Consider the following 123,391-nt stretch of genomic DNA (forward strand, 5'->3'; position numbering starts at 1 on the left):
AAAGAGTTGAAGACAGTGGTTGGCACCTGGGGTCAAGTTTTTGCTGCTGTTGCTTTCTTACTGGTATAGATATGAACTCAGGGAATACTAGCTCCCCACAGGGCAACGTGCTCACCATTTTCCAGAGGAGTTAACACTGCCCGGAGCAGGACTCTCTTGTCCAAAGTCCCAGAGGTAGGGAACAGCGGATATAGGACTCCAACCCAGACTGGACTGGCTCCGCACCCTGAACCCTGCACCAGGCCCATACAACCTTCACAATCAGCTCCCAGTCATGCAACCCACCTTTCAAGTCCCCCCCACACACACACACATCCTGGTCTCCAAGCCCCAAGGCACCCCACTAAGGTGTGCCCACTGCCCTCCCCCACCCCACATGCTTACTCATACCTCAGGACACCACATCTGAAGAGAAACATTGCCAGAACAAAATATAGGACTTACGGCAAGAAAAGGGCCTTGGAGACGGAGCCCACGTCTCCCATTCTGCAGATGAGATAACAGGCCCACGTACGTGGGACAGCCCCAGGAAATGATAAAATAACCAAGCGACTGGTATTATTGTAAAGCAATATTAGGGCTGTTTGTGAATCTTAACTCTGTTTCGATTGCTGTCTTTCCCTGGAGTAAGCATTTTACACAGACGATCTTGTCACACTTGATCATAATAATACAGAACACATTTCTTGAGCATTTACCCTACATCTCTAAGGAGATTGACGTGAATTAGCTCACAATCTTCACAACGGCATCCTTAGAGAGATACCATTATAGGCTCTGTTTTTTCTTCTTAAGCAGGTTTGTTGAGGTGTCACTTACATTCCACAGAATTCACTCATCTTAAGTGTACAGGTCAATGATTTTTGGTAAATTCACAGGATCGTGCAAGTATCGCCACAATCCAATTTTAGAACATTTTCATCACCACCCCACCCCACCCCGCCCCCGCCTGCAAAGATCTCTTGTGCTCATTAAACGTACTTCCGACTTCCATCCTTAATCCCAGGCGGACACGAATGTACTTTCTGTCACCAGAGACATGCCTTTTCTGGACATTTCACAGGCGTGGGTCACACAACACGTGGCCTCTCGTATCTGGTCTCTTTCACTTTGTGTCCTCAAGGTCCATCCAGGCTGTAAGTTATATCAGCATGTTGTTCCTTTCACGGCTGAATAATATTCCATTCCACCCATTCACGGGTGTTTGGGTTGGATCCATTCTTTGGCTCTTACAAATAGTGGCTGCTACACAATGAAGACGCAGGCACAGAGAACGGACTTGTGGACGCAGAGGGGGAAGGAGAGGGTGGGAAGAACTGGGAGAATGGCACTGAGACAAATGCATCACCATGTGGAAAATGAGACAGCCAGCGGAACTTTGCTGCAAGACACAGGGAGCTCAAACCCAAAGCTCTGTGACCACCCGGAGGAGCGGGAGGTGGCAGGGAGCTTCCGGAGGGCAGGGACGTGTGTGCGCCTGTGGCTGGGTCAGGCTGATGCATGGCAGAGGCCAACACAATGCTGTAAAGCAACTGTCCTCCAATTAAAAATAAATAACTTAAAAAAACAGTGCTGCTGTGAACACGTGTGTACAAGTCTTCCTGTAGACATGTGTCTCCGTTTCTCTCGGGCAGATTCCCAGGAGCGGAATTGCGAGGGTGTGTGGGAAGTTTAAGGTGAGCTTTCCAAGAAACTGCCAGACCATTCTTCACCTACAGTCCCACCAGTGAGACATGTGGGCTTCCCAAGGGAGTTCTATTTTCCTGAGAACGAGACTCAAGTCCAGAGACATGAACAGATGTGCTCAAGGTCTGGCAGGAAGCGGCAGTTCCTGATATGACCCTGAGCCCTGTGGTCCCAGAGCCTGTGCTCTTTTTTTTTTTTTTCCCCCATTTTCCAGATCTTTTCTATTGAGGTAAAACAGAACATAAATTTTACCTTTTTACCCACTTAAGTGTGCAGTTCAGTGGCATTAAGGACATTCACATTGCCGTGTAACCATGGCCACCCTCCATTTCCGGAACTTTTTCATAGTCCCCCACTGAAGCTCTGTGCCCATTAAGCAATGGGTAACTCCCCATTCCCCTCCACTCTCCCCCGACAATCACTGTTCCACTTCTTGTCCCTACGAATATGACTATCGTAGGTATGCAAAGAAAACTCTTCTGTTTTCCTTCTCCACTCTACTCTACTACTACTCATGAAATACTTCATCTCTGATACTCCCAGTGACCAAATGTCTGTGGCATTTGGTCACACATCAAGCAATTCATCACCAAACTTTTGTTGTTTAGTCACCAAATCATGTCTCACTCTTTTGTGACCCCATAGACCGTAGCCCACCAGGCTCCTCTGTCCATGGGGTTCTCCAGGCAACCACACTGGAGTGGGTTGCCATCTCCTCCTCCAGGGGCTCTTCCTGACTCAGGGATTGAACTCGCGACCCCTGCAGTGACAGGCACTGGCAGCTGGATTCTTCACTGCTGAGCCACCTGGGGCGTCTAGAATTCAATTCAGTTCTGACACTGTTCACCCAGAGATAACGTCAGATCGCACAGGATAAGGCTCAGCCCCACAAGACTGCATCTCCTCTCCCCACCCCCAGAACCAATCAAAGTCTCGGCTCTCACCGTGCCAAAGCCTGTGATTCGTGCTTATCCTGTTCATTCATTTATTCATCCTAAACTCTACGGAGCATCTTGTGTTTAGAGGTAAAACATCAGCAGAGAAGCAAACAAGCTCACATTCCGGTAGGAGATGCACATAAATATACTCAGGACATCAGTTCAAAATAATACTTACTGGGCTTCCCTGGTGGTCCAGTGGTTGAGAATTCACCTGCAATACAGGGAACATGAGTCCAATCCCCGGTCTGGGAAGATCCCACACGCTGCAAGGCAGCTAAGCCGGTGCGTCTAGAGGCCGTGCTCCACAGTAAAAGAAGCTACCACAGTGAGAAGCCCGCACGCTGCAGTGAAGACCCAGTGCAGCCAAAAGTAAATAACGAAAACGAAATTTAAAAAACAAGGAAACCAAACACTTGCTGAACTCCCACTCTGGGCTGGGCACCACGCTAGCTGTTGATCACGCACTGTCTAGTGAAACAGACACGGGGCCGTCCCCACGAGGGGTGTACCTCCTGGTGGGAGGAGACAGACATGAAAACACAGTGATCAGGGAAGGGACAAAGCATCTTCGAAGGGGATGATGCTGTGGATCAGGGAGACGCGGGACAAGGTGGGGTGCGGTGGGAGCTCCAGGCTGTCCAAACAGGACAGGAGTGGGCCTCGAAGATAAGCAGGGACGTGTGCCAGGGGAGGGCAGAGCGGATGCAGAGGTCCTGAGGTGAGACTGTGACCCGTACCTCCAGGGAACAGAGAGCCCGGCCTGAGCGGAGGCAGAGACGGGAGAGGAGATGAGCAAGGGGAAGGGGACCAGATCCAGCAGCAACTCACAGGAGTCTGCTCTCTGCCCCAGTGAAGTGCAGACAGCGCCCCAAGGGATTTGTGAAGAGGCCGGCAGGACTTGACTTCCCTTTCCTGTTTAACATTTTATACATCTATTTATTTAGGCTGTGCCACGTGGGTTGCGGTCTCTCAGGCCCCCAACCAGGCATTGAACCCAGGCCATGGCAGTGAAGCCACAGAATCCTAACCACTAGACCACCAGGGGCCTCCCCATCCATCTTTTTAAAAACGAATAGATTTTAATATCTAAGGCCATTTTACGTTCACAGAAAACTTGAGGGGAAATACAGATGGTCTCCAGCCACCTATCCTTTAAAAATGCATTTCAAAGCCATCTGCAAACATGAGTCCACATCACCGCTAAACACTTCAGCGTGTGTATCATACCAAGATATCAAATATTTATCTAACCTCCTTGTCCTTGATAAAATTTAAATTCAGTGAAAAGCACGCAGGTTATGTTGCTGCTGCTGCTGCTAAGTCGCTTCAGTCATGTCCGACTCTGTGCGACCCCATAGACGGCAGCCCGCCAGGCTCCGCGGTCCCTGGGATTCTCCAGGCAAGAGCACTGGAGTGGGTTGCCATTGCCTTCTCCAGCAGGTTATGTTACCATCTGATAAGCTTTGGGAGCTTACAGAGACACCTGAGCAGCACAGATTCTTCTTAAATAACTTTTTCCTTCTGGAATCGTCTTAAATATACAGAGAAGTTGCTATGGTGGTACTGAGGTTGGGTACCCCTGGCCCAGGTTTCCCAGATATCATCAAGTCCTTATCATCCAAAACCAAGACGCCAGTATCAGCAGGTTTCTATCAACCTAATGCAAGCCCCTTCCCCAGATTTCGCTCCTTTTCCCTATTGTCTTTCTGTCCCAGGATCCCTCCGCCCCACCTCCAGGACACCGTGTGGCCTTCCGTCCTGCCCCTGAGCCTCCACTGGCCTGTGGCCACTCCTGAGGCTGCCTCGGTCTTGCACGACCCTGGCCCCTGAGCGATTCCTGGACGAGAGGCCACGCCCCCACGCCCCGCGGCTCCTGGACGTGGTACCCCGTGACTTCACTGAGGCTGCTCCCCTCACCCGGCGGTTTGCACAGTGCGGGGTGTCACCCCGCTTCCAAGCTCTACTCAGCAAACAGACCGTGGAAGCAAGGGGAAGAAAGCTCCGCCTTCTGGAGGGGGCTGTATCCAGACACGTTTTGGGGGAGAATTCTTCTGTCCCTCCTGTTTATTCATGTCTTCAGTCATTTATTTGAGCCCGAATGGATTCACAGCTGTTTCTTTTATACTTTGAGCGGCAAACACGGCGTTATCTCATATAAATAGTCTATATTACAGTCCAGTGCCCCCTTATGAACCTCACAGGAGCTCACCTGTGTCTGAGTGCCGGGTGTTGTCAGGGGCGAGGGAAAGCAGCACAGGGAACTCGGTGTATTCTAGTGACCATGCGGGAGAAGGTCTGAGCGTGTGTGTGTGTGTGCAAGCACACGCGCCTGTGTGTGTGTAACTGGGGCGTCCCAAGGAAAAGGGTCTGAAAGAGTGAGTGTGTGTGTGTGTGTGTGTGTGTGTGTGTGTGTGTGTGTGTAACTGGGGCTTCCCCAGGAAAAGGGTCTGAAAGAGTGTGTGTTGGGTTTGATCCCTGGTTGGGGAAGATCTCCTGGAGAAGGGAATGGCAACCCCCTCCAGTATTCTTGCCTGGAGAATCCCACGGACAGAGGAGCCCGGCGGGCTGCAGTCCATGGGGTTGCAAAGAGTTGGACGTGACTGAGCACGCACACACATGTGTGTAACTGAAGCAGTTTGTTGTGTATCTGAAACTAACACAACACGAGATCAACTACACTTCAATAAAAAAGTCAAAACCAGAGGGAGAAGCAATGCTGCGCGAGAAGCGAGGGCTTCTGGCCAGCGTGTGATGAGAGATGAGACTTCAGCCCGGTGATCAAGAAGGGCTTTGAGGAGGGGTAATTAGAGACCTGGGCTTCCCTGGAGGCTCAGTGGCTCAGTGCTGAAGGACCTGCCTGCCAATGCAGGAGACCCAGGTTGGATCCCTGGGTTGGGAAGATCCCCCGGAGGAAGGCATGGCATTCCATTCCAGTATTGTTCCCTGGAGAATCCCACGGACAGAGGAGCCTGGCGAGCTACAGTCCATGGGGTCCCGAAGAGTCAGACACAACTGAGTGACTAAAGAACGATTGGAGATTTGGCCCAGACAGGCCGAGGTGCTGAGCCAGGCAGGGGCTCCGAGGCCCACAGGGTCGGCCACCTGCCCGGAGCTCACCCGCCACTCCCGGGCACCAGCCTCGCGGCAGCTTCAGCTCTCTGCTCTCGGCACCCCAGGAGGGCAGTTTGGAATCCAGCCTCCGAGGCCAAGTCCCCAGCCTCCTGCGGCCTCTTATCTCGCCACGCCCGGCACCGTGCCTGGCACCGACCCGCGCTCCGCAGATACTTGCCGCCACTCACCCGGCCGCCCGAGCCCCCGCCACCCTCCTCTGCCCTCCTCCCGAAGCGGCTCTTTCCCCTCCAGGAGGGAGGGGGCACTGGTGGATCCTGACGGGAAGCCAGGGACGTGACCCGGCCGGGGTGGCCGGGAGAGAGAGCTGAGCGGCCTCCAGACGTCTGATAATGGGATAATCAGCACCGCTACTGCTTCTTATCTGGCCCGTTTGCTGGTGTCAGGCACTTCACACGCCTGTTCTGGTTTCATCTCCACAACAACTCGCTGGTTACCAGCACAGACCACGCTGCCTCGCCTCGTGGCCGGGGACAGGCCAGCCTCTTGGCCTGGAATGACCCCTCCCCCCTCCCCCCCAGGAGGCCCACCCTGTACCCCAGTTCTCTAGTGAGAATTGTTAGATGTCCCCCAAGATCCCTGCTCCCCAGGTGAACACACACCTCTTCCCAATTATTCAATCAGATGTGGGTGTCAGTGCTGCTGTGAAGGGACATTGAAGCTGGAATTGAGGTTCCGAATCTCAGATAGGAATTGGCTCTTCTGTGGGCCTGGCCTCATCAGGTGACCTCCCAGTAGGCGTGTATCTTCATTGGCCTGGTCCATCAGGTGACCTACCAATTGGAAGTGTATCTTTGGTGGGCCTGGTCCATCAGGTGACCTCCCAGTAGGCGTGTATCTTCACTGGCCTGGTCCATCAGGTGACCTACCAATTGGGAAGTGTATCTTTGGTGGGCCTGGCCTCATCAGGTGACCTCCCCTGCAACCTCTGGAAAGAGACTCAAAACATGAGGGGTGTTCAAAAGGGAGGAGATTCTCCATTGTTGCCTTTGAAGGTGGAGGGGACCCCACAACAAGTGGGTGTATCTCTGTGTCTCCCACTCAATTTTGTTTTAAACCTAGAACTGCTCTTAAAAATAAGTTTATTTTAAAAAAGAAATTAAAAAAAAAAATCCTCAAATCAAGGAGGATGCCGATGGAGTCACAATAATGACTGAACATCATTCTGTTACATACAGGCCAGGGGGTGTTAAAATGACATGGGTGTCCAATACCTCAGGCCCTGGGGCCTCTGGTTAGAATGCATGCTCCATTGGGACAGGGAATTGTTTTTATCACTTAATTGAGATACAGTTCCTAGACCCCATAATGTGTCCATTTAAAGTGTACAACTCAGGGGATTTGGTGTTGTCACAGACTTGTGTGAAAATCACCACAATCAATTTCAGAACACTTCCATCACCCCAAAAAGAAACACTGTAAAAGAAGACAAAATAAGACAAAAAATGGAAAGAAATAAAAAACAATAGAAGAAACACCGTAGCCCTTAGGCCTCGCTCCTCATTGACCCATCTCCTGGGCAACCATTCCGTCCCCTCTCCACCTCTGAGATTCGCCTCTGATGGTAAGAGTTGCGCACTTTGCTCGGACGTGTCTCCAAAACCTGCAGTCCTGCCGGCTACACCCAGCAGGCAGGCGCTCCATGTTAAATGTAATTTGGTAAAGCACCCACCTGCCAATGCAGGCGACACAAGAGATGTGGGTGCCTTTGATCCCTGGGTCGGGAAGATCCCCTGGAGGAGGGCGTGACTACACTCTCCAGTCTTCTTGCCCGGAGAATCCCATGGACAGAGGAGCCTGGCGGGCTACAGTCCCTGGGGTCCCAAAGAGTTGGACACGAGTGAAGTGACTTAGCACGCACGCGTGCAATCTGTTTTTGTTTTGAGTTCCAGTCGCAACTGCTCTGTCTCAGAGCCCTGTCTCTCCCTCACCCACTGTCCAGCAGGACCTTTCAGAGTCAGCTCCGTGAGAGCAGGAAACACCCTGCTTCACAGTTGCCTGTGTCCTTGTCCGGGGCAACCTCCGGACTGCTCGGGGTGGGGATGGAATCTACCTGGTCCTCTTGGCTCATTAGGCCCCGGGGACGTGGGTGTTGCCTTTGAATGGAAACCAGAGCAGGCAGCATCCTCGACAAACAAGTGTTCCCAGCCCGCGGCCCAGCAGAGAGGCCCCGGGGGTGAGGCAAGGAGCCCACCTGTCCCTGAGTGAGTCCTGACTCCGCAGCTGACCCCCAGCGGGACGCCGGGCAGGAGATTTAATCTCCGCGAGTCTCCCTTTCCTCACTATAAAACGGAGCTAATAATAGGACCTACCTCTTCCCCACGGCTGCGAGGATTAGCACAGGGGCTGGTAATACACAGAGCTCAGTAAATACTGGCTATAATTATCGCTAAGCACGCGGGATTTATGAAGCCGTGACACACGCCCTTTGCTGGTCCATCCGGCGGCCGCCTCGCCCCGCACACGTTTCCGGAGGAGAGGCAGCAAGAATGCAGGGCGCCCCCAGGGACTGTGAGTCCTTCCCCGTGACTGGGGTGTTGGGTGAAGCAGGGTGGGGCGGCAGATAAGATGGGGCCGGTGCCAGCCCCGGGAGGGCTCCGAGGCCAGCCTGGGGACTGTGGTCTCTTTCCCTGAGGGCCACGAGGAGCCAGCGGATGGTCCCGAGAAGCTGAGGGACAGAGGTTATCTCTGAGCATTAGGAGGATGGCTTAGGGGGTGGGGGGAGACTGGAGGTCTGCAGGAGGCAGAGGCAGGGGGATGGCCCACATGGGGGAGGAAGCAGCCACGACCTTGGCCTGCAGCCCAGTGCAGGTGGAGACTGCCACGATTCTGAGCCCACCGCCTCTAGACTTCTAGAGAGATCTGGGAGGGTCTGTACAACTGCCTTCATCTGCCAGCCGTGTGCTTCCATTTTTACAGACGCAAAAGAGACACAAGGTGAACGTAATTGTGATATGGTTTAGTTCACCCCATACAGTGTATTTTTTCTCCTTGTTCACAGTAGTGATGGTTTATAATCTGGCATGAAGAAATGAAAGCATTAGTCTCTCAGGTCGTGTCTGATTCTTTGCGACCCCGTGGACTGTAGCTCCCCCAGGATCCTGTGTCCATGGGGATTCCCCAGTCAAGAATCCCGGAGTGGGTTGCCATTCCCTTCTCCAGGAGATCTTCCCCACACAGGGATCGAACCTGGGTCTCTGGCATTGCAGGCAGATTCTTTACCACTGGGCCACCAGGGAAGCCCCCTGTAGCGGCATAGTGAACCCTGAATAACTGATCCTGAACCAGTGCAGGGTGGGAGGGAAAATACAGGGTTAGGCTCCTCATAGACTTTGATCATGCTCTGTTGTGGCTGTTAATTGTTTATACATAATCTTGTTTTATGTGTGTTTCCATTTAAAGGCACCTTGTCTAATGCACACTGTTGACTCACTGACATTGAACTCAGAGCCAATGGTGCTGTCACACATGCCCGGAGGAAGCTTATCTATCGTTTCCTCCATAAGGCACGTCCCAGCTCTCTTAGGCTTTTAGGACACCAGACAGCACTTGGGCTTTATGTTTGGGCCTGGGTAGGGGGCGTTTGAAGCTGTAAAATCACCAAGAAAAAGCCCAATACTGTAGGGGGGAAAAAAATGGTCCTTTACTGCGAAGCAAGCTTGTTCATCCTTAGCTGGGAACACGTGTCAGAGACAGAGGTGCTGGCCGCTCTGCGCGTGCCTGCCGGGGGTTACAGCGGCATCTCAGCGGATAGGCAAATTGGCCAATACAGGAATCCGCCCAATGATGAGCTCGACTGTATATCCAAAACATTACCATGTCATCATGTAATTAATAGAAATGTCACCCACGGATAGCTTACATGCTCTTTTTCATTCTAAGTCTTTGAAAGCCGGGGTCTATTTTGTATTCACAGCACATCTCAATTTGGCCTGGCCACGTTTCAAGTCCCAAAGAGCCCCACACAGCTGGTGGCTTGCATATCAGTGCAAGTCCCTGCAGCTTTCTTCACACTCTCCAAGGGCCCCGTGAACTCAAAAATAAAAATTGGAAAAGCAACGTCAGATATGGCCACCTTGGAGAGAGCTGTGTGGCAATACCTAAGAATTTAGCTGCACGTTCTTCTTTCCACCCAGAAATTCCACTTTGAGGCCAGTGCCCCATGAAGTGTACCACTTTGCACCAGACAACCCACATAAGAATGTCCTTTGCACCCCTGCCTGTAAGAGCACCATAGGGGAGAAAAAGAAAATGTCTTTGCTCAGAAGAATGTATATGTAAAGCACAGCATGTCCACACACTAGACTCTTCAACATCTTTGCAAAGAAAGGAACCTGAAGTCCCTGTAACAACACGGAAGAAACGCACAAACAGGGTTGAGCGGGTGAGGACAAAAGCAAGCTACGCAAGGTCAGGGACCTGATACTATTTATACAACATTAAAAACATGCAAGGTGATACTCTAGGGCAGTCACAGATTCATATATATGTAGCAAAAGTATTTTCTTTTTTAACATGAAGAATAACAAACATCTCCTTAGGGATGGTGGTTACTTCTGGGATGGAAGGGGAGGATTTGGAGAAGGGTAAGTACACAGAATGTTCCAATTATATTTGAAAAGTTGTATTTCTTCAGCTGCACGCTTCTGGGCAGGGAGACACTAGTTGTGCTTATTCGGGATATTTTGGGCATGTGTGCCTGGGATATTCTTTTGCACAAGGAACCACAGCAAAGTTTTGTTCTGCTATGTGACCTGGTCAGACCGACAGTGAGGGGGCATGTGTGGCTTTGAAAAATACTAGAACTAAGATCACAGGTCGATGGTGAGGGTTCTGTGAAACTCCTGGATGGGGGATAAAGCCTCCAGAACAGTATCTGGCCTGCTGTAACTGCATCGGTGTGTCTGTTGCCAGAAATCATATGGCTAAGCAATTGCTCTCTTCTAGGTCCTACGTCTAGTGTCTTCATCCATTATTTTATTTAATAGTGTTTATTCAGTGTATGTGCTGAAACTGAAGCACCAATATTTTGGCCACCTGATGTGAAGAGCCAACTTATTGGAAAAGACCCTGATGTTGGGAAAGAGTGAAGGCAGGAGGAGAAAGGGATGACAGAGGATGAGATGGTTGGATGGCATCACCGACTCGACGGACATGAGTTTGAGCAAGCTCCAGGAGATGGTGAAGGACAGGGAAGTGTGCTGCAGTCCACGGGGTCACAAAGAGTCAGGCATGACTGAGTGACTGAACAACACAAAAAAAATCCAGTGTATGTAGGAATAAGGCCACCCACCCCGTGGGTGTGCCTGAGAGAAACATGAGTGTCGTGAGCACAGGCGGGCAGGCGGGGAGCCCAGTCCTCACGAGGCACCATGATAACCGCCAACAGTCACGGCTTCCCAATTAGTTTAGAATCTTACTCGTTACAGAGGAAACACACTGATTTAATGGTAGGGCTTTTTTTTTTTTTTCTTTTTATCTCTCTCTCTCTCTTTTTTTTTCTTTTTGGCCCAAGGATGGTGGGGAGTTGGAGGGGTAGTGGAGGCTGGGCAGCTAAGCTATCAACTGCTCAACCTTTGAAGTACAATTTTTTCTTTTTCTTTTTTTGACCATGCTGTGTGGCTTGTGGGATCTTAGTTCCCCAACCAGGGATTGAACCTGGGCCCTTGGTGGTGAAAGCGCAGAGTCCTAACCACTGGACTGTCAAAGAATTCCCATTTTCCTTTCTTTCTTTTTTATTTTGAAGTGTAAGTTAATTCTTTATGTCTTTATGTGATCTTTATTTGGAAAAAGATATCAAATATAAATGACATAGAAATTAATGCTGGATATAACGTATATGACAGTACAAACTGCATGTGTGTGTTAAGTTGCTCGGTCGTGTCTGACTCTCTGTGACCCCAGGGACTACAGCCTGCTAGGCTCCTCTGTCCACAGGGATTCTCCAGGTGAGAATACTGGGGTGGGTTGTCATTCCCTTCTCCAGACACAGTGTGTATAATATCTGATCTTGTATAGGGCATTTATTATTGTGTTAGATACAATCAACATACACTATAAATGCATGCTACAAATGTTAGCTGTTTCTTTAACAGTAACACTCTGAGTAGGACCAGCAATTGCTCCTGTTTCTTAAGGAGGAAATGGAGGCAGGGAGGCAGCTGGACACTTGGCCGGGGTGTCAGAGGCAGGAGGAGGTCACCAGAGGAGCCCCTGAGCTGGAGAGCAAGGGCCACGGGAGGGAGAGGGGGAGGCCCAGAGCCCAGCTTTACCCAGGGGTGCATGCACCCAGGGGCCAGGGCCGGAGCACCCCCTCCCCCGGCACACCTGCCTCTCCAGGTCACTCCGGGTGACCCCATGGGGCAGTGTTGCTAAATGGGGAGGTGCAAAGCTCCGTGGATCATCGGTGAGCCTCTGGCGGGGAGGCGGGGGTGCTGGGGAGGGCAGAGGCCTGCAGCGGCCCCTCTGACCCTCCCCCCGAGGGCCCAGGTGGCCAGCTATGCAGCCCGTCCTCTCAGCTCCCGCCCAGCAGCTGGCCTGCAGGCCTCAGCTCCCCCACAGCCCTCCCCACACACTCACAGCCGCCCCAGGCCCCCAGGGCAGGGGCTGAGCTCCAGCCTGCATGGTAGGGGGCGGGGCACAGGACAGCCTGGAATCCCCCAGAAACTTGGGGACCCTAGCGCTGCCTGTCGCCACCTGCTGGTCCCTGCCTCAGTTTCCCCATCTGTAAATTGGGAGCCATCACTTTATTCAGCGAAGACTTGTAGGGAGGACTCTCTGAAGTCTTGAACAAAAAGCAAAAGAAGAGCCAGGAAGGGCCTGACATCAGATCAGCATTGGATGAAAAGCCTCCACCGCATTATTTAATTTTAGTTTTTGAATTGGTAATATGCTGTTTTGCTGCTGTTCAGTCGCTCAGTTGTGTCTGACTCTTTGCGACCCCGTGGACTGCAGCTCGCCCCGCTTCCCAGTCCTTCACCGTCTCCCAGAGTTTGTGCAGATTCATGTCCGTTGAGCCGGTGATGCCATAAGGGAAATTCAAATACTAGGAAAGGCAGAGGTTGCAAAGCTTCCCCAAAGCTGTTTAGACACCGAGTACCGACCCCACTGAAGCAGCCATAGGAGGCAAGTATGGGGAAATGGGGGCGGGGTGGGGGGGGATGTGGAATGCAGACTGGGTGTCAGCTCATCGTAAAGAATTACCCTTTGCGACTGAAAAAAAGTTTTGCCATTGAGCTGGAAATTTTCCTTCCTTTGATGGGAGACAGAAACCTGAGGCACAGTTTGTCGTGATGTCTGAAGCCTACTGAATCGCTTTTAGCTTTTTATGAGGGAAAATTTCCAGCAGAACCAAAACTAAAAGTAAAGACACGTCCTTGTTCTCAGCATCACGTGGGCAGCTGTGTCCCGATCCCCTGCCCTCACTGGAGTCGTGATTTTCCAAGCAGGAGTATTTGAAATCAAACACCAGACGGCGCCTCATTTTACCCCAGAAGATTTCCATGGGCTGCAATTTACTTTAAAACCCGCCATCGCCCCAACAGAAAAGAGAGAGAGCCAGTAGGGCAAAAAAAAAAAAAAGGAACATGCGTGAAATCTGGTCAGTGGACCCCGGGTGCAGCCTTTTCTTGCTCTGATCCATGCTCACAACTTTCCACAAGCCCCGGAAAGTCAAAGAGCAAAGGCAGCTCCGTCCGCGCCCCGCCTCAGCCCTGCGCAGGCTCCCAGGGCCAACACGCGAGCCGGCTTCCGGGGACCCTTCCAGAAGCCGCGTCTTTTATTAATAGCAGGTTGTAGTAGTAGTGGAAAGCAACCAGGCTGAGTCACACAGGGCTGGCCCGGCCGCCCCACACCTCCTCCCATCTGACCCGCTCGCTGCTCAGAACCTCAGTTTCCTGCTCTGTAAACTGGGGCTAAGGCCCCGCCGTTCTGGGGGTGCCCGGGAGGACGCAGTGTAAAGACCCGAGCTGGGAGTGGGGCGCAGAGCCTTGCTGCGTCCAGGAGAGAAGCCTGCCCCCAACCAGGGTCTCCATCAGCAGCTGAGAGCTCCTGGGCCTGAGCGAGGAGGGGCCGGGGGCCTGCGTCCGGTGCTCAGGGCGGCCGTGTTGGCTCTTCCATGAAGGGGCTCTGGGAGTGGGCTCCCGGCCCCTGGAGGCCGCAGGTTAGGCTGGATGCACAGGGTCCAGGGCCCCCTCCCAGGTACAGGGCACACAGCACCCATCTCCCTGCTGCCCGCTGCCCTCCGGCCCTTGGGGTTCAGGCTATGTTTTGTCCCCTCTGTCCTGGGAGCAGAGCCCAGAGTCCAGGCTGGTCTAAGTTTGGACGGGGGAGGGAGGGGGGCCGCGGGGCGGGGAGGTGTGGGGGGACGGGATGTCTCTGAGCTGTCCCAGCCGGAGAAAGGGAGGGACAAAAGCAGAAACAAAGACGGCAGGGAGACGGACGGGAGGCCGGCCAGAGCAGGGGACACACAGGGCCTCCCGAGACAGACGGACAGGCGGCTGCAGTGGGGACAAGAGCGGGGGCCCGGGGACCAACAGACGGGCAGGGAGACCCCGAGACCTTGGGCGCTCGGACTCGGGCTGGACAGGGCCAGGGAGGTGCGGGGAGACGGGGCGGCCACTCAGGGCAGTCTCCCGGCCCAGACGCGGGGGGACACGGAAGTGGGCCCCGCAGACCAGCCCCCTGGCCTGGGCTCCGCTCAGGGCTGCAGAGGGGCTCGGTGGGCAGGTGGTTTTTCGGGGAGCCCAGACCAGGGGTGCTGGCCCGACCCTGAGATGGAGCTCAGGGACCCCGTGAAGCAGGAAGATGGGGACCCGGAGGTGAGAGGCAGGAGATAACGGAGAGAGGAGGAAGCGGGGAGGGCCGGGGGGCCAGACACAGAGGGACTCACAGAGACCCAGGGAGCCCGAGGAGACGCAGCGAGACTGGGGCCCCGGGAGACACGTCCCCAGATAGAGGGGCAGGAGACACAGGAAGAGAGGCGGATGGAGAGAGAGGCGGGCGGGGCGGGGGGCGCTGGCTGGGGAGGAGGCGGCCCCAAGTGAGGCTGGGGGCTTCTGGGGGGAGCCCCAGACGGCCGTGGGCAGGGCCACCGAGACAATCACCCGTGACCCAGCCAAGGCCTGAAAACAGGTGGCCCGAGGCAGGGTGAGTCACTGTGACTCACCCTCCTCGCTGGGGACAGTGACCCCGGGCCCCCAGGCCCCCCGGCTCGGCCCGCCGCCCTGACTGACCCCCCACCCCCCGCCCCATCCCTCTCCTGCAGGAGGACACAGCCACGGCCCTGCAGAGGCTTGTGGACCTGACGGCAGCCAGGGTGACCCCCGTGCGGAGTCTGCGAGCCCGGTACCGCCTCATCCGAAGGCTCGGCTCCGGCTCCTACGGCCATGTGCTGCTTGCCCGGCCTCGCCAAGGGGGTGAGTGTGGCCATCAAAGGGCAGACCCCAGGACAGCCCCCTCTTAGGGTCCACGGTAGCCACCGCGATGGGAAGCATCCCTTCCGGGAGCTGACCAGGACCCCTCCCGATGGGGCTCTCAGAACGTCAAGAGCTCCATGATCGCCCAAGGAACTGGAGCTCTCACCCAGAGATGGGGAGAGGCTTGCCTGAGGTCACCAGGATCGCTAGTCCAGTGGCCACGTCCCCCAGTTCACGCAAGAGGAGACGGAGGTCCAGAGAGGGTCGGGCAGTGGTGCAGGGTCACACAGCAATCTGAGACAGAGCAGAGAGCATCCCCAGGGAAGGGGTCCTCCAACCTCCCCCTTAACAGATGGAGAAAGGAGAGGCATGCAGAGGTCAAACCCCCGGGTTTGAGGCTCAGGGCGCCCTGACTTGCCCTCTGCCCCCGCCCCCTGGCAGGTCGGCCCGTGGCTCTGAAGCTCCTCCCGCGGGCCTCGGTCTTCAGAACCACCTTCCTGAGAGAGTTCTGTGTGGGCCGCTGTGTGTCATCACATCCAGGCCTGCTCCAGACGCTGGCGGGACCGCTGGAGACCCCGCGACACTTCGTCTTCGCCCAGGAGTATGCGCCCTGTGGGGACCTCAGCGGGATGCTGCAGGAACGGGTGAGGCGGGCAGGCGGGGTCTCCTCCTGGTCTGACGTCGGCCCTCCCCCAGGCCTGTCCCCCACCCTGACCCCCAGAGGGAGCTCCGCCTCAAGCCCCTAAGGGCGTTAGCTGCTCAGTCGCAACGACCCTCTGCAACCTCAACACCGAAGTGGGTCGCCATACCCTCCTCCAGGCCACCTCTTTCTCTTTCTCAGCGCAGTTCCATGACTAACCCCAACTCTGATCCATCCAACCATCCGAACACAAACGCCTGGATGAGAGGCTGGGATTGGGGTAGAGGACAGATCAGGTCTGGTGAGAGGGTGGGGACAGAGGCAGAGATGGGATGTTAATGGCAGTGGGACTGGGAAGGGGTGAGGGTGGAGATGGATGAGCTGAGCTTAGAATTGATGAGAGTGAGTGTGGAGAAGCCCAGGTGTGGGGCTGCAGAGATGGCTGACGGTGTGTCTGTGTATAGAGGGAGTTAGAGAAGGACTGTAATGGAGTTCTCTCTAGAAAGAACAGGTCAGGACTGAATCCATGACCTTCTAGGGGTACTTAAATGTGACGTTAAGGTGTGGTCATCTTTAGGGATAGCTTCCCAGGTGGCTCAGATAGTAAACATCTGCCTGCAATGCAGGAGACCTGGGTTTGATCCCTGGTTGGGGAAGATCCCCTGGAGAAGGAAATGGCAACCCACTCCAGTATTGTTAACCTGGAGAATCCCATGGACAAAGGAGCCTGGTGGGCTACAGTCCATGGGGTCACAGAGTCGGACGTGACTAACCAACTTACACTTTCACTTTCATCTTTAGGAATAAACTTGGGATTTGAGATAAGTTTGGGGATAAAGAGGAGGAAAGAAGGAAGCAAGGGAAATAAGGAGGAAAAGAGTGGGATGGATGGAAGGAAGGGTGGAGGGACAGATGGATGGGTGGCTGGGTGGGTGGGTGGATGGGTGGGTGGATGGGTAGATGGATGGATGGATGGATGGGTAGATGGATGGATGGATGGGTGAATGCATGTATGGGTGGATGGATGGGTGGGTGGATGGGTGGATGGAATGATGGATGGATGGATGGGTGGATGAGTGGATGATGGATGGGTGGATGAATGGATGGGTGGCTGAGTGGATGATGGATGGGTGGATGGATGGTGGGTGGATGAGTGGGTGGGTGGATGAGTGGATGGGTGGATGGTTGGTTGGGTGGTGGATGGATGGATGGGGGGTTGAAGGATGGATTGACAAATGGGTGGATGGGTGGATGGAGGGATGGGTGGGTGGATGGATGAATGGGTGGGTGGGTGGATGAATGGATGGATTGGTGGATGAGTGGATGGATGGATGGGTGGACGGGTGGATGGGTGGATGAGTGGATGGATGGATGGGTGGATGAATGGATGGGTGGATGAGTGGATGATGGATGGGTGGATGGATGGTGGGTAGATGGGTGGATGGATGGATGGGTGGATGAATGGATGGATTGGTGGATGAGTGGATGGATGGATGGGTGGATGGGTGGTGGGTAGATGGGTGATGGATGGATGGGTGGATGAGTGGATGATGGATGGGTGGATGGATGGTGGGTAGATGGGTGGATGGATGGATGGGTGGATGAATGGATGGATGGATGGGTGGATGGATGGATGGGTGGATGAGTGGATGGATGGATGGGTGGATGGGTGGTGGGTAGATGGGTGATGGATGGATGGGTGGATGAGTGGATGATGGATGGGTGGATGGATGGTGGGTAGATGGGTGGATGGATGGATGGGTGGATGAATGGATGGATTGGTGGATGAGTGGATGGATGGATGGGTGGATGGATGGATGGGTGGATGAGTGGATGATGGATGGGTGGATGGATGGATGGGTGGATGAGTGGATGGATGTATGGGTGGGTGGATGAGTGGATGGGTGGATGGTTGGTTGGGTGGTGGATGGATGGATGGGGGGGTTGAAGGATAGATTGACAAATGGGTGGATGGGTGGATGGAGGGATGGGTGGATGAATGGATGGGTGGATGAGTGGATGTTGGATGGATGTATGGATGGGTGGATAGGTGAGTGGATGGATGGATGGGTGGGTGGATGAGTGGATGGGTGGATGGGTGGATGGTTGGTTGGGTGGTAGATGGATGGATGTGTGGGTTGAAGGATGGATTGACAAATGGGCAGAGGGATGGATGAAAGAAAGGAAAGGTGGATGGATAGATGGGTGAATGAGTGGGTGTATGGATGGATGAATTGAAGGATGGAGGAATGTATGGATGGATATCAGATACTAAATAACTGGACAAATTATTGAGCTGCTGACTAGCTGATGGAATGGATACTGAGTGGAACCCTGCTGTATAGACTGTTCGATAGATGACAGGTTGGGGTTAGGATGGATGGATTGCTGTCTCACTGCCTGGCTAGCTGAATGGACAGATCTATCAATCAATTAATGAAGTAAACACTGGGACTTTCGAACTGGGTCTGAGTTGGAGATGGGACTTCAATTAGTACAGGACTAAGATTAGTTAAGTTCATTAGTTAAGTGTGAGACTCAGGGTTTCACTGGAGATCTCCGTGGTCTGTTGAGTGAAGATAAGAAATGTAAGGAGTGTCAGGACAAAGTTCAATGGAAGTTAGAGAGCTTCTGGTGAGATGCGGGGTCCCGCTGAGGAAAACATTTGAGGGCGGGTCTACAGGGAGAGCTGGTGGTTGGGGATGACCTGGAGAATGTGTTGGGAGATGTTTCAGGGACTCTCCTGGTAGCCAGCGGTCCTGGGATTCGGGCTCCTGAACCCCAGGAAGCAGCAGAGAGGAGGAACCGAGGGTGACCTTTGCCCTCTGCCTTTGACCCCAGGGCCTCCCAGAGCTACTGGTGAAGCGGGTGGTGGCCCAGCTCGCTGGAGCCCTGGACTTCCTCCACGGCCGGGGGCTGGTGCACGCAGACGTGAAGCCCGACAATGTGCTGGTCTTCGACCCTGTGTGTAGCCGTGTGGCCCTGGGGGACCTGGGTCTAACCCGGCCCGAGGGCAGCCCCACCCCGGCACCCCCAGGGCCCCTGCCCTCCGCGCCCCCTGAGCTCTGCGTCCTGCTGCCCCCCGACACCCTGCCCCTGCGGCCTGCCCTGGACTCCTGGGGGCTGGGAGTGCTTCTCTTCTGCGCCGCCACCGCCTGCTTCCCCTGGGACGTGGCCCTGGCCCCTGACCCCGACTTCGAGGTCTTTGCAGGCTGGATGACCACCAGGCCCCAGCCGCCTCAGCCGCCACCCCCCTGGGACCAGTTTGCGCCCCCCGCTCTGGCCCTGTTCCAGGGGCTCCTGGATCTGGATCCTGAGACCAGGAGCCCCCCACTGGTCGTCCTGGACTTCCTAGGAGATGACTGGGGGCTAAAGGGGAACACAGAGAGAGCCGGGGGCTTGGGGAGCGTGTCCAGCGAGCGTGGGGAGGAGGAGGAGGAAGAAGGGGCAGCAAGCCTGGAGGAGTGGTCAGAGGAGGAGGACGGTGACAGCGGGGGGAGGACGGGCACAGACGGGGGAGAGCCCTGACCAGGTGACCGGGACAGGTGGCCGGAGGCCGGGCCAGAGGCCCCGCCCCCAGAGCCCACGGCCACCTGCAGGAAGACAGCTGCGTCCGGGAGAACTGAGAGCGCCCTGCGCCTCTCCCCACCGAAGGCTGCGCTCAGACGCACGACTCCCCTCCCAGCTGACGACCCAGGGGTCTGGAGCCCTCAGACCTGGGGGTCCAGACCCCCCAGCCCCGCCTCCCTCAGACCCAGGGGTCCAGACCTCCAGTCCCACCTTCCTCAGACCCGGGGGTCCAGGCCCCCATCCCTTCCCCCCTTAGACCAGGAGTCCAGGCCATCAGCCCCTCACCCTTCAGACCCAGGGGTCCAGGCCCCCGGCCCCTCCTCTCTCAAGGACCCTCCCTCTCCCTTCTGTTCTGTTGCGTCTTCCTGAGAGGAGGTGCCATGTCTCCCGCACATGCGTTTGTGCCCCGTGGGGACATGTTCAGTGCCTGTGGACCTCTGAGGGTCACTCCTCTCGTCTAAGACCTTAGCGGGTGCCCGCTGACTACGGCTTTCCAGATTCAATACCGTGGAACCCTCACCTGCCATCTCTTCCACTTTCCTGGGCTCTGAGTGACATTACAGGAATCACTCATCCTTTCTGGACCTAAATCGACATATATGCACACACAGGCACACATGCACAGATGTTCACAGATGCACACACGTGTGCATGCACACACAAACACATGCACACATGTGGGCACATGAGCCCGTAATGCACACACATGCGTACACACATACACACTCTTTCTCCTGCCTACAGACTTTTGCGCACCCAGCATTCTCCTCCGAGAGTGTCTCCTTTCCAATTCCAGGCCTCCAGGAAGCAGAGCCCCCGGGGGCCGCTCCCGCTCGCCTGGAGTCGGCGGTGCAGTGACCTGTGCCCCCACTTCACATCTCCCCTCTCGGGCCGTCTGGGATGCACCTGGTCCTTCTCACCTGTGCATCCTTTCGGGTTCTCCTCCTGTCTCGAGAGTCTCCTGGGCCAGCTCCCCGAGAGCACGCAGTCCCGTCCACAGCGAGGGCCACGACTGGTCTGCAGGGACCTCTGCCAGGCCCCTGGCTGGCCCCATGCACCCCCCACAGCCCAGTACACAGACCCGCAGGCAGCGGGTGGCACTGGACCCGAGGCAGCGTCCCCTGCACCCAGCACAGTCACGGCTGCTTTTGGAAGCCTGATCTGAATGCTTCCTAGATTCAACCATGTGAGCTCCCCACGTACAACGGGCTGTCTGGGACTGGATCCCGGGACAGATAAAGGCTGCTGTGGACCTGGGACCAGTCTACCATTTGACTGATAATTCCTATCTTCCTTTGGACAAATGGACGTGTGGTCGGTGAGGACTCACCTGGTGGGGAGCTGGGGGAGGGGACGTGGGAGCTCAAAGCAGCTGTCTTGTGCATCCAGAAATGATTCTGGGATATGGGACTTCCCTGGAGGTCCAGAGGTCCACCTCCCAACACAGGAGGTGCAGGTTCGATCCCTGGTTGGGGAGCAAAGATCCTGCATGCCTCAGAGCCAAAAAACCAACACGTAAAACAGAAGCAACATGGTGACAAATTCAATAAAGACTTAAGAACAATAAAAATGATTCTGAAATCAAAAGCTTACTTAAAAAGAAGCAAGTGAGTTGGCATCGGTCATCTGGCTCTAAACCTGGGCAGGGGTGTGCAGCCCCCCAAGCCCCCTCCCTCAGCCCTGGGGGTCCCTGCCTGCACCCCCACCTTGCAGCCTGCAGCCTCGGGCCGGGGACGCCCCTCCGCCCGGCGCTCCCCCGAGGCCCTCTGGCCCAGTTGCCGCGCCACCTGCTCCCCTGCGCCCGCGTCTGAGGTCATCCCTCACTGCATCGTTCTGGAATCCTGTTACGTCATCCTTTCCCCGGCAGACCCCAGTGCCACCTCCCCCGGACTCCCCTCACCAAACACTTGCGTCTGGCCCGTCATGGGCACTGAGGGGCGGCCGGGGGCGGTCACGGCGGGCCAGGCTGGACGAACGATTTCATCCTTTAGAGGGGCCTGGACCCCCGGGTCTGAGGGAGGAGAGGCTGGGGTCTGGACCCCTGGGTCTGAAGGGGGAGGGGCTGGGGGTCTGGATCCCGGGTCTGGGGTCTGGGCCCTGGCTCTGAGGAGGGTGTGGGGACTGGGCTCTTGGCTCTGGGGAGGAGGCAGAGTCCCTGGGTCGGGACGGTCTGGCTGCAGCCAGTTCTGGGCCACAACGCACGGTGTCGCTCTCCCCCTAGTGAGTCCAGGGGTGAGGCCGGGGGCGGGGCTCCGACCCCCTAGGTGGGGGCGGGTCCTGCTGCGGGCAGGCCTCTGCTGGCATGGGCTCTGAGTGCTGGGCACTGACCACAGCGGGCAGCCGAAGGGTCAGGCAAGCCTGGGAGAAGCTGAGGTCTGCAGGTTGGAGCCCAGGTCAGGAGGAGGCAGGGGTCAAACGGCCTGAGGTGGGCAGTGCCTGAGAGAGAAGCCGGGCAGGTGGTCGGAGCACTGGGTCCTTCGGGGATCAGCGGCTCATTACAGACCCTGAGACTGCAGAGTGCTTGAGCGTGGGGGACACAGAGTCTGGGGTGGGGGGACCCCAAGATATGTGAGTTGCGTCAGGTCTCAGGAGAGGGGTCAGCTGGGAGCCTGGACCCCCGGGGCTGAGGGAGGAGGGGCTGGGGGCCTGGAGCTCTGGGTCTGAGAGAGGAGGAGGGACTGGGGCTGTGGGCACTGGACCGCAGACCACCCTAGGGCTGGACACCCTGTCCCAAGAGCTCGCTCCCACTGGGGCCCCGGCGTGCCCAGGCCTGGAGTGTGCAGCCCGCCCCCTGCAGCCCCTGGGGGCCAAGCACCTGTTTGCTCTTAGGAGACGGAGGCTCGTCGTCCACCCCCAGGGCCCAAGTCTGTTTGCTTTGGAAACAGGGTGGGGGGGGGTGTCTCGAGTCATCTGGTTCATCTTTCATCCTCAGGCCATCAGGTGGCGCAGGGCGCTGGGGGCAGGGAGGGCACGTCGGGGCCTCAGGCTTGCCCTCACCCCACCCAGCAAAGGGTCTGCTGCCCCAGAGACGCCCCTGACAAGGAGGGAGACCGAGTCACGAGGGCCCAAGCTAGTGACCCGCCACCTCCTCCTCGGACCCGGGGGTTGTGACCCCAGCCCCTCCTCCCTCAGGCCCAGGGGTCCAGGCCCCCAGGCCCCCAGGCCCTCCCCGCCCCTGGCCCGGGTCTGGCAGGGCTGAGTCCAGGCGCCCTCTCCTCTGCCCTTGCAGGGATGCCCGGGGCAGCATCGCACTCGGAGCACATGGAGGCCGCGCATGGGGAGCACATGGAGAGCCAGGTGGAGGAGGAGGGCCTGGGGGGCCTCACAGCAGAGGAGCTGCGGCAGGGCCAGGAGGCCGCCCGGGCGCTGGAGGCCAGGATGGCGCTGAGCGCCCAGAGCCTGGTTCGGGCCGAAGTGGATGAGCTCTACGAGCACGTGCGTGCCCTGGGCCAGGGCCGCTTCGGCCGCGTCTCTCTGGTCACCCACCGGCAGGAAGGTAGCGGGGGCCTGGGGGCAGGGCACAGGGCGGGTGGTCTGCAGTCACCCCCCGTCAGGAAGGTACCAGGGCCTGGAGCCAGGGCACAGGGGCAGGGGGTCTGCAAACCCAGCCAGTCCCACCTCTGCCCTTTCCAGGCGGTGTGGTAACGGCCCGGCCCTCTCTGAACCTCAGCCTCCTCCTCTGAACATGGGGGTGATGATCCCTTCTCTGAGAGAACCGAGATTCCCAGAGGAGACGTCAGTGGCTCTGGTTGCCGGGGACAATGGGGAGGAAGTCACAGCCCCTGATCTGATCCCCCCCCGACCGTGGCCCTCACATGGGGCCGGCTCGGCGGTCACCGTGGGGGTGATGAGAGACGCCCTGTCGGCCGGGCACTCAGCGAGGCCAGCACAGGGCCGGTGTGCAGGACACGGTCCCCAGCCCACGCCTGCTGGTCAGCGTCCAAGGAGGCTGCAGGGCTCAGCCCTGACTGGGGATGGGACACAGCTGGGCCCCCCGAGAAAAACCTGCACCAGCCCTGCCTCCAGGGAGCCCCCTGCACGACAGGGTGTGTCCGTTCCCTGCGGTCGTCAGCTGATCACAAAGGGCCGCAGACTGGGGGGTCACAGCTCTAGAAGCGGGGGACAGGGACCCAGGTGCCAGCAGGGCGGGCTTCTCCGGAGGCCTCCCTTCTCGGCTTGCAGACGGCCAAGCTTCTCCCCGTGTCCTCACGCCTGCCTGCATGTCTGCGTCCAAACTTCCACTTCTCGGAAGGACAGCAGTCACACTGGAACTAGGGACCACCCCCCCACACCCCCAGTGACCTCACTGTATCTCTTTCACGACCTCATCTCCAGGGCACTCCCTGGCGGTCCAGGGCTCAGGGCTCCGCGCTTTCACTGCCGAGGGTCCCAGTTCACTCCCTGGGACTAAGACCCCACAAGCCGTGCAGCCAAAACAAAAACAAAAGCGCCGTCACCAGATACAGTCATGTTCTGTGAAAATGGGCATAAGGACTACTTTAACATGTGAATTTTGCGGGAGGCAGTGAGGAGGGATGCCAGGCAGCTCTTAAGAGAGAGATGCAGAGAGATACAGACCTGGGTCATCACAGAACTCCGGGGACATGAGCGATAACTGGAACCACGGGCTCCATGAGAGGGCCTCGCCCACCTGGAGGCCGGCTCGATGCCCTCCCCCAGGGCCGGGCAGAGCTGGGGCGCAAAGGTGTACCTGCCCCCAGAGGGGAGAACCGGTCCTCGAAATGGGAGGTGGCGAGTGCTGACAGCTGGCAGGAATTCAGGGCACTGCTGACACATGAAGGGGCTGCACTCAGGTATCTCAGGCGAGGAGCTGACCCTCCCCCACCACACACTGCCTCTCTGTGACCCCGCGGACTGCTGCCCTCCAGGCCCCTCTGTCCGCGGGTTCTCCAGGCAAGAACACTGGAGTGGGTTGCCATTTCCTCCTCCAGGGGCTCTTCCCCGCCCAGGGATCAAACCCTCCTCTCCTGCATTGCCAGCGGATTCTTTACCTCTAGTGCCACCTGGGAAGCATTAAATGCTATTATTATCACTGGGCTTCCCTGGTAGCTAAACTGGTAAAGAGTCCACCTGTAATGCAGGAGACATGGGTTTGATCCTGGGTGGAAAAGATCCCCTGGAGGAGGAAATGGCAACCCCCTCCAGTATTCTTTTTTTTTTTTTCAATATTTCTTTATTTGACTGCACTGGGTCTGAGCTGCAGCACATGGAATCTAGTTCCTGACCAGGGACCTAAGGCAGGCCCTCTGCAGTGGGAGAGTGGAGTCGTCGCCACTGGACCAGCAGGGAAGTCCCACTCCAGTCTTCTTGCCTGGAGAATCCCGTGGACAGAGGAGCCTGGCGGGCTACAGTCCACGGGGTCGCCAAGGGTCAGATAGGACTGAGCGGCTAAGCACACACGGCATTTTCCGCACCCCCGGCGGGGTGTGGGTGGCCAGCCTCCTTCCGGGCGGTGGGCAGGGGCGGGGCGGAGGAGCGGGGCGGGCCCGAGCTCACGCCCCCCCTCCACGCCCCCGCCCCCCAGGCACGGTGCTGGCCCTGAAGCAGCTGCCGAAGGCCTCCACCACGCTGCGCGGCTTCCTCTACGAGTTCTGCGTGGGCCTCTCCCTGGGCTCGCACGCGGCCATCGTGGCGGCCTGCGGCGTCGGCCTGGAGTCGGCCGACTCCTACAGCTTCCTGACTGAGCCGGTGCTGCACGGCGACCTCATCGCCTACATCCGCCCCAAGGTGGGTCGGCCCCGGAGCTGGTGGGGGGGTGTCTGGCGCGGACGCGCCACCCAGCCTGGGCCTTAGGAGTCTCACTCAGGGCAGCCTGATGCGGGTCACCCTGCAGGAGCCCCACCATGCCCGCAGGTCTGGTGGGATGGACGTGCCCCTCCGAGTCCACGGCTGTCACAGAGGCAACGCGGAGCCTAGCTCACAGGCTCACCCCGGGCCCACGGGGCTCATCAGGGCCAACCAGGCCTCTGTCGCCCTGGGCCTGCTCTCAGGGGCTGAGGACAAGCTCCAGGGCCAGCCCCGGTTGGTGGGCTGGGGAGGTGGGACCCCGACGCTTGTCCCCGGGGCTGAGGACAAGCCCTGGGCCTGGCCCCTGACGCCCGTTCCCGCAGGTGGGCCTCCCGCAGCCGGCTGCCCAGCGCTGCGCGGCCCAGCTGGCCTCAGCCCTGGAGCACGTCCACTCCCTCGGCCTGGTGTACCGGGACCTCAAGCCTGAGAACGTGCTGGTGTGCGACCCCGACTGCCGGCGGGTCAAGCTGGCGGACTTCGGGCACACGCGGCCCCGGGGGACCCTGCTGCGCCTGGCCGGGGCCCCCATCCCCTACACGGCCCCCGAGCTCTGCGCGCCCCCGCCCCTTCCCGAGGGGCTGCCCATCCAGCCCGCCCTGGACGCCTGGGCGCTGGGTGTCCTGCTCTTCTGCCTTCTCACCGGCTACTTCCCCTGGGACCAGCCGCTGGCCGAGGCCGACCCCTTCTACGAGGATTTCGTTGTCTGGCAGGCCTCGGGCCAGCCCGACCACCGGCCTCGGCCCTGGCTCGGCCTGACGCCCACGGCCGACAGCCTGCTGTGGGGGCTGCTGGAGCCCCAGCCGCGGAGGAGGAGCCCCGTGAGCTCGGTCCGGGGCTTCCTGGGGCGGCCCTGGAGGCAGCGGGAGGGGGAGGCTGAGGAGGTGTACCTCGGGGAGGACGAGGACTCGGGGTGAGGAGGGCGGGGCGGGAGTGCCCCCTCCGCTTTGGGGGGCGGCTCTTGGCTGCTCTGCCGTCTGTCTGCCTCCTGTCCTTGTTTCCCACCTCACCGTCTGTCTGCGGCCTCGCCCGGGGGTCTCTGAGCGGCCCCGTGTCAGTCCGCACCCATCCACCTTCCCAGCCGCGGCACCCACGGCCCCCAACCCCAAATCAGCCAGGCCGCCCCCGCCCCTCTCCGCTGCCCTTCCTCTGTGACACTCCTTCCCGTCCAGCCACATGGCTGCCTGCATTACCCATCCCGGTTGTTCTGTGTCTTCTGCCGGAGTGTGGGCTCCCAGAGGCCCGGGGTCTCGCCGGCATCCCCTCCGGTGGAGCCCACGCACAGGAGCGAGCGTGCCCGTGCAGGCGGCCCACAGATGGAGTGCACGGCCCATCCCTCCGGTTTTGCACGGCCCTCCTGCGCACGCCTGTCGTCCTGCCCGCGTGTCTCCGCTCGCTGGGCGCCCTCCACTCCCCGCCTCACTCCCTCTGCCCCTTGTCCCACCAGCTGGGTCTGTGCCCTCTTGGTAACGCGTTTTTGTCTTTCTAACTCCAGTGGCTCTCTGCAAATAAAGTCCTTCTGGTACTTAGGTCCCCGTGATGCTGTTGGTCTGTCAGCCTGGGACAGAGAAGGCCGGCATGTGTGTCTGTCTGTGTGTGTGCGTGCGTGTAAGTGTGCGTGTAAGTGTGCCCTGAAGGACATGTTGTGGAGGAGAGACAGAGGAGGGAGGGAAGAGAGGCAGAGACAAAGAGAAAGGGAGAGACAGACAGAGGACGACATACACAGAGAGGCAGGAAGAATGGCAGACAGTGGTCCCTCCAGTGGTCCACGAGATGCTGGCTCTGTGTGCGTTTCTGAGTGTCCCTGGGGGTGAGTGTGTTTGCACCTGCTCTGCACAGACATGTGTGAAAAGGAGAGAGATTAAACACCGGAGCTGGAAAGTGCCTTGCTGTTTTCAGGCAGGAACTGGAGTGTGCATCTCTCATGGTCCTACCTGAAACTTGCGTGTATTTGTGTGTCCATGAGCACCCATCTGAGCCCGTGTGTGTGTGCAGATAATGGTGTGTGTGTGTGAGTGACAGAGAGACGTGAGGATTGAGTGTCTCACTCCACGTGGACGACATGAGTTGCGTGTTTTGTGAATCTGCGAGCCCCCATGTGCTCAGAGAATTGTGTGACTGCGTGTGAGGGTCGAGAGTGGAATGCACCTGGCTGTGTGCAGACACTGGACCTGTGTGTGTGTGTGCGCGTGTGTGTGGCAGGGGAAGCAGAGTCCCAGGCGTGGCTGCCAGTCACCGCTGGGCCCCCCTCTCCTTCACACCTCCCCCCGCCCTCACCCCGGCCCCTTCTTGGCAGCCACCCTGTTTGCAAACACTCTCTCTTCCTCTCCGTGGCCTCCTTGGCTGCCCGCCCAGAGAAAGGCTACAACCCAGGCGGGATCGTGTGTCACCCTCTCCCTGGCCCCCGCACCCCGCCCCAGGCTCCTGCTGCGGCCGCCGAGGTGTTGTTTGGTGGGGAGTCGGGGTGGTGGAAGGACGCCCAAGGACCCTTTCCATCTAAATTCAATCCAGAGACCTGGGGACATGGGCTCATGTTCCGGGCAATCGCGGTGGGCTTCCTGGAGTAGGGGGCTGTTGGAGAGAATAAGATGGTGGGTGCATTGGGTGGGGGGGCAGCAAGAGCAGGACTTCCTGTCCCCTCACCTGTGAGCAGCCCAAGCAACGCGGCCAAGAGTGTGTCCCCAAAATGCTGGAGGTGGCTGGGGCAGGGTGGCACCGAGGTGGGGGGCAGTGAAGAGGAGCAAGGCGGGGCGGAGGGCGCAAATTGGTGGCGGCAGCTGGGGATTAACTGGGAGGAGGCGATAATGACCAGCGAAGGGCCCCAGGAGCAGCAGGAGGAAGGGCCCCGTGGGGGCGGTCATTAAGCATTACTTAATTACAGGACACAGGATACCAGATCGTTACACTTTACAGGAAGGAAGCCGCTCACCCCTCAAGCAACTCCTGGTAGGTGGCAATTCCTGACGATGCTGGAGGGGGTCCCTCACACCCTCCCCACCCCAGGGGCGGGCACAGGGGGCCCAGAGAGGCCGAGCCACCTGCCTGAGCTCACACGGCGGGTCAGGCGGCGGGAGGATTCTAATCCAGGCCAGCCTTTCAAGGGTCCGAGGTGCACGCTTGTGTGCCTCGGCCGTCAGGGGCTGGAGTCCTGAGCACACGTGTGTGTGTGAGTTTGGGTGTGTGAGTGTGTGCTGGCAAGGGGGCCACCCCTCCCTTGGAGGAGATGGGAGTTGGGGCAGCTACATGGAAAGGAAAGCTGAAAAGCCTTCAGAGCCAGGCAATGACCGGAGTATGCAGACAGACAGCAACACGTGCTGGCAAGGAGAGGAAGCTGGAGCCCTCCTGTGGGGCTGGGGGAATGCGAAAAATGGGGCAGCCGTTTTGGAAGACCGCCCGGCAGTTCCTCAGAATATTAATTAACTTTGGAGTTACTATGTGTGCGTGCTCAGTTGCTCAGTCATGTCCGACTCTTTTATGACCTCATGGACTATAGCCCGCCAGGCTCCTCTCAGGAGTATTTCCCAGGCAAGAATATTGGAACAGGTTGCCACTTCCTCTTCCAGGGGATTTTCCCGACCCCAGCGTTGAACCCGTGTCTCCTGCATTGGCAGGTGCATTCTTTACCACTGAGCCACCAGGGAAGCCCGTGGAGTCACTGTCAGTTCAGTTCAGTCGCTCAGTTGTGTCCAACTCTCTGCGACCCCATGAATCGAAGCACGCCAGGCCTCCCTGTCCATCACCAACTCCCGGAGTTTATTCAAACCCATGTCCATCGAGTCGGTGATGCCATCCAGCCATCTCATCCTCTGTCATGCCCTTCTTCTCCTGCCCCCAATCCCTCCCAGCATCAGGGTCTTTTCCAATGAGTCAGCTCTTCGCATGAGGTGGCCAAAGTATTGCAGTTTCAGCTTCAGCCTCAGTCCTTCCAATGAACACCCAGGACTGATCTCCTTTAGGATGGACTGGTTGGATCTCCTTGCAGTCCAAGGGACTCTCAAGAGTCTTCTCCAACACCACAGTCCAAAAGCATCAATTCTTCAGCGCTCAGCCTTCTTCACAGTCCAACTCTCACATCCATACGTGACCAATGGAAAAACCATAGCCTTGGCCAGACAGACCTTTGTTGGCAAAGTAATGTCTCTGCTTTTTAATATGCTATCTAGGTTGGTCATAACTTTCCTTCCAAGGAGTAAGTGTCTTTTAATGTCATGGCTGCAATCACCATCTGCAGTGATTTTGGAGCCCAGAAAAATAAAGTCTGACACTGTTCCCACTGTCTCCCCATCTATTTGCCATGAAGTGATGGGATCAGATGCCATGATCTTAGTTTTCTGAATGTTGAGCTTTAAGTCAACTTTTTCACTCTCCTCTTTCACTTTCATCAAGAGGCTTTTTAGTTCCTCACTTTCTGCCATATGGGTGGTGTCATCTGCATATCCGAGGTTACTGATATTTCTCCCAGCAATCTTGATTCCAGCTTGTGCGTCTTCCAGCCCAGCATTTCTCATGATGTCCTCTGCCTATAAGTTAAATAAGCAGGGTGACAATATACAGCCTTGATGTACTCCTTTTCCTATTTGGAACCAGTCTGTTGTTCCATGTCCAGTTCTAACTGTTGCTGCCTGACCTGCATACAGGTTTCTCAAGAGGCAGGTCAGGTGGTCTGGTATTCCCATCTCTTTCAGAATTTTCCACTATACAGCCCCACAATTTTGGTACTAGGTAGATGCCCACAAGAAATAAAAACATGTGTCCACACAAGTATTCATGGCAACATTGCTCACAATAGCCGAAGAGTGGACACAACCCAGATGTCAAGTCATTGGCAAAGCAATAAAATAAATGTGGTCTAGGGACTTCTTTGGCAGTCCACTGGTTAGGACTCCACACTTCCACTGCAGAGGATGGGGTTCAACCCCTGGTCGGGGAACTGAGATCCTGCAAGTTGTGCTACATAGCCAAAAAAAAAAAAAGCAAGCAAGAAAGAAATGCAGTCCATCCATACAATGGAATATCACATGCGTGCATGTTCAGTCCTATCTGACTCTTTGTGACCCCCTGGACTGTAGCCCGCCAGGCTCCTCTGGCCATGGGATCCTCCAGGCAAGGACACCAGAGCAGGTTGCCGTTTCCTTCTCCAGGGGATCTTCCTGACCCAGGGATCGAACCCATGTCTTCTGTGTCTTCTGCGTTGGCAGGCAGATAAAGGAAGGAAGCACAGACACACACCTCATGATGAACCTCAAAAGCCTGGAGACCATCTGTGGTAGGGCTCTCTGTATGCACAGAGGAAGAAAGCTTAGCGATCACCAGGGGAGATGGGGGTGCCTGCTCATGGTACAGGTTTTCTTTTGGGGGCTGGTGATGGTGGTGGGGAAAGCTCTAAAATTAGATTGTATGAATGTTCTCAATTCTCTGACTGTATTAAAAAAGTCATCGAATTGCACATACAAAAGAGTGAATTCTAGATGGGCCTAGAGATTATTATACTAAGTGAAGTAAGACAGAGAAAGACAAATACCATGTGATATCATTCATAGGTAGACTCTAAAAAAAAAAATGATACCAATGAACTAATTTATAAAACAGAAATAGACTTGCAGACTTAGAAAACAAACTAATGGTTACCAAAGGGGAAAGGGGGAATAAATTAGGGGTTTGGGATTAAAATATACACACTATACAGTCCAGTATGTGGTCCAGTGGCTAAGACTCCATGTTTTCAATACAGGGGCTGGGTTTGATCCCTGGTCAGGGAACTAGATCCCACATGCCATGACTAAGACTCAGCACAGCCAAATAAATAAGCAAAGACCTTCTGGACAGCCCAGGGAACTGTATGTAGCATCTTGTGACAACCTATAATGGAAAAGAATCTTAAAGAGAATGTATACATGCTTAACTGAATCATTTCGCTGGACACTTGAAACTAACACAACATTGTAAATCAACTATATTTCAATAAAAAATTTTAAAGGGTTAATTTGGCACGTCAATTTCATCTCAATGAGACTGCTCCAAAAAGCAAAAACAAAAACACAGGCATTTCCAAGTTCTCACGCTGTGACCTTGATCGTGTTCTCTGAGCCTCTGAGTTCCTGTTAAAAATAAAAGGGAAAACCCTGCCCTTTTCCTAAAATCGTCAAATTCAGAACCTGTTCGTCACACAGGACCTGCTCACATCTCTCTCCACTTTACAGACAAGACTGTTGAGGCCATACTTTCCAAAAATCCTAAAGTTAAAAGGTGGCAGAGTCTGATTCCAAAGTCTTTGGTCTTACTCCCCAGTCACCCGCCCAGAGTGTCTACGGGCCTCTGATCACCAAGGAAGTTCTGGCTACACCCCAGCAGGGGAACCCCAAGCTTGCAAGCAGGACCAGTTACAAAAATTTGTGGGTGTCCAGTATAAAATGAAAATGTGGGATTTCTTGTTTTTTTAAAAAGTTTTTTTTTCTGGGATTTCCTTTGTGGTTTAGGGTTTCCCTGGTGGCTCAGATGGTAAAGAATCTACCTGCAATGCTGGACACCTGGGTTTGATCCCTGGGTAGAGAAGATCCCCTGGAGGAGGGCATGGCAACCCACTCCAGTATTCTTGCCTGGAGAACCCCATGGACAGAGGAATGTGGTGGGCTACAGTCCATGGGGTCACAAAGAGTCAGACACGACTGAGCAACTAACACATTCCCTGGTGGTCCAGTGGTTAAGAATCTGCACTTCCACTACAGGGGCCATGGGTTTGATCCCTGGTCAGGGAACTAAGAGTCGGCATGCTGCCTGGTGCAGCCAAGAAATAGACAAATAAAAAAGATTTTTTTTAAGAAAAGCTTTCCCCCTCCCTCCCCATCCCCCATTTGCTACTGAATGTTGTGCTCCCCGGGCACCAGGATAATCACGGACAGACCCTCAAGAGGGTAGGGGGTCGTGGAGTCTGCCTGAGGGCAGACAGCCAGGAATCGGTCATCAGAACCCTTCAGGGAAGTGGGACGTTGCATGAGCACGCAGAGCCTGCTTCCTTGTTCCGTCAGCTTCAAAACGCAGAATCACCAGTCACAAAACACAGAATCAAAATTCACGACCCGCATCAGGCTGATTAGTGGCTGTAGAGCATTAAACCAGTGGGGTTCACACCCAACCCACTCCCTTCTCTGCCTGGGCCGGCTGCGCAAGGCTTCAGAGACACTGTCCTTGGCCCGCAGTTCATGTTTAGTTCAGACACGCAAATGGCTGGGCTGCACCCAAATGTCACCCCCACCCCCACCCTGCCCCTGCCCGCACCCTGACCCCTGACCTGGTTAAAACACAGATGCTTATCCAGGGGGGTCTGGATGGCGCCTGGAATTCTGCTTTTCTAACCAGCTCCTGGAGGCAAGGCCGATGCTTCTGATCTGGGTCACACACACTCAGAGGTGCAGGGAATGGTGAGAACACGATTTTAGAGTACTGACCCCTCATCCCAGCTGAACTGTCATTAACGCTAAACACTTGCCCGCTCGATTCCGTGCGGTTTTCGACGTGGCCAGTCACATCATCTGTGGGGAAATGACAGACCTGTGGCTCCCTCTCCACCCTTTATCTGATTAACGGGGCTCCCCTTGCTCCTACTCTGCAGACAGTGTGTGCGTGTGCGTGCGTGTGCGCGCGTTTGTAAACCATGAATGGGTGTTAATTTTGTCAAATGTTTTCTCTGCGTCAAGCTTGCTAGGCCTCTGCGGCTACTGTTTTGGGCTTGTTGCAAGCTGGCAGGCAGAGGAGCGGGCTCAGATGTCCTGGGGGAGGTGTCCGGGGTCAGGGCCAGCAGTAGGTGGGGGCTGGCCGCCCATCCTGGCCGTGGGCCCCGGGGCCAGATGTTTGGGCTTAGCTGCCTGGCCAAGCGGGGATAAAGTGACCGGATAATTAAGCACCCGCTTCTTCGGGGCTGGCAGAAGGTGGCAGAGGGTGGAAGAACCTTGGGCCCGGGTGCCTGGGAGACCCCGCCACCCTGGCTTGCAGACAGTGGAGTTGGGATTCTGAACCCCCAGGGGGGACCCTCTGGGGAGGGGGGCTGGAGCGAGGGTGCACCTGCTCCCATCTGGGGATGAAAGAGGGCGCCTCTGGCTTCTGAGTCAGGGTGCCACCCTTGGAACCCCGACGAGCCGGGACAGCAAGGGGAATGCAGGCAGACACCTTCCCCAGGGCACCAGTCAGCAGTTATTTAAGTCTTAGGGCTTAATGGGACCCAGGGGGAACAGAGGATTCTCAGCGTGCTCCTTGGTCTGTTGGCAGGGGCAGACAGCTCATCTACCAAGACCCCCAGACAATATCCCTCCCCACCCCCACCAAGTAACTGGACCCTGCTGGCCTTTGCCGGACCGCGGGGGCGCCAGCTCCGTGACCTTCCAGGACCTCAGAGCCAGGCTCCGATCTGGGGAGAGGGAGGAGGAGGGGAGCTGAGGGATTGACACTGTGTTATTCTGAGGCCCTGCAGCTCCGCTGTGTGACCCTGGGCAAGGAGCCTGGCCTCTCTGAGTCTCCAAGCCCTTTCCGAAACAGGGGTCAAGTTGCTCCCTCTGAGGGCTGTAGGGAGGGTGGGAGGTAGTGTGTTAAGAGTCCATAATGGGGCTTCCCTGGTGGCTCAGTGGTAAAGGATCCACCTGCCAACTCAGGAGATGCCAGTTCGATCCCTGGTCCGGGAAGATCCCACATGACCTGGAGCAACTAAACCTGGGCGCCCCAACTCCTGAGCCTGTGCTCTAGAGCCCAGGAGCTGCAACCACTGAGCCCACGTGCCTCAGCTTTGGAGCCCACACACCCTCGAGCCCGAGCTCTGCAACGAGAGAAGCCACCACCGCGGGAAGCCCTGCACCACAGCCAGAGAGGAGACCCCACCCTCTGGGACTAGAGAAGGCCCGCGCAGCAATGACGACCCAGCACAGCCAAAAACATATTTAAAACAGAGAGAGCCGCCAGCGTGTGGGACACAGAGAAGCGGTGAGAAGTGGTCGTGACCCCTCGTGAACTCGTGCCGAGCTCTGCTGTCACCTGCAGTAACACTTCTAATCCTCACGACCACCCCAGGAGGCAGGAGGCCTCTACCCCCCCTTGGACAGATGGGGAAACTGAGACTCGAGAACGGAAGTTAACTTCCGGAGGCCCCACAGCCAGCACATGGCCTTGAAGCCAGGGTGAGCTGACTGGGGGCACTTAACACCTTGTGAGCAAGGGCCCTGGGTCAGACGGGCCTGGGTTCTAGTCACGAGCCTACTGCACACTCCCTGAGTGATCAGGGCACAGGACCAAACGTCTCTGTGCCTCAGTGCCCTGACCTATAAAGTGGGGACAATTCGGTAATAACGATCACATGGAGAGTAGGTGTCAAGAGGCAGGCCCTGTGCAAAGCACTCTCGCATAGGCACTAATCTATCAGGTAATCATCACAGCAGCCCCACAGGCTGTGTATTGTTACTATCCCCCTTTAAGAGACGGGGAAACTCAGACCAAGCAGTAACTGACTCAGGGTCAGTCCCGCAAGGGCTCAAACTCAGGCATTTAGGCTCCAGAGCTCACCCACTCCCTGCCGAGCTGTGGAAACAGTACCCTCCTCAGAGGCTGTTCATGAAGATACAATAACATCATGCGTGCAAAGCCCTCTGCACAGAGCCTTACCCGTAGGAAGCGCCTGGAGAACATTAGTCATTATTACTATGACGATGACTTCAGTCATTCAGAAGGTATTAATGGAGGGGGCATGTTGTGTCAGGCTCCATTCTAAGAGCTGGACATACGTCTGTGAACAAAGATTTCTGCCCACGTGGGGCTTCATCATCGCCATCGTCATTGCCCTCGTGATTACCACCATCACCTCCACTATCCTCAGCACGACCATTGTCACTTCCATCATTCGTCACCATCATGAGTCATCATTGTGACCTTCAAGACCGTCACCGCCACCGTGATCACCTTCAGCACCCTCGTTATCACCATAATAATCATCACCACCGTCACCACCACGATCGTCTTCACCCTCACCAGCATCATCCCCATGACCGCTTCCATCATCGTCATCACATCACCGTCACAACAGCTATCGCCATGATCTTCATGACCGTCATTGCCACCATAAATATCACCATGACGATCATTACCTTCAGGATAGCTGTCACCACTGCCTTCATGACCATCATCACCATTACGGTCACCTTCATCACCTCGTGTGGTGCCTGAGGCATTCACAAACAGATCGTCTTGTGATTCCACCTCCCCCAGTGCCCCAGAAACATCATTCACACTTCGTGTTTAAGTAGATACTTTGGTTTTCCTTTGTTGTTGTTGTTGTCTGGGAGTGGCTTAAGTCCCTCCCATATGGTCACACATCTCCCCGCAGAGGCCTCTCTTCCCACTCAGGGGTGGTAGTGGTTGGGACAGGTGTGGTGGGGGGCCAGGCCACCTCTGCCAGTCTCTTCACAAACTCACCCAGCTGCCCCAGACCCTGGGCGGCCTCCACCAGCTGGGTCAAGCCCAGTCCCAGGGCTCGGCGCTCCTGTTGATCTCGCTCCAGGGCCTGGTTCAGCCTCTGCAGCTGGCTGCCCACGTCCCTCACAGCGGCCACCAGCTCTACCAGGGCAGGCGGCTCGCAAGCCATGACCCTCACAGGTGGCACTGGGACCTCACACGGGCCCAGAGGGCCTGAGCTCGGACTGGGAGCTGGCCCAAGGGAGAGGTGGTCAGGGGGCGGCTGATCCAAGGGGTGGGCCATAGGAGTCAGATGGTCCCCAGATGACCCCACAGGGGTCACAGTGGGGTCAGGGGCTGAGTGTGGAGTCTGGGTAGGTGGAGAGGTTACTTGGGGGCTCTGGCTTGTGGCTGGTTTGAAGTTCTCAGTGGACAGTATATCCATGCTTGGGGCGGGAGACAGGCTAGACTCCGAGGCTGGAGATGTGGAGGGGTGATGGGGCCCCGTGAAGTTCAACTGGGGGTGCAGGCTGGGCTTCACTGGAGAGGGAGACAGAGGTTCTGTTTCCAAGGAAGTTAGAACGGACTTGGCAGTAACCACAGGGGCTGAGGTGAGGTCAGGTGTCATGGCGCGGTAAGCAGTGGTAGTGAGGTGAGGGCTTGTGGCAGGGTAAGGGGTGGTGATGGGGTGAGCGGTCGTGGTGGGGTGAGGGGTTGTGGCGGCATGAGGGGTGGTGGCGGGGTGAGGGGTCATGATGGGGTGAAAGGTTGTGTCGGGGTGAGGGGTTGTGGTGGACTGAGCAGTAGTGATGGGAGCGGGGGTTGTGACTGGGTGAGGGGTTGAGGTAGACTGGGGAGTGGTGGTGGGATAAGGGGTCATGGTGGCGTGAGGGGTTGAGGTAGACTGGGGAGTGGTGGTGGGATAAGGGGTCATGGTGCCGTGAGGGGTTGAGGTAGACTGGGGAGTGGTGGTGGGATAAGGGGTCATGGTGCCGTGAGGGGTTGAGGTAGACTGGGGAGTGGTGGTGGGATAAGGGGTCGTGGTGGCGTGAGGGGTTGAGATAGACTGGGGAGTGGTGGTGGGATAAGGGGTCGTGGTGGCGTGAGGGGTTGTGGTGGGGTAAAGGGCAGTAGTGGGGTGAGAGGTCACTGTAGGGTGAGGGGTCGTGGTGGGATAAGGGATCGTGGTGGGGTGAGGGCTCGTGGTGGCGCGAGGGGTCGTTGTGGGGTAAAGGGTAGTAGTGGGGTGAGAGGTCGCTGCGGGGTGAGAGGTCATGGTGAAGTACGGAGCCGTGGTGGGGTGAGAGGTCACTGCGGGGTGAGAGATCATGGAGGAGTACGGGGCTGTGGTGGGGTGAGAGGTCGCTGCGGGGTGAGAGGTCATGGTGGAGTATGGGGCCGTGGTGGGGTGAGAGGTCACGGTGGAGTACGGGGCCGTGGTGGGGTGAGGCCCTGTGGAGCGGTCTGGGGAACTGGAAGGTTCTGGAACTGCGCTGGGCTGGGGAGACATGCCCCGGCCTGGAGCTCTGTCCAGCTCCGGGGTCAGCCCTGAGGTAGGGGAGAGGCGGGTCGCCGCCGCCGGTGCAGAGGGGTCTGAGGTGAGCTCCTTGGGCGCGGTGGGCGGTGGGGTGGGCGAAAGCCCAGAGGTCGGCGCGGGAGCGGCGGCGGCGTCAGGGGAGGGCCCGGTAAGGCTGGGGCTCGTCGAGGTGCGGTGGATGCTCCCCCGAGAGGCCGCGGCCGGGCTGGGCGGCACCGCGGAGGGCGCGTCAGGGGTAGCCTCCGGCGTTGAGGCCGCCGTGCGGGTGAGCAGCGGTGCGGAGGCGGACGTTAGCGGAGGGCCGGCGGACCCCGGCGCATCGGAGGAGGCTGGTGAAGGGGCGGCGGGCGCGGTCCTGGCCGTCGTGGGCCGCAGCCGGCGCTCTGGCCACGGTCTCCTCGGGGAGCCTGGCGGAGGAAAGACAGACGGCCGAGGTCAGGCCGCCCCGCCCACCTCGCGGCGCGCCCCGCCCTCCAGACGGTACGGCCAATGGGGAGGCGCGGGGCCTTGTGACGTCACGGGTCGCCGGCAGACTTCACCCGGCCCTAGTGCCCCACCTCCCCGAATGCTCGGATGTCTCCAAGCGCCACCTGGCGTCCTCTCCTCTGGAGGATGCGGGGATGGGCGCGCGGGGAGAGGGGGACGCGGAGGGGTACCCCGGGATGCAGGATGGTTGGGGGCAGATGTGCGCAGCGGGTGTGGGAGGATGCGGGAGGGAGCCAGGGGAATGCAGGCCGGGGGTGTGGGATGCAAGAGGGGGCGGAAGGGCAGAGATGGGGTGAAGGGAGATAAAGAGGCGAAGGGCATGGGAGGTGCTCGGAGGGAATGTAGGAGAGGTCGGAATCAAGTAATCAAGACCAGTATCTTTTTGCCCTATTTTTAAACAATCAAAATTAATGCGAAAGATCCACAATGAACAAAAAGTCAAAATTTTAATTCAAGGCAGGATCCGGACTACCTCACTGGAATCCCCCCTGTAATTGGCTGTCAGATCCTGGTGAGGTAGGTCGGATCCGACTTAAGTTAAAATTTTATTTACTTCATCGTGGATTGTTTTTGCATTCGTTTCTATTTTTTTAACCTATGGTATTAAGATTTTATCTTCATTACAAAATGCTTGGAATGCCCCCAAATTTTAGGCCTGAATAGGAGAAACCTTCCCCTCTTCCAGGCAAATGTGATTTTTAACCTCTTGTGACAGATGAAGGAAATCAGGCCAAGAGGGCAAGTAATTTGCCTGAGGTCACACACTGACACAGTTTGAAGGTTATAAGACAAGGTCTGAGCCCAAGTCCTTTGCATCCAGAGTCGGGGCCAGTAAGTGTCACTTTCTCAGCGGTGGGAATGTTCTGTGCTGGCCAGTATGGTAGTCGCTGGTCACCTGTGGCTTCTGAGGACTTGAAATGTCGTTCAACTAAGGAACCAAATGTTTCCTTTTTCAATTTTTAACATTTTTATTTTGGCTGCACTGGGTCTTCGTTGCTTTGTGCGGGCTTCTCTTGTTGGGGAGCACAGGCTCCAGGGCACCTGGGCTTCAGTACATGTGGCTCTCGGGATCTAGAGTGCTGACTTCCATAGTTGTTGCGCACAGGCTTAGTTGCTCTGCAACGTGTGGAATCTTTCTGGACTAGGGATCAAACCCATGTCCCCTGCATTGGCAAGTGAATTCTCATCCACTACATCACCAGGGAAGTTCTCAACTTTTTTTTTTTTTTTTACTTTGAATGGATTTCTTTTTGTAAATTTTGTAAATTCTTTTTGTAAGTTTTTTTAAACAACAAAAAAGTATGGAATACTTCACAAATTTGCATGTCATCCTTGCACAGGAGCCATGCTCATCTTCTCTGTATGGTTCCAACTTTAGTATATGTGCTGTGGAAGCAAGCACTGTAAGTTTTTTTAATTAAAGTATAGTTGACTTACAATGTTGCATTAGTTTCAGGTGTACAGAAAAGTGATTCAGTCATCGATAAATATATATTCTTTTTCAGATTATTTTCTCATACAGTGTTTGTTGCTTAGTCATGTCCGACTCTTTGCGACCTCATGGACTGTACCCTGCAAGCCTCCTCTGTCCATGGAATTCTCCAGGCAAGAATACTGGAGTGGTTAACCATTCACTTCTCCAGGGGATCTTCCCAACCCAGGGATCAAACCTGGGTCTCCTGCATTGCAGGCAGATTCTTTATAGTCTGAGCCACCAGGGAAGCCCCGATTTTCTCGTGTAGGTTGTTACAAAATAGTGAGTATAGTATCATGTGCTAAACAGTAGGTCCTTCCTTTTTCAAGTTTTTGATTAACTTAAACAGCTGCCTGTGTTGGTAGCTACCATATTGAATAGCACAGCTTGACTGAATTCCACTTTTCTGCAGGGTCCCTGAGGTGCATCATGTCCCCCTGCAGGGTCAGAGGAACAGTTAAGTAAAGGGCTTGGCCTCCAGCCAGGCCACCTGGATTTAGACCCCAGATCCGCTGCTTCCTAGCTGGGTAACTGTGGACAAATGACTTAACTGCCTTGAATCTCAGTTTCTTCCCCTTCTGTAAACCACAGACGATCCATGTATCTCCCCTATAACCATGAGGGTTCAGAGAGCCTGTGCATGCACAGAGCACTTATGCAATGCCAAGCAGGTAATAAGCATTCTCATCATTACTTATATTGCCATAGGCATTGATATCTGTGCCTCAGTTTCTCTCATCTGTGAAATGGGCACAATTATAGCACCTACATCACTCATTAGGCCTCGTGTGGCTGCTACAAGGATTAACATATATAAATGTTAAAGACTAATACACATAAAGTGCACAGAATAGTGCGTGACATATGGTATATTGCTCCATAAATGTTAACTGTTTCTGGTTATCATTTCAAGAATCTCAGCTTGGTTTGTGTTCACAGGGGCTCAGATACCCAGAGAGGTATTGACTTAATTTTTTAGACCCAAGGAACAGAGAGTTAAGCCGATCATACTCCTTTGTACATTGTCATCAATAATTCCTGCAATGTCTCCTCTTGTTTTATTTTTTCCCCTCATCTTCTCCCATAGGAACCTCCAGTCTAATGTGTTTCATGTGTGGTCTTAAACAATATAGAATGCATAGATGTTTTCATGTTAATATAAAAGTGTATGTATATTTTAGGGTTTGTGCTTTTAATTTCTGCAAATAACATTCTGCTGGACATCTCATTGTTTCTGAACTTCTCAGTATTATGTTGTTAGTACCTATGCATGTTGCTGTGTATACAGCCTGCCATTGCTTTAGCCACTGCATAGAATTCCATCAGGTGTAACCATTTCTCTTCTTCCTTACCCTTCTCTTGGACACTTAACTTGCCTCCCATTCCCTAATACATCCTCACACATATTCCTTTGTAAGCCTGTGAAAGAATTTCTCTGGATGCAAAGAGCCGACCCATTGGAAAAGACCCTGATGCTAGGAAAGACTGAAGGCAAGAGAAGGGGGTGACAGAGGATGAGATGGTTGGATGGCATCACTGACTCAATGAACATCAGTTTGAGCAAACTCCAGGAGATAGTGAAAGACCGGGAGAACTGGCATGCTGCAGTCCATGGGGTCACAAAGAGTCAGACACGACTTAGTGTCTGAACGACAACAACAAACAGATCTAGGAGCAGGGTTGCTGGATGGTAATGTATAATCATATTTAATTTCACTGAACAGCTCTAGGTTGCTTTTATTGATTGCTCTATCCAGTGGGGATACCTGTCTCCCCACACCCACACCCACACTTGGTATTATCGACCTTTCCACTTTTTTCCCACACTTGTCAGTTTTCATTTGGATTTTCTGACTCATTATGAGCGTGAGCATTTCCAGACATACATGCTGGGCATTTGGGCTTCCTAGTCTGCAAATCGCCTGTTTGTGCCTTTCCCCCCATTCTCTTACAGGATTTCCTGTCATTCTTTGGTTGATTTGTCAGAGTGACGAACATGATACAGGTGCGGGTTTCTCCACTTTGGCCCTGTCGCCATGTGGGGCTGGCTGGTTCTCTGTGGTGGGGGGTTCCTTGTGCGCTGGAGGGTGTGTACAGCAGCCTGGCCCCCACCCACCAGGGACCACTAGCCTCCCCACTCCCAGCCGTGACAACCTGAAATGCCTTCACGTGTTGCTAGTTATCCCAGCTGAAGACTACTGGTGTCGATAGAAATATATTCAGGATATATTTCTGCCTGGTCTTTCTGGGGTGAGAGCTGGGTCACCACTGGGAAATCTGCAATCCACCTCTCCATTCTGTTGTTGCTGTTTAGCTGCTGAGTCGTGTTCGAATCTTTATGACCTCGTGGACTGTAGCCCTCGGGGCCCCTCTGTCCATGGGATTTCCCAGGCAAGAATACTGGAGTGGGTTGCCATTCCCTTCTCCACCACCTCTCCAGCCCACCCCACAAACACCCTGCCACATGCCTCACCTGTGTCCCCACGGAGCCTGGGAGCTAGAGAGGGGTGGCCTGAGCTCCTGGTGGTGCCAGGGGGGCCAGGTGTGGCTGCAGTGGGGGTCTCCTTGGCCGGGACTCCTCCTGAAGGTGTGTCCCCCGTCTGGGAAGGCTCACGACAATCCTTGTCACCTTGAGAGATAATAGAGAGAACCGAGTAATCCCTGTCTCTGTGTTCTGAGGCTTTCTTCCCAGGATGCCAGGTTTTAGGAGGACTCCATCAAGAAGAACACAAATAGGAACTACTTTTCCTGTTAAAATGTCAACCCACCAAGGGCAGGCATGCTCCCTGGGTCTGTGTGTTCTCAAAATGTGTTCTAAGAAATGGCTGCATGCTCGTTCGTGGTTCATTAGTCTGTGATCGATTTGATTTTTTTCATTAAAACATACACTGAAAAAAGGGGACCTGCAGGGCTTCCCTGGTAGGAGTCTGCCCCGCAGCACAGAGGACGCCGTGGCACAGGTGGCACTGGCAGGCAGATTCTTCACCACTGAGCCACCAGAGCAGCATCCATCTCTCTAGACATTGTCCAGCTGCCCTCACAAGTGGGTGCAGATCCTCAGGCCCGCCTTTATCCCACATCCTTGCCGCTGAAAGACATGTTAATTTTTGGCAAGCTCGTGGGGAGCTGGTGGGCAAAGAAGTTGCAGGTTCCCTACAGATGACCAACCTGAAGCCCAGAGAAGGCAAGGAATTTTCCTAAGGTCACACAGCTAAGGAGCAACACTGGGCTTCAGATCCAGTAGGCCTACCTGGTTCTGAATGGAGACCTCTTTCCCTGTGGGGGCAGATAGAAATAAAGCCCGAGGCTGGCCTCACCCCTGGTCACCTCCCCCGCCCCCCGCCTGGCTCACTCTGCTCCAGCCAGGCTGGGATCCTTGCTCTTCTCTCAAGACCCCACCACAGGGTCTTTGCACATGCTGACCCCTGCCCAGAAAGCACCTTTAGCTCCCTCTCCAGGCTCCCCATCACAGCTGACATCTTTACAATGGACCACAGACCTCACCCCCTGCCGCCACCCCTACCAAGAACTCCACTTCTGCCCCACCGACCTCACTGCTGTGTCTCCAACCAGCTGAGCACACTCCCACCTCATGGCCTCTGCACGTGCATGCTGACTGCACTTTACGGAACACTCTCCAACCAAGTATTTGCATGGCTTTCCCCTTCTTTTTCTCCTTTTTCCTTTCATTTTATTTATTTTTGACTGCACTGCATGGCAGGTGGGATTTAAGTTGCCTAACCAGGGACTGAACCCTTGCCCCCTGTGTTGGCAGCGCCAAGTCTAAACCGCTGGACCAGCAGGGGAGTGCCCCCGGCCTCTTGAGCCTGTCACTTAACTGGCATTTCCCTAGTAAGTCATCTCTTGACCATTCCATTTTAAATGACAATTCTTCACACACACCCCTTTCCCCTCTCTTTCTCGGTCCATCCATGTTCCGAGGGGTTGGGACTCATGCCTGCCACACAGCAATCATCTGAGGCATGAACTAATGCCTGTGTCTTCAAACTCCATCATCCAGGAAGCCTCAAGAAATGTTGCTTCAAATGAAATGGAAAGAGAATTCAACCTTCATAAGCTTCCATCTTCACCTCCTGTGCACTCTCTCTAGACCTACACGGCAAACTTGCAATTGTTTGTTCATTCATCCATTCAACACAGATCCCATGGAAGACAGACTAATGTTCCCCAAAGATGGCCAAGCTCTAACCCTTAGAACCTGTGAATATGTTACCTTTCATGGCAAAGACTTTGCAAACTGACTAATGGTCCAGTCCTTGAAATGAAGGGTTTATCCTATATTAACCCAAGGGGACCCAATCTATCACACAAATCCTTATTCTTAGAGAATCTATCCCAGCCGTGGGTTTCCCTGGTGGCTCAGTGGTAAAGAATCTGCCTTCCAGTGCAGGAGACATGGGTTCAATCCCTAGGTCGGGAACATTCCCTGGAGTAAGGGAATGGCAACCCACTCCAGGCAAGAGGAACCTAGTGGGCTATGGGGTCCCCCTAGTCCATGGGGTCACAAAGAGTTGGACACAACTGAGTGACTAACACACACACAAATCCTCACTGTAGTGACAAATATATAAAGATTAAAAAAGGACCACAGAGACGCAACATTGCTGACTTTGAAGATGGAGGAGGGGGCAGTGCACCAAAGAATACGGGAGACTCTAGAAGCTAGAAAAGGCACAGGGAACAATCTTTCCCTTCAGCCTCAGAAGGTATACAGCCCTGCCATCTTTGATTTCAACTAGTGAATGACCCCAGCAGGGCTTCTAACCTCTAGAACTGCAAAATAATAAGCTTGTGTTGTCTTAAACCCCAAATGTGTGGTGGTGTTATGGCAACAATAGAAGCTGACATAGCTAAACCTGAGACAGCTAAAAGTCTAGCGGAGATGACATGTCCTCAACAAGCAATGTTCTCAGCTCCCGTCATCGCTGCTCAGAGAAGCCCCTTCCTCATGCGGTCTTCTGGTGGAAAGGATGCCATCTCCACTGTGAGCTTTTCCCCACTGCTCTACTAGAAATAATCGCTGTGTCCCTGGGACTCTACAGCTGTTGTTCATTTACGGTAAATAACTCTAACAAGCAGTGCATTGCGGTTTTAAGTGATTTCACACACATTTTGCTCGTTGAATTGGGACCTGAGGTCACCCAACCCCTTGTCCTAATTCCAGTGTAGTCGCAGCTGGAACCCTGGCAGCCAGACTCCAGAATTCACACTTGTAATGACTTCAGTAATTCCCCAGTACAACAAGCAAACTGTGTGCGAAATCGTTTAAAATGGATCTCAGCCGCAGCTCCTGAGTTCAACTTCCCCGAGCCTCATTCCCCTCCCTCCCACCTGAAACACAAGGGCAACACCAGGACCTCTGAAAGTGTGAAAGTGTTAGTCGCTCAGTTGCGTTCGACTCTTTGTGACCCCATGGACTGTAGCCCGCCAGGCTTCTCTACCCATGGGATTCAGGACTTATGTCACCCAGTTAATGGCATGTGTTCCTGGCACTGTCCTTGACTCTTTCCAGGGACCCTGGAGCTGCGGCTTTGTTTTTACCGAAGTAAGGAATTGCGGCTCAATGAAGCGGAGTCATTTTTTTCCAAGGCCCCCTTGCTAATAAGGGCAGAATTTCTGTCTGTTGTTTCCACCTCTCCCCACCCAACCCTGCCCCTCTTCCCAGTACTAAGGTTGCACATGTGACCCCCGGGATTTCCATCGCGCAGTGCCTAGTTTCGTACTTATCTGTGCTCACACACCCCCTCTCCCCCACCACGAACAGGCGCGCTCTCAGAGGCCCGGGCACGGCCGCCCTCAAAGCTGCGGGTGTCCAGCCTCCGACCGTCTCCGCCGCGAGGGGGCGCGACGAGACGGGGAGGCCGTGCCCGGCTGCAGAGACCGAAGGCTCTGGAATCCTGGCCACACGGCACGGAAGAGCATCACCGCTGGAAACTGAGCCCTAAGTCACGAGTCCAGTGCCCCCGAGCCCAAATCTCGGCGGCCCCAAGGCCGGCTAAGCGCCCCCGCCCCGTCCCTCCGGCGGAAGCACGACACCTAAGCAGAAGACCGACCCGGGCGGCAGGGGCAACTATAACACGCTTCATGCTTTTATAGCCGCGGGCGTGGGCCAGCTGGCCAATCAGGAGGCGTACCAGCGCCTGTGACGTCACATGGCGCTGGGCCATTGACGTTCACCCTCCCCCGCCCCTGCAGCCGAGGCCCCGCCTCTCTCACCGAGGCATGCGGAGTGCGCATGCCTGCTGAACGCGCGAAAAAGGCGGGATCCCGCGCGGAGCGAGCAAAGCACGCGACACCTAGGGGAGGGGAGGGGCCGGGAGAGCCGGGCGAGGCAGCCGGCCCGTGGGAAGCGGAGGGACGGAGGGTCGGCGAGAAGGACGAGGAGACGGAGGAGGGAAGAGGGGAGAAGCGGCCGCGGGCCGCGGGGTCGGATGGGAAACAGCGAGGAGGCTGGGCGTGGAGTGAAAGAGAAAGGAAGGCGGGGGAGAGAGAGAGAAACTGGGAGAGACAGGAGTGATGAAGCATGGCCTTGACAAGGAGAGAAAAGGTGAGAAAAATGGTGAGAGGCCGATGAGCGATAGAGACGAGGAGGGGGAGACAGAGGAGAGGAGGAAGACAGACACGGAGCTGAGAAGATAAAACTGACCGCAGAAAGCAGGGTGAGGAACAGAGAAGCTGAGCGTGAGACGCTGAAAATGACAGGAGGAGGGGGAGGACACAGGAGACGTGAGGAGAGACTGGCCGAGAAATAGAGGGAGAGACAGAGCCGGGAGGGCGGGCAGTGAGGAATGGAAGGAAAGAGCCAGACGCCGGGGCGGGGATAAAGAGAAGCTGACCGAGGTGGGGGAGGGCGGAGAGAAACAGAAATGGTGGGACATGAACTTGATGAGGAAAGAAAATGAGAAAGGTGACGAGAAAGAGACATGGTCGGTGAAAAAGAAAAAAGAGTGATCGAGGTGCGGAGGGTGAGAAGTTGAAAAAAAGTGAGAAAGAGGAGCAGAGAGGGATCAAGAGAGACTGAGCAGAATGGAACAGATCACACACACACACACACACACACACACACACGAGAGAAATAGGCACCATCTGAGCCGGTCAAGGCCCCGACACACACACACACACACACACACACACACACACACACGAGAGAAATAGGCACCATCTGAGCCGGTCAAGGCCCCGACACACACACACACACACACACACACACACACACACACACACGAGAGAAATAGGCACCATCTGAGCCGGTCAAGGCCCCGACACACACACACACACACACACACACACACACACACACACACACACGAGAGAAATAGGCACCATCTGAGCCGGTCAAGGCCCCGACACACACACACACACACACACACACACACACACACACACACACACGAGAGAAATAGGCACCATCTGAGCCGGTCAAGGCCCCGACACACACACACACACACACACACACACACACACACGAGAGAAATAGGCACCATCTGAGCCGGTCAAGGCCCCGACACACACACACACACACACACACACACGAGAGAAATAGGCACCATCTGAGCCGGTCAAGGCCCCGACACACACACACACACACACACACACACACACACACGAGAGAAATAGGCACCATCTGAGCCGGTCAAGGCCCCGAGTGTGACCACACAGATGGAAGAAGGAAAACAGGCCACAGGGAGACAGAGGCCATGGGGCAGCGGGGCCTGGAGCTGTGGGGGCCCCCCAAGCCCGCCTCCGAGCCTCAGCCCCGCCCAGCCCAGAGCATGCGCTGGGAGAAGAGGCTTGAGGGGCTGGGGTGGGGCGGCGGCGTGGTGACGGCGTGTGCCTCCGTGTGGGGACTGGGGAACTTCTGCGGAGGCTCTGGCTCCAGGGACACGGGCTTTGACATCAAGGCTGATTCCCGGAGGCCCCAGAAGGTCTGCAGGAGGACTGGGGGCCGGGCTCTGCTGAGCCTGGCTTGATTCTGAGACTCAGGGCGGGGCAGAGGAAGGGATCTCGCCTTCTAGGTTCTTGTAGGACAGTTACACACAAGCCCAGGGAGGGAAAGTTCTTAGCATCTCTGGAGCCGAGGAAAACCTGCCTGCGGTCTCGGAGACCCGGGTCAGCTCATTCAGGAGGGTCTTTCAGGAAGCCCGGCAGGGAGACGCCCCTCCCCACCCCATGCCTGCCCCTCACCTGTGCTCGGAAGGCGCCTCGTTGCTGGGGCGGGGGCCCCTGAGCTCCCCGTTGTTTCCCGGGAGAGGGTGTGTCCGGGCACCCCTGCAGCAGTGGTCCCCTTGGCCAGGTCCTCCCCCGAGGTGGGGTCCCAGGTCCAGGGGGGATAGTCCTCCTCGTCTGCGTAGCCTGGGGAGGAAGAGGGGAGGGGAGAGCCCGAACCGACTCAGGAGTCCTTGCCGCTGCTTCTCCTGAGGTCCTTGCCGGGATCTCCTGGCGCCACTCGGGGTCCTGCGCCCCGCTCCGCGCCCCGCCCCCCGTACCAGTGCAGGTGACGTCCCCCACCCCGCACCCCGCCCCCCGTACCAGTGCAGGTGAGCCCCACATCCTCCTCGTGGTCGCAGTTGTGCTGTCCCCACGCCCGGGCGGGGCAGTCGCTCAGCGAGGATTCGCTGCCCTTGCAGCCCACGTCGTCCAGCCAGATGGGCCCGGTGCCGGGGCCGTAGTGGGTTTTGCCCACTCGAGGCCGGATCCTCCCGCAACCCAGCTCCCAGCAGGCCACCATGCCGTCCCGCAGGTCCCAGCCGTCATCACAGACCGTCCCCCAGCGTCCGGCATGCCACACCTCCAGCCGCCCGGCACACCGGTTGGGCCCATCCGCCAGACGAACCCGGAACGGGCCTGCTGGTGGGAGACCCAGATCAGGAGGGGTCAGAGAGGGTCCCCAGGGGCCAGCCTCACCCTTCTCATTCCTCTACTCACCTGCTGCGCTGGTGGGGGAGGGGGCCGGGTCTGTGGATGACTCTGGAGAACCTTGTCCTGGGAGCTCAGCGGATGGCTCCACTGTGGCCTCGGAGGTCACTAATAGGGGGCCCTGGGTGGTGGGTGTCCCCACAGTCTTAGAGGTCCGTTCCCGGGGGGCTCGAGAAGTCCGAGTCACGGTGGTGTGCGAGGTCAGCCTGTGGGGGGCCTCCGTGGTCAGCCTGGTGGTAAACTCGGAAGTGGGTCTTCGGGAGGCCCCCATGGCCGGGGTGCTGGTGGTGGTGGTCCGTGAAGTCAGTTCTGGGGGACTCTGGGTGCCCGGGACCCTGGAGTGCTTAGTGGTTGGCATCGCTAGGGGCTGAGTGGTCGGTCTCTTTGCGTTCTTAGTCACCCACTTCTTGGTGCTCTTGGGCATCTTCCCCGGGGCCTTGGTGGTGGTTTTCTCGGGGACGCTGGAGGTCCGCCTTGCAGAGGGCTTGGTGGCCAGCTCCCCTGGGAGCCAGGCATCTGGGTCTCTGCCCAGGCTGGGGATCCAGCTCCAACTGAAGGGGTCTGAGATGGAGTCCAGGCCGGGGGTTCCTGGAGATGCGGGGGGGGAGGCGGCAGGGGAGACAGCAGACACCGTGAGGTCCCTGGCCAGGCCCCGCCTTCTCCTGTCTCCCCCTGCAGGCGGCCACCGAGTTCCCAAGCACTCAGCCTCACCACAGGTGGCATTCGAGTGTTTCCTATGAGCCAGGCCCTGTGCTGGGCCTGGGGCACTCCATGGCCACAGCGGCCCCATCCTGCCTCTGAGCACTTGCGGTCCTGAGCTGCCTGCCCACCTTCGCCCCCTCACTCTGACCCATCCTATCTACCTCGCCGCTGCCCTTCTCCTGTACCTGCTGACTGGTCACCACCCCTCCAGCGTGGCACCAGGTCACTCCCCAGCTCAAAACCCTTCTGTGGCCCCCGGGGCCTTGGAGAGGAGAGGGAAAGAGGGAAAGCGCCCCAGCTTTGTGCTCTCAGCCTCCACGGCTCACCCAACATCTTTCTGGGTAGCACAGGGAAAGTGGCAGATGCCACGGGTGATGCTGAGGGTGAGTGGTGCAGGACGAGGGTCAGTCTGGCCCTTCACCCCCGGCTGCTGGAGGCAGGGGGTCCCTCCCAGCCCTGGAATCGTCCTGCCTGGTTGGAGTGTGTTGCTCGCCTGGGGGCCCAGGACCACCCAGGTCATCTCTGCTAACAGTGTGGCTCATGAGCGCCCGTGGGCCACCAGCCACATGGGGGGATCCAGCTCCTGAAAACACTCTGCCTCCGGCTGGGAGAGCATCCCTGGCTGGCAACACGTCACGTGCATGATCACGTGTTTTTGCCGGAGAGGGGGGCAGATTAAGTGCTGTCTGCACCCCTCCCCTGGGAGAGGAGGCTTCACAAGGGTCTCTCCCGTACCCCGCCCCAGCTGCCTCCTCCCTTGTGATGTGAATCTGGGCCCTTCCACTGCAGGAAACCCTGCTCCTGAGTCTGACAGCTTCTCTGACCATTGTGAACCTTTCTAGAAAACTGTGGAACCTGAGGGTGGTCTTGGAGAACCTCCCGAGTGACAACGTATCACACGGGCTCGTGTCTCTGTCCCTCAGTAAGCCCCAGGCCTCTCTGAGGCCAGGGCTGCATTCCTAGTGCTCTGAGTCCTCGGGACCTGGCTCAGAGTCTGCCGCTGGATGAAACAAGGTCGCGTGAGAGAGCACAGGCCAAGGCTGAGCTCGCTTCAGCTGGCCCTCCACCACACCGGCTTCTCGCCACCTCTCGGTGCCCCTGTGCCTGCTTCCTTTCATCTCAGGGAGGACACAGCTCCCCTCCAGGAGGGAGACCCTGTGATTCTTGGTAGGAAGGAGAGGAGGAAGGACCCCAGCTGTGCCGCTTAGTTGCTGTGTGACCTTGGGCAAGTTACTCAACCTGTCTGTGCTGCAGTATCATCACCAGGCTTCCCTGCTGATGGTAGAGAGTCTGCCAGCAATGTGGGAGACCTGGGTTCCCTCCCTGGGTTGGGAAGATCCCTTGGAGGAGTGCATGGCAACCCACTCCAGTATTCTTGCCTGGAGAATCCCACGGACAGAGGAGCCTGGTGGGCTACAGTCCATGAGGTTGCAAAGAGTTGAAGACAACCAAGCAACTGACACTAATATCTTCATCAGTAAAACTGGTGTGTGTGCACATGTGTGTATGTGTGTGCGCATGCACACACTCAGTTGCTCAGCTGTGTCTGAATGTTTGCAACCCCATGGACTGCAGCCCACCAGGCTCCTCTATCCATGGGATTTCCCTGGCAAGAATACTGGAGTGGGCTGCCATTTCCTTCTCCAGAGGATCTTCCCAACCCAGGGATGGAACGGCATCTCCTGCATTGGCAGGTGGATTCTTTACCACCGCACCTCCTGGGAAGTCCCTCACGTGGGCATAACGTCCATCAGTTTGGACTTATCCTGAGGTGTGAATGGGGTCACTTGTGTGAAAACAGCCCTCCCCAGGCAGGGGTTAGGAGGCAGGCACTCAGTCAACGTTAGTGCCAGCGTCAGTTCCCATTTCATCCTCCAAGAAGCCCTCCAGGGGCCAGCATACGGCAAGGCCTCCTCACCCGCGCAGGTGACTCCAACGTCCTCATTGTGGGCACAGTTGTGTTTCCCCCAGGGAGCGGCGGGGCAGTCTGCGAGGGCAGCCTCGGTCCCTGCACACCTCACGTCATCCAGCCAGATGGGGCCAGCACCCCAGCCGAAGCGGCCAGCGGTGGGGTCCGGTTGCCGTGGCCCCCCACAGCCCAGCTCCCGGCAGACCACGGCCGCGTCGCGCAGGTCCCAGCCATCGTCACACACGGTCCCCCAGCGTCCGGCATGCCACACCTCCAGCCGGCCCGAGCACCTGCTGGGCCCCGCCACCAGGCGCAGCTGGGGGGACCCTGGAGTGGGGGGGACACAGAGAATTCGAGGCAGGCCATCCTCCGTCTTCCCTCCATGCATTCACCCAGAAGGAGACCCCAGCTGGCCCAGATGCTCTGTGCTCTCCTCCCCTCTGTCCTCTGAGCAGGGAGGGGGCACCCGGGGGGCTGCAGGAGGGGGAGGGCAGGAAACCTACGCTCAGCCCCACACTTGGGGTTCAGGGGAGGACGGGGGCTCACCGGCGTCCGGCCCAGGCTCCTGAAGGGCGGTCGGGAGGGCGGGCAGAGCTGAGACGCCAGGCGTCCCCTGGGCCTGGCTCGCCGTGGGGGGCGGGGGCCTCGATGCGGCCCCCCTGGGCCCCGAGCTGTTGCTGCCCGCTGCTGGGGCCGTGGGAGGGGCGTACCCGAGAGGCATACCTGGGGCGCGGGAGGGGAGAGGTGACCACCAGCCCCTGCTTGTGGCGGGCGGTTCCCCGACCACCAGCCCAGGACCACCATGGGGGGGATTCACAGGTGAGCATGAACGGGGCAGGCGGGCCACCTGGACAGAAGGAGTGCAGACACCTGGGAGAACCTTCCAAAGACACACAGTGCCCCCAGCTCTCGCCCCTCTGGGTGAAGCCCCCCAGACCTCCCTCCCTGGCCTCTCCCCGGGGCTGCCCTCACCGTCACACACGGCCCCGGCGTCCTCCCGGTGGTGACAGTCATGCTGGCCCCAGGGCCGCGCTGGACAGAACCGCAAAGCCGTCTCGTTCCCCCGACAGCGCAGGTCATCCAGCAGGATGGGCCCCGCGCCCTCCCCGAAGAAGGCGCCCCCAGGGGCGGCCAGCGCGCCCCCGCAGCCCAGCTCCCGGCAGGCCACGGCGGCGTCCCGCAGGTCCCAGCCGTCGTCACACACGGTGCCCCAGCGCCCGCCGTGCCACACCTCCAGGCGGCCGGCGCACCCGTGGGGCCCGTCGGCCAGACGCAGCCGGGGGGCCGGGCCTGGACATTGGGGGGGTGGGGGGGAGCAGAGAGGAGGGAGACTGCAGTGGACAGGCAGGGACTGCGGCGGCGAGGATGGGGGAGCGGGCCTAGGCCGCGTGTGGGTCCTGCTCCACACCCGGTACGGGGCTGCAGAGCAGACCCTCCACCCTCACAAGTGAGGAAGAGGCTTTGAGACGGGCCATCTGGATGGACGGGGTGCGGGGGGGGACCTCAGGAAGATACACAGGACCCCCCAATTCTCACTGCTCTGCTCCGTCCACCGCCCCCGGCACGTCCCTGTCTCCCCAGGGGAGAGCCCAGGGCCCGCCTTCCAAGCAGGTCCCCATGCCCCAGCTGCCTTCCCCAGGCCTGCAGGGCAGGGCTTCTCAGCCTCAGCTCCCCCGACACGGGCGCTGTCCCCAGCACGTAGGATGTCCGGCGGCCTCTCCCAGCTCCACCCCAGACGCCAGCAGCCCCTGCCCCCGAAAGGCCTGCAGACCCCGCCCCTGTCACCCTAGCAGTGGGGCTGAGAGCTAGGCTAGAGGTTTGGGGGCATTTCTGTTAGGTGTTTGTGGCCTGAGAGCAGGGCCGGCTCTGGACAGTGTGGAGTCCATCTCCAACCCCCAGTCGGGGTCTAAAGGGGACAGACCAGACAGGGTGCCACACCCCTGGCCTGCATCACCCGGCTGCATGTGCAGAGCTCCCGCAAGGCCCACCCCGAGGAGCAGAGATGGAGGTAAGACACCAAGCTCCCGGCCCCTCGATGGGGTTCACAACTTCCCGCCAGAGCTTAACCGCCCTGGGGAGCCTGGGCTGACCTTCCAGGCTTCAGAGGACACAGCTCAGCCCCCACGGTACAGCCCTCAGAGGGACCAACCTCACGGCTCCGGGTCCCCCGACCTGTGTCGCCCTGGTCTCCACCCCCACCACACCCCCCACGCCAGACCCCCACATCATTCCTCTGTGCGGCCTGCCGGATGTCATGCTCTGGTGGAGCCTCTGCTCCATCTGGGAAGGGTGGGGCAGTGTGGGTGGGGGTGCGGCTCAGAGCGGCTCTCAGCTCCCTCTCCCAGTTCCCACCCACTCCCTGAAGCATTTCCTGGCCCCTGCGACTTAGCAGCAGCAGCAGCAGCCCCCTGCCTGGGTGGGTGGGCGGATGTCTGCCTCCAGTGGGTCCTTCAACTTGCCCACCCCACATCTGTGCGCCGGCGCGCCCTTTGCTGGCTTCGTCCTCGTCCTGCAGCGCGAGGACTCCCAAGTCAGGAGAGCGAGGTCTGGGTCAGTGCCCACGTGCATGGGGCTGAATGAGTGTGGGTGTCGGGAGGAGGGAGGAGGGAGGGAAGAAGGAAGAGAAGAAGGAGGGAAGGGGGCTGGACACCTTTAGGTGAGTGGTATGGGGGCGTGGCCCGCGGGAGGGGCGTGGCCCGCGGGAGGGGTGTGGCCCGCGGGCGGCGCACGTACCGGTGCAGACTAGTCCTGCGTCCTCGCTGTGGTCGCAGTTGCTCCGGCCCCACGGGCTTCGGGGACAGTCTCTTAGGGTCTGCTCTCCGCCTCCGCACCCCACGTCGTCCATCCACACGGGCCCCGCGCCCGGGCCGAACCGGGCCCCCCCGGGGGCGGCCAGCGCGCCCCCGCAGCCCAGCTCCCGGCAGGCCACGGCGGCGTCGCGCAGGTCCCAACCGTCATCGCACACGGTGCCCCAGCGCCCGCCGTGCCACACCTCCAGGCGGCCGGCGCACCCATGGGGGCCGGAGACCAGGCGCAGCCGCTCTGCGGGGCGGGCGGGAAGGGGCACTGTGAGGGGCCTCATGGAGGCGGCTGGTACACCCTCGTTTTCAGTCTGGGAAGACGGAGGCCCCGAGATGTCAGGGGCCTGAGATCGGCCTGCCAGCCGGCCAGTGGCAAAAAGTCGGTCTGGACAGGGCAGGGGGCCTGGGGACCTGCCGGGAGTGGACACCCGGCTCTACTGACCAGGCGGGGATCCTGGGCCTGACTGAATCCCTGGGGACGCAGTGACCCCCTACCCTGCACCTGGGGGTCCCCAGTTTGGCCTGACCCCTTCTGGAGTTGTTGCAGACGGAAGGCCTGCCTCGGACTTACCCTGGCGGGGGGCTCCAGCAGTCAGCACTGGGGCCCTGGTGGACTTGGCCAGCTTGGGTGGCCGGGGGCTCTTCTTCCGGGAGCCGCTCTGGGGGGTCCCAGCTGGGCGGGGGGCTGGGTGAGGAGGGGGGACAGTGGGGGGGGGGCGGTTGAGAGCTGAATCTGGGGCTGCAGGTCAGTCCTGAGAGCCCCCAAGGGTCTGAAGGGGGCGTTGCGGGGGCCCCGGGGAGGGTGGAGGAGTCGGGCCTCTGTCCCTTCTCCCTCACGGCCAAAGCAGGAGACAGAGCATGGGCGGGGGCTCACCAGGCGTCACCGGGGGCTCCTCAGAGCTGGGGCTCAGCTCCCCTGCCAGCCCCGGCCAGGGGTCCCCGTCCAGGACTGAAGGTGGCTCGTCACGGTCCCTGGAGTCCGTCCCACGCTGGCCTTGGGGACAGCAGCGTGTGGCTGGAGGGCACGCTCCCTCCTGTGGGCCCATCTCAGGCCTGGGCTGCCCCACCCCACCCGGCGTGGCTGCGTTTCACCCAAGCCAAGTAGGTTCCCTATCAGTTTTTACCCTTGCCTTCTTCTCTGTGAAAACAGATGGTTTTTGCTGACACAGTTGATAAGTGGCCCATGAAGAATAATAGTCAGGAGACCCCCTGAGGGGAGGGACAATCCCCAGTTCCAGTCTGTGCAGACCAGCTCTGGCCCCTGTAAGTCTTCCTGCACCTCTTTAGGTGGTGGGAAGCACACGTGCAAATAAATAACTCTGGCTCGCCATCTGCCTGATCCAAATTCTGTCTGTATGAGCTCCCCGTGTGAGTTCATGATAAACTCATAGTTGTCCTTTACAGAGCTGCCGGCTTTATCAGTCTCAAAGTTCCTTCCAAATATTTTGGAGGATGTTCTTCGATATCCCTGCCGTCCAACACCCCAGTGCTATGGACAGGGCAGGCCCTGAGTGAGGCAGGGATAGGGTGTCTGGACTTCTGGATGCTCAGACTTACTGGGCTGAGGGTCCCTGGGCATTGAGGAGGTTGAGGATCCCTTACCTGCACAGACGACCCCCGCGTCCTCCTCGTGTGAGCAGATGTGGGCCTTCCAGCCCCGGTGGGGGCAGAGGCCCAGCTGCCGCTCCCCGCCCCGGCAGGCCAGTTCACTCAGCCACACGGGCCCTGCGCCCTCCCCAAAGAAGGCGCCCCCAGGGGCTGCCAGCGCGCCCCCGCAGCCCAGCTCCCGGCAGGCCACGGCGGCATCCCGCAGGTCCCAGCCATCATCACACACGGTGCCCCAGCGCCCGCCATGCCACACCTCCAGGCGGCCGGCGCACCCGTGGGGCCCATCAGCCAGACGCAGCCGCTCTGCGGGGACAGAGGAGAGGCTGTGACACCCTGGAGACCCCGGGGCCGGCTGGGAGGACAGGGGCTGGGGGCTGTCCTGCAGGGGCGTGACCAGGAGCCCCTTAGGAAGCAGGAGGCTGGGTGACTGCGTGGTCCTGCGGAAGTGCTGTGGGGGTCGTGGGCACATGCGGGTGGCCAGGGTCCAAGGGAGGGTGAGCCTGGGCCAGGCATGGGGAGGGCCTGGAGCTGAGCGAGCCGACGGGAGAAATGTTTGGAGCCACTTACCAACAGCCTGGGTCCCCATCAGAGTCACTGGAAGGGAGGTTGGAGGAGTGAGGCAGTGAGGTCCTCCTCGCGCCTCTGAACCAGAAACCCTGCCGCCGGGAAGGACGACTCGGGCCCAGCGCCTGGCCAAGGCTCAGGTCCTTGGGATGGGCGGAGCCCGGAGGCCTCAGGTCTGGGCAGGGGGCCAGGCCCTTGGCGCTCCCCCCTGGGGGCCTGGCTAAAGGTGAATGATGGGTGAACCCCCCCCTGCAGGGTCAGGGCTCATGGAGGGGAGAGGAAGTCCTGGGGTCTCCTGAGAGGGTGGGACCCAGAGTGCCTGAGGTCGGGTCCCTGGAGAATCAGAGGCGGCCAGATGTCCTGTGCCCGCCCCCCACCCCCCTCGCCCCGCACCAAGCAACAGGGATGGGGCCCTGGAACTCAGAGGCTTTGCAGTGGGTCAGCTCAGGGGTCAGAGGGCCGGGCCTGGGCCCCTGAGCCCTGGAGGAGGGGAAGGGTCACTCACCGAGGAGGCAGGCCAGGACCCTCATGTTTGCAGAGTCAGGGTGGGGACAGGGTGGAAGCAGACGGGAGCAGGAGCAGGGAGGAGGGGACGGCCGACGCAGGAGGGAGGGGAGCGCCTGCCGGAGGCGCCCTGGACCCGGGGAGGAGCAGGCGGGGGCTGGACGCTCTGCAGGAGGAAGAAAGGCTGCCGAGGAGGCAGCAGGGGACAGGAGCGGGGCGGGGAGGGGGCTGGCCAGCGGCTGAGGCCTGGGGAGGAGGGCGGTGGCGGGCGGGAGGGAGGGTGTCCAACTGCAGACACCCACACAGGAGACAGCCGGCTGGCCAGGACTGCTGCGCTCAGAGAGGCTTGGGGGGCGGCAGGCTGCAGGGGAGGATCCCAACAGGAGCGCCCACCCATCTGCCTCTTCTCCTATCCCACCAGGGTGGCGTGCCAGAAGCAGAGGGCTTTGAGGGTGGGCTCACATCAGCTGCCGGGGTTGGGGACCTGGTGCAGCAAGAGGGCTTGTGGGCAGACACCAGGAAGGACTTCCTGGACTGGGAAAGGAGACAGAGAGACTCCATTCCCCCTGGTGGATTTGCAGGCAGAAGTCATCAGCCCCCTGGGTGTCTCCCGAGAAAACTGGGGTCAGGGGTCGAGAGGGCCAAGTATCAGACTTGGGTGGGGGAAGGAGACTGCATACACACACGCACACACACAGGAACGCACTCTTTCTCTCTCTCTGCACTAAGCAGCTGTGAGGCGGAAAAAATTCGGTAATGGGGAGCGTGAGTCAGAGGGCTGGCAGGGAGCTGGGCTGCCTGAGCTCATTGCCTCCCCTGCCCCCAGTCCAGCACACTCCCCCCCCCCAAACAATTACTGTCAAGCTCGTGAAGGAGGGGCCAGACAGAAATGGGGGGTGCGGAGGCAGACTGGAAAAGGCATCAGAGAGAAACGGGCACGCAGCGGTTACAGGCTTTATTAACAAACGGGTGTAAAAAACCAGATGGGTCTGGCCTCCCCTCTGGGCTCCCACCTTCCTGGGGAGGGGGGCTGGCCGGGCCGCCCTGTGCCCACCACCCCCTCCCTGAGGCTCTATCCAGGCAGACAACCCTCCCCTGCAGAGGCTTCACTCAGCCCCTCTCTGCCTCTGCAGCCTCACCCCCTCCAAGCAAGGGCATCGCCCCCCCACCCCACTCCCCTGGGGTGGGGTGGGGGGGCCCTTGTCCCTGCCCGAGTCCTAACCCGGGTGTGGGGCATACTTGCTCGGCTTCCTCTCCTGCCACATGTCATAGCACAAGCGACACAGGCTTGGCAGACAGACAAGATAAAGAGATTTCTCAGTGCAGACAGAATCTGAGGCAGGGGTTGGACGGGTTGACCTCTCTAAGAAGTTCAAACACTAGGGATGGGCGTCAGGCTGTGGCAGGGTCTCTTGCCCTCTGCAGGCCTCAGCTGCTGGGCCCTGGGTGGGTGGGGGCTCAGGGAGGGATGGCGTGGAAGTGCCTGCACACAGTAGGTGCTCACTGAGTGCCGCTTGTCCTCCCTCCCGGGGCTGGAGTCACAGTTCCTTGCTGAACTCCCGCACCAGCGTGTAGCCCATGCAGCCCCAGCTCCCCTCGGCCTGGTAGCCACAGCCCTCCAGCAGCCCGGCCACACCCCACGCCGCCACGGCCACCGGGACCACGAGGCGCGCCCGGGGCTCCCCCATGCCGCCGGCCCAGGCTCGCGCCCGGGCCTCGGCAAAGGCCAGCAGGCGCCTGCCGACGCCTCGGCGGCGGTGCCAGCGGGACACCGAGAGGCGGGTGACCCGGGCCCCGTCCCCGGCACCGGAGCCTGGGGCCAGGGCCAGGACCCCGCACACGTCTCCCGAGCCCCGCACTGCCACCCAGGGCCCCCCGAGGCCGCCCGGCGGGGGCAGCGAGCCCCAGCGGGCCCGCAGGCCCAGCTTCATGGCCGCCACAGCCAGGAACACGGGCAGGAGGAGGGCCAGGGCGAAGGAGGCCAGGACGAAGCGAAGGCCACTGCTGGCCGCAGCCAGGAGGAGCAGGGCCGGCGGCCGGGTCAGCGCATGAAGGGCCACGCGGTTCTCCGTGTCCTTCACGCCAGCCTGCGGGCAGGAGGAGCAGTCAGCGTGGGGGCTCCCGCGAGCGGCAGGCAGTGGGGGCGGAGGCAGGCCCTGCCCGGGGTGGGAGCGATCAGAGCGGAGGGTACAGCAGTGAGCCAGGGCTTGTGGCAGGCGTGCCACGGCGTGAACACACCTGCTGGCTGGCACACTGGGCTCTGAATGAGGGAGCGGGTGAATTAGGAACGGTGGGCGCTCCGGGTTCAGTGGAGTTGCAGGCGTGAGGCACCAGGGGAGGCTGGACAGAGGAGCAGCCCCACCAAGAGAGGAAGCTGGAAGGGGCCTCGAGGTCCTCAAGGGCCAGGCTCAGAGGAGTAGGAGGCCGGGTCATAGGGCTGAGGGGAAGTGGGAGGATGGAAGGGCTTGTACTGCGGGGGGAACAGCTTGGATCCATGGTGAGGGAACACTAACATCCCGCGTGCCATGTGGCGTGGCCACACACACACACACACACAAAACCGTTCTCGATCCCCAGGTTAGGGAGAAGGCACTAGAGAGAGGAGGGTCCAAGACTGGAAGTGTTTTAGGAGCAAAAGATTGCTCTCCAGGGTTACCGCTGGCTCAGGAGGGTGGCTGAACCCACTCGGAATGCCACCCCGCCCCCTCCCGGGCTCCCTCATGCCCCTCATTCTGTCCCCGCCCCTCCCAAGCTCATTGGTGCCCCCATTCTGTCCCCGCCCCCTCCCGGGCTCTCTAGGGTCCCGCCCCCCACCCCGAGTGGTCCCCTCCGTCCCACGCCCCCGGGCTCGGTGGCGCTGCTAAGGGCTCTCACCTTCAGCATCTCCAGCACTAAGGGTTTCTCATCTTCCCTCATCTCCCGCACCGACAGGTGGCTGGGGGCCATGGCAGCCCCCAGGTCGCGCGCCCCCAAAGGAGCAGGCGTGCACCTGGCGAAAACAAGCAGGTCAGTGTCAGCAGGGCACCTCTTGCCCCCAAAAGCGCCCCAGAGCTGCAGGCCACCAGCGGCAGCGTGTCCAGGTCAGGACGCGGGATGCTGGCGGCCTCTAGGCGAGGGCCGAGACACGACAGGCTTCCCGGTCAACCCAGCGACCTTCCGAAAGCCTCTCGGGTGAAGCCCGCCCCGGCGGTATTCGGCGACCCACGCCTAAAAGCCTGGTGCCCGCCAACACCTGCCAACACCGCGCTGCCTCCAGGCCCCGCGGCTGCCCTGGGGGTGAGTGAACCCCCCAGCCAGGGAAAAGACCGCTCTCCCCGCCCCCAGCGCCCAGAGCGCCTCTGCCCCCCGGCCGCCCCCAGCAGCGCCTGTCGCAGGAACGAGGACTTGCAGACACCTCTGTGGGTCGCTCAGCTTTTGACAAGGTGCGGGGGGCGGGGGGGCAGGGTCGGAGAGGGGTCGCCGGCGGAAGTGACGTCAGACTCGCGCACTGGGGGCGGGGCGGTGCCTGCTCTCGGCCTTAGCAACCGTTGCCAAGCGTCTGGCCCGACGGGTTAGAGCCGGGAGGAGCGGCGGCTAGAGCGGGGCAGGGGAGGGGGCCGGACGGAAGGGCCTGGAACTCTGGACCGGGTCGGGGCGGGCAGTGGGGCTTACCCAGCGCGCGCCCCAGCCGGCTTCCCAACGGCCCCTGGTTGCTAAGCGACCTGAGCGCGGGGGTGGGGCCGCGAAGACGGCTTGATTCCCACTGGCTCCCGGGCTTCCGCCGGCGCGGCCGCGACAGCATCTCGGACCCACAGGTTCCCCAACTGCCCACCCGGGTTCTCAGTGACAGTCGGGATACGCATTCCCGCCATCCACCTATTTTTCTGTGCGAGGAGGGGACCGGTGACTTACCGAGAACAAGAAGCAGAACCAGGATTCCAGATTCCAGCGCCTCCCCCATAGAGTGACCGTTGCGTCCCTTTTCTTAAAAAACGGATAAACAGGGCCCCCACATAGGAGCAGCGGCTGGCCCCAAAACGCAAAGCCACCTGCGAACCAGGAAGCAGGAGACTCCCCAGATCCCAAGTGGTGGCTATGGTCATTGACCTCCCACCCCACCAATAAGAAGAAAAAACACAAGAGAGGGGATTCTGGTCTTTATTAGCAAGCCCAGCCTGCAGCTCCCCTCCCCCCAGCCCAGCTCAGCCCAGCCCAGGCGGAGATGGGGTCGGGGCCTCTCTGTGGGGCGGGAAGAGGTACCGGTGGTCCGACTCAAAACGTGTGCACCAGCTGGACCGCGGGCAGAGTCTGCACAATCTGAATGGAGGGCAGGCCCTGTGGGGCCACGCCCCCGGGTGCTGCTCCTGCGGGGACCACTTGTACCATCTGGGGGCCCGGGGCCGCAGGGACGCCCGCGGGAGCAGCGGCTGGGCCAGGCGGTGGGGGCGCCAGCAGCTGCAGCCCAGCGGCGCCTCCCCCAGCGCCGCCGCTCTCCAGCAGCTCTGCGGCCGGAGCGCTGCGGATAATCAGCAGCTTCTGTCCGGGCGGGCCGGAGGCGGGCGGCTCGGCCAGCCCCGACGGTAAGGTTTCTACCTCCTGCACACACAGCTGGGTCTGCTCCCCGTCGGCCCCGCTCAACACCAGCACGCTCTGCAGCCCCTCCTCCGTCTGCAGCGTCTCAAAGAGCACATCCGGAACCACCCCCGGGCCGGCCTCGCCCTCGCCAGGCTCCCCTGGGCCGGGGTCCGCCAGCAATTCCTCCGGCGCCCCGCTCTGAACCACCAGCAGATTAGGCGCCTCGGTGGTCACGGCTCCCCCGCTGGAACTGGACAGCGGACCCGTCACAGGCTGGAGCTGGACCGTGGTCACCTCCTGGGCCGGCTGGAGCTGGACGGTGGTCAGTTCAGGAGCTGGACGAAAGGGCTGGAGCTGAACCCCACTCACTTCCTGCGGGCCTGTCTCCCCACCCGCCACGTTCTGCAGAACTATGAGGCTCTGCCCTCCCACGTTCGCCCCAGCGTTGCTTCCTCTCTGCACGCCTAAACCCCCAGGGCCTGGCAGCCAGACTACTCCAGCCCCCGGCCCAGCTTTCCCCGCGGCCCGCGGGCCCTGCCGGGCGCAGCTGCCCCCCCCAGCGGGGCTGGAGGAGGGCAGCAAGATGAGCTTGGGGGGCGCGGGCGGGGGTGGGGGCGTGGGCGGCTGGACGCTGCTGGGGATCAGCTGCAGGCCCTGAGCTGTCTGCACCAGGAGAAACGTTTGCGAGTTGGGAGCGGCGGCGCCGGAGGCCGCGGCCGGGGCCGTCCCCCCGGCCACCTCTAGGGAGAGCGTGGCCTGGAGGTGGGGGAGGACATGCACATCCTGGGTGGCCGATGGGGCAGGGGCGGCGGCCAGCGGGGCCTGGGGCTGGGGGCCGGCCGCGGGGGCCGCAGGGGCATGCGTCCTCAGGTGCCGCTGCAGGTAGGCGGCCATGACGAAGCTGCGGCCGCAGACCGGGCAGGCGAAGGGCCGCTCGGCCGAGTGCGTGCGCTGGTGCAGCAGCAGGTTGGAGGAGTGCGTGAAGGTCTTGGGGCAGAGCGGGCAGCGGAAGGGCCGCTCGCCCGTGTGCACGCGCTGGTGCTGCCGCAGGTTGGAGGTCTGTGCGAAGCTCTTGCCACACACGCCGCAGGCGTGGGGCCGCTCGCCCGTGTGCACGTGCCGGTGGCGCCGCAGGCACGACGTGTTGCGGAAGGCCTTGCCGCACTCGCCGCAGGCGTAGGGCCGCTCGCCCGAGTGCAGCCGCAGGTGGTACTGGTAATGCGAGGACCACTTGAAGGTGAGGCCGCACTGGCCGCACGTGAAGGCGCGCAGGCCTGTGTGCACGCGCTGGTGGATGGCGAGCAGCGACGAGCGCTTGAAGGCCTTGCCACACTCGCCGCACTGGTAGGGGCGCTCGCCCGTGTGGTCCCGCAGGTGGTAGCGCAGCCCCGACGAGCCCTTGAAGGCCTTGCCACACTCGGCGCACTTGTAGGGCCGCTCCGCCGAGGCCGGGGCGGGCGCCAGGGCCGGCGGGCCGGGCGTGGGCCCCAGCGGCTCCTGGGGGCAGGTGACCTCGGCGGCCTCAGCCTGGGGGGGTGGGCGCCCGGCTGCGGCCTCCTCCACGTGGCTCTGCTGGTGCGCCAGCAGGCTGGCCAGCTGCGGGAAGGCGCCGTCGCAGCTGCCGCAGCGGAACGCCTGCCCACCCGCCGCCCCGTGGCTGTGCTGGTGGCGGGAGAGGCCGGCCACCGTCCGGAAGGACTTCCCGCAGGGGAGGCAGGCGAAGCCGGGGGCGGCGGCGGCGGCGGCGGGAGCGGGCTGGGGCAGCGGGGACTGCGGCGGTGGCGGCGGGTCGGCCTTGGGCACCTCGGAGGGCGCGGCGGCCGGCGGGGGCGGCGCCTCGGGCCCCGGGCATGGCTGGTGCTCCAGGAGCAGCTCCTCGCTGCCGAAGCCCAGCTCGCAGCCATCGCAGCGGTACACCAGCTCCACCGTGGTCTCGGCCGCCGCCAGGAAGAGCTCGGGCACCATGGGCGGGGGCGCGGGCGGCGGCGGCGCGGGCGGGCTGGGCGGCGGCAGGGGCCGCTGCAGGTAGGCGTCGGAGACCAGGACCTTGCTGCCGGCGGCAGGCTCGCGCTGCGGAGGGCCGGGGCCAGCACCCGGGGCAGGGGCGGGGGCAGCGGCAGCGCCATGCGTACGCTGGTGCAGCAGCAGGTTGGAGGAGTGCGTGAAGGTCTTGGGGCAGAGCGGGCAGCGGAAGGGCCGCTCGCCCGTGTGCACGCGCTGGTGCTGCCGCAGGTTGGTGCTCTGCGTGAAGCTCTTGCCGCACACGCCGCAGGTATAGGGCCGCTCGCCCGTGTGCACGTGCCGGTGGCGCCGCAGGCTGGACGAGTTCTTGAACGCCTTGGGGCAGTCGGGGCAGGGGTAGGGCCGCTCGCCAGTGTGCTGCCGCAGGTGGTACTGGTAGTGCGAGGACCACTTGAAGGCCAGGCCGCACTGGCCGCACGTGAAGGCGCGCAGGCCCGTGTGCACGCTGCGGTGGATCTGCAGCAGCGACGAGCGCTTGAAGGCCTTGGGGCAGTCGGGGCACTGGTAGGGCCTCTCGCCCGTGTGGCCCCGCTGGTGGTAGAGCAGCGCCGACGAGCCCTTGAAGGCCTTGGGGCAGTCGGGGCACTTGTAGGGCCGCTCGCCCGTGTGCGTGCGCTGGTGGTGAAGCAGGCGGGACGACCAGCGGAAGGACTTGCCGCACTCCCCACACTCATACTGCGCCTGCGGGGCGGGGGCCGCGGGCCCGGGCTTCTCGCCGGCCCCCTCGGCGGTGGAGGCCGGCGCCATGTCCGCGTGGGAGCCGACCATCACACCTGGGGAGGGACGCGGGATCAGGGCAGGCCGGGGGCTCCCCGCACCTCCACTCACACGCCGGACCATCGCAGCCACACACCCACAGGCTGGCCTTTTCAAAGGCAGGGAGCACCTCCCTTCGGACAAGGAGGCTGCCCGCGATGGAGGCCTTGGGTGCTCAAGGGGAAACTTCCGGCACACTAGGAGGAGTGGTCTCACTCCCTGATACGGGCCATCCCCTCCTGGAGGTGGGAGCGTTCTCTGCCCCGTCCCCCTAAAGACAGGCATGTCCTTAAAGAACACCAGATCTCTAGCGTCCTGGCTCCGGATCCTTTGGCCGGCTCCCTCTAAAGACCTGCTCCTCCATCGTGCCTTAGTACCTGCTCCCACTTCCGAAGCCCCTTATCTCTAGACGGAGCCTCTCCGACACCCACTCTCCACCACCACGAATCCTGCTCCAGCGCCCCCTCCTGGCGCCCGAACCCCGAACCGACCATTGACCCTGCAGCCCGCACCCTAGCCCCCATCCAGACCCTTGCCACCCCCTTACCCAGCATACATGCTGCCAGTGACCTGAATCCGCCTGGCCTCCGTCTCCCTGCGCATCCAAGTCCAAAGATCTCAAAGCTCCCGCCCCATCGCCCTGCACTGCCCACCAGGTGACACCTGGCGCGTCTTCTCTCCTCTCCTCTCTTCTGTCCCCTCTTGCTCTTAGCCCGAGGAGCCTGCCACTGACCCTGTGGCTGAGAAAAGCAACCAGAACAGAATGTTCCCACGATGCAGCAATCACACCGGTGGTTCTCAATGGCGCGATGCCATCTGCACACCCCCCACTACGCCCCCACCCCAGGGGACATCTGGCCATGCTTGCAGAGTGGGTTGGCTGCTGTCGACTGGAGGGGCAGAGGCCAAAGACGCTGCTCCACATCCTAAATGCACGGGACAGAACCACCCACCCCCCAAACAGCAAAGAGCCATCAATTCAAAATGCCAGGGGTGCTGAGGCTGAGAAACCCTGAACTGCCCCCCACCCCTGCCATCTGCCTCCTGCCTCTGGGCCAAAGACTCTGATTTTCCTCATGTCCTGGACTGTCCGCATCAGTGTACCCACGGGCTAAGTCTCCCATCTTTAAAAAGAACAAAGACCCTTCACCCCACTTCCTCCTCCAGCTGTGGCCTCCTTTCTGTCTCCGTGCAAAGCCACCCCAACATGCCATCAGGACACCCTTCCCCATCTCAAACCATGCCAACCAGACCCTCCCCCACACTCATGGCCTCCATGCCAGTGGTCTCTGCTCAGTGGTCAGCAGACATCTTGGTTCTCTCTCCTTGAACCACTGCCCTGGTTTCTGGGCTCCCCGCTCCTCTCACCTGCCAGTCCTTCTCTGTTTCGGGTGGCGGTCCTACTTGTGAATACAGGAGAGGCCAGGGCTCTGCCAGCCCTCCTCTTCTGCAGCCACCCTTTCCCTTGGGGCTCCCACCGCTCCTGGGACTCCACAATCTACAAACAGGACCATTCCGGAACTCCTCTCCACTTGACACCTGTCCTTGGACACCTACACCCCTGCTGGGCGCCTAAGAGACAGCTCACACTTAACAGGCCCCACACCTAGCTCCAGCTCAATTTCTGTTCCTGCTGTCTCCCCACTGTGTCCCGCCCTGCTGCAAGTATCTCTTTCACCCCGTCTTCATCTCTGAAGACACCTTTGTTTTTCCTCAGGCCAAGAGTCCCTGGGCACCCTCAACTCCGCTCTCTCTCCCTCTCTCTGACCAGTCCATTAGCTGACTCCCCATCGCTGGAATCTGACAGTTCTGGTTCCCATCCTTACTCTTCCCACCCCCAGCCTGTTCCCAACACAGAGGCTGAATGGAAATTGCGGACACAGACCACCTCAGTGCTCTGTGCTAAAGGCTTCCACAGCTCCCATCTGACAGACGAAGGCAGATCCCTCCCCAGAACCTACAGCCTTCCCACGGCCTGTGGCCTCCTCCCGTCCCTGACTCTCTGCCTGCTGGCCTCGCCAACCCTCACAGCCAACCCTCACAGCTCCCTGCTCACAGGGCCGCGCAGGCATGCCTGCTCCCACCTGGGGCCCTCACACAGGCCCCTGCCTAGAAGCCCCTTCCCTCCATCACCTCCAAGGGTTTGTGGAAACGTCATCTCCGGGAGGTATTCCCTGATCACCCTGCTAAACTCTGCAGTCCCTGCCAACACGCTGCAATCTCTTTCTCTGCCTTATTATCCCCCCCCCCCCCCCCCCGCCATAGGGCTTATCACTTTCTAACCTACTTTATAATCAGAGTTTCCTAGCATCAGCGCTGTTGAGATCTGGGGCTGGACGGGGGTCCAGGGGGCTGTTCCCTGCACTGCAAGTTGGTCAGCCCCTGGCTTCTGCCCACTGGATGCTAATGGCATCTTGTTCACTGTTGCTTCCCGGAGCCTAGAGTCTGGAATGCGTCTGCCACAGAGTGAGTGCTCGGCGAACACATCTTGAGTGAAACAAAGCGGGGCATCCTCTCTGCACAGGCCATAAAGATCTCCTTTGAGAAAAAATGAGGGACCCCTTTGAAATGGAAGCACCTCCTTTTAAGAGACTACCCCAGGAAGCTGCACGTGTCTTTCAGAAGGCAGCATGCCTTAAGAAGACAGCCGTGCTCTGGAAGGGGCCGGACCCTGCTAATCCGGTAAACAGCAACCCGTCAAGAGGCCAGGCCACACCCTTCCATCAGGCCCGACCTCCCCTTTAAGAGGGTTCTGGCCCGCGTACCCACCTATCTTGCTGAGCTAAACTAAGGACTTGCTTTGAAGCCACTAGGATACAGAAGCTTTTCCTTCAGCGTGTGGGACACTGTCAACGGCCTTTAGGAGGCGAATTCTTTCTGGGGGTGCGGGGTTGGACAGAGGGGCGATGGGAGAGGGGAGAGCCTGCGAACTGCACTACCTGCCCCGAACCTTTAAAGAGTGGTCCCTTGCCCTTTAAGAGGGCGGGGGCCAGCCCGGCGGACAAAAGTCGGAGGTGAGGCAGCGCCCTTCCCTTTAAGGCACCCCTTCCGGTTTCACGTTCGCCGTTTCCCCAACGTCTCCGCCCTCGGGTCCCTCCCCCACCCCCGCCCCTCCGGTCTCTCACCTGCGGCCCCGACCGGGGAACGAGCGGAGGCGGCCCAGAGCCCTCCCGCGGGGGTCGACGGGAAGGCAGGGCCCCAGCGGCGGCGGGGCGGGAGCGGGGGCCGGGGAGGGGGCGGGGGCGCGCTCCCTCCCAACGGCCCCCGGCGCGAGGCACCCAACCTTTATCGGCGGCCTCTCGCGCACACAAACCCCGACGTCGCCGCCGGTGCGTCAGGACGCCACGTGCGCCGAAGCCCCGCCCCTCCACCCCATTGGCCGCCGGTGGCCGCGGCGCTCTCGGGCGCTTACGGCGCGATGCATCCTGGGAGTTGTAGTTCTCCCGGTAAGCCCGACCGCCGATCGGGTCCCCGAGGCGGTCGCTGGGGTGGGACCAAGGCCGGGCAAAGGCGGGTCGGGGCGCGGGGTCGGACGAACGGCTTTATTACCATCGACTCCCTTTTGTCTGTGATAGAATCCCAAGCAGGCGTCGCCCTGTCACTCCTGACCCACGCCCAGGCCCTCGGGGCTCCCGTTACCCCGGTGAGGGAAACCGAGGCCCGCAGTGCTGGCGGTTGCGGGCGTCTGTCGCCTGCTCGCGAGTGCGCCTGTCAGGCAACCTGGGCCTGGCTTTGCAGGGGGCTCGCACAGGGCACTAGGGACTCCTGGGGGCTTAGGGGCCGCCAGGACCGTTCTGAACCCCCTGTCTGCCCTTTCCATGTTCACCAGCCTCTAAGCCACACCGACTTTTCTGCGGGCCCTCCAACCCAGTTCTCAGCCGGGGCACTAGTAACATCTGGGCTCACCTCTCCTTGCTGTGGGGGCTGTCTTGTACCTTGCAAGCTGGTTCAGCCTGGCCCCCACCCACCAGAGGTCAATAGGGCTCCCTCCACCACACCTTAAGACGACCCCCTGCAGACCTGCCACAGTCCCCTGGTGGAGAACCTCTGTTCCAAGGCAACGCCCCTCGGCCTGAGGCCTTGACTCATGCCACCCCGTACCCTATCCCGTCTCAATTCCTACTGAAAAGTCGCTGTGTTAGGGATAGAATCGGATAGTCATACAGGTAGCTGCAGATACGGAAACCTAGGAAACTTTGGGAGGCCGCTGTAAGTTGATGATCACTCAAGAAAGTTACTGGACCGTGTTCCCTCCCCCGTGTTCCTTTAACTGTAAGACTGTAGCTCACTTAATCCTTGGTGGCAGGGAGGGGTGTCCCTGATGGCTCAGATGGTAAAGAATCCACCTGCAATGCAGGAGACCCAGGTTTGATCCCTGGGTTTGGGAAGATCCCTGAGAAGGAAATGGTAACCCGCTCCAGTATTCTTACCTGGGGAATGCCATGGACACAAGAGGCTGGTGGGTCTTCACTCCATGGGGTTGCAAAGAGTCCCTCACAACTGAGCAACTTTTTTTTTTTAAGCCGTGGGGGCAGAGCTCCCTCGCCTGCCCATTTGCACCTCTTACAAGCGTTCTATATTAATAACTGTACTTCTTCCTATCACTTAGTCTCTCACTGAATTCTTTTTGTGATGAGACCTCAAGAATCTGAGCTTCATTGAGTTGTGAGACCAGCTGTGTGGTCCTAGTGGGAAGACTGTGGGTTTGGGCCGGGTTCCAGTCCCAAGCTGAGATGAATGGTCTCACTTTTGCTAGGTGGGGGTCCCATTACATGCTCAGTGCTCATCTCTGCTCCATGTCAGAGGGGTGGGTTCTGCCTTTGCCACCCAGGTGTCCCCAACAACCAACAAGGGGCCCTGTCAGGACCAGGCGGCCCTCTTCAATGAGTGAAGTTCTACAGCCTTCCAGGTGGTTGGACCATAAAGAAGGCTGAGCTCCTAAGAATTGATGCTTTGTAAGTGTGGTGTTGGAGAAGACCCTTGAGAGTCCCTTGGACTGCTAGGAGATCCAACCAGTCCATCCTAAGGGAAATCAGTCCTGAATATTCATTGGAAGGACTGATGCTGAAGATGAGGCTCCAGTACTTCGGTTACCTGATTCAAAGAGCCTTTTTCCACAGTTCCTGGGAAAGACTGAGGGCAGGAGGAGAAGAGGGAGACTGAGGATGAGATGGTTGGATAGCATCACTGACTCAATGGACATGAGTTTGAGCAAACTCCAAGAAATGGTGAAGGACAGGGAAGCCTGGTGTGCTGCATGCAGTTCACGGGGTCCCAAAGAGTCAGACTCGACTTAGAGACTGAACAACAAAAGACAGCTCCCCAAGCCCCCAGGCAGGCTGGAACTCGGGTTATCTGAGCGGTCAGACCTACCCTGCCCTGCAGGGCCTTTATGAAATCCCCAGTGAATTCACAAATATAAAGCCCTTGGCTTACAGCTCAGCCCAAACATTCCTCTCCCTTTAGCTTTTATCTACCTCCCCTATCAGAAAGGGGGAGCGCACAGTTGCACTCATCTCACACGCTAGTAAAGTAATGCTTAAAATTCTCCAAGCCAGGCTTCAGCAATACATGAACCGTGAATTTCCAGATGTTCAAGCTGGTTTTAGAAAAGGCAGAGGAAGCAGAAATCAAATCGCCAACATCCAATGGATCATCAAAAAAGCAAGAGAGTACCAGAAGTACATCTATTTCTGCTTTATTGACTATGCCAAAGCCTTTGACTGTGTGGATCATAATAAACTATGGAAAATTCTGAAAGAGATGGGAATACCAGACCACCTGACCTGCCTCTTGAGAAACCTGTATGCAGGTCAGGAAGCAACAGTTAGAACTGTACATGGAACAACAGACTGGTTCCAAATAGGAAAAGGAGTACGTCAAAGCTGTATATTGTCATCCTGCTTATTTAACTTATATGCAGAGTACATCATGAGAAACGCTGGGCTGGAGGAAGCACAGGCTGGAATCAAGATTGCTGGGAGAAATATCAATAACCTCAGATATGCAGATGACACCACCCTTATCGCAGAAAGTGAAGAAGAACTAAAGAGCCTCTTGATGAAGGTGAAAGAGGAAAATGAAAAAGTTGACTTAAAGCTCAACATTCAGAAAACTAAGATTGTGGCATCCGGTCCCGTCACTTCATGGCAAATAGATGGGGAAACAGTGGCTGACTTTATTTTTCTGGGCTCCAAAATCACTGCAAATGGTGATTGCAGCCATGAAATTAAAAGACGCTTACTCCTTGGAAGGAAAGTTATGACCAACCCAGACAGCATGTTGAAAAGCAGAGACATTACTTTGTCAACAAAGGTCCATCTAGTCAAGGCTATGGTTTTTCCAGTGGTCATGTATGGATGTGAGAGTTGGACTATAAAAAAAGCTGAGTGCTGAAGAATGTATGCTTTCGAACTGTGGTGTTGGAGAAGACTCTTGAGAGTCCCTTGGGCTGCAAGGAGATCCAACCAGTCCATCCTAAGGGAAATCAGTCCTGAATATTCATTGGAAGGACTGATGCTGAAGCTGAAACCTCAATACTTTGGCCACCTGATGCAAAGAGCGGACTCATTTGAAAAGACCCTGATGCTGGGAAAGATTGAAGGCGGGAGGAGAAGGGGACTACAGAGGATGAGATGGTTGGATGGCATCACTGACTCGATGGACATGGGTTTGGGTGAACTCCGGGAGTTGGTGATGGACAGGGAGGCCTGGTGTGCTGCGGTTTATGGGGTCGCAAAGAGTCGGACAGGACTGAGCGACTGAAGTGAATTGAACCTGCCAGAAAGGAGGCCCTGGAGGGACACCTGAGCAGAGCACTGAACGGTTCAGGAGGACGAAGGGAAGGCTAGGGAGAAGCGAGAGCAGGCCGAGACCCGGGGTCTGTATCCCCTGCTCTTCCACACGCCAGGCCCCGCCCCCTAACCCGGGCTTAGGGAAGGAAGGAGGAGTCCCCGGGAGCAATGGGATCCCGGTCTCTGGGGCCTGGGGCCTCTTTGGGGAAGAGGGGAAAACGTCTGCAGATCTGACAGGCTCATTTCAAAGCACCCGTAACAGCCCCGTGGGGCGCCTGACGGAATGCCGGCATGGTGTCTGGCTCCCCAGGGACACGCCCGGGAGGAGCCTGCCCCCCCACCAGCCATGCCTGCGCTGGAGCACTCACGGAGCCATTTCCTTCTCCAGGGGATCTTCCCGACCCAGGGATCGAACCCCAGTCTCCTGCATTGAAACTAGATTCTTCACCATCTGAGCCTCTACAGGGGGTGAGGGGTGGCAATAAACAGGACATAATAAATAACGCATGTCCTGTGGCTGTGTCCTGCTAAGCGTCTCAGAGGAGAAAACAGCAGGAGAGACAGGCAAGGGGACGTGACCAGGGCTAGGGGCATGAAGGCTCCACGGGGGACCAAGCCAACATCTGGATGTCTGCCTCTCCAGTCCTCAGGCGGGATCTTGGTTCCCAACCAGGAGCTGAATGCCAGGGATGGAACTTGCGTCCCCTGCAGTGAAAGCATGGAGTCTTAACCACTGGGCCGGCAGGGAAGTCCCGCAAGGCATTCTTCTTTCTGGCAGATGACACCCCGCCCCAGTGCTTTACAGGGGGAGGAACCACCTCCAAGGAGATCAGGGGTTCCGTCCAGCCCCAGTCCCTCGAGCCCCTACCTGGCCAGTCGGCAGGACGGTTCTTCCCAGGGGGACAGGGCTGAGGGAGACCCGCAGTCTTTGAAGGTGGCCAGGACCTGGGGCCACGGGGATCACACCTGCCCCAAAGGCTCTGTGTGCGGCGGGGGTGCCCCTCACTCCTGTGACCGGTTCTCAGCAGGTGCAATCAGGGGTCCTCATCAGCTGACTTTGAGTTAATCAACAGGAAACGTGAGAGTTAATTTCACGAGTTACCTTGATTGGACCACAGGCTGCCCAGCAGTGAAACGTGATTTCTGGGTGTGTCTGGGAGGGTGTTCCTGGGAGAGTTTGCATTTGGATCCGTAGACTGAGTGGAGCTGGGGGCCCTCCCCCGCGTGGATGGATGCCATCCGACCCACCGAGGGCCTGAACAGAACAAAACGGTGGAAGGAGGTGAACGTCACTGTCTGCCTGACGGTCTGAGCTGGGACATGGCTCTCTGCCTGCCCTCGCCACTCCTGGTTCTCATGTCTTCAGACCCAGACTGGAGCCTGCAACATCAGCTCTTTCCCTCTCAGGCCTTTGGACAACACCACGGCTTTCCTGATACGGCAATGACACCACCCTAATGGCAGAAAGTGAAGAGCAACTAAAGAGCCTCTTGATGAAGGTGAAAGAGGAGAGTGAAAAGGCTGGCTTAAAATTCAACATTCAAAAAACTAAGACCATGGCATCCAGTCCCATCCCTTCGTGGCAGTAGTTGGGGAAACAATGGAAACAGTGACAGACTTTATTTTCTTGGGCTCCAAAATCACTGCAGATGGTGACTGCAGCAATTAAATGAAAAGTTGCTCTTTGGAAGAAAAGACAAACCTAGACAGCATATGAAAAAGCAGAGACATTACTTTGCTGACAAACATCCGTATAGTCAAACCTATGGTTTTTCCAGTAGTCATGTATGGATATGAGAGTTGGACCATAAAGAAGGCTGAGTGCCAAAGAATTGATGCTTTCAAACTGTGGTGTTGGAGAAGACTCTTGAGAGACCCTTGGACTGAAAGGAGACCAAACCAGTCCATCCTAAAGGAAATCAACCTTGAATATTCATTGGAAGGACTGATGCTGAAGCTGAAGCTCCTATACTTTGGCCACCTGATGTGAAGGGCTGACTCATCTGAAAAGACCCTGATGCTGGGAAAGATTGAGGGCAGGAGGAGACGGGGACAACAGAGGGTGAGATGGTTGGATGGCACAAGCGACTCGATGGACATGAGTTTGAGCAAGCTCTGGGAGATAATGAAGGACAGGGAATCCTGGCATGCTGCAGTCCATGGGGTTGCCAAGAGTCAGACACGACTGAGCAGCTGAACAACCACGATAGGGACACTACTCTTAGTGGACTACGGCCCACTCAGCGGACCTCCTCTCATTTAATTACCACTGTAAAGACCTCATCTGGGAACATAGTCACGGTCAGAGGTAGGGTGGCTGGGACTTCAACACACGAGTTCAGGAAGGCACAATTCAACCCATCCCTCTTCTCAGAAGAAAAGATACGCAACAAATATGACAGGGCTCGCATCTCTGCGTTATGGGTTGAGGACACCAGGAACCTGTCATCTGTAAATTTTTACAATAAATGTTATGGGGAACAGGGACTTCCCTGTTGGTCCAGAGGCTAAGACTCCATGCTCCCAATGCTGGGGGCCGGGGTTCAACCCCTAGTCAGGGAACTAGGTCCCACACACCATAGGAGCTTGCATGCCGCAGCTAAAGATCCCCCGTGCCACAACTAAGACCTGGCACAGATAAATAAATAAATAAATATTTTAAAAAGAAAATATTATGGGGGACAGAGTCCCTCTTGGACTTGGTTGAGGGAGGCAGCATATGGCGGGGTGGAGGCAGGGAGGGAGAAGCCTTATCTGGACTCCCAGCGGGGTCCTGACACCCCCTCCCCACACCAGAGAGGGATGTAGGGGCAGGGTCAGCAAGGCCGGCAAAGGAGGTTTGGGGCAGGGCCCTGAGCCCCGGGAACTACCTCTGTCCCAAACCCTCCATGGCTCACATCACTCTTGCACTTATCACCCAACTCCTGCCTAGCCTACAAACCCCCACGTGTCTGGCCCCTGACCACTTCTCTGATTTCACCTCCTCACATCACTCCCTCTCTCTCACTCCCTTCCTTCAAGCTTACTCCTGCCTCAGGGCCTTTGCACCCACTGTGCCCTCTGCCTAGGAAGCTCCTGATTGCCAGTGCTTCCATTAGGGTTGTCAGACAATTATCACCTTCTCAGAGAGGGTTTCTCCACCTGAAGCATCACCCTTGCCTCCAACTTCCTGTCCAGCTTCTGCATCCTCATGGCACCTCTGGAACTGTAATTTCTAGTTTACAGATGGCTCCCTCCCAGACTCTGCTTGTCTTGTTCACCACTGCATCCTGAGTCCCTGCACACAGCAGGTGCTGCATAAATGCTTGCTGAGTGACTCCATGCACCCTCTACCCCCAGTTCCGAGAGCTGGGATAGGAGAAAGGAGTCTGTGAATACTTTCTCATACCTGTAAGGACAGGTCCTCAGATGAAGCCAGCCCCCAGCTGCGGGAGACTTTCATCAAGGAAGGAGACAGCAGGGCTTCCCTGGTGGTTCAGTAGTAAAGGATCCACCTGACAAGGCAGGAGATTCAGGTTTGATCCCTCACCCTGGAAGATTCCCACATCCCGCGGGGCAACGAAGCTCATGCACCACGGCTGTTGAGCCTGTGCTCTAGAGTTGGGGAGCCACAACTGTTGAAGCCCTCACGCTGCAAAGCCTGTCCTGTGCAACAGGAGAAGCCAGAGCACTGCATCTAGAGAAGGCCCATGCAGCAACGAAGGCCCAGCATGGCCAAAAATAAATGCATATTTAAAATTATGTTTAGGAAAGGAAGGATGCAGGGGACTTCCCTTGGTGGTCCAGTGGCTAAGACTGCGCTCCCAATGCAGTGGGCCTGGGTTCAGGTCAGGGAACTAGACCCCACACGTCGCAACTGAAAAATCCTGCATGCGCAACTAAGACCTGGTGCAGCCAAATTAATATTTTTAAAGACTTTTTTTGCTTTAAAAAAAAAAAAAAAAAGGACGGAGACAGGAGGAGAAGGAAAGAGGCTCAAAAGTGGGAGCCACGCACACCCTGGAGCGTCCCTCCCTTGGGGCGTCCCAAGGCCGGCCTCGGACGTTGGCTCCCCCTGGTGTACCATCCAGGCAACACCCTGCCGGCCGGCCGCCCTGGTGCAGGGACAGAGGGGTCGCACTTGTTGCCCGTGACCCTTGATGGCTTGGATGTGAGTCCGCTCCTGGAGCTGGGCTGGCAGAGGTCATGCCAGCTGTGCAGAGGCAGCCCCTTGCCTGTCCTGGGGCCTGAGCTCTGACCTCCAATCCTGCAGAGACCTGGGGGTCCACGCCCCCCAGCCCCCCTTGCCAAGGCATCCTGGACTTTCTCCTCTGGGCCTGAGAGCAACAGGTCAGGAAACCTTCCAGGCCTACCTAGCTAGGACACCACATACCTGTCCAGGACACATGTGCACAGACAGACAGACAGACACAGACACAGTCGGCCCAGATCAAGACGGAGATGCATGCAAAGTCTGAAAGATGCTCTGGAGATGGTGACAAGTGGTGACAGAGACAGCGAGACAAGCCAGAAGCACAGAGTGGGGGGCGTCATCAGAGACACCGCGAAGAAGAGAGAGGTGCAGACCCAGGGCAGGGCAGGAGAGCTGGGCACAGAGGAGGAGAGAGCAGAGGTGACACAGAGACAGCCCTGGAGTCAGGGAGACTCACAGACCGACAGCGAGAGGGCCGGGGCAGAGCGCAGGAGGCCCATGATGCCCCCAGGTGGATGCCCAACGCCCAGGCCCCCACGCTGCATCCATGCTGACCTGTCCCTGACTGAGGCATGGCACACAGGTGACACCGGGGGGTGGGAGGGACAGCCCTCAACACCTTGGAGCTGCGGCTGGTGTGGGTGATACGGGGCGTCTGGGTGACCCTCTGCCACTGGCCTCACTAGTTGCAGCTCACAACACGCTGCCAAGGGGACTGGACCTCCGGCAACGTCGCTGGCTGCCTGCTGCTGGCACAGGTCGCCTGCCCAATGCAGGCCGCCATGCCAGGGTCCAGCCTCAGCAGGATCCAGGGGTACCCTCAGGATGAACGGCGTCGGCAAGAGGGAGAGAGAGAGAGAGAGAGAGAGACCAGACTGGGGTGTGCAGCAGGGTCTGGTGGTGGTTTATTTTTCACCATAGCTTTTATACCCCAAGTTAGTACATTTCTAAGGGGAAGATAAGCACACAGAGTTAGTTTAACATTACATCAGCTTGTCCCTCACGAAACCAGGTAGTTTTCTGCATACTTCTTTGTTTATGAGAGTCTTGTACATTATCTTCTGACCTTGGGGCCTATTGACATTTTATGACCTAGGTGAATGCAAATCTATGTTTCCATTTTGCCTTGAGAAAACAGAAAAGAAACCAGAAAACAGAAAAGTTGCAGTCTCATGTTACAGCAGGTTGCAACATAGTAGAAATACAATCCTGTTAACACAAAGGTCAGTCCTTTTGCAGAAGTTATCAGTTAAATTTTTCTTAAAGGTTTACCACACAAAGACTCTGCAGCCTGTTTAGCATTCCTGGTTAAAATTAACAGTTCTAAACTCTTATTTTTCTAAATCTCTAACTATATTAACAATAGTTTCCACTGCACAACCTCAGCACATTAAGAGCAAAAACACAGTAAGCAAACGTTGATCCAATAACCACTTTTAGAATAATATTTTTTGTGTTCTCCTATAGGGCTTCCTCACCCCCGAAGGGCTCTGTGCCTACTAGGGCCTTTTGTGTGATCAGGTTCTTTATGCTGTTTATGATTAAGGTGTTGTGAGCGGTCATGTGCATTAGTATGCATTTGCCAAGCAGGCTAGAATGCCAGCAAAGGGGTCTAAATTGAAACACTCCTTTCATCCTGGATAATCTTAAAGGATACCAGCATCCGGGGGACATATTAATTAAAGTTCTAAGTTGATTCTGTTTGGAGAGAGATCAGGGAAGGCCTTCTACCTGTGTCACAGAAATTAGGGAGTAGTCTAATATAGTAAGCATCAGAAAGACAGACATCATCTTTAAGGTGAGCGCCAGGGCACCTTTTCGAAATCCCTGAGGTCCTGATCTGCCTTGCTTGTCAGGTCTTCTCCTCACGACCTTGTCGTGGGTGGGATCTCATGTGCTGGCTGCTACCGTGCTGCGGCTGGCCTGGTGCCCCCTCTGAACCCTGTGCCCGGCCGGGCTTCGGCCACTGCCCACGGGGTTGTCACCAGGGGCATGGCTGGATGGTGAATGGCCCCGGGAAGCAAAGGCCTGGGTTCCAGCATTGTTGTTACTTAGTGGCTAAGTCATGTCCAACTCTTTGTGACCGCGTGGACTGTAGCCCGCCAGGCCCCTCGGTCTGGTCCACGGGATTTCGGAATTCAAGTTCAAGCCCCAGCTTTGCCACTCAGTTGCTGTGGGAGTTTCGGGGATTTCTCCCTGGGCCACCTTCTCATCCCCATTTTACCAGTGAGGTAACAGAATGTGACAGTTGGACCATAAAGAAGGCTGAGTGCCAAAGAATTGATGCTTTCCAACTGTGGTGCTGGAGAAGACTCTTGAGAGTCCTCTGGACTGCAAGGAGATCAAACCAGACAGAGGAGCCTGGCGGGCTACAGTCCACGCAGTCACAAAGAGTTGGGCACGACTTAGCGACTAAACAACAACAACAATGCCTGAATCCAGGCCTTTGCTTCCCGGGCCCATCAACCCTAAAGGAAATCAACCCTGAATATTCCTTGGAAGGACTGATGCTGAAGCTGAAGCTCCAATACTTTATGCTATATCCCATCTGGTAGCTTTCATTTCCAAAGGACTGCTATGCTAAGAATTCCCCAGTGGCTCCATCCTCTCACTGCCAGTATCTGGGTTCAGTCTTGCTCTAGGAACTCTTATCCCTCAAGTCTCTCTGCCAGAAAAAAAAAAAAAAGACTTCTATAATATATACTCTCTTCTTGAGCCGTTTTATAGTGGTTTGTAATTTGTTGCTGATAATATTATCTGGGAATCATTCAGGGGGAACTTTATAATAGATGGACTTAGAAATAAAGTATTTTAGTATTTAACCACCGTGAGAGCTTTGTCTTAAAGATTTGTTTGTTTATGTTTGGCTGCGCCGGGTCTTGGCTGCTTCCTCTGGCGGCGGCGAGCAGGGGCTGCTCTCCAGTCGCGGCGCGGCTGACTTCTCACTGCAGTGGCTTCTCTTAGGGCAGCGCCCGGCGCTGGGTGTGCGGCCGCCACAGTCGCTGCACGTGGGCTCAGCCATTGCGGCTCCCGGGCTCCAGAGCGCAGGCTCAGTAGTTGCGATGCGCTGGCCCAGTTGCCGGGCAGCATGTGGGATCTTCCCGGACCCGGGATCGAACCTGCGTCCCCTGCGTTGGCAGGCAGACTCCTCACCGCTGAGTCATAAGGGAAGCCCTATGAGCGCTTTCAGAAAGGGCTTAGTTTCCCTCCTGAGAGCTTTCTCCCTGACATGCGTTAGATCCCAGCTCAGTTGCTGTGACTCTGGGTGCACGTGTGTCCTGACCTGTTTCTCCTTCAGGAAACTGGGAGAGGCCTGACTTCCTGTGCGTGCCTGGGGGCAGGGGGCCTCGCCAAGGGGCAGCGTGTCAGGCACTGGGGACCCCAGGGGATCCTCCTCACCGTTCTGTGTCTGTCTGTCTCCCTGCCTGGGCGCCGGAGCACGCCCCGCACCCCGCCTCCGCCCTGGGGCTCAGCCTCAGCGGCTGCAACCACTAACCCATTGCCATGGGGAGCTCGGGAGGAGCCATCACTGGGGCCAAGTCTCTCCCTCTGCGGCCTAAAGCTGCCGACGTCCTAACCTGCGGCACCTGCAACCGTGTGCCTTCCGTAGTGAGCGGGACTTGGCTGGCGTGGAGGAGTTCAGGATGCGAAGAGCAGGAGGTTATCAGGGTAACCCGGTGAGTCCCTATGACAGGGGACAGGAGGGGTGGGGTCAGAAGGAGCTGGGGCAGCGGAGGCAGAGGTCGGAGGAGGACTCACTTAGGACACGGAGGAAGGAGCCACAAGCCAAGGACTCTGGGTGACCTCAAGATGCCGGGAAAGGCAGGAGCAGACCCTCCAGAAGCAATGCCCTGACCTCAGCTCAGGGGAGCCGGGGTGATCCTGACCCACGTGGTGTCAAGCCGCGAGCTTTGCGGCCACGTGTTGGGGCATCCACGGGCTCCTGTACCTCCCAACACAAACCCCCCCACCAGGTCTTCTGAAATGCTGAGACCACCCCCCCACACACACCAGCCAAGGCCACAGGAGGCAGCCGTTCTTCCCTACCTGGTCCAGGGCCAGCCCCCCAGTCCCTCAGTGGCCTGGGTCTCCGCTTCCCCTCCCGGCCCAGTCTGCCTGGCATCCACGTCACCCACCTGAGCAGCCAGGCCCAGCCCGCAGGCGGCCCCTGCCCCTCTCCCCTGCTCACTGGGAAGCTGAGGTGGGAAAGGCTGGGTTTGGGAGTCAGCCTGCCCCCCGCAGCTGTTAGGCAGGCCCTGGGCACAGCAGGCGCTCTGAGCCCTGGAGCAGAGGGGGCGGGAAGGCAGGAGAGGTGGCCTGGTGGGGGCTGGGCAGACGTGGGGTGTCCGCCCTGCAGCTGGAGGCGCTCAGCCTGCCTCCCGGGGGCACTGCTCGTTCCCTCAGGGCGCCGGGCACCCAAGACTCCCCGCGCCCCCTCCCCTGGGCTGCAATTACGGGTCCTCCAGGCTAATCGCTGGGGTTGACTCACTCCTGGCCCCGCTTCCCTAATGAGGCCTTTGTCCCCTTAATTGGCCATCTCCAGGCGCTTTTCTCCGCCCCCTCCCACCTACGCTGCCTGTCCCAGATCCCAGGCCCAACTATGTGCTAATTGGGCCTTTGGGGGGGCACACAAAATGACCCCTCCCCTCCCTGTCCCCTGGCCTGCCTATATCAGACCCCCACCTATGGGATCCTCACACCTCAGGGCCTGGGTGAGGGCACAGGACGGTTCTGATTCCCCCGGCCCTGCTCCACCAACCAGGGTCGTGCCCCCCGCCCCGGGGTCCCCCACCCCCGTCTCTCTTCCCGTGCCCCTCCCTGGCCCTGGGCCCCCTCACAGATTTGTGGGGGTGGCTGCTTTCTGATCAGCATTGTGGGGAGCCGCTCCATCACCCTGGCCATGCACCCTGGGGCTCCCGCAGGCCCTGGAATCTCCGAGTCAGGCCCCCGGGAGCTGTGCGCCTTTGTGAGCGGGGCGGCTGCCCACGTGCTGCGTGCCTTACACCCACGGCGGGCCAGGCCCCCCAAAAGGAGGCCCAACCACAGGCGGTTCCTACACAACCAGATCTGCAGGTGAGCGGGGGGTGGGGGGGCAGCGTGGGAGGGGGCTGGGAGGGGCCGGGGTGGGACCCAGGCCCAGACAGCGCAGAGCGAAGGGGACCCCCGGGGCCGGCCGCACCCAACGTGCATCCACGGAGTGCCGACTGTGTGCCGGCCTCAGAGGCCCATCCGTAGGACGCAAAGTTCTCTGCTTTGGGAGTCCCTGGAGGTCCAGTGGTTAAGCCTCCGTGCTTCCACTCAGGAGGCATGGGTTCAATCCCTGGTCCGGGAACTAAGACCCTGCATGCCGCAGGCATGGCCAGAAAAACTCTCTGCTTCATGGAGTCTGTGTTCCAGTTGGGAGGCAGCTGATAAGGGACTGTCAAAATAGAGAAGCAGGGCCTTCCCCGGTGGTCCAGGGCTTAAGCCTTCACCTTCCAATGCAAGGGGTGCAGGTTCGGCCCCTTGGCAGGTAGTTAAGATTCCACACAGCGTGAAAGTGAAAGTGTTAGTTGCCCAGTCTCGTCCCACTCTGTGTTGCCCCACAGACTGTAGCCTGCCAGGCTCCTCTGTCCATGGGATTCTCCAGGCAAGGATACTGGGGTGCATAGCCTTTTCCTTCTCCAGGGAATCTTCCTGACCCAGGGACCAAACCCAGGTCTCCCGCATTGCAGGCGGATTCTTTACCAGCTGAGCGGGAGGCCCAAGATCCCACATACCTTGTGACAAAAAAAAAAAACAAAACATAAAACAGAAGCAATATTTAACAAACTCAATAAAGACTTTAAAAAAATAAAGAAGTGAATGACATCATATGAGGCTCCAGCACGACAGGATGGTGAGTGAAAGGAACCAGACACGAAAGGTCCCCTACTGTGTGAGTCCATTGCTGTGAAGTATCCAGAACGGGCTCAGCCACAGAGCAGGAAGCAGGTTGGCGGGTGCCAGGGGCTGGGGGCTGGGCTGGGGAGACATGCCTAACAGGTGCCAGGTCTCCTGGGGTGTAATGGAAAGTTCTGGAACTAATTAGAGGGGGTGTTTGCATGACATCGTGAGTGTACTGAAGGCCACTGAATTGCACGCTTTAAAATGGTTCCTTTTAAATACTGTGAATTTTACCTCAATTTTTACAAAGGATACAGCGTGTTCGAAGCTGGTGAGTGCTGCAGAGGGCATGCTGGGGGCGGGCTGGCATTTTAGGAAAGGTGTCCGGGAGGGCCTTCCTGGGGAGGGGAGGGAGGAGCCCTGCGGAGATGAGGGGGGCAGCCCGGGAAGGGAGCGTACTGCAAAGACCCAGAGGCGCCAGGGAGCAGGCCTGGGGAGGCTGGAGCAGAGTGCAAGGGGAGGGACTCAGGTTCAAGACAGACAGGGGACTGATCGGGGGACCTTGTGGGCCTCAGAGGGACTTGGGCTCTGGGCAGGGAGGTGGGGGGGATCTGAAAGGACCCCTTGGACTGTCGATCAGGGGTGCAGGAGGCTAGGGATGGTGGTGGCTCAGACGACGGAGGCGGGGTCCAACTCCGGGGCTGTTTGAAGGCAGCGCCTTTCTAACCCACACACCATGCACGCTTGGCCTTTCTTCTGCTCGAGCACCCCTCCCGTGGCTCCCATGGCCCTCAGTGCAGAGACTCTGCCCCGCCAGCCCCTGTTCCCCTGCCAGCCTCAGCTCCCCACCTAGCTCTGCACCATTCAGCCTCTTGCGGGGGCCACGCCTTGCCCTGTCTCCGGGCATGTGGATGGAGACCTCTGCTCCTCCGGCTCTCTGCCCAGCCTGTATGCCCGCACACCCGCCCAGCCCTGTGCTTGCCCCTCACCCTGTGACAGTGACCATTTTTTGAGGTTGCTGTGTGCCAGGTACATTGTCTTAAGGCCCCAACATATGCTAGGTCGCTTAACACTCCCACAAACCTGCACTGTAGGTTCTGTCTTTTCCCTATATTACTGACAAGAGAGCTCAGAGAGGTGCAATGACTTGTCCAAGGCTACACAGCTAGAGAGGTGAGACAACTATAGGCAGTCTGAGTCCATGCTGTGGACCACTCTGTAGTCCTGCCTGGATATAGCATCTCCGGGACTGGGTGGTGAGGGTGAGGGTGATGGTGGTGATGGTGATGAGGGTGAAGATGATGGTGATAATGATGAAGGTGACGGTGAGGATGATGGTAGTGACTGTGATGATGGTGATGGTGCTGAGGATGATGGTGATGGTGGTGATGGTGATGGTAGTGATGGTGAGGGTGAGGGTGGTGATGGTGGTGATGGTGGTGAGGATGATGGTGGTGGTGAGAGTGGTGGTGATGGTGATGGTGAGGGTGATGGTGGTGGTGAGAGTGGTGGTGAGGGTGATGATGATGATGGTGAGGGTGAGGGTGATGGTGATGGTGAGGGTGATGGTGGTGATGAGGGTGATGGTGGTGATGGTGAGGGTGAGGGTGGTGGTGGTGATGAGGGTGATGGTGGTGATGAGGGTGATGGTGATGATGGTGATGGTGAGGGTGATGGTGGTGATGAGGGTGATGGTGGTGATGGTGAGGGTGATGGTGGTGATGGTGAGGGTGAGGGTGATGGTGATGGTGAGGGTGAGGGTGGTGATGAGGGTGATGGTGGTGATGGTGAGGGTGAGGGTGGTGGTGGTGATGAGGGTGATGGTGGTGATGGTGAGGGTGATGGTGATGATGGTGATGGTGAGGGTGATGGTGGTGATGAGGGTGATGGTGGTGATGGTGAGGGTGAGGGTGGTGGTGGTGAGGGTGAGGGTGGTGGTGGTGATGAGGGTGATGGTGGTGATGAGGGTGATGGTGGTGATGGTGAGGGTGAGGGTGATGGTGGTGATGAGGGTGATGGTGGTGATGAGGGTGATGGTGGTGATGGTGAGGGTGAGGGTGGTGATGGTGAGGGTGGTGGTGGTGATGAGGGTGATGGTGGTGATGAGGGTGATGGTGATGATGGTGAGGGTGAGGGTGGTGGTGGTGATGAGGGTGATGGTGGTGATGAGGGTGAGGGTGGTGGTGGTGATGAGGGTGGTGGTGGTGATGAGGGTGATGGTGATGGTGAGGGTGATGGTGGTGATGAGGGTGATGGTGATGATGGTGATGGTGAGGGTGGTGGTGGTGATGAGGGTGATGGTGGTGATGGTGAGGGTGAGGGTGGTGGTGGTGGTGAGGGTGATGGTGGTGATGAGGGTGATGGTGATGATGGTGAGGGTGAGGGTGATGATGATGGTGAGGGTGAGGGTGGTGATGAGGGTGATGGTGATGATGGTGAGGGTGAGGGTGGTGGTGGTGATGAGGGTGAGGGTGGTGATGAGGGTGATGGTGATGATGGTGAGCGTGAGGGTGGTGGTGGTGATGAGGGTGATGGTGAGGGTGAGGGTGATGGTGGTGATGAGGGTGAGGGTGGTGATGAGGGTGATGGTGATGATGGTGAGGGTGAGGGTGGTGGTGGTGATGAGGGTGATGGTGGTGATGAGGGTGATGGTGAGGGTGAGGGTGGTGGTGGTGATGAGGGTGATGGTGGTGATGAGGGTGATGGTGGTGATGGTGAGGGTGATGGTGGTGGTGGTGAGGGTTGTGGTGGTGATGAGGGTGATGGTGATGATGGTGAGGGTGAGGGTGATGATGATGGTGAGGGTGATGGTGGTGATGAGGGTGATGGTGGTGATGGTGAGGGTGATGGTGATGGTGATGAGGGTGATGGTGGTGATGAGGGTGATGGTGGTGATGGTGAGGGTGATGGTGGTGGTGAGGGTGATGGTGAGGTGGTGATGAGGGTGATGGTGGTGATGGTGATGGTAGTGGTGAGGGTTGTGGTGGTGGTGAGGGTGGTGGTGGTGATGGTGGTGGTGGTGATGGTGAGGTGGTGATGAGGGTGGTGGTGGTGAGGGTGATGGTGATGGTGAGGTGGTGATGAGGGTGATGGTGATGGTGGTGATGGTGAGGGTGAGGGTGGTGATGGTGGTGATGGTGGTGAGGATGATGAAGGTGATGATAATGGTCATGATGGATGAGGGTGATGATGGTGATGAGGATGATGGTGATGGTGGTGATGGTGATGGTAGTGGTGAGGGTTGTGGTGGTGATGGTGGTGGTGGTGATGGTGAGGTGGTGATGAGGGTGATGGTGGTGGTGGTGAGGGTGATGGTGGTGGTGGTGAGGGTAATGGTGGTGGTGGTGATCAGGGTGATGGTGCTGAGGCTGAGGGGATGGTAAGGATGATGGCAGTGGCAATGCAGCTAAAACCTATCAGACACTTCCCACGTGCCGGGCACTGTTCTGAGTGCTTTAGTTTTAGCCCCCGATGCCCCTTACAGTGAGCATGAGCTCAGGAACGGCTGACAGCAGCCCCAGGAGGTGGGTGCTGTCACAGTCCTCCTTTTCAGATGAGGAAACTGAGGCACAGAGCGGTGAAGTGACTTTCCCAAGGTCCTGTTTTTCTGGAGGGGGATGGCTCTGGGGACTTGCCCCAGGAGGGCCTGGACCACACGTGAGTGAGTGGGGGCCGCCCCGCCTGACCGCTGCTCCCCTGCTGCAAGCGGCCCTCCTCCAGTGAGCCCAGGATGGAAGACACACCTGCCCCCAGACACGGACCTGCCCCATGTTCCAGAGCCGGCCTCCTCACCAACTGCTCAAGGACCCCTCCCCACCTTCAGCCCGCCCCCCAGCCTGGACCCCGTGCAGATGCCGCCGGGTTCCGAGGCTCCCTGCCTGTCCTCCCCGCCCCCTAGGGCCAGCCTCCGGTGGCACAGACCTCCCCACCCCCACGGCGGTTCTGCCGCAGGCTCCCCGGGGCCCTGGCCGCCCACAGTGAGCACATCCCCCTGGGCACGCAGGCGCAACCGACAAGACCCAGGATGCGGGCGAGCTCTCCTCCCGCCTCCCCACCCACGCCCTCCTCCTTTCTCCGGGTCCCCTCAGGCCCTGCTCCCCCGGGAACCCCCTCCCACCCACGCTAGAGACTGTTTAACTCTGTGTGAAAATTTTTCAAATCTACAGAAAAGTCAAAAGACAGCTGTCTGATGCAGCAGTTCTTTTATAGAAACTTTATTTGGCAGCTCTGGGTCTCAGTTGTGGCCTGCAGCAAGGCCCTGCAGGGACCTAGCTCCCCAACCAGGGATGGAACCCGCGGCCCCTGCTTTGGAAGCACGGTGTGTCTTAGCCACTGGACCACTGGGGAAGTCCCAGCAGATACATTTTCTAAAATTAATTAATTAACTCTTGTTTATCTTCGCAGCTGTGTGGGTTTCTCTCTAGTTGTGGCGAGCAGGGGCTCCTCTCTAGGTGCGCGCCTGGGCTTCTCGTTGCGGTGGCGTCTCTCCTTGGGGAGCACGGGCTTCCGGCACAGGCTCAAGGTGTGGTGCTTGGGCTTAGTCTCTCCAGGGCATGTGGGGTCTTCCCTGATCAGTAATGGAGCCTGCTGTCTTAGTCCCTGGACCACCAGGGAAGTTCCAACAGATACATTTTTTACATAAACCTTTCCCTGGAGGTTTATAACATAGTAGAAAAAAAAAATGCACACATCATCTGTGTGGAGCGTAATGAATTTTTCCTAAAGGGGACCTGCTGATAAAATCAACATTCAGATCCAGGAACAGGGCATTTCTTGCCCCCAGAGATCCTGGTGGGATCTCCTTCCCGTGAGTCACCATCCTGACATCTCTCCCTGTTGATCGAGTTAGCCTGGTTTTGAACTTTTATTTCTATGGTGTAACGCACCCACTAAGTCTCACTGCTTTTGTTCAAAATCATGTTTTTGCATTCATCTGCTGGAACTTCCACGATCAAACACGACAGACTGGGCGGGGCACTGAGGACAACCTTCTCCTGATTCTGGAGCCCAAGGCCCCAGACCGAGGTGCTGGCGGGGAGAGGCCTCCTCCTTGCTTCTCCTGTGGTCATCCCTCTGTGCGTCCTAGTCTCCTCCTCCTGGGTTAGGAGCCACTCTGATGATGTCATTTTGACTTAATCACCTCTCTAAAGACTCAATCTCCAAGTGCAGTCACGTGTTGAGGCCCTGGGTCTTCCCTGATGGCTCAGGGGTAAAGAATCTCCCTGTGATGCAGGCAACCTGGGTTCAATCCCTGGGTTGGGGAGATTTCCCCTGGAGAAGGAAATAACAACCCACTGTGGTATCTTGCCTGGAGAATCCCATGGACAGAGGAGCCTGGCAGGCTACAGTCCCTCGGGTCGCAAAGAGTCAGACACAACTGAGTGACTTTTCACTTTCTGAGGTGCTGGGGGTTAAAACTTCAACATATCAATTTTAGGGGGGCACAGTGCAGTGCAATACCCACCTGCATTGCTACTGAGGGGGTAGGAATACTGGGGGGAGACCCATGCAGTGACTACTGCAGTCATCCAGGTGGGGAGGCTGGGGACTCCAGCCAGGGGTTGGTGGAGATTCTGAGAGGGTTGGTGGAGATGCAGATTCATAGCCCTTTAGGAAGCAGAATCCATATGGCTTCAGTGTTAAAGTCGCGCTGCCAATCCACAGAGTGCCTTTGTGTGAAAAAAAAAAAAAATTTGTAAAGGCACCCCTTAAGGCATTTTTTACTTCTACATGTTGGAATATGGTCAGAATAAATCTAAATGCCAAACATATTGGGATTTCCTGGTGGCTCAGGGGTAAAGAGTCCTCCAGCAAATGCAGAAGACATGGGTTCCATCCCTGGTCTAGAAAGATCACACAGGCCTCTGGGCAACTAAGCCCACGCACCACACTATTGAGCCTGTGCTCCAGAGCCCAGGAGCCAGGACAACTGAGCCTCACGCTGCAGCTACTGAAGCCCTTGCACCCTGGAACCTGTGCTCTGCAACCAGAGAAGCCACCGCAATGAGAAGCCCACGCTCCTCAACTAGAGAGGAGCCCTCGTTTGCCTCAAGGAAGGAAGGCCCCACAGCCGTTCATAGCTTCCCTATGATGGGGTTGGAAGTGAAACAAAGGCTTAGTTAATCAGTCCTGTCCAACTCTGCGACCCTATGGACTGGAGCCCGCCAGGCTCCTCTGTCCATGGGAATTCTTCAGGCGAGAATACTGGAGTGGGTTGCTATTTTCTTCTTCAGGGAAACCTTCTCCACCCAGGGATCGAACCTGTGTCTCTTACATTGCAGGCAGATTCTTTACCATCTGAGCCACCAGGGAATCCCATGAATGGGGTTAGAGACACTGAACTGTGGGACTCAAGAAAACGGACCCGGGGCAGAGACAGTAGCATAAAGACAATGGGGAGGGAGAGAAGAGACACATCACTACTGGGATGGCAGACGGGAGGGGATTTCTCCGTGGTCACCCCTGTAACGCCCGGCTCTTTCTGCAGGCAGTTTGCCAAGATCGAAGCTGCCACCCAGCGCCTGGCCATGTCCATCCTGTCCCAGGAGGCGCCTCCCCAGAGACCGCCGCCCCAGAGGCCGCCCCCACCACCTGCGTCCCCCTTCCTGGGCGTGGCCTGTGCCGTGGCGCCCACCGAGGCACCCCATGCTGGCCCCAGCCTGAGTCTCGCTGCCCTGGATGCCTCCACCCTCGACCTCTTTGAGGACATCGCGCTCCCCCCGCCGTGTCCTTCAGCGCCATCTGACCTGTCCCTCTGTGTGCTGGGCCAGCCGGCCCTGAGGCAGGACACACGGCTCTACGACCCCCTGCTCCCTCCCCCCCGTTCCCTGGGGGGAGGGGAGCAGCTCTTGGCTTCTGAGGGTCGCTGGGGGGGCAGGTGGGAGGTGTCTTGTGCCTGCCCTTCTCAGGGGACCCCCGAAGGCTGGGGGACCTGCTTCCCGTGACACCCAATCACAACCCAGCCCAGGCTCCCAGACAGACCAAAGCCCCTGCCATGACAGCTCCTCAGCTGCCTGCCGGGCAGTCCCCTGTCCCATCCACGCCCCTCCTGGCAACCTCTGGCCACAGGAATCCCCCCAGACTCCCTCCTCGGCCTCAAGGGTCTTCTCCCAAGTCCAGGGCCCCCAGTTCGGCCTCCGGAGTGCTCTCTCCCTCCTCACCTTCTTCCTTCTTTCTGCCCAGCCCCACCTCCTTGGTGACTGTCCCTCCGGCTCCCTCTCACCCTGGTTCAGCTCTTTCTAACGTCTGGTCTTCTCTTGTTTATTCCCAAAGATTTGTGGAGTGCCTACTGCATTCCAGGCCCAGATCTGGGTGTGGAGGACTCAGCAGTGAATAAAACAGACATCTCTGCCCTCGTGGAGTTCACATGGCAGGGAGGGGGGCGGTAAAGATGGGGTCGCTGAAAATAAATGAGTACATCCATACTTTTTTTTTTTTTAAGGCAAGATAAATTTCCAATTTCAGATTGGTATTAGTGCTGGGAAGAAAATATCGATAGGATAGCGACCCGATAGGGTGACTCCTTGATACAGGGTGGTCAGGGAAGGCCTTCAATGACAAGGAGCTGGTACTGTGAAAAAGTCTGGGGTTTCAGGCAGAGGGACCAGCCGGTGCAAAGGCCCTGAGGTGGGACGCTGGGGGCCAGCCTAGCTGGAGCGGAGTGAGCCGGAGGAGAGTGGTAAGACTGGAGGGCGGTCGAGGGGCCGAAAAGGCAGACCGTGATCTGGGAGTAGTTTGGCTTTTTTTCCAAAAGTAATGGGAAATTCTCTCTCCACCCCCTTTCTCGCAAGCCCACTTCCAAGCACCGTCTAAACATTAGGACACCACCCGAGCACGCAGGTGCTGTGAGAGGGAAAACTGAGGCTCCAAGAGAACAGACTAAAGAGCGAGGAGAGGGAGGGACTTCTTGGCTCGTCGCGCCTTCAGCCCTTTCCTGGAAAGTGCGTGGGTCTCTCTGTAAGCTTCAGTCTCTAGCTAGAAGGGCCAGGTTCGGACCCAAGTCCTGCCCCTGCGCCGCGCACCCCTCGCCCTTCGCCGCTGTCGTTCGAACTTGACAGCCCGGCTGCTCGCGACCCAGCAACCTCTGGGGCTGCAGTCTCAAGTTCTCTGTACCCTTTAGACCCACCAGCACGCCTTTCGCGACTCCCCATTGGCCCGACGCTCTGCCTTTCTCCTGGACGGGCCAATCACGCTCTCAAGACGGACAGCCTGGCCCACCGCCCCCTTCCCCGGGGAGGGGGAAGAAGCGGCGCTCGTGGATTGGCTGCCAGCGGAGGAGCAAAGCTAGGCGAGTGCCTATTGGGTGGGTCGGCTCGGGAGGCGGGACGCGGAGGGCGCGGGGTGGGTCTCCGAGTCCAGAAGGTGAGAAACGTTGACCCGGCCTGCGGACCCCGCCGGTGGAGCCGAGCTGCGTGAGTCCGACGGCAGCGGGTGAGTGACTGCAGGCCTCACTTGCGGAGGGCAGGCCCGGCTCCCTCCGGCGCCTTCCGGGTAAGGCCCCGCCGGCGCTGCGGTGGGACCGACCTCCCCGCCTGCCGCTGGGGGAACCGAGGCTCCGCGGGGCCATCCGGGGCCGAGGGGACGCGGCCGGGGCAGGACTCCTGCCCGCGCCCGACACAAGTGGCCAGGGCCGATTCCACCCTCCGCGCCGAGTGCCTGCATCACTCCTGCTCGGCGGGTGTTTCCCCAAGAAGGAAACAGGCGTGAAGCTTGAGAGTCACACAGCCAGCGAGGCTGGGCTGCGGACGCACGCCCCCCGGGCCACCTCGAGGGGGTCTCAACAGACCGATTCGCTCCGCAGGTGGCCGCCCATCGTGGGCCGCTCCTCCGCCCGGCCTCGGGCTTCCTCTGACTCGAGCTGCGTTCTGCATCTTCACCACTCCCCTAGAGCACCCCCAAACTCTTGTCTCCAGCCCCGACCCCACCCCAACGTGTTTCATCTCCTCTGCCTCAATCAGGTGGGCTCGCCAAGGAATTAGCCCACCCTCTGCCGACTGGAAACCAGGCCCGCCTACCCCCTCCTCTCCGTCCCCGCTACCTGGACTGGACCTTGCCCTCCCGGCCTCCACCTCCAGTCCAGCCCCACAGGCGGCCAGCGAGGCCTCCCTGTTTTCTATTTTCAAAACTTTCTTGTGGAAGTTTATTACATGTGTAGGGAAAAGTACAAATCACAGATACACAGCTCACATAACTTCACAAAGAGTGTGTGAACAGCATACAAACGCAGAAACCAAACAACCCCCATGCAAGGTCCCAGCCCCTCCTTCATTACTGCTGCCCAAGGACAACCATTATCGTGACTTTAATGCCACATTGGGTTTGGCTAGGTTCTTGCCTTATGTAAACGTTTTACTGTATTGTAGTTTACTGTATTGTGTTTACCTGACTGGACAACCTGTTTACACACTCAAAATTTAAGAGCAACAGAGTCATACACACAGTGGTCAAACATCCTTCACACTCTGCCCCTCAGAGACCTGTCACTGCAGAAAAAGCTGCTCGCCAGAGAGCAAATACAGATTGCAAATACAGATTGCATCAGTAGGCAAGCTTTTTTTTTTTTTTCCTTCTTGCATTTTGGCACAAATGGGAGCATTGTTTACACACACTGTTTGTTCTGTCCCCACCCCCCACCCGGTTAACATCTCTCAGACACTTCTCCACGGTGTTACTTAAAGGTCTTCCTTGTGATTACCAGTGCCCTAACCCTGGATGTTTGGGTTTATTTCTGTTCTTTTGCTCAGGGAGGGGTCTCATAGTGAATAACCCTGTCCCATAATGAATAACGTGTTACTGCACAGGCATGTCTGTAGGGTAAGCACTTAGGCTAAACACTTAGTGTGAGTTCTCTGGGTCACAGGGTTTGTGAATCTGTAATTTTGAGAACTGGGGGCACATGGTTCTCCCTAGGGGGTGCTTGCTGCCCTTTACACTCCTACCAGCCCAAAGGGGAGCTCCTGCAGAAGCCTGGCACAGGCTTTCCTACATTCCAGCGCTCCGCCCGCTCCTGACCGTGTCCCTCCGTCTGTTGGGGGAGTTACCACCAGGAACCAGAGTGAGGAGAGCTCTCCAGGTGGAGCAGCTGCCTGGGCCAAGGCCCTGAAGGGGGATGTGGCAGTCTGGCGCCTTGTGGGAGGAGGGTACCCCTTAGTCTTGAGGACAGAGAAAAGCCAGGAGGCCTGGAGAGCTGAGGTGGGGTGACAGGGTCAGCTCTGTGTTTTCAGAAAGATTGCTCGCTCTCCACTTTCTCCGGGAGAACTCTGCCAAGACAGAGTAGCTTCCCCAGAAATCCTCACCCTGGCCACAGCTGTGATTACACAATGAAGTAACACAGTGTGGTTTTATTTTTGAGGGAGTTTCCCTTCCATTTGTATTTCGAGACCAAATTCCCACAGCATAAAATCCAGCATGTTAGCCATCCACTAGGTTTTAAACTTTAGATATGACACATGTAGGAAACATTTTCAGTGGTAGATGTGCTCAATTTAAAGAATAACCAAAACCAGCTGTGGGACTCCCCACCTGACACTAAGACTTGCCCTGAGCGAGGGTCGGCCAGCTTGCCCTCCACTGGGTGCCCGGGCTGCAGGGCCTTCGTTTCCTAAATAAACTAACAAATAAGTGAGTGACAGGCAGAGATGGGGGGAGCTGCAGACACAAGCCAGGACTCCCCATTTGTGCAGCAGTTCAGGGAACCAGAGACACAAGTCTCTGGGAACATGGGCTGGGACCGTGCGATTCGGGGTTTCCAGGGCCCTGATGGGGAGAGGGGGCAGTCACCCCTCTAGTCCCCGCAGCACCTCCGCCTTCATGGACGCCTCCCCCGGACCTCAGTGTCCTCCCCTTTAAAAGGGCTGCTGGCCAGGTGGCTCTACCAGTGCTCCCCTTAATTTTTACATTGCTTGCTTTCTTTGTTTTTTCCATTTATTTTTATTAGTTGGAGGGCTTTCTTTCTTTTTAATGGTGCGAGGGACTTCCCTGGAGGCCCAGGGGGTTAAGACTGTGCCTCCAATGCTGGGGGCACGGGTGCCATTCTTGTTTGGGGAACACATGCCACACAGTCAGAAATTAAACAAAATAAAAATAATTCAAAAAATTAAATTGTGCCAAAATACACATGACCTAAAATTTACCATCCTGACCATTTTAAAGTGTACAATTAAGAGGCATTTTGTATGTTCCTAATATTGTGCACCCAGCACTGCTATCTGGTTCCAAAACATTTCCATCTCCCCAGATGATGGAAACCCCGTGCCCCTCTTCAGGCTCTCCTCTGCCCCACCCCCAGCCTGCTCCGTCTCAGTGGACGGTCCATGTAAATGGATCCATGTAAAGGGACTCCTGCTCGGTGCTGTGACTCGACAGCATCACGGTGAGGAAATCCGCGCCATAGCATGTCCGTGCTCCTTTCCTTTTCGTGGCCGAATAATACTCCACGCCGCGGGTACCCCAGCCTTTCATTCTAAGACCCCAAGGCAGCGGGGTTCAGCTAGTGAGTCTCATGCGTGGGCAAACTGCATTCAGAGAGGCAGTCAGACCTGAGGGATCGCAGGCTGTGGGGGGGGGGGCGGGGGGTGCAGCTTTGCCTCAGGACCGCATCCCGACCCCTCAGGAGCTGGCCGTGCCCTCCGGCTGGACACTTCAGAGCCTCAGTCTCCTGCAGGCTGTAGGAGGGTCACAGTGGGAGTCTAGGGTGTGAGTGCGTGGACCCCGGACATGCAGAGAAGCCCCCTCTGAGCCTAACTGCACTCCCTGGGCCCCTCTGCCCACCCCAGGACATGGCAGCTGCGAGGCCTGCTTTGGGCCGCGTCCTCCCTGGATCTTCCATACTCTTCCTGTGCGACATGCAGGAGAAGTTCCGCCACGTTGTGTACTTCCGCCAAATCGTCTCTGTGGCTGCGCGCATGCTCAAGGTACAGCGCTCCTCCCTCAGACCCGGGGGTCCAGACCCCCAGGCCCTCCTCCCTCAGACCAGGAGTCCAGGCCCCCGGCCCCTCCCCCTCAGACCCCGGGATCCAGGCCCCACACCTCCCCCCTCAGACCCCGGGGTCCAGGCCCCACACCTCCCCCCTCAGACCCCGGGGTCCAGGCCCCACACCTCCCCCCTCAGACCCCGGGGTCCAGGCCCCACACCTCCTCCCTCAAACCCCGGGGTCCAGGCCCCACGCCTCCCCCCTCAGACCCCGGGGTCCAGGCCCCACACCTCCTCCCTCAGACCAGGAGTCCAGGCCCACGGCCCCTCCCCCCTCAGACCCCGGGGTCCAGGCCCCACACCTCCTCCCTCAGACCAGGAGTCCAGGCCCACGGCCCCTCCCCCCTCAGACCCCGGGGTCCAGGCCCCACACCTCCCCCCTCAGACCCCGGGGTCCAGGCCCCACACCTCCCCCCTCAGACCCCGGGGTCCAGGCCCCACACCTCCTCCCTCAGACCAGGAGTCCAGGCCCACGGCCCCTCCCCCCTCAGACCCCGGGGTCCAGGCCCCACACCTCCCCCCTCAGACCCCGGGGTCCAGGCCCCACACCTCCCCCCTCAGACCCCGGGGTCCAGGCCCCACACCTCCCCCCCTCAGACCCCGGGGTCCAGGCCCCACACCTCCTCCCTCAGACCAGGAGTCCAGGCCCACGGCCCCTCCCCCCTCAGACCCCGGGGTCCAGGCCCCACACCTCCTCCCTCAGACCCGGGGGTCCAGACCCCCAGACCCTCCTCCCTCAGACCAACAGTCCAGGCCCCCGGCCCCTCCCCCTCAGACCCTGGGGTCCAGGCCCCCGGCCCCTCCCCCTCAGACCCCGGGGTCCAGCCCCCACACCTCCCCCCTCAGACCCAGGGGTCCAGGCCCCCGGCCCCTCCTCCCTCAGACCCCGGGGTCCAGGCCCCACACCTCCTCCCTCAGACCCGGGGGTCCAGACCCCCAGACCCTCCTCCCTCAGACCAAGAGTCCAGACCCCCAGGCCCTCCTCCCTCAGACCAGGAGTCCAGGCCCCCGGCCCCTCCCCCTCAGACCCTGGGGTCCAGGCCCCACACCTCCTCTCTCAGACCTGGGGGTCCAGACCCCCAGACCCTCCTCCCTCAGACCCGGGGGTCCAGCCCCCACACCTCCCCCCTCAGACCCCGGGGTCCAGGCCCCACACCTCCTCCCTCAGACCTGGGGGTCCAGACCCCCAGACCCTCCTCCCTCAGACCAAGAGTCCAGGCCCCTGGCCCCTCCCCGCTCAGACCCCGGGGTCCAGGCCCCACACCTCCTCCCTCAGACCCGGGGGTCCAGGCCCCCAGACCCTCCTCCCTCAGACCCCGGGGTCCAGCCCCCACACCTCCTCCCTCAGACCTGGGGGTCCAGACCCCCAGACCCTCCTCCCTCAGACCAAGAGTCCAGGCCCCCGGCCCCTCCCCCCTCAGACCCGGGGCTCCAGGCCCCTGGCCCCTCCCCCCTCAGACCCGGGGGTCCAGGTCCCCGGCCCCTCCCCCCTCAGACCCGGGGGTCCAGCCCCCACACCTCCCCCCTCAGACCCGGGGCTCCAGGCCCCGGCCCCTCTGGGCTCAGACCTTCGCTCCTCCGCCCCCCACCCCAGGTGGCCCGGCTGCTGAACGTGCCAGCCGTGCTGACTGAGCAGTACCCGCAGGGCCTGGGCCCCACGGTGCCCGAGCTGGGCGCTCAGGACCTGCAGCCGCACACCAAGACCTGCCTCAGCATGGTGCCTGCGGTGCAGCAGGAGCTGGACGCTCGGCCCCAGCTGCGCTCCGTGCTCCTCTGTGGCTTAGAGACACAAGCCTGCATCTTGGTGAGACCCCCACTGACGCTTGGGACCTCCTTTCCACCTGGGACCTCCCCACCCTGAAAACCCAGAACCCTGGCCACTCCCCTTCCTGACCCGTGGCTCCCCTCCTGACCTGGGACCTTCACCTACACTCAGGACCCCCTGGGCTTTCATCCTGCGAGGATCCCGCTATAATCCCCACCCCTCCTGCCCTGATCCGCCCTCATCCCACCCTGGCCCCCGTCTCCTGGCTGGGGTGGCCCTGACCTCTCTCTGCCCCTAGCAAACGGCCCTGGACCTCCTGGATCGCGGGCTGCAGGTCCACGTGGTGGTGGACGCCTGTTCCTCCCGGAGGTGAGCGTCTTCTCAGGGGTGGGGTGCGTGTGGGTTGGGTTTGGGCCACCCAGGGAGAACCCAGGGGCGGATCCTTGCTGAGTTCATCGGGTGTCTGGGCGTGCAGACCGAGATGCCGACACCCTCTCCCTCACCCCCTCAGCCAGGTGGACCGGCTGGTGGCGCTGTCCCGGATGCGCCAGAGCGGCGCCTTCCTCTCCACCAGCGAGGGGCTCATTTTGCAGCTCGTGGGCGACGCCGCCCACCCTCAGTTCAAGGAGGTACTGGGCCCCCTCACACCCGACCTCCCCCTTCTCCCACGCAAACAGCAAATGCCTTTCCAGCTCCCACGGTACAGCGGCAGAATACATCCGGGAATATAGCGGCTGCCGCCCCCAGGGGAGACTGCAGGTCAACACCATACATCCAGGAGCAGAGAAGCCGGCTGACCCTAAGCGCTGTAGAGAGAAAGCAGGGGAGGGGCCGGGTGTGCCAGGACGGGTTGCTGAGGGCGGTCCAGAGGCCTCCCAGAAGAAGGGGACTTTAGAGGGAGGTGGAGATGGAAGGGAGCCACAGGGACCCTGTCCACAGCGCCCCCTGGCCCTTCTCCAGCATCCCTCCTCCTCCTCCAGTCTTTGACACTCAGGTCCAGCCTCCACAGCCACCACTCATGTGGACTTCCCAGTACCCAGGTCTGACTGGGTAGCCCACGGCTTCGCACCTTGGCCCTTAGAGTAATGGAATATGCCAATATCCCAGTCCTCTGAGGTCTGCCCCTTCTCCTCTTAGATCAGGTCTGTTGAGCATTTACTGAGCACCTACTGTGTGCCAGCCAGTGTGGCAGGTCCAGGGGCAATCGCAGAAAAAGACAATCTGTATTCAGTTTCACATGGCGGCCAGGAGCTGGGGAGGGAATCTGTGGGGTGTGTGAGAGATGAGATGGGGGCCTGCCGCACAGAGGCCCCTCCTGGGGGTGGCCTTAAAGCGGAGACCTGACTGGGGGCGGTCAGCAACCGGTCATCCGAAAAGCATTCTTGGCAGAGTGGACAGCTAGGGCAGAAGCCTGGACGTGGGACTAAACTTGACTTATTCAAGGAACCACAGCAGGGCACGGTGAGCTCAGGGTGGAGGAGGGGCGGGAGGCGGGGAGGAGCCAGAGCAGAGCCTTCCTAAAGGTTTTGTTGGGGTTGCACCTGGGAGCTGGACACTGTCAGATCTGTGTGCCCTGCTGGGCGGCTCATGGACATGGGGTAGGAAGGAGGGAAACGAGGGTGGAGGCAGCAGGATCACAGGCCTGACTCACTTTTATTTTGTAACTTCTGTAGGTTAGCATGAGAGGACTTGGTGGTGGGCGCAGTGCGTGAAAAGGTAGCCCAGAGAGGCTCCAGGTTGAGCACGGCTGCTGAGGCTGTGCGCTGATGGGGGAGGGGGTGGAAGGTCAAATGACCACCAGCATCTAAGAAGCAGTTGCATAAGTGCATCCAGAGTTGAGGCGCAAGGCATGGGCTGGACCTGAGAGTTGAGAGGGGAGATTACTTAAGAAGCAGGAAGCCCCAGGACAGTCAGTCACCCTCAGTGGTCGAAGCTGCCAAGGTGGGCCCAGGCGACAGATGATCAGGCACTAACCCTGGTAGCTGTGGTGAAAGGGAGATCTCCAGCAAAAGTCTTGAGGGGAGGGGGCGGTTAGTTTGGCCAGTTACTGCCGGGGGCGGGGGGCGGCCAGGGAAATGCAAATGGATCTGTCGTGGAGACGGGAACCCCTGACTCCCCGCTACAGGTCCAGAAGCTCATCAAGGAGCCCAGCCCTGATAGCGGACTGCTGGGCCTTTTCCAAGACCAGAACCCCCTCTTCCGCTGACCTCGCCACCCTGCGCTGAGCGGAGACACCCTCTTCTCCTGTCTTCGGGACTCTGGCAGACGCTCTTTCTCCCCCCGTTGCCGGGTCCCGAGAGTGGTGCAGTCCACCGGGAGAGCCGCCCCCTTGGGAGGGCGGTGGGTGCCGCCTTCCCATTGGGCCGCAGCTCCCGGAAATGCAAATGAGGCTCCCGGAGCCGGGCGAGGGTTGGTCGAGCCGGGTTGGAGGCGGGGCTCGGCCCCGGGCCACTCCAAGGGGCGGCGTGGGGGAGAGCGTCGCAGGCTGTGTGGGACCCGCTCGCGGAAAATAAACACTGATGTGACTGTGGGCCGAACCATTCTTGTTCTGGGGGGTGTCCCGGGGGCGACCAGGGCCCGCGGGCGGCGGGGGAAGAGGGGTCCCCGGCAGGTGGGGAGGGGGTGGTGCCTCCGCTCAACTCCGAGCCGGCGGCGCGAGGCAAAGGCGAGGGCGGCCACTCACATCTGCACCGCAGCCGGCGCGCATCTGCCCGCAAAGGGACTGCCGGCCCGGGTCCCCGACACGCTGCCGGCCGCCCCCCAGGCAGCGCGCGCGCACACGCCCAGCCGGGTTGGCTCGCAGACACGCGCTCGCTCTGCCTCCCCCGGCCGGCCCCCCACGTCGCCGCCACCCCCCGACTCCCCCTGGGTCCCGCATCCGGAAAGTGAGGTGAGCGCGGCCGCACCCCGGTGCGGAGGGGGAAACTGAGGCAGGAGGGAGTTGGGGACGCGGAGGAAGGAAGAGACAGGCATGCGGATGAATAGATGGACGGATGGATGGGAAGGACAGATAGCTTCATCTGAGTGGTCCCTGCTCCCCTAAGACGCAGGAGCCCGGGGATCCGCATGAGGGCTCCCAGAATTCTACAGCCCCCTTGGAAATCTGGGAGTCGGGACTCAACAAGCCCCCCAGCCAAGGCCCCTCAGCCCTTTTAGATTCTCAGGCTCCCCCACCCCCACCCGCAACCTTTGGGGGCCCAAGAAGGCAATCCGAGTCCCCCAGTCCCCCGGCGTCAGAGCTCTCAGCGAGACCGCCCCCACTGGGGAATCAGAGCATCTCCCCCCGGCCCCCCGCCCCTGGATCCCAGATCTCGCTCAGAAGGCCGGGTCACCGGACCCCGCGTCAGAGCGCCCAGGGCCCTGTCTCCACAGGGACCTAGGAGTCCCTGCTTCCCCCTCCTCCAGGAACCCCTGGGACTGGGCGCCAGCGCCCCCGGCCCCCGCCTTCCGGATCCAGGTGTCCCCTCTCCTCAGCCCCCAGCCTGAAGCCTCGCGTCTCGGAGGCCGCGCTCGCGTCGCCATGGCAACAGGAGTCTATTTTGCGCTGGGAACACACAGCTCCCGTCGCAGCGCGCCCCCACCCCGCCCCTCTAACCCGAGCCTGAGTGAGAGTGAGGGCCCGGGGAGGGAGATGGGTGGTCCGGGTCGGGGGCGCACAGAGACACTCACAGGGTCAGAGATCTGTAGACAGCAAACCTGGGAAAGAGACAGAGATGGAGACACGCAGACGGAGGTAGCGGGAGACGGGGATGTGAAGAGAAGAGACTGGCGGGCCAGAGGGGAGGAGGGAATGCTGGCACGCGGAGGAGACGTGGGGCAGAGACGGCCGGATGCAGAGATGCGCTGAGACACGTGGAGAGAGCCGGGCTAAGAGAGCCCGTGACCCCGGGCACCGCCCCGCAGAAATGAGACTGGCCGGCGGGCCGAGGGAGGGGCAGTGGGGCGAGATCCCGGGAGGAGGTCAGGACCGGGAGACGCAGAGACTCAGAGCGGACGGGAAGGCCTAGGCACCCGGGCGGGCCGCGGGGGGTGCGTGGGAACCGGCCGCGTCTTTCCCTCAAACCCCGGCCCCCGGGCGGCGAGCTGGAGGCGGGGCCGGGTCCCTCCACCCCGCCGCCCCCGCCGGGAGCTGGGATCCCCGCCTCCCGCCCGGACCCCTGCGGCCGGGTCCGCCTCCTCTTGAACCCGGATCCCCCTCCTACTGCCTGCTCTTCACATCCCTACCCCAAACCCACCCTCAACTCCAGACATTCCCGGGAGGCCCGCCTGCTTTCGCCTTCGGACCCCCGCACCCTCAGCGCCCACCTGCTCACCCCTCTCCACCGCCCCGCAGCCCGAGATCAGGCTTCTGACTTTCTCTGGGTCTCCTCCCTCTGCGGGTCTGTCCTCCTTCTCTGGCTCTCTCTTTCCTTCTCTCTCGCTCTCCTTCGATCCCCAGTTCTCCGGGTCTTTTCTCCCCGTCACTGCTCGCCCTCCGGGCCTGTGCCCTCCCAGGTCTCTGTCCTCTTTTCTTTGAATATTCTTTGACTATCTTCAGTTTCTTTGAAGGGAGAAGAATATCCCTCTTCTTCATCTCTGTTCTTCTCTTCCTGGGTCTCTGTCCCTCTCCCCGAGGCTCCGTTTCTCTCCCTGAGTCTTTCTCTGGGTCTCTGTCGCCCTCTCTCTAACCCTCTGCCCTCACCCTCATCCTGTTCTCATTCTCTGCTCCCAGGCATCTCAAGAGGCAGTCCTTGCCCCCCCAGCCCAGCTGACAGGGTCAGGAGAACGGTGGGGTGGTGAGGTGTGGGACGCAGTGCTGGCAGGGCAGCAGGGGGAGGACGGGGCTCTCCAGGAGCGCAGGGACCCCGTCTCACACTGGCTCCCCAAGCTCTGTGCCCACATCTCTCAGCTATCTCTCAGCTCCTGGACTAGGATCCTGGGTTCTGGCCCTGAGCTGCTGGCTGTGCCCGGGGCAGGGAGGGAGAAGACGGCTTGGGGGGAGGAGGAGGATCGTGCCTTCCTGTGTGTGTATGTGTCCGGGAGGGGGTGCTGTCTGGGCGTGTCTGATGGAGGGTCACATGCCTGCTTCTAGACGCTCCACCGTGGGGTTTGCACTGGCGTGTGTACCCACGAGGCTGCCTGTCTGGCTGGGATACAAGTGTCCACGGTCTACGGGCGGTGGCAGCGTGTCCAGGTGCAGCTGGCTGGGGCGGGTCTCTGGCCATGTCCTGGAGCTGTGTGTGGTCCCAGGGTGCCGTGATGTCGAGACTGTGTCTGACTGTCGGGTGCTGTGGGCAGGAATGCCCGTAGACGCAGGGCTGTGTGTCCACAGGGAGCTGTTCTGCGTGTGTGTCGGGAGGAGGCTCGGGTGTGCTACCAGGATGATACTGGGTGTCCTTGCATGTTGTGTCCGGGACACCACGTGGGTGCCCTGTGTTCTGTGTCACTGTGACACAAGCTCTGTTGTGTGTCCGTGCATAGTTCTGTGAGGCAGAGGAAGAGCCAGTCCCCTGTATCTGTGCATCTGGCCCAGTGTCGGCAGGGGCAGGTGCTGCAGGGCAAGAGGTGGGACGCAGGGGCGAGAGGCTCTGGGGCCCCGCTGACAGAGGGGCCGTGTGTGTGTGTGGCTGGGCCTGAGGGGGTGTATGCCCCCGCTCCTCCTGCCCCACTCCCTGGAGCTGTCAATGACCAGGAGTTGGAATTTCCCTGGGAATGCGCCTGTGTGTGAAGTTGGAGGGGACCACGGCACTCTGTCAGCAGAGGGAGAAATTCTGTGATGGAGCCCCACCAGAGGCTTGGCACAGCGCAGGCACCGAGCCTGCAAACTACTGGCCCATGTGCGGCAGCCCTTGGCCCTGTGCAGCTCCCCAGCACCTGTGATTTAGCAGGCAGATGGCTGCTTGTGTGTGTTTGGAAGGAGTGCCCCTTCCCACAGATGGATGCCTCCCCACCAGCATGCCTTGAGAAGGAGAGCCAGTCTCTCTGCCAGACCCTCTTGTGCAGTGCACAACCTGCCCAACCGTACACAGCAGCCCTTGTGTGAATGAAGGAATCCACTTCATCACGTGCATCTGTCACTCTCCCAAGGGCTATGTCTGCGAGCATGAAGGCCCGCATTTCTCTGTGTGGAATAGAGGCATCCACCATCTATGGGCGGCGGTGCCCTGAGTTCAAAATCTAGCTGTCACACCATCTGATGTATATCAGTTGTTTCTTTTGTTTCTTGACTGTAGTAAAATATATGTAACACAAAATTTACCATTGTAAGTGTACAGGTCAATAGTATTTAATGATGTTGTGTGACTCCCATCACTGTCTAGTTCCAGAACATTTTCATTACCCTCAAGGGAGGCCCTGCCCCCACTGAGCACTCAGCTCCTCTTCCCAGCTGCCTTCAGCCCCAGGCAACCACTTATCAGCTTCCGTCTGCATGGATGTCACTGCTGTGGACATTTCATCTCAATGTAATCATCGGTATGTGACTTTTTGTGTCTGGCTTTTCTCTCTGAACGTCCTCGAGGTTCTTCAGGATGTAGAATGTATCGGTGCTCCATCCCTTTCGTGGCTGAGTATTATTCCACTGAATGGCTAGACCGCATTTTGTTTACCATTTGTCAACTGATGGGCACTTGGGTGGTCTTCCATTTGGGGCTGTCGTAAACCATGCTGCTAAGGACATTCATGTTTTCAACTCTTTGGGGCAGATTCCTAGGAGTAGAACCCCTGGGTCGTGTGGTAACTCTAACTGTGTGTGTGTGTGTGCTGGGCCACGTCCTGCTGCGTGCAGGATCTTAGTTCCCAGGCAGGGACAGAGCCTGTGACTCCGGCATTGGGAGCACAGACTGTCGACCAGCGGCCCACCAGGGAAGTCCCTACATGTTTAACTCCGGAGGAGCTGCCGAAATGCTCTCCGGAGTGTGGGCCACGGCACTTCTCAGATCACAGTGACGCAGCGGGCGGGGGCGTCCAGAAGGCAGTGAGCAGGGGGTGCAGGACAGGGGCCAGAGCAGAGCTCAAAGGGAAGGTTGAGGCCCCACGGGGACGCGGGCGGCGCCTCAGCCTCCCACAGCCCTCTCCGCATCCCAGCCCCCAGCAGCCTTTGATAATGCCGTGGAGCCGAGATACACGTGCACTCAATGGGGAGGAACAAAGGGTAAAAATAACAGCGAACAGACATCTATTAAACTAGTCCCACCCACCCACCCTCACTCCCACCTCCTCACGCTGCTTTTATTTCTTCATGGCCTCCTTCATAATTTCTTAGTGTTTCTTCATAATAGTTTTCAACGTGTATCCCATTGATACGTGTCTGTGTACTGGCTTTGTCTCTGTGCCAGAATGCGAGCCCCATAAAGACAGAGGCGGAACCCTGCAGTTCACCCACCACTGTCCCCCCAGCCTCAGTACACACTGCTGCAGGAACCCACCTGCCGGCCTGTAGACACGGTGGGGCCGTCCCGTCCATCTGGCCCCTCTCGTCCTGCGTCCCCTCCAGGGGGTACAGCACCTGCACTAGGCCAGGTGCTGCCCAAAGCCCTCTGACTGCGTGCTCGGTCGCTCAGTCGTGTCCAACTCTTTGCAACCCCACGGACTGCAGCCCGCCAGGCTCCTCTGTCCGTGGAATTCTCCAGGCAAGAATACTGGGTGGGTTGCCATGGATTCGTCCTTCCAACCACCCAATGATAGCCACCCTCACCCGCAGTTTACAGATGGGGAAACTGAGGCACATGAGGACTTAGGTGTGTCCAGTGTCAGGCACCTGGCAGGTCTGGGAGAGGAACCACTGCTGCTCGGGCTTGCCAACTGTGCAAGGAGACACTTCAGAGCTGAAATTGTAAGACCCTGTGTGTGTGTGTGTGTGTGTGTGTGTGTGTGTGTGTGTGAGAGAGGGGTAAGGGTGGGGGGTGGGGCAGAGAGAGAAGGGAGACAGAGGCTCAAGACCTTGACTATCAGACCTAAATAAAGGAGAAAAGTAAGCCTTGAGGGAGCTGAGGACCATAGGGGTCTAAGCCAGCAGCTCTAACTGGGGGACAAATGTGCCCCCAGGGGAACACTTGGCAATGCCTGGAGGCATCCTGTGTTGTCATGATGCGGGGTGGGGGGGTGTGAATGCTGCTGCCCCCAGCAGCTGCTGCTAAACACCCCACAGTGCAGGGAGGGGCCCTCAACAAAGTGCACTCCGCCCTCTGTCAGCAGTGCCCGGGCCTTCCTCTGATTCTCAACTCCGATCTCTCTCTCCTCCCCGTCTCCCCACGCCCCCCTGCGCCCCTCTCATTGCCGCCCTTGGTCCCTGTCTCCCCTTGGCCTCTCCCTCCGCCCTCTCCCTCGCCTGCCTCCTTGGTTTCTTCTCCCTCCATCCCATCTCTCCTCTGGTTTTTGTCCGTCCCTCTCATTTCTTCACACCCCTGTCCACTTTCCCTGTCTTTCCTCCCCATTCATCACTCTCTGACCCTCTCTGCCCATGATCGTTGCTGTTCCCCTTCCGTGGCATCGGGGCATTCTTCTGTGGCTCCCCCATCACCGACCACTGCCCCCGGGCCTGGCCAACCCCGGGCCCGTGCACATCCTCCCCTTTTCCGCCTCCTGGCTCCTGCCCGCCCCCCTCCCCGTCCTTCTATCTTCCCTTGGGCTGCCTTCCTCATCCTTTCCCGCCACCATCTCCACATTTCTGCACCTCTGGCGCCTTTCTTCCGTCCACCGTTCCAGCCTCGGTTCTCCCCCCAGCCTGGCTGCCCCGGCCGAGCTCCTGCGCTCCCCATGCCGGCCCTCCTGCTCCTCGGGACCCTCCTGCTCCTGGCCTCGACTACCGGCCAGGCTGGGGCGCGTCCGTCCAACGCCACGAGCGCCGAGCCCCCGGGTCCGCTGCCCGCCCTGCTGGCGCACCTGCGGCGCCTGACCGGGGCGCTGACGGGCGGCGGGGGCGCAGCGGGCCCGGGGACCAACGGCACAAGAGCCAGCACCCCGAGCTCGGCGGGCGCTGCTGCACGGGCGCCCCCTCCGGCTGAGCTGTGCCACGGCTACTACGACGTCATGGGCCAGTACGACGCCACCTTCAACTGCAGCACCGGCTCCTACCGCTTCTGCTGCGGCACCTGCCACTACCGCTTCTGCTGCGAGCACCGCCACATGCGCCTGGCGCAGGCCTCCTGCTCCAACTACGACACGCCGCGCTGGGCCACCACGCCGCCGCCGCTGGCCGGGGGCGCCGGGGGCGCTGGGGGTGCGGGCGGGGGACCTGGGCCCGGCCAGGCCGGGTGGCTGGAAGGGGGCCGGGCGGGGGGCGCTGGGGGGCGTGGGGGCGAGGGCCCAGGGGGCAGCACAGCCTACGTGGTGTGCGGGGTCATCAGCTTCGCCCTGGCCGTGGGCGTCGGCGCCAAAGTGGCCTTCAGCAAGGCGTCCCGTGCGCCTAGGGCGCACCGGGAGATCAACGTGCCCAGGTGTGTGTACTCTGGGGCCGGGGCGGGGAGGGGGAGCCTGGGGGCGGGGCTTGGGCAACGGGGGCGGGGCCAGCATGGAGTGAGGGGGGTGGGCCCGCATGGCCAGAGGCTGAGGCAGCCTCCCGGAGCGCAGAAGCCTTGAGATGGGAGAGGCCTGAGAATACAGGTGACTTAAGTGACAGGCTAGGGAGTGACGAGGTAGGCTCAGGTCTTCATTCAGCAAATATTTCTTGAGCGCTTTCTGTGAGCCAGGAGCTGGGGGCACAGCGGTGAACAAGACAAAATCCCTGCACTGACGAGTAAACCTAGTTCTAATCCCAGGTCAGTCGCCTGCGGGCTGTGTGACCCTGGGAAAGTTGCTTAACCTCTCCGTGCCTGTTTCCTGTGTCTGTACAGTGGGGCTAATTATTGTTCCCCGCACATTCGGACAGCAAAGAAGATTAACTGGGTTGATTCATGTCCAGTCCTGGCACATGGTAAGCCCTCAATAAATGCTGGCTACCGTCATCATTAAGAGAGTAAGCAAGCAGTGTTAGTTGCTCAGACGTGTCCAACTCTTTGGGACCCCATGGACCATAGCCCACCAGGCTCCTCTGTCCATGGGATTCTCCAGGCAAGAACACTGGAGTGGGTTGCCATTTCCTTCTCCAGGGGCTCTTCCCCACCCAGGGATCGAGCCTGGTCTCCTGCATCGCAGTCAGATTCTCTACTATCCAAGCCGCCAGGGAAGCCACGCACAGGGGCAATGTACTTTCAGATGCTGATAACTGCTGTGAAGAAAAGCAGTGTGACGAGCTGTGGGTGGGAGGGGAGGTGCTGTTTTACGTGAAGCGGTCAGGAAAGGCCTCTCTGAGCAGAGACCTGGAGGACAAGAGAGAACCAAACAGGTATCTATGGGAAAGGCACTCCAGGCAGAGGAAGCCGTAAGTGCAAAGGCCCTGGGGTGGCGTGTTGGGAGGACTGTGAGGAGGCCCACGACACTGGGCGCAGTGCATGAGGAGGAGGTGGACAGAAGCGGGCAGAGGGGGGCTCAGCCTCAGTGTGACGGGGAGCCACTGGAGCGTCCTGAGCTCCGTGTGAGCCACCTGACCCCTGGGCTGTGCATGAATTTAGACTGCAGGGGACAAGGGCAGAAACGGGCAGGTCAGGTGGATCCATGGCGAGAGACAGGCTGCTAGCCGCAGAGGTGGTGACATATGGTTGGGATATATTTTGGAGAGCGAATCCAGGGGGTTACTAAGGGCCATTGAGGAAAGACAAAGAAGAGTCAAAGGTGATTCTAAGGTTTTATCGCTATGGAGAAGGCAGCGAAAGAAACAGGAGTTAGGTCCCAGGTTTGGGGTGGGGACAGGACCACAGAGAGGACGCTGTGGGAGGGACCACACAAGGGGTAGGGTCCAGATGAACTGGGGAAGTGAGTCGGAGGGACCTAGAGGCAGGCGGCGCTCAGACTGACGCTAGCAAGGGGTGTGGCCAAAGGCGAGAAGCCGAGCTGAACTAAGATACCCGCAAAGGTGAGACGGGGAGGGGAAAGAGGCCTGCGCCCTCCCTCTCTCCATCCCTACCCGCAGCCCCCAAGCCACTGACCATCCCTCTGCCCCTTCCAGGGCTCTGGTGGACATTCTGAGACATCAGGCGGGGCCAGGGGCCCGCCCAGACCGGGCGCGAAGCAGCTCCCTAACCCCAGGGGTCGGAGGCCCCGACAGCATGCCGCCGAGGACGCCCAAGAACCTCTACAACCCCGTGAAGCCCTCCAATCTCGGTGAGCGAGAGGCGGGGCTGCGGCCGCCCTCGGCCCCGCCTCACCCCTGTGGCCCCGCCCCCACGGTGGCCCCGCCCCCCACCGCCCCGGCCTCTGCCTTCCTCAACCTTCCCAGCGGAGCCCTGTTCCGGACACTGCTCCGGACGCTGCAGTGAGCCCGCCCCACTCCCTGCCCTTCCGTGGGCACCCTGGGTGGGCACCGCGGGCGCGTGGACGGTTTCTCAAGCCACTGCCCCTGAGAAACTCATGTCAGACCACCCAGCAGCCGGTGACCCAAAAGGACGCAGGTAGCGACTGAGTTAGAATGTCTGGAGCCAGACGCCTGGTTAGAATTCTAACTCTACCCCTGTGACCTGGGGCGACCGGCTTCAGTCTCTGGGCCTCATTTTCCTCACCCATAAAATGAGCATCAGAGGAGGGCTCGCCTCACGTCACCACCGTTCTTACCGGGCGTGGCCAGAGCATCGGCGGAGAGGTCCAGGAGGCTGGGAGAGGGCCAGAGGGTCTCGTCTGAAGAGGCGGAGGAGGCGCCCTCAGAAAGAGATCTCGGGGCAGTGGCCAGGGGACGGAGGGGAGTTTCTTGTGCAAGGGGAGCTCAGCTTGTGAGGCGCCCAGAGCTGAGGCTGGGGAGAGGGTGGGCAGGCACCTCAGGAAGGGCCCCGAGTGCCAGGCCGAGCTGAGTAGCTCTGTGTGCCGAGGGCAATGGGGAGCCAGGGAGGAGTTTAGAGCGGAGAGGGGCAGAGCTTCGAGTGGGCAGGACTACGGAACCCGTGTGCAGGGAAAGAAATGAGAGGAGGAAGGATCCGGAGGAGGCTGGGACGCGGGTCCAGGCAGTAAAGGACGCGGGCTGATCTGAGGTCAGGAACGCAGAAGAGGAGAGGGCTTTGAATACTAGTGATGAAGAAGAGACATTTGACCTGGATCTGGAGGGATGAGCAGGGAGGAGGTCTTCAGGCAAAGAAGGGGAGGAAGGGGTTCAACGCGCGGAGAACAGCGGAACAGCCCGTGCAGAGGCCCTGTGGCAGAACTGAGCTCGACCACTGGGCATCAGAGGGAAGCAGGGCTTGAGGGGAGGGGTGAAAGATGAGACTGGGGGCAGGTGGGAAGGCCTCAGAGGCCGCCCCCAGCTTAGACTGTGTCCCATCGGTGATGGTGAGACCGGCGGAGGGTTTCGAGCAACAGAGGGTGTGTGTGTGTGTGTGTGTGTGTGTGTGTGTGTGTGTGTGTGTGTGTGTGTGTGTGTGTGTGTGTGTGTGTGTGTGTGTGTTTCGAGCAACAGAGGGTGTGTGTGTGTGTGTGTGTGTTTCGAGCAACAGAGGGTGTGTGTGTGTATGTGTTTCGAGCAACAGAGGGGGTGTGTGTGTGTGTGTGTGTGTGTGTGTAGCACCGCGGAGACGCTGGTCTTGGAGCTGGGCTGAAGGCTGGTTTGACGATCCAGGAGGGAGAAGGAAGTCAGGGCAAAGATTGCAGAGCTGGGGGCCAGGAAGACGCGAGCAGGGAGCCCTCCACACGGACCAGGACGGGGCGCCAGCTGGGCGCCGGCAGCGGCAGTGACGCCCTCCCCTCTTGGTCCCCACAGATAACCTGCACCACAACTACCTGCACCTCAACGTCAACAGCCCCAAACACCACGCTGCCACGCTGGGTACGCACCCGGGGCGGGCAGGGCTCCTTCCCTCCTCACCTGGCACTGAGTCGGAGCCAGGTACCCTGATAGGGCAGGGGTGAGGCCGTGGGAGCGTGTCCTCACGGACCAGCCGGGTAACCCAGGAGTGGTCCGCGGGAAGCGGCCTGGAGCGCGCCCCTCCTGCTTGGGGCGGGGCACAGAGGACGTGCCGGCTGCGCCTTCTGCTCCTTCCCCAGCCAGGAGCTCCTGAGGGGTCGTGGGGGGGAGTGAGCAGAGGGAGCTTGGACTGCTGCAGCTTTGAGAGGCTGGAACACCAGGCTGCTAAAACTCCAAGGGGGCGGGGGACGGAACCGCGGGGTCCGAGGGAGCAGGCCCGGACTGACCCCGGCCGTGCCCTCTGCCCCAGACTGGCCTGGACTGACCCCGGCCGTGCCCTCTGCCCCAGACTGGCGGGCCATCCCGCCGCCCAGCCCGTCCTTGCGCTACTCCACGCTATCCTGCTCGCGGTCCTTCCACAACCTCTCGCATCTGCCCCCGTCCTACGAGGCCGCAGTGAAATCGGAGCTCAACCGCTACTCCTCTCTCAAGAGGCTCGGTGAGTCCCGGGGAGGGGGTGGTGGTGGTGGTGGGCTGCTTGGGCGGCGGGGCGGGGGCAGGGCCTGGGTTCAGGACCCTGGACAGTGGCCCGAGCGCCTTCTCAAGCTCTCGATTCCCCGCTTAGGGTTTTTTTTTCCTCCAAGTGGGCTTCCAGAAAGACCCAAGGTCATTCTGCATCGCAATGAACTACTTGGGGTGCTTTTCATAAATGCAAATCCATGGTCCTCCCCGCAAGATCTATTGCATTCATCAGGACTTGTGTTTGCAATTAATAGGAACACAATTAAAAAAAAAAAAAAAGGTAACTATGCTGAAACAGAACTTTAAAAAAAAAAAAGGCAACTACATTGGCTTGATAAGGCAAATTCTGTGTGCGGCAAGCTTCAGGTGTGGCTGAACCCAGGTGCTGAAGAGCTAGCACCAGGATTCCACGTCTCTCAGCTCCGCTGAACAGTGGGCTGGCTTCATTTTCAGAAAGAATCTCCCCCTGTGATGGCAAAGACTGCCCTGAGAGAATCTTCAGGGCAGTTCTTACCAGAAGAGTCTCTCCCAGTGATTGCAGCAAAAATCCCAAGCCTGAACCCCACTGACCAAGAAAGGGTCATGAGCTTGCCCCAGAACCAATCACCATGACTCTGATTGGACATTCCTGGTAGTGGAGGAGGCGTCACACATTTTAAACTGAGATTCACAGTCAGAAAGGGTTTTTATACTGTGTCTCATAAAACCTACGTACACCGGCAATTTTTTAATTACAGCCAAGTTTTGAAACTTGCTATTGTGGACATTTTTAAACACGTTCAAGAGCAGACAAACTGTAAAATGAACCCCTAGGTTCCTATCACCCAGCTTTAACATTTTCTTATTCCCTCCTTCCCCCACCCCATCTTTTGGTGGATTATTTCAAAACAAATCCCAGATATTATGTCACTTCAACCACTGATATTTCAATAACACACAGAGCTGAAACAAAAATCGTATGAATGGTACTCACCCTTATTCTCTTGATGGGCTTCCCTGGTGGCTCAGACGGTAAAGCGTCTGCCTGCAGTGTGGGAGACCTGGGTTCGATCCCTGGGTTGGGAAGATCCCCTGGAGAAGGAAATGGCAACCCACTCCAGTACTCTTGCCTGGAAAACTCCATGGATTGAGGAGCCTTGTGGGCTACAGTCCATGGGATCGCAAAGAGTCGGACATGACTGGCCAACTTCACTTTTTTCTTATCTCTTATTGTGGGAAACTTTCTAATAATTTTCTATCCTATTTCATTTTGCAAAATACTGTCTCTACCCACAACACTGACTTTACAATCCACGAATGGGTTGAATCGAAAAATACTTTCTACAGGATGAAAGAGAAGGAAGTTTCCTCAAAAAGCAAGACCTGGGTTCTACACACACAAAAAAGGATATTCCCAAGCGATTTAAAAAGCAACCCCCCTCCTCATCTACGGCCCCATCACCGCAAGCTGGGCCTGGGAACATGCATTCTTCTAGCCTGACTGTTCCCACTGGTTAAAACCGTGCCCCTGCCCAGGCTAATGCCCAGGAAGTTCCCGGTGATGTCTGGAATTCTCCAGGGCGGGAGCCCAGTGCGGGGAGAGGCAGAGGGTTGGCCCTGGGAGGTGGGCAGCTTCTGGGCCGGCTGGGGCCCCAGCTCTGTGGTTTACCCCTTCTCCCGCAGCCGAGAAGGACCTGGACGAAGCCTACCTGAAGCGCCGGCACCTGGCAGAGGTGCCCCGTGGGACGCTGCCCCTGCACGCGCTGCGGCGACCCGGCACGGGGGGTGGCTACCGCATGGATGCCTGGGGCGGCCCCGAGGAGCTGGGCCTGGCCCCTGCGCCCCACCCGCGGCGCGTCATGTCCCAGGAGCACCTGCTGGGCGACGGGGGCCGGTCGCGCTATGAGTTCACGCTGCCGCGCGCACGCCTCGTGTCCCAGGAGCACCTGCTCCTGTCGTCCCCCGAGGCCCTGCGCCAGAGCCGCGAGCACCTCCTGTCACCCCCGCGCAGCCCCGCGCTGCCCCCGGAGCCCGCCGCGCGTGCCAGCTTGGCCGCCTCGCACTCCAACCTGCTGCTGGGGCCCGGGGGCCCCCCCACGCCGCTGCACGGCCTGCCACCGCCGCCCGGCCTGCACGCGCACCACCACCACGCCCTGCACGGCTCGCCACAGCCTGCCTGGATGTCAGACACCGGCGGGGGTGGGGGCACGCTGGCCCGCAGGCCACCCTTCCAGCACCAGGGCACGCTGGAGCAGCTGCAGTTCATCCCCGGCCATCACCTGCCCCAACACCTCCGCACGGCCAGCAAGAACGAGGTGACTGTCTGAGCGTCCGAGGCCGGGCCGGGGGCTGGGGCGCTGTGGCCTGGGGCCCCCATCCCAGCCTGCACCCCCCGCCACACCTGGCTGGGGGGCCTGGAATCCAGACCTGCGGGGGCCAGGAGGGCTACCTCCAAGGACACGGTTTTGGACGAAATCCTCACGAGAGAAAAAGTTTCCTTCTGCAATGTCACAGCAGATAAGATCCTCCTCCTACGTCACAATCTGAGGCAGGGCCTCCTTCCCATGACGTCATCACAGAGGAAGAGGCCTGTATGTGAGGTCATCAGTAGCAAAAACGTCTGTGTTCATCACAGGGACAAACCCTGCTTCCCATGAGGTCATCGCAGAGGAACAGGCCCACTACAGTCATCGCTGGAGGCCGTGTCTGTGCTCCACGGTGTCATCACGAAGACCTCCCTCCGGTGACGTTGTAAGAGGAACAATGCCTTGTCCCATGACATCATCCCAAGAGACCAGGAGCCCTCCTGTGATGTCACTGCACAGATAAGTCTCACCCTCTGATGTCGTCTCTGGCACCAAAAGGTCTCTGTGGACATCATCGTCACCAGGAAAATATTTCCTTCCAAAGAAGATGCCTCTGTCTATGAAGCCGTGCCTGCAGACAAAGCCATCTTCCCGGGACGAGCCACAGGGGAAAGCGCCTCGCCAGCCACGTCCTCACGAGACACAAGGCCTCCTTTCTAGGACATCACCACGGGGGCTCACTTCCTTCCTGTGACACCGTCGCCAGAGGAGCTGGCTTGCCCTGTGATGTCATCCCTGGAGAGGGCAGCCCGCTCTGGGGCCCTCTCCGGGGTGAGGCCCTTCTGCACTGCAGCACCGGCTCTGCCTGCACAGAGACTGCATCCCCATGAGACACATCCACTGCGATTGCCCAGCACCCACAGGCGGGCCGCCCAGAGCCCGTGGCTAAGCTGGGGGCCACCAACGAAGGGCCCGGTCCCGAGATGCTACCCCGGGCGTCATCGCTGAGCGGCTGCCCTGTGGGGAAGCTGCAGCCAGAGGTGACAACCGACCCCTGGCGCGCCGGAGCTGTGACGTCACCACCGGAGACACTGCCTGCTCTGGAAGGCCATTCCATGTGACGGTGTCACCAGAGTTTCTGCCTTGCCCCACCATGACTTAGCTTGGTTGCTCTCTCCCCTGACCCTGGGGACAAGCCGTGAGGGATTTCCACCAGGCCCTCCCCTCAAGTGAGGCTGGGCCATGGGTCCTCCCCCCATGCAGGGATGTCACCTCCTGGTGACTCCCGGAGTACAGCACGCACCCCCAGACTGGCTTCTGCTCCCAAGGAGGCCGCTCCACTGCTCCTGGAGTCCTGGGGACTCTCAGGCAGCCCCATGCCTCTCTGCCACAGCTACAGACATCATCACCTCCGCAAACAAAGTCCTGGCCTCCTGCTGGGGTGGGGGTGGGGTGTGCCTGCATTGATGTCATCGGCACCACAAGACTTCCACCACCCATGGCGGCACTGCACCTGGGGTCCCGTGGTAACCATGCCTGATGATGATGTCATTTCCCAGGGTTCCCTATGATCTACGGCATATTCATCTCCCAGGATTCACCACAGCTGATGATGTCATCATCCCCCAGAACCCACCATGACCCGTGATGTCATCACCTTCCAGAACCCAGTATGGCCGATGGTGACATCTTCTACCAGGATCCACTAGGACTGATGATGCCCCAGTTCCCCACAGACCCCCACAGTTGTGCTGTCACCATCTCCCAGGATCCACTCCAACCGTGATGTCTTCATGCCCCAGGGTCCACCTTAGCCATGGTGTCATCACCTCCCAGGATCCAATTCAGCCATGATGTCACCAGCCCCCAGCATCCATGAGAGTCAATGGTGTCCTGGAACCCATGACATCCACCATCACCATCTCCTGGGATCCACTTCAACCTTGGTATCGTCATCCACTGGGATCCACCATAACTGTGACATCATCATCTCCCAGGATCCAGGACACCCAGTGATGTCATTTATCAGGAACCACGTCAACCATGCACCATCACCTTCCAAGATCCATCCCCTTGGGAGCCAAGTACTCGGACAGCTATATTTCAATTGTCTTGTGGGGTCACCTACAGTCGTTCCCTTTAGCGGAACCAGCACAATACATATTCTTTTCCCATTCCCTCAAAAAGAGTGTGGGGTGGGGCTCCCTCTGATGACATCATCCTACTCCAGCCCTTCTTGGTGATGTCACTGCCTTGCTCCTGACTCAGGCTGATGCCTGCCTCAACCCGACCACAGACTTGGCCTTGGTCAGTCCCCCCTCACCCCTGGGTGAGGGCACCAGTCCCTCCAGATAACTGCCCTTCACCCAACCATCTGATCGGTGACAGGGTCAACACAGAGACCTCTTACCATCCCCAGAGGGAGGCCTTCCAGTCCTTGGGTGATGTCACTGCCCCAGTCCCATCCCTGGCACCGCATGCCATGGGCCTAGGCCAAACTCTCCCTGGAGACGCCCGGGGCCAGGCCAACAGCTGCTGACATCCCCAGGACCTTCAGTGGTGTCTGCCGCTGCCTTGGTCCCTCGTCCCGGGAGGGCACGGCTGGAGCGCTGCGGGGCAGGCTGTGCTCTGCACCTCCCCAGGATGGCAGATGAGTGCCCTGCTCTCCCCTTGTCCCCTCACCCTCTGGGGAGCCCCCAACACCCAACGCACAATTTGCCCCAAATTCTCTTTGTACATAGCCATGTTTGGGGGGCGGCCATTCCCCCACTCTTAAAGGGCTACACGCCCCCTCTCCCAGCCCCGAGGGCCAGGTCGGGGGGCCTCTTCTCCCTCCTCTGGGCCGCCCCCCTTCCTCTCCTCTCTCCCCACAAATAACGGCACCTCAGCTCATCCCTTCTCATCGGGAGCCTGGGGCAGATAATTGGCCCTCAACTCCCACCATGGTCCCCTGGAGGAGGAAACGGCAACCCCCTCCAGAGCTCTTGCCTGGGAAACCCCATGGACAGAGGAGCCTGGAGGGCGATACTCCATGGGGTCTCAAAGAGTCGGACACGCCTGAGCAACTGAGCACACACAACACGGCTCCCACCACACAGGGCTCCCAGTCTACCAGGGCCCCAGTGGCAGTTTTTCAGCCCCCTGCTTGCAGCTGCTCCCTGCAAGGGCCTCAACACGCCCAGGGTCCCTACGGCAGACTGTGACTTCCCCCAAAAGGAGCCGGCTTGAGCTCCCCCAGAGCCCCGCCCCTCCACTCACCACCCCCAAGGAGCACTCAGCCTTCTCCAGCCCCCACATCTGCAGGGTTTGGGGCCTCTCATCTTCTCTTCACCCCCTCCCCTTCCACTTGCTCTTTCCTGGCCTGGATTCCAGGCATCTCGCCCCCCGCCGCCCACCACACATCACTCACTCGACACAGGCTGCCTGACCCTGGGGCCTTGACCTCTTATCTCAAATAAGCCATAGTGGGGAGAGGTCTCGAGGTGGGTGAGGAAGTGGGCCTGTCCTGCCAGACCCCCTTTATGCTTCCAGAGCTGAGACCTTGCCATCTGAGTCTCCCCCCTGCCCTGCCGCCTTGTACATCATACAGGCTTGTGCGCGCACGTGTGTGTACACACACACACACACACACACACGCACACCCATTCCAGTGAGGGGACAGTGGAGGGCAGTATGGAGAGAAGATAATCCATTCTGGACCAAAAGACCTTCCGCAGCTCTGCCTGTTTCCTTACCCCTCCCCACCCTACTCCTCCACCCAACACCGGACTCTTGCCCCAGCTCCTTGGTGAGGACAGCCAGCCAAGCTCCAATTGGTATTTTCTCTTTTTTTAAATAAACAGATGTTTTCCTGATCCCCAGCCTCAGGTTTACTGTGGGGAAAGGACGGGCTTCCACCTCCGCACGTGCAGGTCACTGGGGAGTGCTGTGGCCGAGGCAGGGTGAGCGTCTAAGTGTCTTTGCAGCTGGGTGGTCAGGAGTCGGGCATGGGGCTGCCCTGCTCGGTGCTTTTAAATCCTTGATTTCTTCCTACATGTCTTGACTCTGAGCGGGTAAGCGTTTGTTTGCAGATTCTATTTATTTGCACCTCCTCACATCGAAGTTTTTGACTGAATATCATTAGTGTGTGGGGGGCGGGGGGCTGCTGTGTCAGTTTCCCTAGGCAGTGGGAACATAGTACCACACTCGGGGCAGCTTAAACAGAAGCGCATTCTCTCCCTGAGCTGCTGGAGGCCGCAGGTCTGAGAGGGAGGTGTGGGTAGGACCCGCTCGCTCCTCCTGAGGCTGGGTGGGAGGATCTGCCCGTGCCGGCCCACCCCAGCTTCTGGGGGCTTGCGGGCAGTGCTGCCACTCAACACATCGTCTTCCCTCTGTATGCCCATCTCCTTGACGAGACGGCACACTTCATAAGGACACACACTGGTCATGACGGATTAGGGCTCACCCCAATGATTCTCCGTGCAAAGACCCTAGTTCCAAACAAGGTCATATTCACAGGTCCTGGAGGTTAGGACTTAAAACATTTTTTTTTTTTTTTTTGGCAGGAGGACGGGACAAAATTCAAGCCATAACAAGACGTGTGACAGAATACAGTCTAACTGTCAGTTTTTATGATAACCAGGAAGCATTTTCCACACCTTTCTCTTCCCACCCAGTGCATTAACATATATGCATAGTGAAGACAAAACTGTTCCCTCCTTCTGTCTCAGGAGGTGCCCCGAAGGCAGGGTTTTATGAACTTTAGGAGTTCTACCTAAAGGAGCATCTAAATGCTTGTTTATCAACTGCCGGCTCTCACTACATCAAAGCGTGAGTTTGCTCGTCTCTCTGGGTTGTGTGTGCAGGGCATTCCAGTATCAGTTTTATCACTAAGAAAACCCCTTCCTCTCTAGTGCATTTAAGTGTTTGCCTCTCAAATATTAGATTTTATTCTGTATCAGTCAGGGTACTGCAGAGAAACAGAACCTGTGTGTGTGTGTGTGTTTCTGTTAAGGAACTGGCCTGTGTGACTATGCGTGCTCAGTCGCTTTAGCTGTGTCTGACTCTTTACAACCCCAAGGACTACAGCCCATCAGGCTCCTCTCTGTCCATGGGATTCTCCAGGCAAGAATACTGGAGTGAGTTGCCATGCCCTCTTCCAGGGGATCTTCCCTGACCAGGGGATAGAAACTGTTTCTCCTGCATTTCCTGTGGGGGCTGGCAAATTCAGTCTGTAAGGTATTTCAGAAACTCAGGCAGGCTTTCTAGGGTGCAGTCTTGAGGCAGGATTCGTTCTTTTCCAGGAAACCTTAGTTTTTTGCTCTAAGGCCTTTGACTGATTGGATGTGGCCCACCATAAGATCTAGGATAACCTCCTTTACTCAAAGTCAGCTGACTGTAGGTGTCCACAGAATACCTTCACAGCAATACCAGGGCTGTGTTTGCACCACCAACCAGGCCCTGTCACCTAGCCAAGTTGACACATGAAACCTTACCATCCTTGCAGGGAAGGGCTAGCTGGGAGACAGAGTGTGACCTGCAGTTGAGAAAGACTCCTCCCCTTCCGTGACATGTTCACCACCGGCTAGATTTCACCTGCTTGGGTCCATTTGTTTGACTCTGGATTAATGGGAGGGGAAGGGGGTAATGCCTTCAAATACTGGTGTTGGCCCACTGGTAAAATGCCCCCATCTGGCGCATGTCAGGGTTGTGTGTCCATCTATTCTTTGTGTTGGAGGCTTTGTCTACAGGAAATTGGAGGGTGGGGTGAGAGGAGAGGGAGGGTGGTGACACACTGCATCTAAGTATGGGATCACTGAGCACTCAGAGGGTCTCCTCCTGGGCTCAGACTAGGACAGTACTTCCCTGCCTCCCAGACGTTGTTAGACACGCCAGATATAAACAGACCATGTTGCTTTAGCACCTGGGGCTCTGGGGCTGCTAACTGCTGCTGCGGGACACTGCAGCCTATCCTGGCTGATGCACCTTGCCCGTGGAGAGGGGAACTGGATGGCTGCGGGCCATTTGCCAAACTCTCTTGCACTTGTATCTTACCTGCCTCCTGAGAAACCTGTATGCAGGTCAAGAAGCAACAGTTAGAACTCGACATGGAACAACTGACTGGTTTCAAATTGGGAAAGGAGTATGTCAAGGCTGTATAATGTCACCCAGCTTATTTAACTTATATGCAGAGCACATCATGCAAAATGCCAGGCTGGATGAAGCACAAGCCAGAATCAAGGTTGTCAGGAGAAACATCAATATCCTCAGATATACAGATGACAACACCGTTATGGCTGAAAGTGAAGAGGAACTGAAGAGCCTCTTGATGAAAGCTAAAGAGGAGAGTGAAAAAGCTGGCTTAAAACTCAACATTTGGAAAACTAAGATCATGGCATCCGATCCCATCACTTCATGGCAAATAGATGGGGAAACAATGGAAACAGTGACAGATTTTTTCTTCTTGGGCTCCAAAATCACTGCAGATGGTGACTGCAGCCATGAAATTAAAAGATGCTTGCTCCTTGTAAGAAAAGCTATGACCAACCTAGACAGCATATTAAAAAGCAGAGACATTACTTTGCCAACAAAGATCCATCTAGTCAAAGCTATGTTTTTTCCAGTAGTCGTGTATGGATGTGAGAGCTGGACCATAAAGAAAGCTGAGCACTGAAGAATTGATGCTTTTGACCTGTGGTGTTGGAGAAGACTCTTGAGAGTCCCTTGGACTGCAAGGAGATCCAATCAGCCCATCCTAAAGGAAATCAGTCCTGGGTGTTCATTGGAAGGACTGACGCTGAGCTGAAACTCCAATACTTTGGCCACCTGATGCGAAGAACTGACTCACTGGAAAAGACCCTGATGCTGGGAAAGATTGAAGGCGGGACGAGAAGGGGATGACAGAGGATGAGATGGCTGGATGGCATCACCGACTGGATGGACATGAGTTTGAGCAAGCTCCGGGAGTTGGTGATGGACAGGCAGGCCTGGCGTGCTGCAGTCCATGGGGTCGCAGAGAGTCGGACATGCCTGAGCGGCTGAACTGACTGGCTGACTTGCACTTGTGACTTTTCTGTAGTTTGTAACCTAACTTTGGGCTTCCCTGGTGGCTCAGATGGTAAAGAACCACCTGCAATGCAGTAGACCAGGGTTCAGTCCTTGGGTTGGGAAGATCCCCTGGAGAAGGAAGGGAATGGCTACCCATTCCACGATTCTTGCCTGGAGAATATCATAGACAGAGGAGCCTGGCAGGCTACAGTCCATGGGGTCACAAAGAGTTGCTCACAACTGAGCAACTAACACTTTCATTTTTACTTTTTTCAACCTAGTTTTTAAAAATAGTTTAAATTTATTTTTTTAATTATTTAAAATTTTTTTTCATATTTTCAAATTTAGAAAAAGTGTAAATCTGAATGTCAACAGTGCCAAATTTGGCTGCCATTGCCCTAAGTAGATAGATGCCCAGGAGTGAGGGTGATATGGGAAATAGGAGTCTCATTCCCTTCCCATGCAGTTGTAATGCCAGGGCTTAAATGTTACCTATTTTTCATTCAACATGACCTCTATGTGCCTGTCAACTACTTCATTTCTGTTCAACCAAGAAAGTAATCTGATCCACATGTCCCGTGCTTTGGTTGGGCAAGTCAAGGACAAGATCTGGCACAAGAGTTTTGTCTTTGTAACCTAACACTTGCTCAATTTGCAACTTCACTGTGTTGATTAAAAAAAGTTCAGCCTCTGAGCAGGTATTCTTAACCTGCGTTTGACGGGGTAGGCTTGTGAACTTCTGATATCTATACCAGATGCTGTGTGCACGTGCCTCTTTTTATTTTTGTGTCTTTTTAACTGTATATTTTCAAACTTTCATGCATGAATTACAAGAATAAGCCCAAGAACTCCTGCACAGCTTTTGTCAATTCACCAATCGTTAACATTTCATTACACTGCTTTCCAGTTTTCTTCCCATATAAATATTTTTTTAAGACAGTTGAGAGTCAGCAGCCCCTGAGGAACCTTTCTGAAAAACACAGACATTCTCTTACAGAGTCACAGTATAGTTATCAACAATCAAGGACTTAACATTGATGAAGTCCATGTTCAAGTTTCACCAACTGTCCTAATACTGTCCTTTGGAGCAATTCTCTTTTCAGCCCCTGGTACTCTGGGATTAGGTGTTGTATGTAGTTATTGTGTCTCTCGAGACTTGAACAGCTTCTCAGTATCTTTCACGAGTTTTAGAGTCCAAGGAGCAGCATAATTTTTATTTCAGTCCCTACCAGTAGACATCTGGGGTTTCCCCATTTTCCACTATGAAAAACAATACTTTGAGGAATATGCTTTTGTACACCACATGGAGCATTTACTTAGTTTTCCCTGGGATGAGCTCCTAGGAGGGTGAACTTCTAGTTTGAAGGGAGGTGTGTTTTTAAGACTTTTGCTACATGATGCCAAGAGGCAGTTTCAAGAGCCTTGCCAAGTCCATGTATCTGAGAATGTTCATTTGCTCCCACAGTCACCAGCATCAGGCATTGTTCTATTTAATCTTGCAGTGCATCAGAGAAGTCAGTTTTACAGCCATTTAAGGATGCCTCTGGTGGCTAAACTACGTTTTTATCCAAGGCGAAACCCTGCAGTCTGGGGTTTGGGAGCAAAATGAGAGGCGATGCGGTTCACTGCCACTGTCACTAGAGGGAGCACATGATCCACTGCAGGCAGTGTTGTCCAGTCACTAAGTAGGGTCTGACTCTTTGGGGCTCCATGGTTTGCAGCACTCCAGGCTTCCCTGTCCTTCACTATCTCCCCGAGTTCGCTCAGGCTCATGTCCACTCAGTCGGTGATGCCACCCAGCCACCTCACCCTCTGTTGTCACCCCCTTCTCCTGCCCAGCATCAGGGTCTTTTCCAATGGTCAGCTCTTCACATCTGGTGGCCAAAGGGATCAGAGCTTCAGCTTCAGCATCAGTCTTTACAATGAACATTCAGGGTTGATTTCCTTTAGGATTGACTGGTTTGATCTCTTTGCTGTCCAAAAGACTTTCAAGAGTCTTCTCCAGCACAATTCCAAAGCAGCAATTATGTGGCACTCAGCCTTCTTTATGATCCAACTCTCACATATGTACATGACTACTGGAAAAACCATAGCTTTGAGTATAGGGACCTTTAACAGCAAAGTGATGTCTCTGCTTTTTAATATACTGTCTAGGTTTGTCATAGCTTTTCTTCCAAGGAGCAAGTGCCTTTTAATTTCATGGCTGCAGTCACCATCCCGTGATTTTGGAGCCCACAAAAATAAAATCTGTCAGTTTCCATTGTTTCCCCACCTATTTGCCATGACGTGATGGGACCAGATGCCATGATCTTAGTTTTTTGAATGTTGAGTTTTTTAAGTCAGCTTTTTCACTCTCCTCTTTCACCCTCATCAAGAGGCCCTTTAGTTCCTCTTTGCTTTCTGCCATTAGAGTGGTATCATCTGTATCTCTGAGGTTGTTGATATTTCTCCAGGCTGATGCTTGTGATTCCTCCAGCCTGGCATTTCACATGATGTACTCTATATATAAGTTCAATAAACAAGATGACAATATACAGTCTTGACATACTCTTTTCCCAATGTTTCCCCAATTTTGAACCAGTCCATTGTTCTGTGTTCAGTTCTAATTGTTGCTTCTTGACCTGCATACAGGTTTCTCAGGAGACAGGTAAGGTGGTCTGGTATTTCCATCTCTTTAAGAATTTACCAGTATGGTAAATTGGTAAATACGGTAAATATGACTGCAGTCACATTTACCAATTAAGTACCTCTGACCACCAAAGAGAGTTCTAAGTTCTGCTCAGGGACACAGAGGAAAGTGGTTCTTGTTAATCACCTACCACAGCCCCTACAGACGATATGCTTAAAAATATTAAGGTCACCAAGGGGCAAAGAATTTGTCAGCAACCACAGACCATGGACTCAGCAATAAATATGGAGGATTTACCCACGAAAAGATGCTCAGCCTCACTGGGAAGAAAGGGACACAGGAGAAAGACAAGGCACCTCTTGTCTATCTTTCCATGACTGACACACGTTTCAGAGACTGCTGATGCTTGGGCTCATTTCTGCATCAGGACATTGACATCAGCAGCCTCCTCTGCCTGGAACAGTCTTTCTCCTCTGGATATTCACAAAACTTGCTCCCTCACTTCCTTTAAATCTTTATGGAAATGTTTCCTTCGCAATAAAGGTCTACCCTGACTCCCCGAAACTAAAAATTCTCCCCCTCACCCTTCCTCTCACCCTAGTGTTTCTGAACCTTCTTACCTTAGCTGCTCTAATTTTTATAGTAATTATCTTTTTGTACCACCAATTTTTCTTACCAACTAGCCTGGGACCTTCCCAGTGTTAGCACTAAAGTTCGGCATTGTGGGCAACCTGGACAGTTGGCCACCTTGGGTTTAGTGCTTACTGTTTATCATCTGTCTCCCACAGAATGGATGCCCCAGGAAGGTGGTGCCTTGCTTCCTGTCTTGGTGACTGATGTATCCCAAGCACACAGAACAGGGCCTGGCAGACAGCTGGCTATAAATAAATACTTGAATGAAGGGACCAGATCCTAGTGGTGGGGATCCAAATAAGGAGAGCCCTGCCAAGGGCTACTTGGCAGAACTTCAGACACTCGTGCTCTTTGAGCCTGCAATTCCACTTCTAGGAACTTCCCCTTCAGGAAAGCTCACAGCTTTGCCCGAGGATGCTCACTGCAGCTCCTAACCACACACTAGACCAGCATAAACACCCATTAGCTAGAGAATGTTAGAAACTCCCAGGTTCTTATGGAGGACTGCAGTGCGCACTGCTGAGGAAAGATGTGTGAGAATGTAAACGTGCAAGTAGTGTGGGGAGGAAGACACCAGATATTCACAGGAGGTATGTGAGGGGTCGTGAATGGGAATGTGAGAGGGGAACGAGGGCTAGAGCTGTGCTTCCTCCTTTCACTGCAGTCACTGTGAATTTCCCTCCAAACATGTATTTCTTCCATGACAGAAGAAATGAAGGTTCATTTCTAAAGCTAGAAATTTGGGTTTCACTAAGCAAAAGTTAAGTTTCTGGGCCTCCAGCACTTGGCAAAGGAAGGACATCCCTCTCCCAGCCCATCTCCTGCCCATCCACCTCCCAAACTAACTCAAAAGGCTCCATCACTAGGCCACCTCCTGAGTCCTTCTCAGATCTGCCCACTTTTCTCCCACCATGGCTATGGCCACCACCCTAGCCCAAGCCACAACCAACTTCCTGTTGAAGTTTCTGCTTCCACTCTGGGCCCTCCAATCAAGTCTCTAACCAGCAGCCTTGAGCTAGAATTACAACAAATCCATTCACGTCTCCGGGTCAGAATTCCTCACTGGCTCCCTAGGGCCCTACCGACCATGCCCACCTCTCTCAACTCAGAACATTCTCTAGTCAGACCTTTCTTTCCCCACTCCTCTGCCCTTCTCTCAGTTCCTCCCATCTCAGGGTTTTCAAAAAATTCTTTTTAGAAAATAACAGCTTTACTGAGATATAACTCACACACCATACACAAAACTTACCAATTTAAAGTGTTTTGGTATACTCACAGAGTCACACATCTATGCCATCACCACAGTCAAGTTTAGAGTATTTTCATTGCCCCAAAATCTATCCACTAGATATTACTTTACCACCCCCCAGCCCTAGACAATCACTTATCTACTTTCTGTATGCATGGATTCAACTGTTTGGGACATTACATATAAATGGAATCATACAAATGCAGTCCTTTGTAACCGGCTTCTTTCCCTTAGCACAGCGTTTTGAAGGTTTGTCCATTCTGTAGTAGGTAACAGTACTTCATTCCTTTCTATGGCTGTATTGATCTGACATTGTAAGTATACACCACATTTAGTTTATCCATTCACCAGGTGTTGAATATGCTGGTTATTTCCATCTTTTGGGTATTACAAACAATGTGATATGCATTATCTGCACAGCTACGAACATCTGTGTATGACTTTCTATGTAGACATGTTTCTATTTCTCTGGGATATGTACCTAGCTGTGGAATTGCTGGGTCATACGGTAACTCTAGGTTTAACCCTTTGATGAATAGCCATACTGTTTGCCAAAGCAGCTACACCATTTTTCATTCCCACCAGCTGTGTGAGGGTTCCAATTTTTCCACATCCTTCCCAACACCTATTATCTCACTTTTTGATTACAGCCACCCTGGTGGTGTGAGATGACATCTCATTGTGGCTTTGATTCTCATTTCCTTGATGGCTGATGACACTGAGCATCTTGTCATGTGCTTATTGGCTATTTATATATCTTTGACCACCCGCACCATCTCTTTTCAGGATTATTCCAACAGCCTCCTCTCTGGCCTCCCTGCCTCTGCCCACATCCCCAGAAGCATCCCCCTTCATCCTCTTCTCCACCCAGCAGTCACAGTGAGACCACAGCAGTCCTCTGCTCAAAATCTGGCAGTGGCTCCCCATTCCCTCAGAGATAAGACCACAGTCCTAATCACGGCCTTCAAGGTCCTGCATGATACCCCCTCCCCAACTCCATCCACACATACATTTCTCTGACCTCATCTCCCCATACTCTCTCCTTGCCCACTCTGTTCCAACCACACTGGCCTCCGTGCAGTTCCTCAAATGTGCTAGGCCTGTGCTCCAGCTGTTTCAACTGCCCAAATACACCTTGCTGATAAGCACATATCTCATTTCCTCCCTTCCTTCAAACTTGTGTTCACATGACACCTGAGTGGTGAGGTTTCCCTGGCCATCTGGCTAGAAATTCATTCCAGCTGGCATCCCACAATCTGGCACCCCCACCCGAACCCCTCCCACCTTGCTCTACTTTTCTCTTTTTCCACAGCACTCACTCCCTTCTAACCTAAATAAATATTTTATTACATTTTGCTTCTGTGTCTATTTTCCCTTACCACAGGAAACCCCAAAAAAGGCAAAGATCATGTAAAGTTCTTAGCAGAGATGGGGCGTGTTGGAATTTCAGGAGTCAATAAAGGCAGCCTCCCTGAGGACCGACCCCAGCCACTACCTGTTTCTATCAACAAAGGCTGACTGGGACACAGACGCCCCCTTCATCTGCACATCCACTTGGCTGCTCAGGCTAGGCCAGCAGAACTCAGTCGGTTGGGACAGAGATGTGTGGCCTGCATAATCAAAAACCTTTACTGAGAAGGTTCGCTGAGCCCAATTTTAAGGCTGTGGGCAATTCCTTGCTTCTCCCTCAGGGCCTGTCCACGTCAGGGATCCCTAGCACGTCTCCCACCTGCCCTGCCACCAACGTGCTAGCCTGCCTGTCTGCTCCCGCCCACGGCCCATCAAAGCATCCAACTGCTCCCCAGGACCTGAACGCTTCAACACACCGCCCACTCAGCCTCACCGGCTTCCCAGTGGCGCCCCAAACACAACACGCGTGATCCCCTCGCCTCGCCTTTGTAGGAGTTGTTCCCTTTTCTGAAGTGCTTTTCCCATATGGAGCCCAGGCAATTTTCTTCCTCCGACAGGTCAGTGAGAAGCCCCAGCCCTCTCTCCCTGCACCCGGGGCCCTGACTGATCCGATCTGTCTTTATCACTCGCTGACGTGATAGGATATACTTACTAGTTTACTGTCTGGTTTCCCCACGACA

The 123,391-nt window shown here is 57.9% G+C and overlaps 8 protein-coding genes and 1 non-coding gene across 26 annotated transcripts; 5 read left to right on the forward strand and 4 right to left on the reverse strand.

Annotated features, from left to right (window-relative positions):
* The first annotated feature begins 14,110 nt into the window (after positions 1–14,110).
* SBK3 (SH3 domain binding kinase family member 3) lies at positions 14,111–20,933 on the forward strand. Its single transcript, XM_043900175.1, has 4 exons — positions 14,111–14,575; positions 15,022–15,172; positions 15,614–15,816; positions 18,654–20,933. Exons 1-4 carry the CDS (start codon positions 14,531–14,533, stop codon positions 19,338–19,340), a joined length of 1,086 nt encoding a protein of 361 aa, XP_043756110.1. The 5' UTR covers positions 14,111–14,530; the 3' UTR covers positions 19,341–20,933.
* Positions 20,934–21,693: 760 nt separating this feature from the next.
* Positions 21,694–26,716, forward strand: SBK2 (SH3 domain binding kinase family member 2). Of its 3 annotated transcripts, none has more exons than XM_043900177.1 (4): positions 21,694–21,775; positions 22,612–22,878; positions 24,928–25,130; positions 25,514–26,716. In XM_043900177.1, exons 2-4 carry the CDS (start codon positions 22,614–22,616, stop codon positions 26,102–26,104), a joined length of 1,059 nt encoding a protein of 352 aa, XP_043756112.1. In that variant the 5' UTR covers positions 21,694–21,775; positions 22,612–22,613; the 3' UTR covers positions 26,105–26,716. The 3 variants fall into 3 exon arrangements, with proteins under 3 accessions (XP_043756112.1, XP_043756113.1, XP_043756111.1); XM_043900178.1 differs by having other exon boundaries at positions 21,700–21,807; XM_043900176.1 differs by lacking the exon at positions 21,694–21,775 and adding an exon at positions 22,344–22,522 and having other exon boundaries at positions 22,567–22,878.
* An 8,742-nt stretch (positions 26,717–35,458) lies between these two features.
* On the reverse strand, positions 35,459–56,342 carry SSC5D (scavenger receptor cysteine rich family member with 5 domains). Of its 5 annotated transcripts, none has more exons than XM_043900180.1 (14): positions 56,139–56,341; positions 55,637–55,663; positions 55,064–55,372; positions 54,336–54,455; positions 54,033–54,146; positions 53,394–53,702; positions 51,633–51,950; positions 51,207–51,383; positions 50,670–50,987; positions 48,059–48,637; positions 47,663–47,977; positions 47,318–47,485; positions 41,586–41,741; positions 35,459–37,559 (listed from the first exon to the last, which is right to left on the reverse strand). In XM_043900180.1, the coding sequence occupies exons 1-14, from the start codon at positions 56,161–56,163 to the stop codon at positions 35,530–35,532; spliced, it is 4,965 nt and encodes a 1,654-aa protein (XP_043756115.1). In that variant the 5' UTR covers positions 56,164–56,341; the 3' UTR covers positions 35,459–35,529. The 5 variants fall into 5 exon arrangements, with proteins under 5 accessions (XP_043756115.1, XP_043756114.1, XP_043756116.1 ...); XM_043900179.1 differs by having other exon boundaries at positions 47,663–47,980; XM_043900182.1 differs by lacking the exon at positions 35,459–37,559 and adding an exon at positions 38,604–38,754 and having other exon boundaries at positions 47,663–47,980; positions 56,139–56,342.
* Positions 38,934–39,040, reverse strand: LOC122692925. The gene has a single exon (XR_006340737.1). It is a non-coding gene; the product is annotated as a U6 spliceosomal RNA (small nuclear RNA).
* Positions 56,343–57,077: 735 nt separating the features above from the next.
* Positions 57,078–66,718, reverse strand: NAT14 (N-acetyltransferase 14 (putative)). 3 transcript variants are annotated; one of them, XM_043900190.1, is made up of 3 exons: positions 66,595–66,718; positions 59,012–59,126; positions 57,078–58,224 (listed from the first exon to the last, which is right to left on the reverse strand). In XM_043900190.1, exons 2-3 carry the CDS (start codon positions 59,081–59,083, stop codon positions 57,676–57,678), a joined length of 621 nt encoding a protein of 206 aa, XP_043756125.1. In that variant the 5' UTR covers positions 59,084–59,126; positions 66,595–66,718; the 3' UTR covers positions 57,078–57,675. The 3 variants fall into 3 exon arrangements, with proteins under 3 accessions (XP_043756125.1, XP_043756124.1, XP_043756123.1); XM_043900189.1 differs by lacking the exon at positions 66,595–66,718 and adding an exon at positions 59,789–59,814; XM_043900188.1 differs by lacking the exon at positions 66,595–66,718 and adding an exon at positions 59,532–59,753.
* On the reverse strand, positions 60,261–66,722 carry ZNF628 (zinc finger protein 628). 4 transcript variants are annotated; one of them, XM_043900186.1, is made up of 3 exons: positions 66,595–66,722; positions 65,757–66,007; positions 60,261–63,486 (listed from the first exon to the last, which is right to left on the reverse strand). In XM_043900186.1, exon 3 carries the CDS (start codon positions 63,479–63,481, stop codon positions 60,389–60,391), a length of 3,093 nt encoding a protein of 1,030 aa, XP_043756121.1. In that variant the 5' UTR covers positions 63,482–63,486; positions 65,757–66,007; positions 66,595–66,722; the 3' UTR covers positions 60,261–60,388. The 4 variants fall into 4 exon arrangements, with proteins under 4 accessions (XP_043756121.1, XP_043756120.1, XP_043756122.1 ...); XM_043900185.1 differs by lacking the exon at positions 65,757–66,007 and having other exon boundaries at positions 66,595–66,719; XM_043900187.1 differs by lacking the exons at positions 65,757–66,007; positions 66,595–66,722 and adding an exon at positions 64,838–65,736.
* Positions 66,723–78,987: 12,265 nt separating this feature from the next.
* C4H19orf85 (chromosome 4 C19orf85 homolog) lies at positions 78,988–87,643 on the forward strand. The gene is made up of 2 exons (XM_043900199.1): positions 78,988–79,528; positions 86,808–87,643. Exons 1-2 carry the CDS (start codon positions 79,356–79,358, stop codon positions 87,262–87,264), a joined length of 630 nt encoding a protein of 209 aa, XP_043756134.1. The 5' UTR covers positions 78,988–79,355; the 3' UTR covers positions 87,265–87,643.
* Positions 87,644–88,608: 965 nt separating this feature from the next.
* Positions 88,609–96,586, forward strand: ISOC2 (isochorismatase domain containing 2). 2 transcript variants are annotated; one of them, XM_043900200.1, is made up of 6 exons: positions 88,609–88,750; positions 92,095–92,232; positions 93,886–94,095; positions 94,355–94,425; positions 94,568–94,685; positions 96,182–96,586. In XM_043900200.1, exons 2-6 carry the CDS (start codon positions 92,098–92,100, stop codon positions 96,260–96,262), a joined length of 615 nt encoding a protein of 204 aa, XP_043756135.1. In that variant the 5' UTR covers positions 88,609–88,750; positions 92,095–92,097; the 3' UTR covers positions 96,263–96,586. The 2 variants fall into 2 exon arrangements, with proteins under 2 accessions (XP_043756135.1, XP_043756136.1); XM_043900201.1 differs by lacking the exon at positions 88,609–88,750 and adding an exon at positions 89,128–89,277.
* A 235-nt stretch (positions 96,587–96,821) lies between these two features.
* On the forward strand, positions 96,822–113,618 carry SHISA7 (shisa family member 7). 6 transcript variants are annotated; one of them, XM_043900197.1, is made up of 6 exons: positions 96,822–96,946; positions 102,760–103,472; positions 105,080–105,234; positions 106,814–106,879; positions 107,268–107,456; positions 109,142–113,618. In XM_043900197.1, the coding sequence occupies exons 2-6, from the start codon at positions 102,793–102,795 to the stop codon at positions 109,783–109,785; spliced, it is 1,734 nt and encodes a 577-aa protein (XP_043756132.1). In that variant the 5' UTR covers positions 96,822–96,946; positions 102,760–102,792; the 3' UTR covers positions 109,786–113,618. The 6 variants fall into 6 exon arrangements, with proteins under 6 accessions (XP_043756132.1, XP_043756131.1, XP_043756126.1 ...); XM_043900196.1 differs by lacking the exon at positions 96,822–96,946 and adding an exon at positions 100,878–101,869 and having other exon boundaries at positions 102,742–103,472; XM_043900191.1 differs by lacking the exon at positions 96,822–96,946 and having other exon boundaries at positions 101,968–103,472.
* Positions 113,619–123,391: the final 9,773 nt, after the last annotated feature.

Source organism: Cervus elaphus, chromosome 4 (assembly GCF_910594005.1).
Source record: "Cervus elaphus chromosome 4, mCerEla1.1, whole genome shotgun sequence".
Lineage (NCBI taxonomy): Eukaryota > Metazoa > Chordata > Mammalia > Artiodactyla > Cervidae > Cervus > Cervus elaphus.

Bases quoted from the DNA above. Each gene is read 5' to 3' on its own strand.
- SBK3 (XM_043900175.1), top strand. From the start codon at position 14,531: ATGGAGCTCAGGGACCCCGTGAAGCAGGAAGATGGGGACCCGGAG. The intron at 14,576-15,021 runs GTGAGAGGCAGG...CCTCTCCTGCAG, and splicing joins AGGAAGATGGGGACCCGGAG to GAGGACACAGCCACGGCCCT. The intron at 15,817-18,653 runs GTGAGGCGGGCA...CTTTGACCCCAG, and splicing joins GCGGGATGCTGCAGGAACGG to GGCCTCCCAGAGCTACTGGT.
- SBK2 (XM_043900177.1), top strand. From the start codon at position 22,614: ATGCCCGGGGCAGCATCGCACTCGGAGCACATGGAGGCCGCGCATGGG. The intron at 22,879-24,927 runs GTAGCGGGGGCC...CCCGCCCCCCAG, and splicing joins GGTCACCCACCGGCAGGAAG to GCACGGTGCTGGCCCTGAAG. The intron at 25,131-25,513 runs GTGGGTCGGCCC...CCGTTCCCGCAG, and splicing joins TCGCCTACATCCGCCCCAAG to GTGGGCCTCCCGCAGCCGGC.
- SSC5D (XM_043900179.1), bottom strand. From the start codon at position 56,163: ATGAGGGTCCTGGCCTGCCTCCTCG. The intron at 51,384-51,632 runs GTGAGGGCAGCC...CCCGCGCCCCAG, and splicing joins CGCCGGGGCCGTGTGTGACG to GTATGCCTCTCGGGTACGCC. The intron at 48,638-50,669 runs GTGAGGAGGCCT...CCGCATCTCCAG, and splicing joins CGTTGGAGTCACCTGCGCGG to GAACCCCCGGCCTGGACTCC.
- NAT14 (XM_043900190.1), bottom strand. From the start codon at position 59,083: ATGGCCCCCAGCCACCTGTCGGTGCGGGAGATGAGGGAAGATGAGAAA. The intron at 58,225-59,011 runs GTGAGAGCCCTT...TCCTGCCCGCAG, and splicing joins TAGTGCTGGAGATGCTGAAG to GCTGGCGTGAAGGACACGGA.
- C4H19orf85 (XM_043900199.1), top strand. From the start codon at position 79,356: ATGCACCCTGGGGCTCCCGCAGGCCCTGGAATCTCCGAGTCAGGCCCC. The intron at 79,529-86,807 runs GTGAGCGGGGGG...CTCTTTCTGCAG, and splicing joins CTACACAACCAGATCTGCAG to GCAGTTTGCCAAGATCGAAG.
- ISOC2 (XM_043900200.1), top strand. From the start codon at position 92,098: ATGGCAGCTGCGAGGCCTGCTTTGGGCCGCGTCCTCCCTGGATCTTCC. The intron at 92,233-93,885 runs GTACAGCGCTCC...CCCCCACCCCAG, and splicing joins TGGCTGCGCGCATGCTCAAG to GTGGCCCGGCTGCTGAACGT. The intron at 94,096-94,354 runs GTGAGACCCCCA...CTCTGCCCCTAG, and splicing joins AGACACAAGCCTGCATCTTG to CAAACGGCCCTGGACCTCCT.
- SHISA7 (XM_043900191.1), top strand. From the start codon at position 102,145: ATGCTGCTGCCCCCAGCAGCTGCTGCTAAACACCCCACAGTGCAGGGA. The intron at 103,473-105,079 runs GTGTGTGTACTC...TGCCCCTTCCAG, and splicing joins CGGGAGATCAACGTGCCCAG to GGCTCTGGTGGACATTCTGA. The intron at 106,880-107,267 runs GTACGCACCCGG...CCTCTGCCCCAG, and splicing joins ACACCACGCTGCCACGCTGG to ACTGGCCTGGACTGACCCCG.